The sequence below is a fragment of the Embiotoca jacksoni genome, unplaced genomic scaffold (assembly GCF_022577435.1).
Source record: "Embiotoca jacksoni isolate LCO1_2020_lvr unplaced genomic scaffold, fEmbJac1.0.p SCAF_10, whole genome shotgun sequence".
NCBI lineage: Eukaryota > Metazoa > Chordata > Actinopteri > Embiotocidae > Embiotoca > Embiotoca jacksoni.
This window is the reverse complement of record NW_027185230.1, coordinates 6171615-6301404: the sequence shown is the minus strand read 5'-3', so window position 1 is coordinate 6301404 and position 129790 is coordinate 6171615. Positions and strand designations below refer to the sequence as shown.

The following is a 129790-nucleotide window of genomic DNA, read 5'->3' as shown; positions in this document are numbered from 1 at the left end:
TCCTCAGAAGAATGGAGAGGGGAACGAGGGGGTGAGGTGTGTGTGTGTGTGTGTGTGTGTGTGTGTGTGTGTGTGTGTGTGTGTGTCTGTGGAGTGTTTTGAATTTTAGATGTGGCAACTTTTCCCCTGTGCATGACAGGCATGAAGTTTATTCACCACAGAGCCCCAAAACTCTTTCTTCTTTTCTGCAACATTGTTATTTTTGTCCCACCCACAAGTTGTTGTTTTCTTAGAATTAACTCTTTAAAGTCAAACTGAAGCTTGAACTATCTTTGAGGTTGCTCAGCATTTAATATAACATAAAAAATTGTATATTAATGATTCCATGAGTTATGACCAACTTTATTTGAGCCTCTGAGGAATGATTGGAAGTCAATATAGTGCATGTTTGGCTGTGCTTATGTGCCAGGACGTATGTACCCACATGTTTGTGCTAGTGCATCAACAGTGCAGATAGTGTAGATATTTGTATTGTATTTCTAACCCGAGGTCACTGACAGCCTGGGTTTAGCCCGGGAGAGCTCATCAATATTTAAGAAAGCACATTCAGTAGTGAAGCAGGACTGACGCAGTCAGGCAACAGTGCTACAAACCCAGAATTGTAAAAGACAGTATCAGCTACTACTCACGCAGAAAAAAAAAAAAAAAAAAAAGTGAATCGTTTTGTTTTAGCTTGTGCTGAATATAAAAATCGTATTTTCCTTCGAGTTTCTGATGAATATGACTTTACTTTTATCAAAGCTAGGCTGTATAAATGAATCTGTTAAATTTCTCTGTAGTATCAAATATCAGGTTTTCTTTGTTTGGCATCGCTGCCTCATGATATCTACATTGTTTTAGTCTTGCGTAACACTAAATGTGGTACAAAACATAACAGTGAAGTAAACAGGTATTGTCAGTATCCCTGTGATCTGCGTGTTTACAGAAGTGTTAATGCTACAAACCAAAGCTACAAGAATATTTGTCATAACATCATAAAGTTAAACACATTGTGTGCTGCCCAATAATAAATTGGTACATTTTTAGAATGAAAGTCTACTTTTTAAATGAATTTGTGAATTTTTTACAGTGTATCTCATTTTGTATACATCTTACAATTCAAGGCTGATGCTTAAATATACGTCTAAAAACTGTATTCATGCCAAAAACCTACTGTTTTTTTTAATTCTAACTTAAGTATCAAATGGATACACATCAACTTTGGGAATTTTTTGTTTTATCTTAAATATTAGTTGAGTGGGGATTAACCAACTGATCAAATGAAGGAAGTAGAAACGAGAAATCACATCCAAGGAAAGTCCACAATATACTCAATCATTCATGGGATGACTGAGTTTGTTAGCAAAACAGATCGGTCACTAATAAGAAATTTTACACAAGAAAAAACTGTATGGACAAAACCATTGCTCAGGGGTCTGCAAACTGTAGCTCGCAAACGTGATCGATTATATAATTAATCGTATTGGTTTTTTTTTTCTATAATTTGTTTTTGTCCATGATTATTATTCAAATATTGTTTTCTCATTAATGTACAGAACTTATTTTTTAAGGGCCATAATCATTTGTGTGCAAAAAAACATGCACAAGTTTGTACTTTTTCCTCTTATCTGTCTTCCTCTCTGACTTTTTTTTTTAATATCTCTCTGTCTCTTTATCTTTTCCTTCGGCAATATATTTCTCTGTTTTTTTTTACACCCTTTGCCCTGCATCCTTCTTTCTCTCTTGTTTTCCATCTGCTTCTGTTGCCGTCTTGTTTCCTTTGAAAGCAAACACAGCTCTCCTGATAGCAGCTCCATTATCAATTACTCCCCGTCTCCTGCACCAAAAAACCTCCCTGCAGTCGCAGCATATTTTCCTGGCTTAGAGAGAGAATGAAAGAGGGAGGAAGAAAGAAAAGAGGAGAGACAGACAAAGAAAGAAGGAAAGGAACCGGGGAGACAGAGAGAGGAAAGGAAAAGACAGAAGAAGCAGAGCAGCAGAGGAAAGAAAAGAATGAAAGAGGTGGACAAAAAATAAAACTAGCAGCAATAAATATGATATTGCCTTTCTTAAGGTGTGTTGTGTGATAAGGGAGCTGCTTGCACATTATGGCTTTATATATTACAGTATGACAGCTGGACTTTCCTGCTGTGTGTGTGTGTGTGTGTGTGTGTGTGTGTGTGTGTGTGTGTGTGTGTGTGTGTGTGTGTGTGTGTGTGTGTGTGTGTGTGTGTGTGTGTGTGTGCGTGCGTGCCTAGGATGTCCTCATTTGACCTGTAACCAGTCCACCCAAAAATGCACAGCAGAAACTAGGAGCAGGATTTTGTGATATGCTGGTGATGAGCATTACTGCGGCTTCAACAGCCATGTGAGCTTATGAAGAATTAATGTCCAGTGTCTATTACTGAACACAGAAATAGAGAGGATATATATGTGAGCTGTTTCAACAGGTGAAAATGGAAACCAATGACACAGCAGAACATGGATTCAAATTCAACTATTTGGTTATTGTGACATCCATACTGATGCGTGGCTACTAAATCATGTTTTATAGACAGAGAAACCAAACTGTCCCACATATAAAACTGTCAGGATGCAAGAACTGAAAGAACTCAATGACCCAACAAGGAAAAAGCAAATGCAGCAAATGGGGATCAATGCTTCTTTCAATGTACATTTATATTTTCAAAAATTCACTTTTCAATCCAACTTCTTTTACTGACCCCAAACCAACTCCAGCTTTATCTTGATTTTCCTGTCATATTTATGTTGAGCCCCTTTCTTGCCTCTATCTAATCTGTATACTTGGTTTAGTATGTAACTGCAATGATGTTTTGTAGGTTTTACATGATACAGTTGCACAGTTTTCTGCATTGTGTGGTGGAGTGTAAAAGTAGAATAGAGCTTAAGTGGAAGTCACACACTGACAAATAAAGTAAAATTCTGTATATTTGTCAGCTAAGTGTACTTAAAGTCTCTAAAATAAAGTGCTGCATGCTGGATAGCCTGGATGGCTCTCACACTAATATATTGATATTTATATTATAATTACTGGCAAATAAAATAATAAGTAAATTTGTAAACTGATGTTTTACATGGAAAATTGGAGTCTGCAGAGTAACCAGTAAATTTAGTTGGTGAAAAATTTTTTAAAAAAAGGAAAAACTAGTTCAAGAATATATTGTCAAGTTATCAAAGGAAAATGTTCACACACCGCAGGAAACTTTTTCTCCAACAAACTTCCTGCTGCTTCTTCTATTGACTTTTCATACGGATTTAATACACTTCCCCTGCACCTCTCATCTCTGCTCTGCCTTTTTCCTTTCTGCCTCCTCCTGAGTGCTGAGCCAACGCCCAGTTGCTGCAGTGCAGCTCACTACCCCTTTTCCAAAATCTCTTCCCCTCCCTCTCTTCATCTCCCTCTCTGTCTCTCTGCAGTGAGGCAGTGAGGAGGCAAGGGGACAGTGAAGTGAGTTTTCGTGCTCAAAACTGCACTGCCCTATAAACAGAAAAAGGATTGCTCAACCACGGTTTGCCAAGAAATATGTTGGAATTCAAGAAACTTGGTTTGAAGGATGTTGGACTTCTCCGGGGTCATTTTCTAGTGTAGTTTACAGTATATATTATGCAGTAAACAGTATATGTACCTTTTTTTAATTTTTTTTATAATAAAACACATCATATTTTATTCATCTGTTAAATAAACCATGCAGCAGACAAAAGTCTCACTAATATTACTTCCTCCTCCCTGTCTTCCCTCACCTCTGCTGCTGGCAACCTTAATGACCCCACACAGACTCATCTTGTATCACCACCATCAGCTGTGTGTTTACTGCTTTGTTATACGTTCACAATAGTTTGCGATTTTTTTTTTTTTTTTTTTTTTTTTTTTAAAGACTTTAATATCCTTAATGACTGAGTATTAAAGGACCTTGTATTTTGTTATCCCAGAGAGAGTGTTAATGCAATCCAATAGCCTTATGTAAATCGGTGCTGGGCCTTTGGGAGTAATTGAAAAGTGTGCAGACACAAGGCTTCGATTGCATCTTCCGAGAAGGGTGTGGCCATCAGACGTATTGAGGAATCGTTTAGGAGATGTCACTTGGATTGATGGCGGAGAGGGAAATGATATGCCTTCAAAAGACATTTATGATGTTTGCAACTAAATAACTGAAATAAACAAAACCTTAATTTGATCTAATATTATTTACTTACAGCTGCTCTAATCAATAATTTCTTACTAACATATGATCAGTTGACTTTGTGTACTGTGACAGGTGTCAATGATAGTGAGGAACCTGCAAAGAATAATCTAATGGCTGATGGTTTCCTCAGATTTTTAACATCTTTGAGCTCATTGTTTTGGTTGTATAACTTCATTGCTGTTTTTTTTTTTTTTATTTACGGCAGCTGATTTACGGGTCTGCAGTTCGTTGCCATAAAGCGGCAGCCAACAGTGACGTCGCCCGTTGGTTTGTGAATGGCCGTTATAAAGCCTCGAATTTGGATTTTGGCCGTCACCATCTTGCTAGTTCATTGCAGTTTGAAGTCAGAAGTTGGATGAGCTGGGGGGAGCGAGCGGTAGAGCTGACTCGATCTGATTGGAAACCTGATGACACTGCGTCCCGCCCACCGATAGGCGTAACCCGACTGCACCACAGACCTGTCAAGCAAACAGACATGCTCTCAAAAACACTGCCTTTTGAGGCTTATTTTCAAATTAATGACGAGATTATTTTCAGATCGACCGCCCTAAAACTAATAAGGAGCGACTTTAGCTGACAACGCCAAAAATAATTGTGGAAAAATATTATTGATCATTGAAGTTGAATGGGAGCCTACGGAGCCGGAGGATTTTTGGAGCCAACCTCTCGTGGCCCTCGGTGGTACTGCCACTTAACGTATTTCAGCATCAGCCTCATTTCTGTCACGGAAGCTACGTCCACTTTTATATGCAGTCTGTGGTTGCAATCTGCACTGCAATAGATAGACTGTTTTATCTCTTGGTTGGGGTTTGAGAAATTCTTGCTTTTCCTACGATATCACAAATAGTGCTCTTAAATATATACATTGCTCCACTATTAGCTCTGCTAGAGTCTGGAATCCCATTGTTTTTGGATCTTAGTAGGTATAGTGATGAGGTCATGTCATGTGGCTTCCTTAAATCACCACTTTCTCTGTCTTGTGCTGTCTTATCCATCATGTCGTGTTATATAAACCTTCCATCAACCCCTGTCCATTCCCATCACATCATGTCATGTCGTATCACGCTGCAGCATGACATAAACGGAAGATTACAGCTGCAATAAAAAAAATGGCCTCCGCTTCATCCTGCCACAGGCAGCCACTGGAAGACGATCAGACTGGTACATCTCAGCTGTACCTCCTAATCTATGGAACAAGCCATTTGCTATTGCAGTTAGCCAAACCAATACAAAGCAAACACATTGACCGTAATGTAACTCTTGTTAAAAAAAAAAAAAAAGCAAAGCACAATCGATGAGTATTGATTGGGAGCAATGCGGGCCTTGTCTTCAAGTAGGTAATCTAAGCCTCAGAGGTCAGCGAAATTCCCGGCAGGTTGAGCGAGGCGTGACTGCAGCTCCAGAGTAAAAGGAAGACGAAGCAGTCTGGCACCAGATTCAGTGGAGAGTTATTTTCATCAACACCTTTCAGTTTCTCTCATATTTTACTCATATACTGACAACAGAAAGCTATAGGTGCTGTTTGAAGGTGTAAGTTTATTTCAATAAAGCCGATGAATATGCAAGCTGCACCATCATCAGCTGCTTACTGAAAAGGCTTTGACAATGAAAAAGGAGACTGTATTAAAACCAAGGCAGAAGTGCCATGTGTGCAAGTCTCCTCATCAGCGTTTCAAGAGGAAAGAGAGAAAGTTTGCATTACTCTTCTCCTGGACAGGAAGCTGCTCTGCAGTATTGTGATGTCTTGGCTTCAACAGGGGTGACTCTGAGATAATTTCTGGGTGTCTGCCAAGTGCTTTTCACCCCCAAGCACTTTGATTCTCACAGAGTGGCTCGAGCATTCCCAGCTCCAATGATCAATGGTTCCTAATGGACGAGCGGCCACGTAAGGCATGAGATTAAAAAAAAAAAAAAACAACACTTGGAATCTGTTCCTTTTTCTGAAGCCATTTTCTTTATGCCGGCATAATTGGATTGAACCGACCTGGATTTTTACGATCCGTTCAGATGTGCAGTAGTCATCCCGAGAATATCTTGTTGAGGTTTTTGAATTTAAAATGTACTTTGGTCTTGAAAGGAATATTTTAAGATTTTGGAAGTTCTACGCTTTCTTGCTGAGAGTCAAATGAAAAGATCAATGTCTCTCTTAGCTTTGCTTGGCACAGAGAACGTCCAAAAAAGTCTGCCCACCAGCACCTCCGAAGCTTAACAATGAACATGTGTGGTTTTACAGAGCTCTATCAAGCAGATTCAATCTTTTGTGCAGCTGTAGCTCAGATGGCAGAGCAGGTTGCCCACTCATCGTAATATTGATAGTTCAATCCCCAGTTCCTCTGGTCCACATGCCAAAGTGTCTTTAGGCAAGACACTGAACTCCAAGGTTATCTCCAATGACAGGTGAGCCGTTAAGGTAAAAAGGCCCCATGTAAGTGCAAAATAATTTCCAATTTGGCCAGGTACAGTGACTTCCTGGAGTTTATGCTGGTTTCCTGGTAAAGACTAGAAAAGGAAGTCACTACTTTGCCCCAGAAAATAGCACCCACATAACCTTAGCTAAGCCAAACTGTGTCCTAGCTGAAGCCTCATATTTAACAAACAAAGAAAGAACAAAAGTGTATTTTCTAAAATGTATGCTCATAAATCTCATCCTCAAAATTACTTTTTATTTATGTTTAAAAATATGTCACTGTGAATGACTTTGAAGAACTGAAACAGGATCAGATGTTCAAAGAAGTCTGTTTATGTTACTTGCATCATAATGGGTTCACATCAGCCCTGTATTGCAGTAAAAAATAATCTGTTAAAAAGTTTTTTGTTAATAATGACTTACTGCCATTATAGATAATATACTTTACAATATAAAACACCCCATCCCATTGTCCTGTGGTGCAGTAGCTAAACTGCTGAGCAACGTAAACTGCTCTTTTTGTTGCACTGTGTATCTGAATCAGTGCCCTTAAATACCAACATGCTATTTCTGCCCTGCTGAGTTTTACAAATCTATTAAAGTTTATACTACGGCTAATTGCCATGCTGATGTTTAAATTATATTATATACTCGTTACAATATTTCTGCAGAGCGGCATTGCAGTTGTAATTGTGTGCCACATGACAACAACCCCACAGAGAAAGAAATAAGAAGAATAAGAAAAACAAAAGTTAAGGTATTTCTTTAGACTATCACTTTATTTTGCTTAGATTTTAGTAAAGACACGTTTTGTAGCTAATCTTTCAGTGTGAACTCTTTCACCCATTAATTACATTGTCTTCAATGTCATGAGTGGCAGATGCATATGTTAAAGCTTTGCTGACACCTAGCGTTTCAAGTGTGTAAGTGTGCTGATTTGCAGTGATAGAAGGTAACAGCAGCAGGAGGCTTATAGGAAGTAGCTTCAACAATAATAGAACCAGGACATAAAAAAAAAAGAAAGAAAGGAAGTTCCCTCATGAAATACTAACAATGAATAAAGACAAGTTGGCAAACTTTTATGTGAATCTCTTTCATTTACATTCATCTGTTATATATATACGATTTAATGTCTCAAAGGATGCTGCCTCCTTTGATGTAAGGGTTAAAGTTGGATTTGAACTACTTACATCATCCAACACACTCATTAAAACGACAGGAAAAGGTCCTTCGACATCATTCTCAGATCTTAAATCCTGACTTTTTATGTGATCCTATTATTAAACCAGTTGAAGAACACCTGACTAATGAATGATTTCACGTAGCTGATGGTATCTATTCTGAGAACAACATAGGCATAGTATCAGTACATCAAGGTGAAGTGAAAGACGTGTCCTTTGTTCCAGCACTCACACCATCTCTTCTTATTTCAGAGATGGCTGTGGACTTTATATTGGACACAGCAGCACTGGCTGAGTCCCAGAATGTTGTTTTTTTGCTGAGGGAAGTGCAAGTCATCGTCAAGGGCAAAAACCAGCGGATACACTTTCTGCTTTGGAGCGAAGCCAGATGGCATGTGACACAGCTGGAAAGACACTTCAAAAAAAGAAAAAGGACATTTCAGGGACATTAAAGAACATACCCTTAACATTGATTGTAATCTGTGCAGCAATGATAATATAACTAAATAATGATAACAAGAGAAAAACATCATGTTGAACTCATCTGTCAAGAAATCATCCGTTTATTTAGACACTAATTTTCTGTTTAGAGATAATCAAACACCACAGATTTTTTTTTTATTATTAAGAAGTTACTGTAAATATCTTAACCATAATTGTAACTATAGTGGCTCTGAAATAAACCAAAAAAAGTCGTCATGAACTGTTATCAATGCAAGAATCTTCACCTTTTTAAAAAAAAAAATATCATGCCATAACCAGTGCACCTGGATATATAATGGGCTTTGGGGAAAGAAATGACAAATGAACTTATAAGAGGATAGAGGATACGTTAAAAAGAAATAGCATCTGGTAGCAGTAACAACAAGTCGCCACCAGATGGTGCAATAACACAGTAAGCGCGAGACGGCCTGAGATGTTGGAGTGGATAGTTTGAAGCCTTGAATAGCAGTGATGTACTTGTAAGTCTCAACTCTGTAGACTCCTGAATCACCAACCCTGGGAAACTGTTAAATCTACTCAGGAATGTAGAGCGTGACACTCTGCCAATAAATATCACGCGTCCACACTGCAGCATATGTCCATTGATGAACCATGACTTTCCTGTTTGGACTAAATCTGATAATGATCCATGATTCACTGCTGTAGCCATTGGACTGCTGCCTGGTTCAGTTTACTTGCATCTATACACCTCTTTACTGACACGAAGTGTACACATTTTTTTTTTTTTTTTAGAAATGATGGCCGTGCAGCATCCTTCGGGGATCTTCTGCAGCAATCTAAATATTCCAACAACACTTAAGAGAAAATTGGAAGTGGGCCTTTATTTTGATCATGAAATATGTAACATGATGTCCACAGATATTAGAATGACTAACACAGCAGACAGTTTTACCAGCTTAAAATATATTTTGACAACTCTCCCAGTTCTTGAGCTTGTTGTGCCTGGATTTCATATGTAGCTGTCGTGAAAATAAGCTCAGGGTTGGCTTTGACTGTTAATCTTGCTATTTTTAGATCTTAGTCTAAATTCGTTCAGATGGTTCAGCTGCCGTCCCAGGTCTTCATTAGACTTTCTAAAAGACAGATTTAACTAGTTTACTGTGGCTTCCTGATGATTAAGTCATTGTGTTCATGTCACAACACAGCAGTTTTAAAAAAAAAAAAATGTGTTGCCACAGATGACGATTTTCTTCAGGTAACACTGCAAATTTGCATCTTCATTATTTTTTATATTTGGCTCAGCGCAGTTTTGCTGAGGAGCTAATGGACCCAGCACTTTGCAATGCCATTGTTTTCATCAATGATAGATGCACCATCTGCTCCAACTCATCATTTCTATTGCTTGTATTCATTTACGTCACAGCATGCATAAGTAAAACCGTGCACGGATTCATTCGGACTGTGACAGAATATTTGATTATTGTATTTCATTTTTATTATTATTATTATTATTATTATTATTATTATTATTATTATTATTATTATTATTATTTAGAGATGCAAATTATCCTCATGCCACCTCACTATGTGCAAGGTGATGTTCACCAGTCTGCGATGGAGTTGTGTGGCTGCATGACTCTTCCTCTGATGTTTGGCTTCACCGCAGACCAACACAACTCGACTTCAGTAAGATGGAAAGTCTGGAGCTAAAATATAAGTTCCCGGGAAGCTGGCTTTTAGCCTGCATTGCTTGCCGGCTGGCAGGCAGAATACTGGTAAGCTGAAAAGCTGGTTTACTAACACGACGCAGACACGAACATCGAGAGTGAAGCGTGCAAAAGATGATTTCTGCAACCGGGTTGCAGCCACGAGCTTGCCGTTCACGTCAACGTGAGTTTTAACAACGCGGTTCAAAACGTGTTTTTAGCGGCCGGCGTGCCAGCGGGTTAACGTAGACGGGTCCGATCTCTGCGGTCAAGCTGATAAAAAAAACAAAACAAAAACAAAAAAGTTAGTAACAGCTGGGCTAGTTACTCTCCCCATTAACGGTATTGTGTTGTACATAGGTGTACCCGTACAAATAAAGCCTTGTGATAAAGCGGCAATTTTAACGCACGGTGTCAGGCGAGAGCGCGTCGAGGGGTAGCCCTGACATGGACGTGTTTGTCCCCCAACAGCGAGATGGTGAACTAAAGTGTCATGAGCAAGACTCTTACAGTGTAGCTGAATTAGAAACATTAGCCCCCCCAAAAAAATAAATAAATAATGGGGCATTATATTCAACAACAACGTGTCAGAATTATTGCACCGTCAGCTGAAAAAAAATCCTGCTTCAATCCAGGTCATATATTCATAATAACAAGAAGGAAGGCTTACGTGACCTCTGTCCCTGCCAAAAGGTGCATTTTTAATGAGTGAGCATGAAGACGTACCTTCACTGGACTAATGCTTGGTTGTGGTTTATTCACTTCGCTGTCTAAATGACTGGTCATGTAAAATTATTTTTGCTTGCCAAAGGCCATTTGACTCATTAATCAATGCAATGGGAGCGACCGGCATCAATCTTATGACCAGAAAGTCTTTTCCTATTTCGTCTGGGTGATTTGCATACAGCCTTCATTGGGCACATGCATCTTCTTGAGGCTTATGTGGAATTTTGGACAATTAGTCTGGTTACATTGACAGCTTTTCCAAGGGGGGAGGGGGGCAATGGAATATATTTAATGTATTACCTCTAACCTAAAAGATCCATAATCATCAGACACATGGAAAAAAACAGAGCTGTCACTCAAACAAATGCACAATGAAAAATTGGACCCAAACACGCAGTGGTGTAGAGTTACGTTTAGCAAAAGGAAAACACCCATTTTGAATCTTGATTTATAGCCACAGAATTGATTTTCATGTCACACCTCTGCTGGCAGGTGGCCTCTAGGAATTTATGAATTCTTGTCACATGTGTTGAAGGCTATGCTGCACTTTACATTGCTTCATCATATTGCAGAAAGATGATGTGGAAGGGGTGAGAGTGAGAGAGTGAGAAAGAGAGAGTGCGATGAAGAGAGTGAGCGAGCGATAGAGAGGGTGAGATGGAGAAAGAAAGGGGGTGAGCGAGAGAGTGAGATGGAGAGAGTGAGCGAGAGAGTGAGAGTAAGATGGTGAGAGAGAGTGAGCGAGAGTGAGATGTGAGAGAGAGAGGGAGTAAGTGAGAGAGAGGGAGCGAACGAGCAAGAGAGTGAGATGGTGAGAGAGCGAGTGAACAAGCGGGTGAGATGGAGAGAGTGAGTGAGAGTAAGATGGTGAGAGAGAGAGTGAGAGTGTGAGATAGAGAGAGTGAGATGGTGAGAGAGAGAGCGAGAGGGTGAGATAGAGAGAGTGAGATGGTGAGAAAGAGAGAGTGAACAAGCGGGTGAGATGGAGAGAGTGAGTGAATTAGAGAGAGTGAGAGAAAAAGATGGTAAAAGTGAGCAAGTGAGAGAGAGTGAGATGGAGAGAGTGAACGAGAGAGAGAGTGAGAGTAAGATGGTGAGAGAGAGAGAGCGAGCGAGAGGGTGAGATGGAGAGAGTGAGTGAGCGAGCGGGAGGGTGAGATGGAGAGAGTGAGATTGTGAGAGTGAGAGAGAGAGTTTGATGTTAGTCGATCCTCAGGAGGCAAATACATGATATGACTGGAATATAAATGAGTAAAGACACAGAAGGTGGACAATAAGATGAAACTGTTAAAATGACAACAAACAGATAAATCACATAATGTGTAATAATTCTGAATGACTGATGGATGTTATTCATTTTACAATTCCGTATGGGAACTTTGCCAGTTTGGCCTCACTAAGAAATAAGAAAAAAACATGGTAAGTTATCCAATTTACTGGAAGCAGATTACATCGCTGAGTTTAAAAAAATATTCCGTGATGCATAAATAATATTTAGTTTCGAGGTGTAGTTACTTTAGGCTCTATGATCAGACAGCCAGAAAGTCCAAATCAGTTTTTGGGATTCATTGGAGTTGCTCTTAAAAGTTTTTTTTTTTTTTTTTTTTACAGTAATTTGCCTCCCGAACATCAAAAACACTCACTGTTGATGCTGGTGTTTACTCATCTTTTACTGATTTGCTGCATCAAACGTCCATACACTCATCTTCTGATGCGATGGAAACAAGGACAAGTGGTGGAATGGAAGGGGAGGGAGAGGACATGCAGTTTTTATGAGGCATTCACGTCGCTGATGTCTTTCTCCTTCTGACACTAAAACACGAACGAAGTAGGCTGGAGTGGATGTTAATGCATGACACCGTGTTCCCGTGCCGCCTCAACATCGGCTTTTGATAGCCACTGGTGGTGCAAAGAATCACCTCGGCAGGCACTCGTCTGCCGTCGAGTAGAAATCCATTTCTGTTTCTCACTCCTGTTCTTGCTCTCCCATCTGTTTCCAGGAGGGAGGCGCCGCAGAAAAGCGATGGTCAGAGGGAGGTGAAGACGGGAGAGGAAAATAATTTGACGGCGGTCCGCAGCTTTGGCACCCCTCGTGTTTTGCACCTCGCTTATGCAAGATTCAACAACAGCTGCCGTGGAAGAAAAGCCTTCGACACAGAGGAGAGCACCGGAGAAAGATGCAGAGCAACAGGAAGAGGGGGGACATTTGACAGATAATACGAGGGAGCTCTGCAGCAGGATCCCCGCTGTGCCGAGCACAGAGCTGCGTGACTGGTCTCCGCAAGCAGAGGGAGGAGAGAGGAGAGAAGGGTGGAAGGTAGGAAGGGAAAAAAAAAAAAAAAAAAAAAGAGGGGGGAGGGGAGGGAGGGGAGGCAATTCAGTTGCAGTGCTAGCTGACTGGATGAGTAGCAGCCGCGGCGCAGGCAGCAGCATCAGCACCACTAGCCGTAGCATCTTCCTTTGTGGCTGCCGGAGGCTGCCTTGTGGCCGCCGTGGCATCAACAGTCGCCCGCAGAGGCACGCAAAGACCCGCACGCAGGCATCCCCAGCGCTCGGCTTCGCGCGCACACATGTCGTGGTGGCCACCGGAGAGGATGTAGTAAGTGACGGGGCTGACGGGGGAACAGAGGGACACAGGAAGAGGAAACAGGGACGACCGGTGGTTGTGCAAACGGGAGGAGGAGGAGGAGGAGGAGGAGGAGGAGGAGGGCTGGAGCGACGGCGACTGGAGCCGCAGCACCAACAGCACCAACAGCACCAGCAGCAGCAGCAGCAGCAGCAGTAGCAGCAGCGGCACCATGGCGCAAGCCGCCAAGCAGCTCCGCAAGACCAAGGACCTCGCGGAGGCCGCCGCCGCGGAGCAGAGGGAGAAGGAGGAGGAAAAGTTAAAAAAGAGGAATCGGTCCAGGGACCGCAGACGCAAGGTATGGCTCGCTGTCTGGGGAGACAGGGGAGGAGACGCTTGTTCTTCCATCCATCTTTCCCTCTCTACCTCTCTCTCTCTCTCTCTCTCTCTCTCTCGCTCTCTCGCTCTCTCTCTCTCTCTCTCTCACACACTGCATCTATTGTGCATGATTGGTTAAGATGCAATTACACATGTGTAATTACACAGGTGGTCTTGACAGCCTCAGCTGGTGTGTGCCTGTTGGCTGAGCAGTCAAGCACATAAGCTCTGGTACAGGTTGTGTCTGCTCCGTCAGGTATTTAGCTGTGGGGGGGGAGGAAAAGGAGGCTCATGACTGTTATGCCATCGGAGGTGTGACCAATACACACTGTTGGTTAAATAACAGGAGATGTCTTTTGTTTTCTTTACCATGACAACCATTTGGGGGGGGGGGGGATTTCAGCCTTACACAGGTGCAGCTTATTCATATTAATGAAATCCAACTTCAGCGTACCGCACATACCAGTGCATACAATTACATCACCATTAACAGGCTTTGCATGCCCCACTCTCCCCCACAAAGCTGTGATGTCCTTAGATTTGGTGTCTTCCCCCATATTACAGTTTTTTTTTTTTATTGGGGGGGAGACGTAAAATGGAGGGGGAAGATGGAGGTACACTCTAATAATAGATGCAATTTTAATGCATCTGTATCTGTTTTGGGGCACGTTTGTGCTACGTGTATTGTTCAAAGGAGAAATCTAAGTTCATTATTTTACAGGTGTATGGCTTTATCTGCTGCAAGTAATATTCATTAAGTAGGACATTAATATTTAAACGTGTTGTCTCAAACTAGGCACACAGAAGATCCTCCTGGAGGCATGAGCTCTCATTCACCCCCCGTCTCACCTCTCTCCTGCACTCTCCTGCTCTTGCTGTGCCATTCGGTGCAGATTTTATTGGGGTTGTGCCGTCTTGCACTCGTGCTCGGCAGCACTGACACGATTTATGAAAATACATGTTCTGTTGTGAAAGGTGCTTGTTGGATGAATATATATATATATCTAAATATAAAAAAAGGTTTTTTTTTATTCCCTATAAGAATTCCCAGTGTTATTCCAAGTTCAACGGAATGTCAGCTGTCAGTTGTTCTCTGCTTCCTTTGCATGATTTCTGTGATGTGGAGCTGGTGGCAACAGAGAATGTACAGAATGTATTCACTCTGTGTGTGTGTGTGTGTGTGTGTGTGTGTGTGTGTGTGTGTGTGTGTGTGTGTGTGTGTGCGTGTGTGTGTGTGTGGGGAAGGGAATATGCATTCGTCAGAAAGACAAAACTCAAAGGAGAGCGTTGGTACAAATGGAGTCCGCTGAGAAAGCTGGGGTGCTCATGGAGTGTCATCTCTTCTCTCTTTGACTTATTCAGTGTTGTTTTAAGCAGGAAACAGATGATTTGTCCTGAATGTGGGGTCTCTGAAGCCCTGCAGAAGCTTTTAATAGTATGTTTTGCTGGTCTAAGTTTTGTTGAAGGAATTGGATACAGTACAAAAGTGTGGTGGTGTAGTGAGCTGGTGTTGTATATATAGATATTGTACACAGTTTAGTCAATAAAAACACTTTTAGAGCAACAGTGCCATACAAACAATGGAGTAGAACACACTGATATTACATTATATTACATTTAGCTGACGCTTTTATCCAAAATGACTTACAATAAGTGCATTTCAACCATGAGGGTACAAATTCAGAACAACAACAATCAAGAAAGTACAATTTTCTTGAAGATAGCCAAACTTCAAAGTGCTATAAGTAAGTGCCATTTTAAGTGCTACTATTCAAGGTAAAGTCTGAAGAGGTGTGTTTTTAGGTTGCTGATATGACAAGTACAGAGCGAGAACAATTATGTGAAGATTACATGTTTCATTTGGATTACATTAGATACAACGTATATTGATTCTTGTCATTTCCCCGCTTGTTATGAAACAGTGTCAACTAAGAGTTTGGTTTTGTCAACTTCAACAAGGTTGACTTTTTATGAATTGTGCCTATAATGAGGCAGTGAAACCAACTTTTTCAAGGTTATGTAAGACTGTGGGAAGTTGTTGCTTCAGATGTGAACACTGAATACACTTTGCTAAGAACTGGCAGAGAGAAAATGGGCCACATTTATACATATCTCAGCCAGACAGTGAACCAACCGGTTGAGATGGTGTTTGTGGCGGGAGGGCACACCAGCATCCTGTTAACAATACAACATTGAAATTAAAGGGGATAGGAAAACCTGCACTTGTACCTAATAATAAGATGAATTAATACAATTTGTACGCAGGTGATTATTGGGCAAAACCCCTCGTACAATCTCAGCTTGTATTTGGCCATTGTGAGCAGCAACCAACGTTGCTTGATGACCATATTGGATTTACAAGATTTTTCTATTGATGTGATAAAGTACTTTTACTTAATATTGTGTTTGCTTGTTAAATGAGTTAGTTGAGCAGCTACAGCCTGAATACTGTGATTATGCACAAGGACTGTGGGGCAGGTAGCGCAGGGGCAAAGTCTACATTATGTTCATCAGGTTGGTGTGTTACTGTATATCTGGCCAACATGCTAATCTCTGCTTCTGCTTGGTTTGGCTTTGCTGTGTTTTCTGACATTAGATCGTCTTGTTTTGTGATTTGTGATAAGTCTGCTCTAGGTAGGCTGTCATATCTGTAACTTATTACTAATCAAAAAGTGAAAAATAAGGTCACTGAGCCCAGGCTTAAAATCAATAACATTATTGGTATTTTTTAGATATAGTTTGAGATGTAAAAAGTAGCTTGAGTGCTTATTTTACACTGATCGTAGCTAACTGTGGGTGTTGTGTCACCGTGCGTCGCAACAACGCTGAAGAAATAAAATGTTAGGTTTCTTGATCTGGTTGAAATTCATTTACATTTTTTAAGTGCTTGAAAATCCAATCATTTCTAAAGCATATCTCATGCAATAAAGCCATTAAAAGCAAATTAAATGGTCAAAGTTGTCAACAATTGACATTTAAGGTGCAACGTTTGATTCACAACGTCAACTTGAGGCCTCGTTTTGATCCTCTACCATTTGCCCTGTTAACCCTGTTTCCTGCCCGGTTGTGAGGCCATGAAAAATAATGTGGTTTCACTGTATTATCAAAAATATCAGCATGAATTTATCATCCAAGGCAATATGCCAAATTAATTGGATAAACTCTTTTTCTTTCTTTTTTTAATTGGAAAGATGCGAAAAATGCTGAGATACTTGTGCTAGCAGTGAGGAATAGATCTCAGGAGCCACGACCAAAACACAAGCTGCTGTTTTTCTCTTGGAGATGCCGACACGTGTGACCTTTGCCAGTCAAACACACTTCAATAATGTCAGCAGCAGCTGATGCCAGCAAGAGAAGTAGACATTATATTTCAATGATGCAAAAATTGCTGACATCAAGCTGATGTTGGAGAGCTGCATGCAGTTATGGCCCGAACATAAAATGAACCTCATTATAAGACTTGTGGTAGTAAAGCACATTACACAAGCCTTCAGTAACTCCTGTAGGTTAAACTGGGCTAATGAAACACACTATGAATGGAAAACACTCACTGTAGTAGACTGTCACAATCATGACATTTTAGCTGATGATATATAATAATATACTGCTAGAGTAGAATCCTAATAAGTTTAATGATGCACTTTATAAAGAAGAAGAGACACTGAAATGTAGATATATATATCTATATATATATATATAAAATACATTTCCGTTTGCCTTTCAGGCATTGTTAACACAAATGTGACAGGGAAAATATGATGCAATTAACTTTAAAAACACAAAGCCTGAAATTACTGACAATAACAGGTGCCAATCATCAAATCATGTGCCATCAAACCACAGCAGAAAAAGGAGGTGCAATGAAATGACAATATAGGAAGAGAGCCAGTCAAAACTCTGAAAATACTGATGGAAATATGACATGTCTGTTAGTTTCATTCAGCTGCTTCTATACAGTTGAATGGCAGTAATTATGATGATTATGCAAATAATTGCACTCAAATAGAATAATTGCGATTGGGTGATTATGTAATGATTGTGACAGGCCTACATAGTTGACATCAGATATTCATAATAGATTAGTCCTTTAATTGTAATACAATTGTAAACAAGAAAACATAATGCAACCTGTTCCTTTTTTTTAATACTATAAACAATAATGCACAGTGACATGCTGACAAATGCTGCTATTTTCTTATTGTTGCACAGCTGCTCCAATGATTTTCTTTACGTTTACTACACAGTAAATACAATAGCTTTTCTGGTTGTGGTTTTCTTTTGTTGGTCTTGCACCTATAGCCCTATAATTACTGAGGAAAGGCTGAGTTTCAATACAAGAAAATAGAATAATGATTTGTCTTCACTTTATGTTAGAAGAATAGAAATCAATGGAATTGATCTTTTTTTTTGATTTTTTTTTTTTTTTCTTTAAATGTTTGGCACAGACCTGCTTTCATCTACACGCATTTTTCATTTTAAATTAGAAAGGGACAGAAAAACAAAGTAGAACATCCTATTTATTATAGCCGGCAGTATTTCACAAGCTTAGGACACATTTCATGCTGCAATACGTTTATAGCAAAACGCCATCTCTGCTTCACTGCTTCAAACTGATTGGCCTTTCTCCCTCACCTTCACCTCAGTCATGAACCACGTCACTTCACCGTATATGTCTGTCTAAATTTGTCTGTCCTCCAGTATTTTGTTGCTATGTGCCGAGAAGGAGTGAAGAAGAGAGTCAAAGAGACAGAGAAGGAAAAAAGAGGCACAGGCATATCTTAATGTTCTGGGGATGTTAATTGGCTCCATTCGATGTAAATCAAACTCGGCAGCATGGGCTCGCTCTTCCTTACTCCTGCTCCAGCACAAAGGTTATCCATTACAGTGCCAACAGAGATCCGATCACAACTTTGGACAGACTGGACAGTAATGTAGTTAGAGAATCTACAAAGAAAGGAGCTTTAAAGGTGCATGCCATACAGCTGCAGACTAGGTTTGGGACAGACGTCTGTCATCTTCCTCACCTCTGTTTTCACTTCTTAATGCTGCTCTTTCCTGTATCTCCTCACACATGTCTGAAAGAAAAACAACAGCAGCAATGTCATGGAGGCAAAGTGGAAAAAATACGCATGAACATGCTTCCTTGTGTTTTTCTGTGTACGGATGAGTTTTGCCATGTTGTGTAAGGGGAGCGCTATGATCAGACATGATTGGAAATAGACAGAAAACAGCAAATATGCAGTAAGTTTATGAGTCACAACACTCCTATGACTGTCATTGATTTATATAGCTGTGAATAAGGGCTGTTTCAATCAAGTTTTTTGGCCTTAAGTCCTTCAAAATTCTGTATCTGCTGAGTTCAATCCAATACATATATTCACGGAATTATTTAATAAAATATGGTTCTGACAGACAGAAATAAAAGCTGTGGACTACAAATGTCAATATTTTTTCAGAAGCTCCTTTAGCAAAATAATGAAGGTCAGAGTTCAAAATGATTTCGTCGGACATCGTAAATTGTTGATATGACACTGTGACACCATCGGAGAGAAGATGTATCACTCTGCTGGAGTTTTTGGAGCTACAGAAACACTCGTGCAGTGGTGTCACAGGGTGGAGCTGCCTTTGTACAGACACTGGGTTATGAAGAATCCTTGAACCTAATAGTACAGTGCATTTATACTCTGTTATCAATTTACCCATGGAATTAACCAACTCTGCACTGCAGAGTTTTTTTTTTACTACCAAAACTTGTTTTACATTGGTTGCATTATGCATGTTGAAAGCATTTCCCTCATCATTAAAACACTTGCACAGTTGTGTAAGTACTTGAAATCCAGCATTGTTTTACGTGAACGTTTACTACCTTGACGTCTTCTTTGTCAGCACATTGGTGCATATCTTGGCTTGTTACGGCCACCTGTCGACTAGTGGCACAGTGTGACACCATTGGTAGAACTGCGCATGTCAAAACAGCTCCATAGATAGAGGCACAAATGGTGGTTGATACCGATTGGTCAAAGGCTGGTGCAGTAGTTTAAAGATTAACCTTAGGTCGACAATTAGTAGGATGCAATGACAGGGAATGGTTCCCTATGGAGTGTGCCAGACCCATATATTCACACAGGGAACCTCCATACCACTATGTAAGTTGGAAACAAACATTTATCTGGACCATAGTCAGTAAATACCAATTACCCATTCTTTAAATTAGGTTCATAATTACATGGTGATGATAGAATAAGAATAAATACTAATAAAGGAATAATATCACTTCATGTGATAGGTTGTTTCAATTTCTGTTCTCTGTAACTAACAACATAAACTAATCTGGGACGTGGAACCTTTTATTGTAGTAGCTCATCATGAGGCTCCTTGGGACGGAGCATTTCCCCGCTTCCTCCAGGCTTGCTTTTAATACAATGGATCCAAAGATCTTCTAATGGATAGTGTGTTCCCATTGTGTTTATGTGTGTTTGTGCATGCTCATGCTTTCAAAGGAGCTGCATGAGTGCATGTGTGTGCACATAGAGTTTGTGTATGTGTTTGTGTGTTTGTGAAATACCAGGCCTGCAGGGTATCTCATTCCACTTTTATGTAACCTTATGGATACCCGACACTAATTAGCCAAAACTCTCTTTTGTCTCTCTCTTCCCTTGCTTTGCCTCTCTGCCCACTTTTGTCCTCATACCAAACAGCACATGGGATAATGACATCAAAATACTTTTCACTGATGCCTAACTTTGGTAATTAAAAGTTGTTATAATCCGCATAAATAAATAAATCCAGATTTATTTTTTTTTAGACAAGGGGAAAATTCGTTATTTTTGGCCTATTTTTATATCACAGAGCTTTGGATGCAAATTAATTGGTCATTTAGTTAATTTGTGCCATTGCGGTGCACAGCGGAAACACTCTCAACCAAACTTTAGGAAGACAGCCTCATCATACACTTCATCAGAGGACAATTGGTTTAGGCACTTTGATTTAAATTGATTCACTTACGGTCAGACAATCTATATATACAAGTCCCAGGAAATAACACATGAAATGTGCACAAACCTGTTTAGGATTTGTGATTCCAATGTGATTTTATATGTTTCCTTTATTGATACACTTTTGTTTGAAGCTGCGTTCATTCTTTGCCGCAAGGGAGCAAAAAAAAAAAAAAATAGGATGTTTTCAGTCTTTAGCCTGCTTCACAAGATATTTGCTAACTTTGGAAGCTTGTAAATTCATATTTTTTTGTACCCCATATATGTGTTTGCATATTTAGCTGAATACAACTATGCTAAATACTATTTCAAGTGATGTACGGGTATGGTGAAAGGTTTCTATACTGGATCGATTCTTTCATGCTTTTAGAGATACGCGTGTTTTCTGTAAAGGAACAGTAATACAAAACATCATGGTGCGTGCTGGTGCCTTTTCATCCCCTTAGAGGAAAGGGGGAGGAAAGGATGAGCCAAGGTCGATCGGAGCAAAGCAGCACTACGCCCAGCCCAAAGCAGCCACAGGCTATATTTACCTGGTAGCCGAAGATTACACTGCATCTGAGACCGGAGCTGTACCCATCCACCTACACACCACTACCGCGCGCTAGCCGAGCACCTGCTCCGATACGGCATCCGATGTTGCCCTGGATCCGTACCTGCTCAAACAACGCGGATGATTCCAGAATAGAAGCACGATGGCCGATATTTATCAGACCCCTCTGAGGGCTTATCTAGGACTCGATTGTCACATATTTTGATCTGAGGATCAAAGTGATTTTCGATAAACAGGCCTTGTAAGACACCTTTGATGAATATCAGGGAAAGTCATTTTGCTTCGTTAATGCGTATCTTCGGTGCTCATTCTTTGTGTTCGACCTGCAGTTCTGGTACATTTATGGCTTTAGTTTATTGAAAAAAACTATCATATTATTCTTTAGACATAAAGAAGAGAATAATAACATTGGGATTGCCATCTTTTGAACCCAAACTATGGCTCAGATGTCATGTTAAAATTAATAATTTCTGGTTTGTGTCTCCAGTTTTCCACTAAATGTACGGTGTAGTTTCGGCCTTCTTTTGCAACATTAGCAATTGCACCGGTGGCCTATTAGATCAAGCTGCAGTTTGTTTTTGTGTGAGTTCCTCAAGAGTCGCAGCTCATCTGACAGCCAGTACTTGTTAATCAGAGCATCCATCAACATTGTTAGCAAGGCCAAACAATGTGAAGTACTGGCATGCAGAGGGAGGGGGGTAACAGCTGTAAATCTTTAGCCAAAAATGTATTGTGACCCCAAGGTCCCCCGGCGTGCGACACCGCGCGTGGTGGGCGATGAAGAGATGAGACGGATGACGGCATGCCTTGGCTGCTGATGAGACACAAAATGCTTATCTTCTCTCTGGATTTATGTGGATGCTGAGTTTGAGTTCAACTCTCAGCACGTCTGATGAGACTCAACTAAATCAATAAGAAAACATGAGTCAGAGTTGTATTCCAGACTTGTCTGGAATTTGCATTCTAGGAAGTTGATTTAACATCATGAGGGACCTCTAAAACATACAACAGTTACAGTTTCACGTATAATTTTCATAACTGACCTACATCCAGATATATCTAACTCTTAATGATACATTAAACTCATCACAGCTCATTAGCCAAATCATGCGAGCGCTGCTAATTCCAAAGAATCATTAGAGGAAAAGTGAAAGTGATGCAGACTGGCACGGTGCCACACACACTGATATGCAGACAAAGAGCACACACACACACACACACACACACACACACACACACACACACACACACACACACACACACACACACACACACACACACACACTTAGTGCTGAAACTGGGCATTATGTAATGGAATTAGTGCTCCTCAAGGTCTACATGGATCATGTGGCCTGCAGGAGCCCACTAATGAACTCTAAAGCAGCCGCTCTCAGGCACACCCGGACTCCATCACTCTCCTTTGCTGGCCTAAACACATTTTGCTGTGCATGTGCAGGCTAATTGACACGATGCTTAATCAGCTATCAAAGATTTTATGCAGTAATGGTGGCGTGAGATGTTTTCATTATTTTTTCCACATCCTGTCATTGTGATTGCAGATATTTAGAAAATGTGATGCAACTGAACAGTATATTTGCCGGGACCTCAATCTTAGGCTGTAATTAAACCTGAATTGGCACATATTCAGTTTATCAACAAAGAATGGATGGACACAACTATTCAACACAACGCAATTTCACTTGATTACCCTGCATTAGTTAATACCTTTTTGAAGATGATTTTGTTCAGTTGTTTGGCTGTAGACCGTTTCATAAAGGCATGTATTTACAACATTTTCAGTGCCCTTTTCAAAAAATATTCCTGTGTAAACTACTGTATTCTCACTGTCCATTTTATTAGTACACCGACTTAACATCAGTGTTAATTGCTGACTGTGGCTTTACAAACTTTTTGATGTCAACATTTTGGACATGTGAGTTGCTTTCATTAATTTTTTTGAGGCAGGAAAGTCATACTGGTTTGGGACAAACAAAAAAAGCTTAATTCTTAAAAAAGAATTTCTCTCCCAAGTCCCCCCCCCAAAAATTAGCATTTTATTTCATTTTATTACAAAATCAGTTGTTACATATACATATCACATTACAATGATGTAAAAATCGGATGTTAATCATTTGAACATTTTAGAAATAAAATTCGGCAGAGATTAGCCATGTCACATGGGACACAGCATAACACTAACATTTGTCTGACAGTCGGATTTGGACTTCAAACTATTCTTTGACTTTGAAAAAGTTCCCTTATGTTGTTACTATTTAAGTTTTCTGAGGCCTTCGCATGTGGAATCAGTGAATTATATTTTATGAAAATAAATGTTGCGAGCTGCAGCAGAGCGGTGGTACTTTGGTTTGGTACATGGTCTGAAAACTTTGCGGAACATCTGGGTGAGATGAACTTTATCCCATTCACTGAATCCCACATTTGTGTCGGTGGTTAAATTGCATGTCTGTGTGTATGGTGAGAGTTGGTGTCATGTGTCAGTGGGATTGCGGTCTGATGTCAGATGGAATGGCTCCTCTCTCTTCAGGCACATCACTCAATAACCAATCCTCAGTGGTGGACAGCACTGGTGTAAACACTCACACACCCAGGTCAAATCAAAGTGATCACATTCAGAAGGAACACTCATTGTAAACAGTATGGTTCTCAAGTTGTAAACTACCGAAATAGATAAAACATAACACCAGCAGCTTCCAGACATCCCGGCCAAGGCTAGCTGCCATTCATTCACCGATATCACTTCACACTCTCGGATCCGAGAGCACTTGCATCAGCACTCATTGATGGCGGCTGGACTGGGAGCGCGACAGCAACACGACACAGCTAGAAGAAAACTCAAACCGAGTATTTCTCCTCTGTCGAAACTTAAATCCCTGTCATCCCTCAGCTACTTTTTCTCTCTCTCACTATAATTATTTTTTTCTGCTGTAAATACGTCACAGTGCCCGCTATATGCATGTAAAAAAACAAAACAAAAAATCAACAGTGCTCAGTGTTTCTTTGCACTGTCCTCCTCTGCTGTCTACTACACAGAGGCATTGAGTTGGAAAATCCACACTGCACTCGTATAAATACTTCATTGCTTCATGTTAGACTGTAGATGGAGGAAGGGAAAGTGTAGCAACTGTTTGTTCATCCACTGCCCCCTCTGCTTTTCTCCATCAGCTATCTCTGCTTATTCATGCTCCTTGTGGACTCTATTTCTCTGCATCCCTCCATCTTACTGTTCTTTGTCCTTCTTCTCTCGTCTCTCCCTCCTTCTACCGCTTTGTCTCCCCTCCTTCCCACGTCATTAACTGTTTTCTTGATCTTCTGCTTTACTCCTAATTTTAAGTGGTCAAAGCAAATGCTTATCATGCAGTCTGCACTGACTCGAAGTTGATCAAATTTAACCTGTCACATTTTTATATGTAGTGATAGAGAGGTGAGCAATTAGGTTTTATTGCACGTATCTCAAATTCCATGAGTGCGTGTTGTCACAATTAGGGCTGAGTGCCAAACTTCAATACTTTTCCGGCATTGACCGCATTGCTTCAATACTATTTAGTATCAACAAATCGGTACCAAATATAAATACTCAGGCTACACACTAACGCAATTTACTTTTAAAATACAACATTTTTGCTCCTTTTGTGCAGGACTAAAACTCATCAATGTCAGTGAGCCACTGCATTTACTATACATAGACTCTACTTGGACAGCCCACCCACATATATAAAAATCACTCAATTTATGGAACATTGGTAAATTGTAGCATCAAGCAATAGCATGCGAGGCGTTTAGGGTACATCTGTTGATTGTAATGACAGAAAACAATCTGGCTTACACTCTCCCACTGCATGAAAACTAAAGATTTGAAGGGTAATGTGAAAGATAACATGGATTTAAAAGATCGTTCAGGATTCAGCATAAAATTTAAGGCAGCGGTACCAGTATAAAACTTTTTTTTTTTTTTTTTTTTTTTTTAACAAAACCCATCCCTATTCATTTTAAAATCCTGTTTAGAGTCATTTGTTTTTTTGGTTACACTGAAAGACTGACTCAGTCCTATTAGCCACTAATTTGCTTCTCTCAGTTCTCATAGTATTGAGTAAACTGCATCCACTCATTAAAGCAACAAGATGTAGCTGCAAGTTCTGAAAACAATTCTCAATTTTAATCAAACTGGTATATCTCAAATCTCAAAATATGGATTACTTCTTTCTCCAAATATAAAGTTGAAAAAGATAAGTAAGTAAACAATGTTCAGTGTGCTGTATATCCAAGCTAACTAGTTCAATGATTCAAGAACCCTTTCTGATATACAGTCTATACACATTCCGTAGCCCTCCTTCCAAAAGTCTGTCAAACGTCTGTATACTCAGGATTCAGAAACGATTAGAGGGCTTTCTCTCCGGAATCCCCTACTTGCTGCTGTCAGCCAAACACACTCCCTTCACGTCACTTCTAATGCCGACATCACTCAGGCACCGTAGTTGCACTGCAGTCGGCTGCTGGCAAATGTGTTCACCCAGTCAGTTCTCCCAGAGAGGAGTCCTGCAAAATCGAAAGCCCAAAAGTTACTGTGCACGGGCATCTACTTGAATTCACACGGCAAAATGTCAGAGAAATAGTCTAGATTTTATGCCACGCATCATCAGGCATTCAGGCTATTTACTATACTTCAAAAGTTTGTAAATGTGTACATGACGGTCTGAAATGTCAGGATTTATTTTCAAATATGGGCAGCATCAGAGCATGACCAGCCTAAAATAAGCAGTCTCCTTTTACTGCTTTTACTGGGATGTGTGTGTGTGCAAGTGTGAGTGCTTTTGATTCGTAAAGATGTGTTGCTCAAGCATCACACCATACCAAATGTTAATTTACTGCTTGGTGTGCACATTCAGGCTCAATAACTGACATGGAGATTTTTCGCACTGGAAAACTCGATGCACCTCGATTTACCTCTTTTCTATCCTTCCACCTCCGTCCATGCATCCCTTTCTCCCTCCCGGATACCATGAAGATATTGGCTGCCAGTCATTGATACCTGTTTGAAAAATTAAGACCATAGGACAAAACCAGGCAGGGAACGAATTATACACATTCAAAAATTGAACAGCTATTAAGGGACGGGTCCTAATTTTCTAATATTCAAATCGTCATTAAACAACACACGAGTCTATCGTTCTTCCTTATTCCCCGTTTTTACCAGCGCCTGGTTGTAATGCCTTGCTCCCATCAGAAGGTGATGCGCCTAAAAGCTGTTTGTCATTAAACTACACGACAGACAAAATGAGCACGTTGCTATCAGGCTCCGGAGCTCAGCAGGTAAAACTGTGTAACGCTGTGAGACTACATGCTCCAGTGTGAAGAACAGGTGAAACGTGCAAAGACGACTACAGCCGTCAAAAAGTTCTGTGCGGAACTCCTTCAAAACATAAATCAAGATATGGTGCAGTGCAAACTTTGCAGGTGAGCAGATCATCAGTCTCCCACAGTTCTGCACAGTCATTAGAGAGAAGCACAGAGCAACAGTCCATCCACAGATCATTAGTCAATGAACAAACAAAGTGAGTTGGACGTTGGACGTGCAGCGCAAAAAAAAACGTAATGGAAGGGGGTTAATAGTCGATTAGTTCCAGGGTATTATTAAACTGTATTTTTTGCTTGAAATGCCTGTAATAACATTTATTTCTGATAGGCTCAATTTTGCTTTTTCCTTGTTCTTCTGAGATGTGACCTATCAGCAGTTAACCGTGCAAAAATTACAATGTTTGTTGTAGCAACAACCGGGTAGCACAAATTATCCTTAATACAGCTAACCATCCATCAGCAGTCTAATCACACAGTTTGAATCTGAGCACACTAAATAAATGTTAACACAGTCTGTGTGCCAGAACAGCCTGCGTCATAAAATATGATTCCCTAGCCTTTAGATGATGATGGACTCACAGGAACAGATGGAAATGTAATATTGGTCTGAGTCGAGAATGTTTTCACCATTTCAACCCTTCAGCCCTTCACTTGTTCTGTTTCCAAAATAAATGCAAAGCCAAATATGGGCATAATTATGGTACAGTAAAAGGCATGATGCAAAGTTTTGTGTGTGTGTGTGTGTGTGTGTGTTTGTTTGTCTTCCCTCAAGTGTCATCTTTATCTTTCCATCCTCTCTTCTAATTTGTTAACTTAGTGTTAGCTTCTGTTACCAAAGTCACATGCAGCATGCAGCAGAGCCAGTGAGTAAGGAATTCTTTCATCAGATTCAGCACAGTCAATCTCTGCTGTTACTGTACAATCCGCTGTGTAATTCTTTGAACCTCCTATGGGACCGTAGCGTGGTGATGCAGATACAGGCAGGTTTAGTAGCTGATGACTGAGTATCACACTTTGTTCTGCTGCAGAGCTGGATTGAATTATTGATTGAATGAATGTGTGCCTTGAATTCTTACACCCTTTCTTTACCTCAAACACACTCTTACAGTATGTGTTTTTACAATGCTGCCCTCTGTCTCACATCTACGACTCACCCAAACGCACACAAGCAAAAAAAATATTTGTGGATCATGGCCTGATTGTAATGAAGCGGCGAGTCTGACTCGGCTTGTTTTATGAGTGACCGACAGGGTGACAGGGTATGTGCTGCTGCCTCTGCACCAACGGTACCACGGGAGAGGCCAAGGTTAGAGGAAAAACACACAGCCGCTCAAATATGCACATAGCGTAAATTAGAAATCACCCCTTAATCCCACGGTTTAAGACTCCGAGGCTTCTTCATTGCTATTCAGAGACCAAGCTCACTGAAACATGCAGAACGTCTATAGTGATTGATTACTCTACAATTGGCATCACCCACTGGAAATAGAGAGCGAGCAACATAGTCTTTATCTCAGTTTACAAATCTGTCTGTGGTTGCTCTATATATTATTGGATTGGATATTGTTCTCATGCAATTACAAAGGCTGAAACTTACAGTTTTTAAGTAATAAAAAGATCAACTACAAGCATTAGGGCTAGTAATCACCCAGAGCTTTAGGAGTCTTTTCTTCCTGCTTTCACTGCCGAAAAGTCAGAATCTGTGCCTATTAGCTTTTATTTTTTGTGTTGTAGAGATATTTTTGACTGAATGTGTCCATAAAACTATCTTCCAGCTTACAAGAAATGTCTGACACAGATGATGCATACCACCACTGTGGTATTTTCCCTTGTGTCTTTGGTTCTAACGTGGTTTCAGGGAGTTATTCACTCTCACATGAAATATTAATTATAACTAGAATTCTTAATACTGTCCTTGAAGCCAGGTACTTGTGTGATATGAAAAGTGTTCCAACATGAAAGGTTGGTCTTTTAAACGTTTGGTAGTGTTCAGTCTTGGAGCAGAGAAGGGAATCAATCAATCTTATCACCAGATCGACTTCTGTTTACTTGTGGATATTTTTTGCCATGCCACGGTACTCGTATGTGGGTGTCTAATACACAGCACAGACAACAAGCAACTGATGAAGGATGATTGATGGTGCTCTGAATGAAGTGCAGCTTTGTGCGAATGCAGTGTGTCAACTTGTCTAGCCTATATTTTTAGCCATCCCTGGTGCATAAGGTTTATTATAGCATGAGCTTCGGAAAGAGCTCAGTGACTTCTCATCGTGACATCATGTGACATAGTCACGCTGCTACCCACTTTGCATCATTGTTCATCAACTTGTGAGATTGAATAGAGCTTGATAATGCATTTTTATGAGCTTTTTTAGAATTTATCCTCAGTAAAGCCCTTTGAATAGCCTTGTGTCTGAATGGTGCTGAATGAATACAGTTGCCTTGCCTTAAGCGGAGGGCACAGTGTGTTGCCATTTAGGATTCTTATGCCTTAAAATGAAAGGTTATGTTTTGGAGATGCAAAGTTTTTACTTGACCGTGCTAAGTGGTGGACTAAAAGTAGATATCGGCTGAAATTAAACCTAAACGCCAATGCAGGCCGCTACAGGAAACACAATTCTAAGAGGAGGGAAACACATTTTAATGGGGGAACGAACTTCGACTCAACAGATGTTCATTTGGTAGTTCGAGTTAGATTCAGCTGGCATCTGATTTTTATTTCCTGGACTGGCTGTTTTCCCAGCAGAAAAATAATCCCACCACCAAACAGCATTTTAGTTCAACCATATATTTACATGTATAGGCTGAGCCTATAATTGGTAAAAGTATGTCTTTTAATCAAGGGGGTTATGATAGCCTGGCTCTGCTTGCCTATTGCTTACAGCTTCAGACTTTGGAAACCTATTCATTTTAAGGTTTTCTCAGCCACTCTGAAGGGCAGACCAATCAGTTACCAGTGGGGGTGGCTCAGTGTCATGACGTTAAAATGTAGTTCTAACAATGGAAGTGATGGAAAGGCTAGATATAGAAACAGTTTGAAGAACAGCTTTAGCAAAGCGAAATATTGAGGAATTGAAGCCGGGTCAAGAATAATGGCAAAAATTTTGAGAACAAATAAGTGGTGATTCTTCGACATGGTGTGGCACTCTAGTACACAACATATGTCTAATAGTGATCAATGCTGATTGGTGGAAGGCTGTTCTAATAGTTTCAAAATTGATCTGAAGTCCACTCCTACTAGGATGCAACGACTGGAAACAATTTCTAGGGGAGCCTGAAGGAAGGTCCATATATTCACGAAGTGAGTTTAGTTCAGGTAGTAGCAGGTTGGGGTGACGAGCTGTTGTGTCTTTTCAGAAAAGCATGTTTTATTCTTTGGAACTATACATGAATTCACTGGTAGCCGAGATGCCCCAGTTTTCCACCAGCACTTAAACGCAGCATGTATTTGTGGAATTGTGAGTAGGTGGAGATGTGAAAGGAGTCTTTAAGGTTCACACACACGTAATGTGACTTGATTTGTCAGTATCGGGCGATCCGTGCACATGCATTAACTAATCTGTAAATAAATACCAAAGAATGTCAGATAGTAGACTTCTGTATATACGGGAAGCTTTTGGAAAGCAAGAATTATTAGATCTACAAAGTCTGTATGTAAAATTATATCTACATTTGTAAAATTGTTCTACGAGGTTCAGATTGCTTGGTATTTGTGTGTAGATCCAAATGCATATTTGTGAGTCCCAAATCGTTGTACACATTTGCAAAACAAATGTCACATTTGTGACCATTTTGAAAATATTTCTCTCTATATGCCTTGGCCTATGCCACATTTTCTTAATATGTGAATGATTTCAGATCCAGATGCACTTAATACTTCAGTTTCTCTAATTTTCTGTCTCTCTCTATGCCACCCTGCGACTCTCTTAACTGATGTAGACTTTATGAAAATCGTATTTGGCTGGCTTCTTAGCACGACACTTTCTTCGCTGTTCTACTAACAGGCTGTGCTTTAACCCCTACCGGACCTTGTGCTTCAGGCCTGACCCTTCTATCAGGAGCATGGTCCGTTGATGAATAGCTCCTTGTTGGCTGAAATGCCCCTCGTGGACCTGCACAGAATGCTGAATCATGAGGCGATGGCTCTGTCGACTTGCCTCAGGGAACATTCACAATCTCTTGAAGTTCATCACACCAGCAGTAGCAGTTTGCGGCTGAGAATAAGGCCATTATTCTTATTTGGTGGCATATTAAACAGATTTTTCACTTTTGTGATCCTGGTTTTATAAGTGGGGATTATAAGTCTTTATATCATATTTATTCCATGTCACCTTGACTATAATTCATTCTGAGTATAATCATTAAAATACCAATATACCAGATTTCATCATTTGTTTTAATCAGACTTTTCCCTCATGAAAGAGGCACATGGTGAAGGCTCATGCTCAATGCATTAAGACAGAGCCTCACACTGTAATCATGAATGTTATTGCTGTATCACTACTATTCTTAGAAGCAGATGGGGTACTATATATCTATTTCTATTTTTGCACGCCGTGGGACTGTGAGAAACAATATTTCGGTCTCTCTGTATGCCTTGCACATATGGTGAATTGACAATAAAATTGACTTTGACTTGAATAGTCACGGAGGAAGCTCGATGTGTAGCCCTGCCCTCCCGTGATGTTGGCTTTGGACTGTATCTTGTGTTCGTCCTCGATGACTTTTCCCTCCTCCGTCCTCCATCAGCCCATCTTGGCCCCCATCACTCTTTCAGCATGTTGCTTACTGGTATGACTCTCCACCCACTGGGTGATTAGTGATGACCTGCTGTCACTAACACAGGCATGCACAGTGGGGACACCTCACTGTGCTGAGGCGAGAGCTTACAGCTGTGCAGATGCACATAAAGCATGTACTTCATATTCCTAGGTATAGTGATGTTATCTATTATTATGTCATCTAAATAGAGCAGCATAGAAATTACACTTGTTTTGTCTCTGTTTCTCGTCATGTAGTATGTACAAGACGTTGGTCTCTGACTTTATTCTCTGTAAAAGATTTTAATGAAATGAAATCCCAGAAAAATATTGCCAAACCAATTAGGTTCACACCTTTCCAATTTAATTAGCGAGTGCTTAATACGCAGGTTCATATTTGTGTATATTTTTGTGTTGAATTACCTGCAATATGAAGAACGGCACGAATAGCCAAATAATTAAACAACTCATTTACTTCAGATGGTGCGTCGTATACAGCATGACGATACATATTCACACATTATGTGCACTATATTTAATCTCTCTTCCTGTCTTTTCTTTAAATTCTACTCTCGTTTGAAGCCCGTCACCCTCTCCTCATTGTTTGTGCGTATTCCAAACTGAGAAGGAAGTTAATGGTAATGAAAGTATTTCTATCCCCAGCGGTGACGCTAAAGTCTCCAGGAGATTAGCTTTTAGGGCTGGGTGCTGTTTAAACATGACGCACTGTTGGTTTGCACTTGTGGTGGAAGAAAGATACTTATGTCGCGAGTTTGGAGCCTTTTGAATAAACTCTGTGGGCAGGAGGTGGTATGAGACCTGGATACCTTTTGACCACTTTTAATGTGAAGACCCATTGACATGATTTGCGATTGTATGGATGGCATATTGCGAGCACTGAGCTGACACGTGCAGGCTCGTGTGTGTTGGAGTCTGAACGTCCTGCAGTGAGGAGCATATGTCAGCTTCTGCGACCGCCTGTTGACAGCAGGACTGAAGATAATGTAGCATGTTACAGTGCGTGTATTTTCTGACATGCCTGCATATGAACAGAGGTACACACTTGTGTGTGTGTGTGTGTGTGTGTGTGTGTGTGTGTGTGTGTGTGTGTGTGTGTGTGTGTGTGTGTGTGTTGTGTGTGTGTGTGTGTAAGTAAACCGATGCATTTTTTTGGATCCACATGCTTCCACACACAGATTAAGTGTGTGTTCGTCTCGTGCTTGTGTGAGTTAGTATGTGTCAGCTCCATATCCCTCTACAGTCTTGATTCATGACACGGGTGATTTGGTAGTCAGTCAGTCAACATCACCATAGGGCATCACCGCCCACCCCCTCACACCCCCCAACCCCCCCAACCTCCTCACATCCCCAACCCCTCTCGTCTCCGCCGATCAGCCCATCTATCTCTGCCTTCTGGGCCACAGTCACAGATACTCTGACATCTAACATCCAACTGTGCCTTCAACAACTGAGTCATATTGCAGTGACCGTATAGTGACTTCCCTGTTCAGTGTTGTGGTTAATTTACTCGCGAGCCTTTCTAATTGGGTTGTGGTTTTTGTTTTGGCACATTGATGCTTTGTTTGTTTACATACTTTATTTCAGTTGAGCTGAATAACTCATATTATTGTGCAGATTCTTTGTTCTAACGTGCCTTAATGTCAGGCTGTTCAGACCTTTCAGTATGACTCAGGATTATTTGCATACAAGCTCAGAAGGGAGAAAACTAATTTGCATCTTTTTACCAACCATTCAGATATTATGAAAATGTTAAAAGCTTCCAATTTCTCGCTTGTTTATTGTCGTGGTTTTGCTCATTCTCTTTTGTTTTGCAGACTTGATATATTTTATAAGTCATTCGTTTTCACATAATACTCAGTAATCGATGTGTAATTAACCTTATTTATGGAGCATTTATGAAGAAAGAAGGTGTTATGCTTCACACATGCTTTTCTCATTCAGGTAAACAGCTCTATGGGAACCAATCAAAATGAGTGTTTTATAGCAATGTGATGAAAACACAGAGCATAACAATCTTTTAGGGCTCAAGATTTTCACATTTTACATACGTGCGTTTGCACAACCCCACTCCACAAGAGTACGTATAGATTTAAATATCGTTGCACACAATCTATGCACGAAGATAAATAATGAACACAGTGTCAAAAATTTTACACAGAAGTCTGTGTTCACTGAGCTGTATGGATTTGATGCTAGAAGGCCATATCTGCCCTTGGGCTATACACATTATTAGTCTTGAATCTGTGTCAACAAACATAATTAATTACATTAAGAATGTCACTAAAATTAGCTTATTCTTAAATCCTTTACAGCCTTACTAAAACTATTAAATTCTTATGACAGAAATAAGATTAAAAAAAAAAAAATAAGGCATTTTATATGCAGTGAAATGTGTCTGTTGAAATGTGTCCGTAAAATGTCCCCCGACTTGGTGTAGCGAAGCCCGAAGGCGATAGCAGCGACCTCCGTCTTGGCCTGAGATCACCTCGAAATGAACAGATGACAGAGCGATAAACTGACACCGCTGAAACTAGAAGTGTTACAACAGTGTGTCATCTACCGGGACGGCAGCGCAGAAAAGCTGTGTGTGTGTGTGTGTGTGTGTGTGTGTGTGTGTGAGTGTGAGAGAGAGTGTGAATTTCAGCAGATGTGTGTGTGATTTGTTCTACGAGGGTCTGTCCATTCAGGAATGCTTTGAGAAGATGGGAGAATCAGGTTGACTCGTGGAGTTTAAACTGGTGTAACAGCAGCAGTGATGGTGTAATGATTTTGCAAATCCCATTTCAGCTAGTCTTATCGAGGAATCACTGACCTTGCTTCAGCGTGTCGGAGCATGACACTGCATCCCCACGAGCCCCGGAGGTGCTGCTCTGTATACCACCATGACCTCTGACTTCTGCCCGTCGAGAGGCTATGAGTAAAAAGGAACTCTCCCAGTGGGGGATTCTTTGCTCTAAGACAATCTATTTCTCCCATTACACACATAGATCGCTTCAACACGTGACTTCCCTCCTCTTTTCCATTTTTTTCTCTCTCTTACGCCTGACCTCCATTTCTCTGTCCGCGAGACTTTTACAGCACATTTGTTTTTTGCTTTGGCCTTTCAGCCTGGCATTTTCAGCCACTAAAAACAGACTGTTCTGAACTCTGCTCTTGAAGCTGCGAATTTGTACCGCTGTTAATCTGTTATCTAAATGTCTCATAAAAAGCGGAGGAGAAAAAAGGCTGATTTTGTGTACATTGTAAACAGCAACTTGTGGACCTTTTTCTCCAGACCTTCCTTTTGCCCTCCTGGTCATCTTTCCTTGTTCTCCTTTTCCTCCTCCTCTGTCCTGGTTTTGTCCTTCCCTTCTCCTCTCACTCATTCATTCTCTCATTACATTTTTTTATGTCCTTTATGCCTTCCTTTATTTGGTTTTACACAATCACACCCCCCCATCCTCTCTTCTGTATGGTATATCATTCCAATCTTCCTCCTCCTTCCTATCCATCATTCCTGCTCTTCCCAGCGCTGACTGCTCCCTCCTGTCACAGTGATTGTATATTGGCCTGATGGGAGGTAGTGCAGTCATTGGCCATGTGCAGCTGAGTGCTTTGCATTACTTATGCACACATGACTTTCAGACACAGTGGCTCCCAGCATCTCTCTGTCCCCCTTCGCCCTCCCTCCCATCATCTTCCTATTTTACTTCTTCCCTTTTCTGTTTTTGCAGCTTTTGAGTGTCTTGATGCACCATGTATGAGTCACAGTCTCCTCCCCTCACTCTTCATGAAGGACTTTAGTTCTTTAAAAATGAAAATGAAAACTTTAGTAAATGTTGTCGAGAAAACTGTTGGTTTTTAATATTTCCGAATCTTTGTTGTTTTTTTTTTAAACAAAAACTGTTTTAGTCGTGATTTATATATTTCTAGCTGCAATTTTAAACACTTTAGATCAGGGGTCTTCAACCTTTTTCCTCTGAGAGCTCCATTGATCTACCAGGTAGATCTACTGGCTGGAGACCCCTGCTTTAGAGGAATTGTTTGAGATGTTTGCATATATGCTTGTTTCCTTTTTAGTTGAGACCTAGATGAGAATATTGATACCAATCTCATGTCTATTTGTTGTGTGGCTCTAGCTGGTAGCTAATTAGCTTACTTTATGATAAAGGCTGAAAAAGGTGAATGATAAAGGTTAGCTGCTCCGCTTCTTACAAGTCCTCTGACCAAAATCTGTGCCAGAGGGAGAATAGGTGTATTTCCTCATAGTGTCAAACTCTTGCTTTAAATAGAGAGTACGGTGTACAAAGTGGATATATGCAGGTAATTTCAGTTTGGTCACATCAGGTTGTTTGGGATCGGATGCAGCTGAAATCTACATCCTCTCAAACCTGACTGGGAAATCACTGACAGCTTTGCACTGAGCAAAGTTAATGTTGCTTCAATTAGCCCCAAATCTGTTAGCACATTAGTTCAGAGGACATTTTGAGGAATGTCTGAACAAACATCTGGAAAAAAAAGTTTCTAAAAAAGTTCCAGATTTCGTCCACTGGTCCATGTAAAACACCAAAAATGTGTTGTTTTTAAAAGTTATCTCCAACTTTAAAAGTGGATTTTTCTTATGATCAATGGTCTGTTTTTAAATAATATAATTATAGTTCTTGTATCAGGGATATGATATTATATTAGACCCTTGTCAAAGACATTATGCCACAGTAGGTACAACCTAGGTGTACTTAATACCATTTTCTAGGCCTGTATCTAACTTACAGTCTGTGTTCCTGTTCCAACTTCCTGTATTTTCTTTGCAGAGCTGCTGTTTTGTAATTTCCACAAAAGAAGATTTGGTTCATGTTTCTGATTGTTCGATGAACACTAACAGACTGGTACCTGATTTTTCTTTAATACTCACTTCATCTTTAGATATAGTGACAAGCACCAGAAACTCGTCCACCAAACTTTTGACAATTCAGATAACAGATTTTAATTGAGCCATTGCACTCAATTTCCTTTTATTTAGTCAATTAACTCTTTTATGGCTCACTACTTCCTGTGTGCTTTAAAAAAAAAAAAAATGCATTTTCAGATATCAGTCGTGCTGTGCTGGCAGGGAACTTGACTTTGGTTCAGACACCGGGACGGGGCAGAAAGCCCAGAATGTCAACACATAGTGATGACGTAGGGAACAGACTCTGAGGGACAGCTCTACCCAGCATCCTTTGCTCGTAGCATTTCTGCAGTGCTCATAAATATTGAAAGGTGATGAAAAAAGAGAGAGGATGCAGATTGAGGGGGAAGGAGATAGAGAGAGGGAGGGAGGTTAAAGGCGTAATGACAATAAATGAGTGGATAGCATGAGAAGCTGAGCAAATGCAGAAGTGCTCGTGACTTTAGGAGTTCAGGTTGCCTCACCCTGTCACTTTATTGTCCCTTTCTGTCTCTCTTCTTTTTTGTGCTGTAGGCAGAAATGCTGTAATGGAGTAGTAGAGGGGAAAAAAATGGGGAAGTAGAAATCATGGAGAGGAAGAACCAGGTAGAAGTGCAATTTAAAAGGGAAAATGTCCATGTCTGTTGCCTGAAAAATATTTGAGTACAAATACAATGCTGAGTAAAAATACAGAAATTGTGTGCATGTATGACACATCTGCCATCTGGGGGATTGTTCTCAAGAGGTAGTAGATTATGAAGATGGAGTGTCGACTAAGGTAAATTATTTAGCTCAAAAAGAGGTGGTGACATTGTTTCTATTTTTAACATTAGTTCCTGCCATTTTTGTTTTTTGGGTAACACAAGTAGAGATGCAAATGGTCGAGGGTGGGGACTACGAAATGCAACAAGAGCCCCTTTGGACACAACAGTTTTTCAACAATCAAACCGAAAGATGTCGAATGTTTAAACACCACCTTCATTTTTCTACTGATGGTTCTCATACGGTCTGTAAATTAATGTTTAAAAAGCCAGTATTTTAAGCTTCCTGACACATGAGATGATAACAATCAAGTGTCCCTGAATAACATCATGACGGCAGTAGGGGAGTTGTGTGAAGTTAATTATGTACACATGCATAAAATGTGTGTATATACAGCACGTGTGCAGTAAGTGTCTATTTTCTCCGATTGTCTTTTCTTTCATGAATTTGTATGCATGCTGAATTGTCCATAGCCCCCATATCAGCATGCATTATGTGTTTATGTGTGTATGAGATGTGTGTGCAGTTAAACACCAATATAACGATTAAGGAAAAGCATTCTTTGATTGTAATAGGTTGCAGAAGCAGTGGCCTGACAGAGGCTATAAATATTTCACAAGTTCTGTTTTAGCACAGAGATCAGGAAGATTCACGTTTTGATGCATCTCGTCGTTTCAGAGGGAAAGAGGAATTTGGTGCACTGCAAAATATATTCATCTTAACGAATCATTTCATCCTTTATTCCATCTTAAACTGCTGTTTTTATTTTTAAGATAAAGCGCAGCTAAGCTTCAGATGAACTTGCTTTTGTGGATGTGGATCTCTGTGTGGTCTGCTGTGTTTGGCCAGTGTTAGTTTTACTCTCAGCTTATTCCATCTATGTCTATCGGTGATGTCTGTCGTCAATATTTGTATACACTGCATTGATTTTGAGCGAACTCTTCCAGTTGATATCAAACGTCTTTATGACCCTCTCTCATTAGTAAGCTCCGTGCAGATGATTAACTTGCATGTAAACTAATCTGACGTATCACTGTTTGTCAGCCCTGAATCAGACGCAATCAGTCTTTCTTTGTGCAATCTGGAGACCTTCAGAAGGCTGCACTGCAAAGTGTGTCTTTTTTTTAACAAGTGTTTGATTTGATTCATTATTATATTTTAATTTAATTTATGACAATTGCTTAAAAATACGGTTATTACTATCTGGGCTAGATCCTTTACATTTCTGTGGTATTTTAATTTGAGTGTTCAGGCTTACATTATGTGTTTGGAGCGCCACTCCTGCCATCCATCCATCAATACCAGATCAACTTCCACTCTGTACAGCCTGCCGGACTCTGTTTGATTTTTCATTCTTGGGGCTGTGACTTCATCTTGCCAGGCGAAAGCTTGGCTTTGAATTGACCTCCACTTTCCTAAGATTGTGGCGCCATAATAATGAATTGATACAACTAATGTAATTTGCGTGTTCGATCTTTCACACTTGAAGTATTTTACTTGCAAAGTAAAGCGGTAATGTTATAAAATCCTCAAGACTGCTTATACAACCGTGGTAACGTGCAGTTCCCATGGAACATAAAAGGACCTAACGAAGCTTTCATCATTTATTGACAACATTGTATTTCATAGATACTCAAAAAATAAGATAATTTATAAGCTAAATTCAGCTGTCAGAGATTTATTTGATCTTTTTTTTTGTACATTCATCAGCATGTCCCTTGCTTAAATTATTCTGAATATCAATTTGAATTTTAAGTAAAGTATGGTAAATAATTTGATTATGTTTTTTTTTATTCAGTATTCACAGTAGATCTGTACTTTACAATATTCACCAATTCAATTTCAATTCAATTTTATTTATATAGCGCCAAATCACAACACAAGTTATTTCAGGGCACTTAACATAATAAATTCCTTGCAAACAAAAGTTTACAACATTATGGAACCCAGCAATTTAACAATTCCCATATGAGCAACAGCTGGGAGGAAAAATCTCCCCTTTAACAGGAAGAAAAAACGAAAGTGGGAAGGTAAAATATCCTTTTAACAGGAGGAAACCTCCGACAGTGCCAGGCTCAGAGGGGAGCCCATCTGCCTTGATCGGCTGAAGTGAAGGGAAAGCAGAGAGAAACATAAGGGACAGCATAGCAATACAAGACAATGAACCACTACATAGTGCTTATTCACTCATGTCCATGATCAGGTTTTATTTCTCAGACAAGTCTGATCTGGATCTGATGAAAGTGGCAATGTTACAGCTGCACTTCAGTTTTTCCAACAAGACACTGATTGGCCCAGCTGCAAGTCAGAATGACGGAATCATTTCTTGCCAAGTTGTAGTCAGACAAAACAGGACAGAGGGTGTTGTTGCTGTAACTATAAAGCAACTGGGAATTAAACTACAGAGAGTCTCGATGATGGTTTTTTAACATGATTATGCTAATCAGCGTTTTTCATGAGCTCGCTGGTCTGTCTGCCAAGACAACATTTTTCACTTACAGGCTTGTGTTGAGGGAATTGGGGAACAACTGTGGTATCATGTGGAAAAAGCAGATACGGTGCCAGTAAAATCAGAAGCGATAAATAAGGTAACTTGTTGTAATGCGTCCCTGTGCTGCAGTGCAACAATCACCTGTGCTGCTGCCAGGTGTGGATGCTTCTTTCTCTTCGTATCTGCGGTGAAAGATGTCAGGAACACTTCCACTGTTTGGGCTCAATGTCTCAGGAGATCAACTCCTGGTACTGAAACAGACTTTGGACAAAACCCCTAAGATGCAGCGTGTGGCGTTATGCGTGTTTGACACGTCTAGATTAGCTCGTAGATCTATATTCATGCACATACTTCTGCTTTTTGTTGTTGTTGTTTTTATTGTACTCATGACTTTGAAATACACTTGACAGCAGAGGCCTGCGAGGCTTGAACTGCGTTTTGTCCTGCTGACAGAGCCAGAAGATCACGTGGTACACGGAAATATAACAATGTAGAGTCCCACAGTAGGGATTTACACACAAAGCTACGCACCGTAGCTTTGTGTGTAAATCCCTACTGTGGGACTCTACATTGTTGTATTTTCTTTCTAACACTTTTTTATGTGTGTAAATGTGCTTGTGGGAATCTGTCTTCTGTGGTAGAAGTGGGTCCTTTTTTAAACCCATGAGAGTTCATTACTGTGATCCATCTCCCTCCCTGTTGGTGCCAACACTAACATACTGTGGCATATATGCTGCTATTTTTAGTTTCGGTTTGTGTTTGAAGGTAATTTGTCTTCATATGTATTCTTTTTTATCGTTATGTGAACGAGTTTCTTGTTTAATCTCACAATGACAAAGTGCCACTATTTTTCCATCGCCATAGTGATTGCGGTGACTGTCCACCATCATTTATTTCAATAGACCCATAATATACTGCTTCAACTCATACAGTGCATCACTGGTTTGAACCTGTTTAACCTCTAACCCAGCCTACAGCTCCATCTCTGTGTCTCCACTTTGAACACCATTGTTACATTGTATAAATTTGAATAGTTTTGGTTTCACATTGCAAAGAACTTTGCATAACATACCTACGTCCTGTTGTCATCACTACGTGGGCTACATCTCCTTATACTCCACATTGATTGGTTTGTTAACGGCCTTGCGTACGATTCAGTGGGATCAATGGGATCAATTCAACTGGTTTCCATTTCCAGTTGAAAGGAGATAAATTAACAAACTGATTCATTCAGTTGCCACTCTACTGTTATTATTATCGCATTACAACCAGCACCTTTTTGTGAAAATATGAAAATATGTCTTTTAGGTTTTTTTTACGTTTTTATTTCTTCAGACCAAATTACAGTAAAATACTTTTTCTCCTCTCCCCATGTGCTACTGCGGCTCATTTCTGCTCCACTTCTGGTTGTTTTCTTCTTCTATTGCAGTGGTTCCACTAATCTACACTTAGGACACACGTTTCTTTTTCTTCTTCAAATTTTGAGACACGAGTGTTTGCAAAATTTAATATATGTTGTTTCTTAGCATACAAATCATGTTAAATGGGTTTTTCTATCTTCAGGTATTCCAATAAAGTTGCTCTTAAAATAATGTAAACATACTAAGCCAATATTATTTGAGCATGAAAATAAGGCTATCATTTTATGAGTCAAATGTTTTTTGCATAATGCTCCTTAACTTCTGACGATTTCATAATAAATAAGAAAAATTATTTCAATTCTGGTTTAATAAACACGGCTTGAAACAATCCCTTGCAACAGTTGTAGTATTTAGTGTATTTCTATAAGCTCCTACCAAGTTCAGTGCGAACGAGACGAGATGCATGTTGAACTGTGCGAAGAAGTCTCAACTTGAACTGACGCAAGGACTCATTTCAAAATCAGAAGTGAAAGGAGCTGTCACTACAATAAGTACACATATCCGACATTCTGCCAATGACTTCTGTCAGAGAAGACCCACAGTACAGAAAAATCAGCAGTTGCTTCCAGCAAAGAGGTCTTGTGATATTCAGAGATTTAATGCCTGTATTCCCTCTCCCAAAATCAGGACTGCCTGCCATACAGAAAGCCTCGGTCTATCTGGAGGGAAATCTAAAAAGCTTGTATCCCATTAAAGAGTTTCTGAACACTTTCTCAGATCATTAAATCAGTCACATCGACCCGTAGAAGATTTAGACCAACAACAGCTTGTGTAGGAGTTTATATGTTGCTTTACTCAGACCCTCGTCTGTGTGATTCAATGCCCATTTTAAAAATATTTTCTCACTTTGAGTCACGAGGTGTTACTCATCTTCTTTATGTCACTTGTAACAGACCATTTGTGTGTTTTCCAGTGGATGTGCATTTACTTATGTGTGTCTTTTGAGTGTAGCCTTTCGCTTCAGTGTTCTCCGTCTCTGTATTGATATCTAAAAAAACAAAACATTTTTTTTAAACAAGCTGTATGAGGCTGCGTGACATTGTGAAAATATGTAGTCAGATTTCAGTTTGTATGAGTTGGACATACTAACATGCAGAATAAACAGTGAAGAGGAAAAGACATATCCTCCTGTGAATCGCACTCTACCAATTCAGTTAATCAACAGAAATGACGTGCAGCGCAGGCAGATTTAAGATTTAAGGCAGATGATCATAAGCTATAAGAAACACAAAGAAAATTGTTGTGTGTAAGCATTTCATTGAGAGCTGCCTCAGATCAGCACCTCGACTGACACTCAAACACACACACGCACGCACACGTACACACACACACACACACACACACACACACACACACACACACACTTCTACTTTTAACAATATCCTCTGTATATGGCAGCATGTTTGGGCTTACAGATATGAACACATCTCCCACATTTAGGCTGGACATATACTTTCTTTATATGTCGCGTGTGCCTGATGGCTGCCTCCCGTATCCTGCGTCTGTTTGGAGCGTTGGTTGTTCTCAGAAATGAACGTAGCATGCATGCATGATGCAATATATACATGACTGGTGAGGGTGGTGTGGGAGCAGTAGGGAGATGTGACCGGGTCAGGGACCTGCAAAACGAATCGGAAACAAGTCCAAGGCCATTACGTTGGTGCATGGCGGAAAATGCTGGAAAAAAACAGAATGTGGACAGTGCCGATGGCGGCGTGGTCTTTCCCCTTTCATTGTCTGAATCAGCAAAGTAGTGACCCCCTCGATTTTTGCCATGTTTATTGTTTACATTAGGCGAATCAGGATGGTCTCATGGTAACATTGTTTCTCTGGTGTGCCCTCCAGCAACACGTACAGTACAGAGGCAAGTCTGTAACCAGTAACGTGCACGACACAAACTGCTGTAAACACAAACACATGGTTCAAAAGCAAGTGCATCTCCAGCCTTAGACTGAAGTGTGAAGTTAAGTTGGAATTTTTCATTACATGTATCACATTCAAAAGTTTTTATGCATTTTCCTGTGGGAAAGTAGCAGGCGACAGTAATTTGCTTACGTGTTTGGAATTTATTCATATAATAACACAATGAATCCCTTAAAAGGTCAGTGGACGGTGTCAGTATGTATGGATACTGTATTTGTTATGTGTTTTAAGCTATGCGTTTATATAACATCGTAGCCCTGAGTGTTTCATGCTTATGAGTCTTTAAAATATGGCTACACATCGTTAACTCTGCTGCAGAATGAATGGAATCAAAGTTCAGACTTTGAAATCAAAGTCCAAATCTGGGTACTTCTGAATCCCTTGTTACATGTGTGTGACCATAATTTCAAGTATTGCGGTACACACCATGCTGCCTCGTTTGAACTGGTGTACATGCTGCTTTCTTTGTCTGTATGTCTCTGCCATTAACTGTCTGGTCTTGTCTTGGCTGGTGTGTGTTGTGTTTTAGGCTCATGTGGTTCAGCGCTGACTTCTCCATCAGGTCAGTATTGTGGCCTCTGAGAGGTTTTAGGCCAAAGCCTGACGATTTAATAACAGAGTAAACATGTTGTGTACGCTTTGCTTTTTTTCCTCTACGTTTTGTTTGTGTTTGCCCATCAGCTGCCGTGGGGTTTTTCTTCAGGCATTGCACAAATGTCACCTTTCTCACACTCCCAATGAATATTTCTACTGATTGTCACCGATGCAAACATTTCCCGCTACACAACCTTTGTTGTATCAGTAGATTTTAAAAATATTTTAGTTGAAAAGAAGTCGCTGACTTCACGATTAGATTTTATTTTTTGCATACAATTCATTTTTTTATAACATTGCACAACATTGAAGTAACTTGTTGGATTGACTTTTTTGCACTGTGGTGGTGTTAGTGTGTTGCTTTATGTACCTGTGGTGACTGTGCTCAGGAGAACTGTCGTGTTTCCTTTGTCTGTATTGTAGTCTGTGCTGTGGTCTTTAATACTTACTGTACATGTACATCTTGATTATCTTCTGTGAGTACTCTCATGGTAGGTGGTAGGTATGGTTTAAAGGCTTGTCTTATTTTTGACAAAGAGTTGAAACTGTGTCTGACATTTGTCTCAGATTGCAGACTGACCTTGGATCACTAAATAAAAAAGAAAAAGGAAACCTCCCACAAATCACTTTTTCTGGCTGACAAACACAAATTAACCACAATTAGCTTGACAGGTTTATGTTAAATTAAAAAGCCTAGCATTACAACTTTAACACCTACCTACGTACTCAAGCTTCTTTCCTTCCATCCTTCATCTTTAATAAATAAATGAAGCGTGAAGCCCACCCTCAAATGGCACAGCCCCATTTTTTAAGTAAACATTCATCCATCTACACCACAGCTGCCCAATCGCGAGCCAATTTTGGCCTGCACCTTGTTTGTTTTGGCCCACCACGGTATTTGACAAGCTCGTGCTTATTCTCCTTTTTATTAAGTGCTTTAAAGACCAAACTGTAAAACTGCAAGTTTTTGAGCTTTTGTACTGCTAAAAAATTCATAACATCAGTTTTACAGCAAGGTATAGCATAGTGCTGTTAACCTTCTCTAACCTTACATTCATTCAACTCCATTGGCCTACGTCTTATCTACGAAACATCATGGTATTGTCTCTACTGCTGTTGCTGATGTACTGTTAGTGTATCCTACGTCACAAACACGGCCTGCCAGTCGAGATGAAAGACTGAGACAGTGACACGGTGACAAAAGATGGCAAGACACCTGTTTTTGACGATAATTTCAAAAAAATTATAAAATGACTATTGCGCAGAATAAAGAGTAGTGTATTAAGTTATTCTCAAATCTTATTTAATGTAGAATGTTACTTTTCTGTAAAATGTATTACATTTTAATGAAAGCTAATTTCCCGTTATATAAACATTTATTTTTGGCCCGCAGTCCTCCATCTAGGTTCATTTTGGGCCATTTCCTAGGAAACAATTAGAGCACCTCTGATCTCGACAGTGTACAACTAGAAATGTGACAAACCCTGCACTGTTGCAGATCATATTGATTTCCCGGCTGTAAATTAGCTTAATAATCAATCAGACTGTTCCCTGTCTTACACGCATAATGCAATCCTTGGTGGCCACAGCAACCCGAGGCAATATTTTACAACATGTGGGGATAGAGTGTTCAATTAACAAATTAGGAATACATTAACAAACGTCATTAACACTCAGAAGAAACACCACAAACAGCAAAAAAGCACTGTAAAGCAGAGTGTGTGAGTCAGAGAAAGCAACAGAGAAGGAATCAGATTTAGGTAAAGGAATGTTAGAGCCTAGAGAGGGGTTTCAGTAATTTCATTATTTGGTGTAACTTACAGAATGATTGTAAATAAAGCTGAGTAGCAAAGGGAAGAATGAAAGGAAGGATGGAGGGAGGAGTTAAAAAAAAAAAAAAAAAAAAAAAAAGGAGATGAGCTGTAGAGATGGTAGTGGAGCGAGGAGGAAAATGGATTCCAGCCCGACAGCAACATAAACTGGTTTCTAGAAGGTGGTGCAAGGTTTTTCATTTTCTGCCAAATATGGTCAGCTCATGGCTCATGCTGATGTTGCTTCCGTACGCTTTTTCTGTCTCACACACACACACACACACACACACACACACACACACACACACACACACACACACACACACACACACACACCCATTCAGATTCACACAAACTGACCAGCACTCATTAAGAATTTTCTCAGATGATAAATACACATCGAAAACTGGTTCATGAGGTAGAGTGGTGTACAGTATGTAGTCGGGGGGGAAAGAGGAGGAGCTGGAGAAGGAGGAGGGATGCAGGTGGAGACTAGGATCAGTAATACGCAGCATGTTATGAACACACCATAGAAGAAGAGAAAACATCAAAGGAGGTGAATGTGAAATTTAAAATGGCTCAGCATACAGTTAATATAGACTTAGAGCATGAAACGTCATGCCAGCTTCAAAAGCTGCAGTACAGTTTGTCAAATATTGTCAAGTACCACGTCATGTGAAGGTATAAGTATACTCTATAGAAGAACCTTTATTTTTACTTGCCAGTTTTCTAAATATAGAATATTTATAAAAGGCTCTTCTTAATGTGACAGACACCAGCACAGTGGATTGTGAAGTGGGAAGGCTCCTGTCACTGACACTGACTGTTTGAAGTCCTGTCTCTCAGTTCTCTTATGCAGAGTAAAGTCTAGCTCCTCATGTTCAAAGCAAACGGACCAGATACTGACTAGATAGGACTCAGACACAGTGTCAGGATGCAAGAAGGGAAAACAATTTCGGCTAGAGAAGAAAAAAACACATCAAAGGTTACTATTGGATACAATCTTTACTTCTAGATTATATATTTATTTATCAAAATGTACCATCAGTGTTCAGGATGCCAGTTAAACATCAGATTGACGCCTACAGATTAACTGTATATCTGCATTGACTTCTGTCAAGGATACCTGTAGTAAATATAAAGTGGTTTAGTGCAAGGATGGGCATTACAAACAGAAATACAATTCGATATACGCTGGGAACTAATGTCGGTGCTTTGCTGTGGTGGATTTATATCCTAGCTCTACCTGCAGGGTTTGCACTGCACCTCATCTTCATTTATGTTTTGAAGGACTTCCACACGGAACTTTTTTTTTTTACATTCGTTGTAGTATTTGCGTGTTTCGCTTGTTCGCACCGTGGCGTCTCCTCTCACAGGGCCACACAGTTTTACCTGCAAAGCTCCGGGCGTGGCAGCAATGTGTTCTTCTTTTCCTTATGTTGTTTAATGCTGGCTGGCAGACAGCTCTTAGGTGCATCACCACCTCCCTATGAGGGACGTGATGAATCACAACCAGGCGCTGGTAAAAACAGGGAAAATCAGGAAGAACGATACTCATGTATAATTCACGTATAGTTTTTTTTTTTTTTTTATATATTTTAATGCCTATTTGAATATGAAAAAATCATGAACCATTGCTAGTTTAGTGGAAACTATTTCTGGTGTATAAAAGTCCTGTTTTTTTACCTGTCTTTTAATAAAAAAAAAAAAAAATAGATACAGTTACAGGTTTGCCATATGGCCCATTTAATGCAAGACAATTCACTGTATGCCACATGGAGAAATACATATAACGGTGATAAATGAGAGTGTAAAACACGATCGGGAGAAGGTTGTTCAACGACCAAACTATCTAATTTCTTTGTTAGATAAAAGCTGATGCAGTTCTTGGTTCACAGAAACAGAGAACATTGCGAGAGAGATGTGAGAAGAGAAAGGGGGAAAAAAATGACTCGGTGCTTTGAAAAGGGCAGGCGTATCCTTCAGCATTTCAGTATAATTAAACCACTTGGGGATAACAGTTCAAACGGATACATAAGTGACAGGGGTGGAGAGGGGGGTCAAGAGTCCACTACACCACGTGGCGTTTCTCTCTTCAGGGCATTGGAAGCATCTCATTGTGCAGGTCAGCTGGATTACGCGATGGGCTGATGAATGAATTCGGAAGTGGGCGTACAAACACCGAGACACAAACCGCAGGAGCTTTCCTGCCGCAGATCAGAGGGGCAGACAGCGGGGCTCGTGGCGGAGTGCGCTATGAACGCCTGCCAAAGTCACGGTGTGGGCGTTACTCCACTGTGAGGAGTCTGACATTTTAAGCCTCCTGCAGAGGGGCAGGAGAGCCAATGAATGTACAACTGGATCATATTTCCAGCAGAATGCCTTGCGTCTTACCTTGAAGTGATGTTATGACGTTATAATGGATTAAGATAACCTAACTGGGGCTTTCAGTATAACCTCACCCTGATATCAAGAACGTCTGGATGATGTTGGAGGGACAGTAAATATTGAGCATGTAGCTGTGTATATTTATAGCATTTGTGCACAGCTCAGATCTGTTTATGTTGGTACAAATGCGCAGTTTTTGGTCTTTATCTTAACTTTGGTGATGAACAAGGAATGAATATGTTTTTGTCTTGAACAGTATGTCTATAATTACACAAGAGATTTGCTGATCCTCCTCTCCTCTTTGTTCATTGCAGGCCGATGCAGCCACCAGCTTTCTGCGTGCAGCTCGTTCAGGGAACCTGGACAAGGCTCTGGATCACATGAAGAATGGAATTGACATCAACATAGCTAATCAAGTAAGGAGGTTTTCTGTCAACTCACGAGAGCAGTTGTCAGAAATGTTTGTGTGTTTATGTGTCAGTGGGAGTAAAACAAAAAGAAAAAAAAGATGCCACCCACAGATTTCAATTAAGAAAACACCAAATTAAATTGTGGCTTCCAACAGCATCAATTACAATGTTTAGTCAGGATTCACAGTACTTAACGAATATAGCAGCCGGCAGAGCAGTAACTTATCTGAGCACACTAAATTGAAATGTATTTTTGTTGTTTTTGTTGAAAAACCTAACTAAAGGTGTTTTTTTTCAATGGCATTTCTTCCTCCTGTGTTTTTACCATGACTGGTTGCACACTGATAACTGTGTTGATCTTTTGATTTACATGAAAAACTAGTGGCAGGATGCAACAAGTCTACATGCTCTTGGGAGGAAAACAACCACACCAGTAAATTAACTTAGACTCGTACATACTGCAGTTTAATAACAATACCTTTCACTAAACCAAGGACGAGTTGGCATTGAAGCAATTACATTTTTAGTAAGTTACGAAAAGTGAAAGAGTACTGCTATGCACATAAAGGCAGCAAAACAAAGGAAGGAGAACCTGCTCTAGCTGGGAATGTTTCTCTGGAGAAATTTCTACCAGTAAAGGTCAAGATTATATTTTTTATATTGGAGGGCAGAAATTCATGATAGTTTATTTGATTTTTTTTTTTTCCTTGAAACCAACCTCCAACTCATTCACTTCTTGCCCAGGGGCAACATATTGGGAAAGGTTTTGTGTGGTTACACTGGTCCTTTTGTTTAGTACCTTTCTGGATACCTTTTGTTTTGAGCATAAAGTATCACACTATGAGAGTCACTGCTGTCTTTGGGATAATACATGTGAGTATTACCTGCTGTTAATATTTTTGCTGAGACCATGACAGGCAAAAAGTAATATATTTTTTAGTTTAGTTTTCAGTACTTAATACACAGTAATTAGACTGAACCAAGTAATAATGGGTATTTCTGGATAAGAGTATGACATAGGTCTAAATTCTGCCAGCAAAATATTTAAATCGTTACGATAGTGAATTATGTTTCATACACTGGATGAGTGGTTAGTTTTATCTACCCAGGGAACTCACAACTGAAGCGTTTAATTGTAAATAGAAATAAATGAAAACACTGCTGAAGTCATAAAGGTTTTTGCCTCTTCCAGAATTGTCTGTGTGGATCTCTGTCTCACCACACTGCGGGAAAGATAAAGGCTTCCCTCTCATAAGAGGGTCATGATTATGAAACAGGCTGAATGATGTATGGTACTTAGAAACTTCCTTTTTATTCCACTGAGAGAACAAACTGTACAGAGTTTGGTCTTTAGAGGAAGACTTGAACGCACCAAATACAGTAATTTGGCAGTAATTCTCAATGGAGCGCTGTTTTGCAGAATCAGCAAAGGATGTAAAATAAAAGACCAAAAAGAAAATTAAAAATTCATGACTCCTCAGACCCCCCCGATTCTCTGTCTTTGTGTAAAGTAGTGTGCATAAATAATTAAGCATATTGGATTTTAGTTCTCCTCAATCTCCAGCCCTACTGTCTGCTCTCTTACCTCTTGTTGCATCATGATCATACACAACAAACCAGACAATTGAATATCTTAAGGTATAAATGTGTGTAGTTTGGAGACATGTAAGCGAGTTTGTTGTTATATCCAGGGAGGTTGTGGGTGGGATGATGATTGGTGAATGAATGGACCAGTGCTTTTATACACAGACAAAACACTGCCACTCAGAATGAACGCCAACTCCCCCAATATGTATCGTACTACAGATGCATGATACACACATGCACCAGAGAGGGAGATACAGAAGAGAGATGAAATAACAGGATATTTTGCACTGTTAATATCTTTATATAAAGATTGTAATCAGCCAAATACTTACTATTGATAACATCTACAGTAATTTAAGTTCATACCCACAACTGTAATCAATTGTCTAAAGGCCTTAAATGTGATTTTTTTTTTTTTTTCTAGGATTCACCTCATGTCCTCATGCTTTTTCTTTTTCTTTTTAGTTTTTTTTTGTTTACTATTAAATTGATGGCTTTTTGCTCAGGACTGAGGCAAGAGCAATGATGGTATTTTTCTTAGATTGTGCACCAATAACCTGTCCTTGCTATAGCTACAAGCCTACACGCTGTTCTCTCTGTCTGTCACCCTCTATCTGGCTTCACCCGTATGTATTTAGATATCTATACCTCCCATTACTGTGCTTAGCTGTATGATTGTGTATGCAGAAGAAATATATAAGTCTAGGTGTTTGGGGGAAAAGTGTATCGACTTCAGTCACTTGTGGACCCAGCTGAAATTCACGCAACGCATTTAACAGTGTGTGTAACTGCCCTTGATGCACCCTGTGCTTCCCATCGCTGTGCGCATGCTCGCTGGGAGATGGTGCTACCCATTTGAATTGAGTGACACTGCAGTATGATGAGAGGCCTGAGAGCGGTGCGGATCTCTGAGACTCCTGGTGGCCAGATTGGCTACAACAGGCGGGCCGCAGCTGAGACTCCACTGATCCGATATGTAGCCAGGCACACAACCAGACAGAAAGACGGACATGCTGAGATAAACACACACACACACACACACACACACACACACACACACACACACACACACACACACACACACACACACACACACACACACACCGTCCCCCCATCCCCGCTCTTCTGCTTACTCATCAGTCTCATCAGGTCGCTCATTTTGTCAGAACTGAGTCCTCATGCTGTCGCTGTGGGTTTATCAGTTATTTATAGAGCTACAGTAACTAGACGAGTGATGTTCTGCACAGCTGGAGAAAATGGGTTTGTGTTGCAAGAAGGGGCATAAGACTGAAGGATACAGTTTGTCTCCTTTGTTCACGCTCCCTGAATTTCCATCAGTGAAGTGTACGATGGAGGGTGAGCTTGGGAAACACACATTGTACTGCATGAATAGCAAATGTACGGCAAGTTTAAAAGGTCAGGAGAGACTTTAGTGTCAAAGGCTGTGGCCAAGACCACTTATCATGAAGGCCAACAAGAGGACAAGAACTAGGGTGGTCACTGATGGCCTTGTACGTGTGATAAGAATAATCCTGATTATTAATGTGTTTCTTATACTATTACTAAAACAAAAAAAAAAATACATAAACATAAATTTAAAGCCTGCATAAAGTAGAAATCTTTTTTTTTTTTCAAGTTCTTTTTTATAAGTGCTGAAGGCGCTGAAACCGATTCCGGTGTTTGGAGATGACTCTACCATTTTAGCCCCGCCGAAAAAAATCCTAAACTAAAAAATTATGAAAAACAATTTAACGCTTTAACTTCACAATTCAATGGGTTTCACTCTTTTCACGTTTTCAAAAGGACTTAATTTCTAACATTTATAATTTGCCTAGAAGCAAATCTGTTAATTTACTTTCCACAGTCTTCAAGGAAAAATAGATTCGATTATTAGAAATAGATTATTACGATAAATTATTAGTCATTTGATGTGATTTGGTAACAACATTTCAGGGAATATTTAATCCCACATGTTTGTTCTGTTCTACTTCTAATGTAACGGAATCTCTCTGTTTCCTCCCTAAGAACGGTCTGAACGGGTTACACCTGGCCTCTAAAGAAGGTCACGTCAAAATGATGTTGGAGCTACTCCATTCTGGCATTGAGCTGGAAACGACCACCAAGGTAGGCTCTGCTCTGTTGTTCTCTCTGACTTGAACTGCTTTGCATTCCCAATACAAGTGTTAACTTTAGCTACTGTAGCCCAGGGCTAGTTCAGTTGAATTTCAGCTCCATAGCTCACTGCAGCTCTGAGCTAAAGTAGCACTTGTAACCACAAAAACTGATGCAACTTTATATGTGATGACACAAGCCTCTTTGCTGGCAATCAGAAATATTTCCGGGGGTTCGACCTAGCACACTAGCCGTTTTGGGCACCACCTAAACCCAATGAATGTAGATCTAGTGGTTGTAGTTGTTCCCCAGCAGACTTTGTCTCTAAGCTTTTTGGGTGTTTCACTATTATCTGCTCTAGCTTATCCAGATTTTTTTTTTAAATATATTTTCTCGATCAATTAAGTAATTAATAGTAAAATAAAATTAAAATAAAATCTCCCCCAAAAATATCTAAGGCTTCCACAAGCTTAAGAAAAACACTGGAAATGTATATATAAATGCAATATTGGAAAAGCTTGTAGGTTTAGCATAATTTAATCTGCACTGACTCACCAGAACTGGATGATTTACATTTTTGACAAAGCTGTGTAGCGTAAATATTCTTTATAGGGCTTTTGGTGTCATAAGAGACATAGAAAGCTTGTGTTTATAGTCAGTCCTCTGATCTCTCACTCACATATGTGGGTTTCTGATTATTAAAAAAAAAAAACTGTTTGAGGAACAAGTTAAAGAAATTGTCCAGTTTTCATACACATAATGTCATGACCTCAAATACTTTGTGCAGGCTCTTTCTCTTTACTGAGAACGTTTTCACTAATTCATAGTAAAACATGTACAGTATGTGCAACGTTTCTGCAAATTTGTACCTGCCTTGTGCTCCTTTAAAGCTCTTTCCTACTTTCAAACATATGCAGGTTGCTTATGTATTTGTAATTGTTTTATGTTTCTGCTGCAGATATTCTTTGCCTTCGCTGACAACTAAATGAGCTAAATGCCTTCAATGTAAATATGAGTGAAACCGTGCTGCTTTCTTCATCAGTTTCTACCTTACATACAGTATGCTGGATGCATTTCAGCGTTGAGTTCTCAGTGCAGAGAATTAGGCCATTGGGCTGCAATAATTGTCCTCTCATTCCCTTTAATTTTCTTCTCTCACCTTCTGTGTGCTTTTGTGTGCGACCTCTAGAAAGGGAACACTGCTCTCCATATCGCAGCGCTGGCAGGGCAGGAGAAAGTGGTGGCTGAGCTCGTCAACTACGGTGCCAACGTTAATGCCCAGTCACATGTGAGTCACAGCAAGCTGTGACTAAGAAAAGAATGGATGAGGAAGTGTGACAAGTCTGTGTGTGTGTGTGTGTGTGTGTGTGTGTGTGTGTGTGTGTGTGTGTGTGTGTGTGTGTGTGTGTGTGTGTATCTATGCATTTGGGCCTTTTTGTCTGTCTCATGTATGTGAAGAGTTTTAACATCTCCATATGCTTGTATATAGTATCGGTACAGACGTGTGCATGTGTGTGTCCTTGTAAAGATAAACCCCACGTTAATTATTTATTTCTCGTATCTCGTATCCGTGTACAGAACAGTGCAAATATAAATGGCACTAAAAGTCAAATGAGGATTTTTTTCAAAAATACCAACCACGAACAGTTTTATTCATCATTTAACCTGCTACAAAGTGCAGTAAACAGAAAGACATGATCTTAACATCATGGAGCACTGACTCTATGTTGTCAGGATCAGGGCTCTGTGGGGGGGGCCATGAAAATAATTATTTACGATTTTGGCGGTATATTTTTAATCATTGTACATAACGGCTCACTGATAGTACTGCCCCACTGAGCACAGGCGCACCCAAAAGACGGCAGTTTTTAACATCTTTCTTGACGTTCAGATGACGTCCACTGAGGAGCCTGAATAATATTGAACCCATCTCGGACATTTGGTGGACGTCCAAACAGGTCCTACTCAGACATTCAGATATTGAATCCGTTTTGGACGTCCACCAGATGTAAAGAAGTGGGTCACATCTGGCCGACGTCATACATGAACATGAACGTCTTGTGTTTTCTGGGGCATGATGGATAAGAATCTACACATTCAGGGTAACTAAAACCTTTGCTCAGTGCTGTATGCCTGCAGATGTGTGTGTGTGTCTGTCTTCTTGTAATCCGGGTTGAGGGCCATGTTAGTGTCTTGTGTGTTTCGGTATTTGTAATAATGTATTTCTTCCCCAACAGAAAGGGTTCAGTCCGCTCTACATGGCAGCACAGGAGAACCACTTAGAGGTGGTCAAGTTCCTGCTCGAGAACGGAGCCAATCAAAGTCTCCCAACTGAGGTACGAGTGCCTCTTCATTGTTTTTTCAGCCGCACTGATGACGAGTAATTACCTATAACATCAGAGGTTTTGCATGAAAGATACTGTCAGAAACTCAACTGTCTGCAGGTCCTGTTTCCACTAAAGTCAGCTATTGTCCCAATGAGAACGAGTTCAGTAAAGTAAAACGCTGCAAACAAAAGTGTTTGTTGCAGAGGGCACAAATAGCGATTTACATCAGAGGGGTGGGAGTTAAAAAAGAGGTTGGTCTATTACTGAGTGCAAGTGGTATCAAGCAAATTTACTGCAAATGCCAAAGCTGTCATTTGTGACAGTTATAATTATGAACAAACATGACGGGATCATTATCTGGTGGACACAAATTTCCCTTTGTTTGTTATGTAACAGTGACATTTTTGACATCATCTCCATTCAGTTTTTTGTTCCCGGACTCTTTTTCTTTTTGTACCGTAGTCGTGCTCGCTCACCTCTTAATACCTCAGCAATTATCGGCCCAAGATAAAATTCTGCCACTGTTTTCGAACGACATCAACCCGTTCTGAATTAAGTTTGAAAGCACAATAGCCCCACAATTCAAAGGTTGTAAACCATTTTATAATAATGCCAGAGAAACAATGCTTCCTTACTATGTAAGAGTAATAAAAAAAAGACTGTGTACACAGCAAAACAGTAGTTCCTTGTCATTTTAAGGGCACACAGTTGAATCACTATATGCTGCACACTATTTTCACCTGATAACAAACAAAATGCTTTTAAAATATCCTTCAATTGACGGTCCTGATCTGCCCACCTTCTCCTCTTCTTCCTCTCATCTCTTCGTCGTCCTCTTCTTCAGGATGGCTTCACTCCCCTCGCAGTGGCCCTCCAGCAGGGCCATGAAAACGTTGTGGCGCTGCTCATCAACTACGGCACCAAGGGCAAAGTCCGTCTGCCCGCACTGCACATCTCAGCACGAAACGACGACACACGCACCGCCGCAGTGCTCCTGCAGAACGACCCCAACCCCGACGTACTCAGCAAGGTGTGCATTCACTGAGACTGTGTGTGTTGCTGGGATGGTTCACTTGACAGTGCAGTCTGAAAGAAAAATACAAAAATAGGTTGCAGCAGCATAAAAATATACAGGAATGACAGCAATATGTGTTTATATGAATTAAACAAACACTTGTTTCAGTCTCTAAACAAATAAAGGAAAATAGGTAGATGCTGCAGCTTTCTTAACTTTCACGATTACTAAATTACAAATATAGTTTGTTATGAAAATAACAGTAAATGTAAATTCTTCTGTCTTTTTATATTTTCTTTCTGCTCTGAATTGTTGTGTGTTATCTGCATCGTGCACTTTATATCCTCGTTGTTAGTAGGGATATAGACAGATATTAAAAGTCCTTATCTCGCATGTTGTGTCTCTTCCTCTGTAGACGGGTTTCACACCTCTCCATATTGCAGCTCACTATGAAAATATGAGTGTAGCCCAGCTTCTGCTGAACAGAGGAGCCAATGTAAACTTCACCCCCAAGGTCAGTTTATCTCAGAAACGGACATACATTTTTTTCTATATAATTATATTCATACACCAGCCTCTATTATACCTTTGCCTTGACTTTAGAGATGCCCTGATTACAGATGGTGACGCATCTGACTTATTTATTGCCCCTGCTTCTCTAGAATGGCATCACGCCCCTTCATATAGCCTCCAGGAGGGGCAACGTGATGATGGTCAGACTACTGCTGGACAGAGGAGCACAGATTGATGCCAAAACTAAGGTAGTGTACTGTTCAGCTCCACTGTAATCTGCACTAATCAGCTGTGTTATCTGACGCTCTGAGTCTGGCCTTTTGTTGCATACAGTAAGCATGGTTAATACCCTCTCAGATGATTTTGCTCATTTCTGTATCTGGTGTTGTTTAATGGCTTTCCATTTCCCCTCTCGTTCTGGACTCGTCTCTTTGCAGGACGAGCTGACGCCTCTCCACTGCGCCGCCAGGAATGGTCACGTTCGCATTATTGAGATCCTGCTGGAACACGGTGCTCCCATCCAGGCTAAAACCAAGGTAGATTTTAATGACATGCTGTGATCACTGTGCCTGTGTTAATGCCTCTACAGCTTGTAATCAACGCTGATCATTAAGGTTTCCTGTTGGGAATCTTTCCCATGAAATTAATTACAGCTATCAGACAGTCACTGAAAGTTAAGAAATAACCAATTTGTGAGAAACTTAGACACACTTTCATCCAACTTCGGCAAATTAGCTAACATCCAATATGCATGTTCTGTTTACTGAGCATCCTGCATACATCTGAGCCTCATTGGCTTTCGATGTCCATATTTAGCAGATATTATTGCCGCAAGATTATCTGCACGTAATTGTAGCACACTGACTTGATTCTATCCACTCTGGACTCATCAGTAACTCAGTCCAGATACTCAGTCAAGGACTGTTTTTTTGGGCAATAGTGAGAAGTCTGTCTCATGTCTCCTCCACCTTCTCTTTGCTGTTATTTCTCCCGCCCCACAGAACGGTCTGTCCCCGATCCACATGTCAGCTCAGGGGGATCACATGGACTGCGTCAGGCAGCTCCTGCAATACAACGCCGAAATCGATGACATCACACTGGACCATTTAACCCCTCTTCATGTAGCAGCCCACTGTGGTCACCATCGCATGGCCAAAGTTCTCCTGGACAAAGGGGCCAAAGCCAACGCACGTGCTCTGGTGAGTACCTTATGTTTTGGGGATGTTTTTTGGTAAAAAAAAAATTCTTTCCAGATTATTTTAAAACAAAAAAGATTTAAGGTCATCAAGTTGGATCAAATGACAAATGACAGCACATTCTTTGTGATCTTCATGGTGTAAGGAACGACATTTTTGTGTAAGGCACTTTGAATGTTCTTGATGTTTAAAAGGTGAAATAAATTCAGGTCACTTAGCTTTGCCTTTCCTTTTTTTAATTATTTTTAAAGTTGAGGTCTTAACAAATTCATAGATTTCTATTCTATATTATCCACTTTGGAATTTTGCTTTCATGTAGCTTTTTTTTTTTTTTTTTTTTTTTTTTTTTTTTTTTTTTTTACATATGGAGATATTTGTAAATTATATCACTGTAGAAAGAATAAAAAGCAATTTAAAAAACAAAAATCATAATCACCATTGCCTCATTGTTCACATGTTTAGTTCTGAACTATTCTCTCTTGTGTCTCCAGAATGGCTTCACACCTCTCCATATTGCTTGCAAGAAGAACCACATGCGGTCCATGGACCTGCTGCTTAAGCACTCTGCTTCCTTAGAAGCTGTCACTGAGGTGAGACGACGTGACCATGAGGGAAAATCCTGAAAATGAACAAATGTCCACTCTGACGTAAACGTTTTCCCCCAAGAGGAACTCATAAAGAACTTTGTTTTTGTCTCTAGTTTCTGTCTCGTATTGGAGGTGCAGCGGTGGTCGAACTTGTGTGTTGTTTGTATGACTTTAAAATGACGAATCGATGGCTTCATATTTACTTATATTGATAGATTCCCTCTAAAAAATGTGCGACTGTTTTATGATCTTTAACAGGGAGTCTTAATAATTTGGTCAACTACTGTACAAACTGCTGTAACCATCATTGATAGCAACTCACTGACTGTAGGCCATTCAGATGTCGCTATCAAACTCGAATCTCATTGATTTTAAGTCTTGATGATATTTCCTGTCTGTTTGTGTGCACAGTCGGGTCTCACTCCTCTTCATGTAGCATCATTTATGGGCCATCTGAACATAGTGAAGAACCTGCTCCAAAGAGGGGCCTCACCCAATGCTTCCAATGTGGTGAGAAGAAACTTTTCTATCCCAAAAAGTTCACTCTAACTTATTCCTCTTTTAAATTACTTTCCAACATGAACAACTAAAAGGTAAGAAAGCTTTAAAAAAAAACATTATTACAGGTGGATCTAAACAATATATGTTTCAAATAAAAATAAAAAAAAAAAACAATGTTTGTACCGTAAATAAAGCTTAAAATAACAAATTATGCTTTTGTGTAGTTGGATCCAAATTGAACTTGTCAGTTGTCAACAATATTTAGTTATTTATTAATACATTGAAAACCTCAGTTGCATACACACAGTTAGGGTGCTCTTATGTGTTTTGACAAACTAGTTGTGTGTATTTCTCTTCATCAGAAAGTGGAGACTCCTCTTCATATGGCCTCCAGAGCAGGACACTGTGAAGTTGCCCAGTTCCTGTTGCAGAACGCAGCACAAGTAGATGCTAAGGCGAAGGTACGAGCTGTTTGTGTGGTTGCATCTCAGTTCCCATCCACTAGGTCTTGGGGAGGTCACTGTTGCTGTTGTTATTTCATGTCCCGCTGCTCAGTGGTAACTTATTTCCTATTTAAAACACAAATTAAAACCTGTGTGTCCCCACTTCTCGGTGCCCAGGATGACCAGACACCCCTACACTGTGCGGCCCGTATGGGCCACAAGGAGCTTGTCAAGCTGCTCCTTGAGCACAAGGCCAACCCCGACTCGGCTACAACTGCAGGTCACACACCCCTACACATCGCCGCACGCGAGGGACACGTCCATACCATTCGAATATTACTGGATGCTGGAGCACAGCAAATAAAGATGACAAAGGTAGAGTAGGCAGCAAGACATATAGAAAATGACTGCATCTGGATTAATGCTCAGTTTTTGCAACAACATTTTAGTGTGAACTGGTCCTCATCTGACAAAACACTTGTAATATTATGTTTACTGACTTTATTTATGTTTTGAACTAACCGGTGCATCAAATCTATCTGTCTGACTTTAAGGTTACTTTAAAAACAATATGTGCTTAATTTAAATTTATTTTTTTCCTCCATGGTGCTTCTGTATGTTGAGTTATATTTCGGTTAGGTATTAGTGTTAGTTCACACAGTGCAGAAGAGAAACCTAAAATATTATGGACTATATTTTCACTTGGATGTACAGTAAATATTCCCCTGTGTTATCCAAAGGCAACGGGACTTGCTTGAAGACAAGAAGACGGGAGAAATTCTTGAAGCCTTTTCACCTCTCTTCCGAAAGGCTTCTTCACTTCTAACTGACTGAAGGGAGATTTCCAGGCTTTCCCCTCTTGTGGGGATTCCCCCTCCAGTCCGTCAGAACTGAAGAAGCCTTTTGGTGAAAAGTCTTCAGGAATTTAAAGCAAACTCAGTTGCCCGTGGATAACATTCAGATTTAATTGTGACCCGGATGAATGAGAATCTTGAGATTTATCTGTGTGTGTGTGTGTGTGTGTGTGTGTGTGTGTGTGTGTGTGTGTGTGTGTGTGTGTGTGTGTGTGTGTGTGTGTGTGTGTGTGTGTTTTTGTGAGCAGAAAGGTTTCACTGCTCTCCATGTGGCCTCTAAATATGGAAAGGTGGATGTGGCAGAGCTCCTCCTGGAGAGAGGAGCCAACCCAAATGCAGCTGGCAAGGTGAGACCGTCTGTGCCTGTGTAACAGGGAAGCAGACTCAGATAATGTTTGCTTTGTCAGCTTTGATAACCATGGTATGTGTTTCATATATACATGTTTCTTTGTGTGTGTGTGTGTGTGTGTGTGTGTTTATATATGTGTGTGGTTAACAGAACGGTCTGACACCCCTTCATGTGGCCGTCCATCACAACAACCTGGATGTTGTTAGACTCCTGGTCAGCAAGGGAGGATCTGCACACAGCACTGCCCGAGTAAGATGCTCACACATATATGTGTGTGTGTGTGTGTGTGTGTGTGTGTGTGTGTGTGTGTGTGTGTGCGCGCACATATACTCACACAAGCAGGCCAACCTATTAGAGCAATCTTTGAACTCACAAGTGCTCTCACAACAGCATTCAAGTTTGAATAATTAATTAAATTAGACATGAACAAGGTAAGAGGATCGATATCCACTCTTGTTTGTGTCTCCTTGTTTGTCTCTGCAGAACGGCTACACTCCCCTGCACATAGCGGCCAAGCAGAACCAGATGGAGGTGGCCAGTTGTCTGCTTCAGAACGGGGCATCGCCCAACTCTGAGTCCCTCCAAGGCATCACGCCCCTGCACCTGGCTTCACAGGAGGGGAGGTCCGACATCGTGGCGCTGCTCATCACCAAACAGGCCAACGTTAATCTAGGAAATAAGGTATCATATTAGAATGGATCAAAATGTTTGAATCCAAGGGAGTGCAATTTGATACGAGTGCCAATCAGAAAGTTTTTGTTCCTGTTGCACGTGAGTGGAGCACAGTAAGGTGCAGTGAGCAGGTGGAAGTAATAAGTAAGTGCTCTAAATTACGTCACCTGATCCACATTAGCACCTGAGTTACACACATTTTTTTTGTGACTACTGATACGTGAGCATGTGTGATTTCACCATTGAACTGAAACTGAAAACTGAGAGCACACAACAATGTTTATTATAAAATAAGAAAAAAAAAACTTAAATGCTCCAAAAATAAGCCCAATAAGGTGTTTTGAGTTGCATTTGCATTTCAAGACAGGCAGAGCATCACTATCCAAGACTAAAGAAAGTACAGCAGGTCAGGATCACAATCAGTTCTTCTATGATGTTCTTCTAAAACATTCAACATGAAAACTCACCCACTACAACACAGTTGTTGATTTCCCAGCTATTTATCTCCTCTATTGACCGTGTTTGTCTCTCCCCGACTTTTTTCTGTTCCCCAAAATGAAGTTCAGGCTGAAAGGTCCTCGTTTTGACACCATGGAGTTGATCCAATGGGAATGACAAATGGGGCATGATATGCTTACAGACCACGGAGCGGTCCAAGCGTGGCAGGAGCGCTGGGAACACTGTTTTTCTGCACAAGTGGGCTACTTTAAAGGAGCTGACGGCCACATGACTATCAGAAACAGTTTTTAGTTGTTATGGGTGCAGTCTATGACCTTTTTGATTACATCTCGTACAGCTTTCCATCTTCCAAAGTACAGATTTGGGGGGGAAAATAAGTTTGGTTATTAGATTATTAAACTGTAGACTATTGAAACAGTATCTAAAATACAGTGTAAAAAGACACCTCGTTAATTTCTCGGTCATTCTTTGTGTGTTTCAGAACGGACTGACCCCTCTGCATCTTGTGGCTCAGGAGGGTCATGTGGGCATCGCTGACACGCTGGTCAAACAGGGGGCCTCCGTTTACGCTGCTTCACGGGTGAGTTACACCACCATCCACTGCTACACAGAATGATAAAGCAGGTATTAAATGCGACGAGTCAAAACATGACACCGATTTAGCTTATTCCACTTTGCTGCTGGAAACTGTTAATTTTTCATGATAGCTGCGGGACAGTCAAATACTTACTGCATATTAAGGATTATGAATATTTAGTACACTGTGTTTTGTAGAAGGTGTTTCATCTTTTAGATCAATGCGTAATTATTTCTTAGCTTGTTATTGCATGCTACCTTTTTTTGGTTGTGTATTCTGTTGTTTGTAAGAGTTTACACATGTTCACGATTAGATGGCATGCATAAAGCTACTGAATAACAGCCAGATGTTTCCTTGTTTCAGATGGGTTATACACCCCTTCATGTGGCCTGTCACTATGGCAACATCAAGATGGTGAAGTTCCTTCTGCAGCAGCAGGCTCACGTGAACAGCAAAACGAGGGTAAAACTCTTTTAACAGTTTTTTATTATGATTATTAATATTATCATCATTGATGGAAACGCTGCTCTTTTGTTTCTTCTTTTGTCTGACTTTTCTTCCTCTTATTTTTTCCCTAGATGGGCTACACCCCTCTGCACCAGGCAGCCCAGCAGGGCCATACCGATATTGTCACCCTGTTGTTGAAACACGGAGCTCAGCCCAACGACATCACTTCGGTGAGCCACTTTTAAGGATACCTTGTTATAAACTTCCGCAAACACTGTAATTTCTGATCATTCAGATAATGTCAGAATGAACGAGGAAAGACCCTTTACAGTCATGATGCATACATCACATGTCATACATTGTTATATGGCACAATTAGAGGGCTCGGTTGGCAGACATACTTTTGTAAAACCAATACCTTTCAATACACTTTTTTTTTTAATCTCTGACCATGTCAACCAGCTCTCCTACACATTCTGAAAGGAAGTTGAGAATATACTTTCCACTGTCATACCCCCTCTATTGCATCACCTGGAGTGAGTCATCAAGAATTTTAACGATACACACACACACACACACACACACAGTATATAATAATAAAAGTAGAATATGATATAGATCCAACCTTTCTGTTTTTGTTCCCATTTGTAATGAGTTTGAAATAAAACATCGTAGAGTTCTTCTGTGCACCCAAATTTTTTTTTAAATTCATGTTAGTGAGCGCTTCACCTTTGTCAGAATAATTCAGGTGTGGCACATCAAGATGCAGGACTGGTCACAACACAAGGCCACTCTAAAATGTGCTGTTTTATCACACAACACAAGTTTGAAGAGAAAATGCAATTGGCACGCTGACTGCAGGTGTTTTGTTTATATTTTAGTGGTGTGTCGATTCTCTGTTGGTGCTCAGGGAAGTGCAATCTAATAAAATGTCCTTTGTTGCAGTCTGTGCATTGCAGTTTTCATGTAAATATCAGTTAAATGTTTTCCTCTATTGAAGTTGCCTCATTAAACTGTTTATGCGCACCATCAAGCATTCATTCATTCTGTGTTTTTGTCTGTTTTAACAAACAAAAACTCTATCACATTATGATATTATCCAGCTAAATAAAATAAAGCGTTCTTTATATTTATTTAAAAATGGCAAAAATCTATGGAAATAGTTTTATTGACATTTATCATCTCTCTGCGTGTAGAACGGGACGTCTCCTCTGGGCATTGCCAAACGGCTGGGTTACATCTCTGTCATTGACGTGCTGAAGCTGGTTACCGAGGAGTCCGTCTCCGCGGTGAGCATCCCAACACATCACACACGGTTCGCACGGTTACACCAGCATGCGAGGACATCGCCTTCACGCGCCATGACTCGGATGTTCAATCAGATACCTGTCTTGTCTTAATCACAGTCAGTTCTCTGTCACCTTCTTGCAAATCAGCATTTTCCATCTTTTCCATCTCCCTCCTTTCTCTGTCGCTTCTGGTTCTTCGCAGATCACCACAGAGAAACATCGGATGAGTTTTCCCGAGACAGTAGATGAGATTCTGGATGTTTCAGAGGATGAAGGTAGGCTGTCTAATTTGATTGTGATAAACCCATCAACTCTGTAGCTTTGATAATTTACTTTCAGCTCACATTTAGTAGAAGAAGACTGTATGGGAAGTACACTGACACATTGAAGTACCACCATGAATTTAAATCCAAATATGTATGACTGTTTTAACACCCTTTTTCCATTTGTTTTGTAGGGGTTGCCCAGCTAACATTAGGTAGGATTGTGTGTGTATCTCTGCCTTGTCCGGTCCGGTGGCTCGTGAACTTGTGCCTTCATTGCAGTTCTCATTTTCTCTGTGTCACTAATTGTCTTTCTAATCAGTTCTCCGCTCGACTTCCGCCCTGTCTGTTCTTCTCTATCTTATCTTTGTTCTCTTGTTTAGAGATTTGTTTAAAAAAAATAATAATTTGGTCTTTTTCTCATCAGCATGACATTCATAACATTTTCCTTTTACCAGCGTTCAATCTGTTCGCGGGCTCATAATTGACAGAACTCCAATATTTATGCGTCTAAAAGACAAACGGCTCCCTTTCAATTCAGCCTCGCTGTTACTCCCCGCCTTTTACAGCCTAATTGATCTATAAGCTGATTAAAACATGCTGCGGCGCAGCTGTGACACTCTGCTGCAAGCAACACCAGCGCGGTGGCTGTTTATGTAGTCTTCTTTCTGTTTTAAAGATCACTGTAATTTTCTTCAACAAATAATTTTGGAACCCTTTTCATATGCAGGCTTCATTTTGCGACATATTTTGTCCATGTTTATACTTAATTCATTTTATTGCTTTTTTTTCTTCTTTAACATTTTTTGGGTTTTCCTAAACAGCTTGTTCGACTGGATGTTAAACTGTCTGTAAACATGTCTGCCCTGTCAAGTGCTTTATATACGTTTGCTGTTGTTGTTATGTATTATTTCATCATTCCTTTTTAATAATTGAGGTATTTTCTCCTACACAGAAACAACCATCACCACATGTGATTTCATCATTAATGGGCATGCTCACAAAAAAAAAAAAAAAAAAAAAAAAAAAAGCTGTCACCAGGTGCCTTGCAGTTTGCTGTCAATGTAGTGTCTTAAACTGTGTTAATATTCACTGTCTTACCGATCCTCTTCTTTGGTTTCCATCGGCTCTGGTTGTTGTCGGTTTGACTCCATCGCTTGGACTAAAATGTTTGAAATTGCTTTGTTGCCATTTTTTCTGTGTCTTCGTGAAGGTGAAGGGATGGGAGGGATGTTGGTGTAACGGTCACTGCTTTACCTTGTGGATTAAATCCAGTGACATAATATAGATTTGAAGTGGAGAGCTCAGTCTCTGTTAATGATACTGTCTTAAATATCTAAACAAGTCAAAATGTATTGAGGAAAAATGAATTCCACTGGCAGATTTATCCTCGATTAAGAGATTTGAGAGTTGAGATCAGCATCATGTTGCGCTGTATTTCCCTGGTCTCATCCTTTACTCTCTTAGTTCCTTATATGTGCTTTTCGCAACATGTTCTTTGTCAGTTGTTTTTTTTTTCAATCTTTGCTCTTTTTCCTCCTCTCTCACCTTTTTTATTTTGCCCACAGGAGACGAGTTGCTCGGCATGGATGGAGCGCGCTATTTGAAGCTTGATGACTTCAAGGACCAGGATGATGACTTCCTCTCCCCAAAGAAGAGCCTCAGAGACTTTGAGGGTGGTATGGGGACCACGTAAGTCATTGTGTTGTGGGTCGTGACTACAGACCAGGTGCTAAATTGAGACTTTTGCACTGGTTTGGATGAAATTTCATGTATAATTAACATACTAATGCAATTGAGCTTGTAAATAGATTACTGACATAGATCTGTTATCTTTGTCCTTTAGTATGATAAGCAGCAGAATGAGATAAAATGATTTTATTAGATTTTAGAGAGTAATATTCAGCCACTGTCTCTTGTCCTCAGTGGTGTATATACACTTGAAAGCCACACTTAAGTAAAAGTATAGATATCTTCCCAGAAAATGACTTTGGTAGAGGTTATAGTCCCCTTTTAGTAAATTAGTTTAAGTCTCTTTACTGTATATTCACTGTAGTTAAGTACCAAAAGTTATTTGTTGATATAAAAACTCAAGCGGTCAGAATTTTTTGAATTATGGAGTTTATTCTTCTAAAACAACTCTAACACTTCGTTAACTGGGGCCACTGTGGCTACAAGTGAAAAACAGGACTAATGTTATTCAGTTTCCATGATATTGTGGCAACTTGCCAGCATCTGTCATACCTGGGCTGGAGTAGAAATAGAAACTAAACTGGGGCTTTGTACATCAAGGTGATTTACCAATGATGTAGCTTGTAAGCTAAGAGCCCTGATACACCAGACCTGCTGGTGTGCAGTCTGTATCTTCAGGCTATCACATTTCTCCTGATTTGATTTTTAGTAATAAAGTAACTAAAGTAAAAGTCCATATTTTATTCAGGAAATGTAGTCCTTATTAAAGTAAAAGTTGACCGGAATATAAAACCTCAAGTAATGTGCCAATGCTCCCAAAAGTATTTATGTACTGCTGCATAGTATTATTAATTTGTTCCATTACACCACTGCTTGTCTTGTGTTGTTCCTCTACCACAGGCCGTATTCTCCTGCTATTCCCAGGATCCCCTGCGTGTCCCCGGAGACCGTTATGCTGGATCAGGTAATGCTTAACTCATGACATTTAAAATGTGGATTACATTTTGTGAGCATGTGATACTTTATCCTCTGGAAGACAGATATTCATCTGAGGATGTGACATCCTTACAAAAGAATTCAGATGTCTTCATTTCTACTGATTTTCTGTGCCCGTTTCTTTCTTTTCTCTTTTGTCTTATCACCCTGCTCCCTCTCTCCTTTTCTCGTGTCTATCTGTCCTCCGTCCTCCCCTCCCACTTTCCTCTACCTTTATCTCTTCGGTCATGCTTATTTTATTGCCTCTCAATTTTTCACCGCCTTTCATTTTTCTCCCTCACTGCCCTCAGCACACCCCCATCCCTCTGCCAAAGGAGTATGATGAAGACTCTCTTATCCCAAGCAGTCCGGCTACGGAGACTTCAGACAATGTCAGCCCCGTAGCCAGCCCCATCCACACTGGGTGAGCTAATCAAATATTTTGCTGCATGTTAATCCTTTTTTTTTTTTTTTTCTTTTGATTTATGTTAAATTATGTTACTCACTGATGCCTCTTGCCAGGCTTAATATGAACAAGGGATTTTAGCAGAATCAGGGAAATTAGCAGCATTATAAATGTATTTTAAAAGTACAGCATACATATAGAGAGAGTTAAGATACAAATAAGAAATACTCTGAATGTCTGCTCACAACTATATTGTGTGTGAAACAGGGATCTCCTCTTAACCTAGAGAGGTAGTTCTGTTTAAATGATAAAGGCCCTGTTCGTATGACTGATGACACACACAGGGCTGCAGAGTTAATGCTGCACTCTGCTCAAGCATCCTTTCTATTTTATGACCGCTGATCATCCTTAATGGTGGCAGCTGTGGCTCAGGTAGTGGAGTGGGCTGTCCGCTAGCTGCAGGGATCGGTGGTTTGAGTCCCTTGGGACGTGTGTGCATGCAAGTGTTTTGTAAACCATTTTGTAAAAACAGCACTTAGTGAAGTGCATTCACCTTTGATGGTTTGACTTATTTGACAGATGACTCCACTCACAACATTATTACAGACATGGGGATGTTTTTTTTAAAATTTAATATAACCCAGGATTTATTCTGTAAACTTTGATCATACATACATGATCCATGTGTTTACAGGGAGAGTCAAAACTTTACACAAGGCTCCCATATTTTTCACTTTTCTGGTGTTTCATTTGAAGTCTTGATACCCATTTTTTTTTACAGTTTTAAATACCAAAAACTATCTTAAAATAATATAACATTTCCCGTCTTAAGCTTCTCTCTGGAGCTCTCTGGCTATTTTGTGTCTGTGGCTTTAAGGTGCATTGATGTCAATGACCATCTCTTCTGATTGGCTGACTCTTTTCTGAGTGACACACACCCAGGTAAATCACAGGTTTTCTTGGGTCACTAGCTCCTCGACAGAATGACTACTTGGTATTTTCTTCCTCATAAATGGTTGGACAGTGGGCCGTGCTGAAAGCACACATATGACGTGAGTTTAAGTTTGTGACATCGCAAACTTACTGAGGTCCAAACAGCACAGCTGAATATGAGCATTTCTCTGTGGACTGAGCATTTGGATACTTTCACAGTATAATGGCACTTCGACTTGCTTTATAAACAAAATAAGACATGGAAGTCTGAATTTATAAATCATGGTACCTTTAAGGTTTATCAAACAAGCTCCATATTGTTGACAAAATGTAATGCTAATTTGTTAAGTCTACCGCATCATGTTTTATGCACAGCACGATGAGTCAGCATTAGAAAAGCATAATATCAAGTGAAGGAGAAAAGATGAACTCATGAGATGAGAGTTGTCACCCTGCCAGACACACACACACACACACACACACACACACACACACACACACACACACACACACACACCTACCTGTATAAAACTGCCTGTCTAATGCAGGATCAAACAGCATGGGACTCCTTTTTTTAATTCTTTTCATGTCTTTCTCGCTGAACTTTGTGGCCACTCCAGATGGCCTGTCCTGGCTTGCCGTATTGAGACAACCAAATGAAAAGGGCGCCCACACAATTAATTATTGTCTTCGTCATGACAACATAAAGCACGAACAGATAGAGACCAGATCAGTTCAAACTGCTGAATAAACCACAAATGGAAAACTCTTTCCTGTTTCATTCAGTGGGAAGACTTCCCCTCACGAAAGCCCATTATCTGTTGTTAAATGTGTTTCTGTCCTCTTTTATTTATTGATAATAGCCCTCTAATAACATGTAGTTCAAAGGTAATTAAGTGACCATATGAACATTAATTCACCATATCCCTGTGTGACTCTCAGCTTCCTGGTGAGTTTCATGGTGGACGCTCGAGGAGGCTCCATGCGAGGCAGCAGACACCACGGCCTGCGAGTGATCATCCCTCCTCGGACCTGTGCTGCACCAACACGCATCACCTGCCGTCTCGTCAAACCCCAGAAACTGACCACACCTCCTCCGCTGGTGGAGGGGGAGGGCCTCGCGAGCCGGATCATCTCCCTGGGGCCGTCCAGTATGCAGTTCCTCGGGTGAGTCAAACTTCAAACTTTGTGTATTTACTGTTTTTGGCCTCGTGTATGAAACAAATCCAGCAAAAGTTATTTGGTGTGCGACATTTGTGCATTTGTGCGTTGTGAATTTAATGTCTCCTGCAACACATATTTATGATTGAAAAGCCAGAACTTTTCGAACATAACTTTTTTTTAACAAAGGTTTGTGGATTTGTGCCAGATAATGTTCATAATGAGAAGTATCGGGAATCAAATTATGGCAAAAGCCAACAATAACAATATTGCAGAAGAGAATTGTTGCAAACCCCAGTTATTTATTTTCCTATTTCAAACAAAGCAATGATGTTGTATGAAGTACAAACCCATAAACCAATTAGAGATGAGATTTTTGATGCAGGTTGTTGCTCCTTTACAGACCAGTGATAGTGGAAATCCCTCACTTCGCCTCATTGGGTCGAGGGGACAGAGAGCTCGTCGTCCTCCGCAGTGAAAATGGCTCCGTCTGGAAGGAGCATCGCAATCGCTACGGCGACGAAGTGCTGGAAACTATTCTCAATGGCATGGATGAAGGTCAGTGTGATAGTAATGGATGTCTCTGTCTGTGAAACCTTGCATGGCTGCAGATAAGTCTAAATCTTGATATATGACCCTGGAGTTACAGGACAGGACATGTTTTGTTTTTTTTAAATGGTAGAGCATCACACAAACTCACTTTCTCTCATATCCACTAAAGGCTGAAAGTCTTAACCAGATATTTATTCTAACCACTACCCTCCTTCTCCTTTTGATCCCTCTGTGTCTCTTTTCCTTTCTTTCACTTCGTCATAGACTTGGAGAGTCATGATGAGCTGGAAAAGAAGAGAATCCGTCGAATCATCTCCACCGACTTCCCCCTCTACTTCGCTGTCGTCTCCCGCATTCAGCAGGAGAGCGACCTCATCGGGCCGGAGGGAGGCCGGCTGACCAGCAAACTGGTGCCCTACGTCGATGCCATCTTCCCCGAGACTGCTGTCACCAAGAGAGTGAGGCTGGGCCTGCAGGTAAGAAGATGGGATGAAATGACGGTAGAGGGAAGGATAAGACGGAAGAAGAAAACAGAACAGTGTTAGATCCCGTGCAGATCCACATCCTTCATGGTTGCCTCCATGTTTATTTTCGTGGTACAACAAACAGAAATTACTGAGAACAGATGTTTGAATGACAAAACATCTGTAACGCAGCAGTCATTGCCAACATGTTAACCTTTGGCCTCAATTTTATGTTTGTGCTGCTTTCAGTCTCTTCGAGATGAGATCTGACAGATTTCTTCCTGAAGTCGATGTTCTGTCTGTTTGACCGACGAACCTGAATATGTCAGAGTTCTGTCATCAGTCATGTAGACTTGATGTGTACATCGATTTATTCTCCTATCATTGTAAATCTTAATGTTTGAAGGAAGTTCATTGTTTGAGTTATAGCATCCAGCACAAGCAGTAAATCTGTTTTTAGATTCAGTATTTTCTGATCCAGCATCAGTATATAGTTTAGAGAAACGTAGCAGGGATTTAATGCTTTTTTTTTTTTATCATGTACATTTTCTGAATGTATTTTTTCCTGCTTTGCATTTTTGTCCTGACGTGATAAATTTGTTTTTGTTTATTCATCGCAGTGAACATTAAATCTGCTTTACTGAAACTGAATTGAAACCAAAAATAACCTTGAATACTGTATATTAATACAATATTTTGTATCTGTCATCATTAATACTAAGAAGCTCATTGACAAAATAGGTTTAGTTTTTAGGCCTTTTAAAGTAATATAGGATGCACATTTTTGGATTTAATACACCGAGAGCTGGGAGACTTACAGCGCCAACAGCTACACCACACCGTATCTAAATCTGCATTTGCATCACTTGTTGTCTGTCCTGGTAAACAGGAGCGTATGGCAAACGTATGGCAAACTGTTACTCATCCAGCTCTCCACAGACACACACATGGGAACTTGGCAAACACTCACGCTGACTCTGATTTCACACGACACCTCCGCTTGACTTTTGTTTTCCATGACAGAAACATTATGATGATGAATTACACTGTGTTTTTTTTAAATTTCGGTTGTTTTGGTTACTCCAGTGCACATTGTTTACATTGTCTGGCACGGCACAGATGTTACGTAAGGAAACTGCATGGTTCTGAGTTTTTTGCTTTGCCTTACGTTGGTCTGTTTTATGTTTTCCTTTTTTTTATCCAGCCATTCATCACTCCTCAGTTCCCTGATTTAAGTTGTGAGCCACACTGATCGAGCTGAGGCACTGATCTGAGTTGGGTCAGGTGTGAAATATGAATTTGTTGCATGTGTGAGTATGTCTGTGAGTTTGATGTTTCAGTCTATCGCACACGTTCTGTTTCCTCTTTGGAACGATTCCCTGCCACTTCTTTTGTTATGCTGTATTTGTGCTTGCGTTTATCTTCCACTTCATTTATGTACTCAGCCTATTTGTCCTTTAAAGTGTGTTTTCAGCATCTTCTTACTAAGCTTTTCCCTCACCACTTCAACCTCAGGCTCAACCAATACCTGATGAAATGCTGACTCGGCAGCTTGGTAACCAGGCGACCTTCAGCCCAGTGGTTACCATTGAACCGCGGCGACGCAAATTTCACCGTCCAATCGGATTGCGCATTCCTTTACCGCCATCTTGGAGAGAGAGTCCCCGTGATGCCGGCGAGGGCGATACTACCAGCCTGCGCCTTCTCTGCAGTGTCATTGGTAGGATTCATTTTTAGACACTAATATCGGTATAAAGTAATAACCTTGTGTATTGTCTTGAGTTTTTGGATGTGTGTATGAAACAGAAATGTGCTGCTGAAGAGTGTGTGGCGGAATCTGTTGCCTGGCTTATCAGGGCATGAATGACAGAGGTTGTCATGTCTCAGGTGGAACTGCACCAGCTCAGTGGGAGGACATCACTGGAACTACCAAGCTGATGTACGCCAACAACTGTGCAAATTTCACCACCAATGTTTCTGCAAGGTGAGCTCCTCAGCTGTAGTCAAGACCAGTCAGCTTCTCCTCCTTGCTGTCTTTCACACATCTGAATATTAATCAAACGTCTCTTTTCTCCACCTAACTTTGTCCAGATTCTGGCTGGCAGATTGTCCTCGCACGGCAGAGGCGGTGACCTTTGCCAACTTGCTGTACCGGGAGCTTATGGCCGTCCCTTACATGGCCAAGTTTGTTATTTTTGCCAAGATGAATGAAGCGCGTGAGGGACGCTTGCGCTGTTACTGCATGACAGATGACAAGATGGACAAAACTCTGGAGCTGCATGAGAACTTCAGCGAAGTGGCTCGCAGTCGAGATATTGAGGTTAGCACTGGGGCAGAAAAAGATGGTTACCAAGGTTACAAAAAAACAAAGGAACGGAGTTAAAATCACGTATTTTTACTTACGTGATTTCTTTTAATCATTTCTTGAGAATTATTTAAGTAGTTTAAATTTGATTGTTGCTACACTGAAATCTTTCCAAAAATTTGTGTTTTAGCAAACTCCCTGTAAACAACTGAAAAAATGACTCTCAAAAACAGGAATATAATTGGTTATATACAGAATAATCAAAAATAAATGAAGTCAGCATGATGTGGAAAAACTGCAAAATTCTTGATACCTAAAGAAAAACACAAACACCTGCTGTCGTCACAAAAGAAATGTATTTATTTTGCAGTGTAAGAGTCAGTATTTCTGCTTTACAGTCTCAAAGAATATGCATACATGTACAGCTTTTTATAATCAACACGGACTTCAGAACATAATTACCATTGGTCAGATATAAGCAGCTCATTGTTTTCCAAACCGTGAATCAATGATTATGAAATAGAAATCTTACAGTAAGCGTCTTAATTCTGCAACCGTAGCATTGTTTCAAATGTACAACCTTCTCCTCTGACCTTTAACCTTCTGCTCAAGTTCAATGCTGAGCCGGGTCAGACTTTAAAATACACACCAAAGGAGACAGTTTGACTCCAAACACAGCAACCCATTACTTAAGTGATTATGAATGAGTTTTTAACAGAAGAATAATGACAACCATAAGTTTATTACTAAGCTTATTACCCCTCACAAGTACCAATGCAGAAAAAAAAGCCACGTCATTTTTTTTTTTCCTTTTTAATAAGTCAATGTATCTTAGCATGTTGTGGCATTTTCCTCAGCTAATGGAGGGCATGCCGCTGCACCTGGAGTGTTCAGGCAACCTGGTGCCCATCCGGAAGGCCACTCAGCAGCCTCGTAGCTTCAGCTTCCAGGCCTTCAGAGATAACAGGCTGCCTGTCTCTGTCAAGGTCGGTCTCCATGGGACTGTTCCTACGCCTGCTTCTCTATCACTTGCTGCGTATTCATACAGTATCATATGTTTATGTTGTTGTTGGGTTCAGTGTGTCAAGGGTCCGCTCACCAGTTAGTCAGTAATCCCCACCCCCCCTGCTGATCACCCAAACAACCTGTTCACATGGTGGTTTTGTGCGTCTGTTTGCTATTCATGATAATAAACCAGAAGTCCGGTAGTTATTCTCACTGTTAGCATGTAAATATTTGACACATTTAAACACGCTCTGCTCTCTCTGCAATCATTCAGCAACACTATACCAAATAAGTACACCTGAAAAAACAACAACCTGAGTGACATAACAGCATAATTTCACACTAACAATAAATCTATTCCTATATATTCATACAGTATGAAGAAAATGTGAATGTCTAACAGTAAATCCTTTCACCTTTGTGGTTTTCAGATCATTATTGTTTCTAAAGAACTTAAAAATTGTATGAATTTAATCTTTTTCTTTTTCTTTATTTATGTTATATTTCACCGTAATTTCAATTTATTTGTTGTGGTTCATTGTCCCTTTGATTATATTATGGATCACTATAAAAACCGGTCCTTCTTTTGGGTCATAGTTGTCGTAATTTCATTTGTTTGTTTTTCTTTGACATCTTTTTTTAGCCCCTCTCTTGCACAGATGACACGTGTATCTGTTTTCATACTGTGCGTATATATGTATGAGCCATTTCCTGTCTGTCCTGTGACCATATTTATGTATTTCCATGTGCTTGTTTATTCTTTTTCTTGAGTACTGTCAGTATCTCTCTGTCCTCGTGTGTCTGTCAGTATGACACACAGTATACTGCTCAGTGGCAGCTAGATGTGTTCTTGTAGCCACGCAACAAACAACTTACCTCTAGCAGTCGACTCTCTTTGGGTAATTGTTTGCATGTCCTGTGACTCCCTCACTTTCTTTGCCTGCCTTCCTATCTTGCGGCCTTGCCTGTCTGTACGTGTCTGTCTCACTGTCTCTCTTTCTCTCTCTCACGGTCACTCTGTAACTGTCTGGTCTGACAGACGTCCAGGTAAAATGTGCAGGTAAATCTCTCCCTCTCGCCTGCCTGTGGACTGCTTCCATCCCTGTTTCCCCCCTGCTTCTCGTCCCATGTTACTGCGCCACATGCTCAAGACATTGTGGAGGGCTCTAATACCCGTCTCGATCTGTTTGTCTTCCTCCTCCTCTACTTTGCTCTGCTCCATCTTCTTCTTTCCTCATGTGCCCGTCTCTTCCACCCTCTCTCTCTTTCTCTTCCTTCCTCTCTTCTTTGCTCCATTTCTCTCTGCTTATCCTTCTCTTTCTTCTTCCTTCTACCTGGTTTCGATCTCCTTTCCTCTACACTGTCTCTCTCCACATTCTTCCTCTCCTCTTTTTCTGTCTGTCTTTCTCCATCTGCTCTCTATGCTAGGTCAGAGATAGCAACAAGGATGCCACAGGCTTTTTGTCTTTTCTGCGGAAGTGCACCAAGTACGAGGACACGCAGCACGTACTGTGTAACCTCAACATCACCATGCCACCTTGTGTCAAGGTAAGGACTTGTTTACAATCCCACTCCCACATGCACATATATACACAAACGTTTTGAAGTTCCCCATGTCTGATGTAACAAATGATCTGGTTATGTGACATTCTCAGAAATAGTAGTCAGTTTTTCAAAAGTTGTTTAACAGGACTTGTTAAAAAAAAAATTTAATTCAAATATTTGTCCCGGCTTAAAAATTTGAATACTATCAATCCATATCTAGTTTAAAATTAATCTAAAGGGATTCTGTTATAAAATAAAAGCCACAATGATACATTTTGACTTTCAAATAAAGCAGTCAGGTGATCATTAAAATGAGTTTCAGTCACATACACAATCAAAATAAAATGTTGCATTGACAGATAGATAGCAAAGCAGTATACGGAACTGCTTTACTCTTTTTATACCCTTCCCTGTAATGGGGTGTCCCTCCAGGAAATCGCAATCTTGCGATTGCAATAATTGACAAAATTCAAGTTTTCCACAAAAAATTGCTTCAACGGGAGCACTGCTGAAAGTATCACGGCATTAAAGTAACCTTTCCAAAGAATACTCTCTTTATTAACAAAGATATTTAGTTTTTGTACATACAGTATGTGTTGAATTAATTGTAAACAGCATGTAAAGCTCATATGTAGCCTTTGTTTGTTATTACAGTCACAGATTATCTGTTTTATAAAGCTGCATCACTTTCATGAAGTTGTTCTAACTCTGAGCCTCATCGTTCTCTAAGATAAAAAAAAACAAAACAACATTAGAACTAAAATATATCAATGCTGTGCACCATGGTCTTTGGCAAATTAAGTGATTACATTTGATTGTTGAACAGGTAGTGCTTTAAAAACATCACATTTGAATTTCCAAAAAACTAGTTTAAAACTTAGCCAATTACATCACCATTTTTGAGGAAAATCTGTTGCAATATCAAGCATTTATGATTGCAACAATCACAAAAAAACCTCAGCGAAATCTTGGAGGGACCGATTGGCGTTGGTCGCCTAAATGTCAACAATTGGACAATTTGTGACTGTTAGACTCTTCTGAGGAATTTGGATGTTTAATTCCCAAGGATTTATGGTACTGTTGGACTGACAGACTGCTTTAAAGGTATGGAGACTCCATATTTCTCAGGTTTCACTTCTATTCTTGCTCTGCATTTTACCTGGATTATTGTTACAACATGTCATTCATTTTGATAACGACCAAAAAAGAGGAGTTCAGCATATTGATACATATTTGATGGGCTCATTTTAGTGTGAATTCAAGTGATCAGTCCTTACAAAGCTCCACATCATGCTAATGTTACATGGACCAAACAACACTTTTTCAGAGTACTGCATCAGATAATCATTTTAAAGTAACTATAATGTAATTTTTCAATTATTTTTTTAGGTTGTTGGGAGTGAGGAGCGCAGACGAACTTTAACCCCTCTTGCCCTGAGAGAGCGCTACAGTGCGCTGAACGAGCCCGGTTTGGGTAAGTCTTTGTAAATGCCTGACCTCCAGCCCTCTCCTGATAGACACGCAGTGGAGACGGGCACTGAATGTTGCACTGCCCCTTTACCTACAACCCTGCTTCTTACTCTGCCCTCTCTACTCTCCCTTATCTGTCTCGTGTGCACGCATGGCACAAAGACTGAGCCTTGGATGCAATGCACTGCTCTACAGTATGCCCCAGAGTTATTTGCAGTGCAGTTAGACGAAATCAGACTGAATGTGCGACCAAAAGACAAGCAGCCGTTCCCAACATGACCCAAAATGGCTCCATGGCACACGGCAAATCAGCCTTTTTGGTCCTGAGTGTCCTGGTAGCTATAAGAACCGATGAATGACTTCTGTGATTGGTTTTGCATGGCGCTGGTGGCTCCACTGCGATTTCCAATGGCATGGCAGCGGATACTGTTAGCATTAGCACTGTAGCTTAGCACTGAGAATGGGCAGGACCTCGCAGTGGAGTTAGACAGAAGAGCCCTTATACTGGCCTGTGGTAAATGAACAGAGTCAAGATGCTGATGGCGGGTGGAGGGGGGGGTGAAGGGCAAGGCCTTTTCTGTCTATCAAGTACACAGCGCTGCTACATTGCACCTCATGGTTACTGAATGCTACTCTGGTTAGTGGGACTATAGCACCTGAATGAACCCCAAATTCTAACCTCCCTGTCCATATGATGTCCTAACTCTGAAGGTTATATAGATAGAAACAATGTTGTGGGTATTGCTTATTTCCTCCAACAGAGCAATGCTTTTTGTCAAGGTAAGTATTGCTATTAACAACTTTAATAGCAACTCAAGCCAGTGTCAAGTCCGAAAAGAAGGAAAATGGAAAAATCTAATAGCAACTGTCTACAGTAGCATGTAACATGCCTGTCAGATAGATTTGAATTGTCCGAAGTTTATATTTTCTACTCACTAAGTTTGAAAATTAACCCACGGTGACACTGGCTTTTAATGCTGTGTTGTGTGTTTCTAAACTGGCTGTTTTGTTTCTCTCTAGCCACAGTGAATGCCATGGAGAGGACTGAGATCAAAATCAACATCATATCTGAGCATCTGGGTTTAAGCTGGGCAGGTTAGTCGCTTCAGATACGTCCGTAACATGACGAGCACTCCTGCCTCTTATGCTGTTGGTCCTTAGTCCCTCCCCAGGTCCAGCAGTCCTTCGAACCACCGCTGATCAGACTTGTTTCCCCAACAACCTGTCACCAGTTAGAGGGATAGTTGGGTATTTTTGAAGTAGTTATCCACAGTAAGTGTATTTCCCAGGGCGTCAAATACTGCCATTTTATCAAAGCTGTTTAAATCTCCTATAGATGCACAAGGTACCTTACGTTTTGACACCAAAACCACGTGGTTAAGGTTCGGAAAAGATTGTGGTTTGGGTTAAAATTAGTATTTAACACTTACATTACTTAAAAGAATGCACGTTGACATCTGCATGTCATGGACTCGAACACCTGTCTTCTGAGTGAATGTCCTGGGTTTGAGCCATCGAACCACCCCCACCCTCCTCCCTACACAGACTTTACCCCTCTTTGCAACTCATTACATTACTGTAGTTCCTCTGACCCAGCTCGTGACATTACATCAGACATAAGGTACCTTGTGCATGTGTTTTAGACACTAAAGGGCACCTTCTCCATATCTCTCCGACACCAACAGCTTTGAGAGAACTGCAATATCTGACAACCTGGGAATAAGTACAGTATATGCACACAGTAGATTGGATCAGCATGTCCACAATTTGGAGAAATGTGTGACAACACAGGCCTGTAAGCTACCGCTGTGGACCAAGTTTGCAACCAAACATAATGCCCCAGTGTACATGATATTTAGAATATTTTGACCCCTCCACCATGTCAACTTCACCTTCTTGGTCCACCTGCCTCGATCGGTTAGTTTGTGTTATTGTGTGACTTTGGTGTTAGTTTGGATCTGAAGTAATGTGGTAAAACACCATCATCTGTGAGTTACCTTCATATTTTGGTTCTTTACATTAGCATCCACTGTATTGGTCTTTTTTTTTCTCTCTCTCTTTTTATGTACTTACCCGGTTTCTTTTCAGAGTTGGCACGGGAGCTTCAGTTTGGTGTGGACGACATCAACAGGATCCGTGTGGAGAATCCAAACTCCCTGCTGGACCAGAGCTCTGCCCTGCTCAACCTGTGGGCCAGCAGAGAGGGCAAAAGGGCCAAGAGTAAGTACAGGACTGTACCCCTTCGAAACGCAGAGTAACAAAAAAAAATGTTGGGAACATCTGTGTCTACAAGGTGTTTCAGCTGCATGTTTTTTGTGCGTCTGACAGAAAAGATGCTACTTTGGTCAGTTAGGCTGTTAGCACAAGCAACTTCCATTAATCTACCATTTCGTTGAGAAACAACATCGTGTAACTGAAGAATTTGCCGAAGAATCATCAAGTTTAAAAAAAAAAAAATTCGGGATCAGATAGTCACCTGAGCATACATGCATACACTCTAATTCAGTGTACTCTAAGTGATGCCAGTTTGCCAAAATGTAGACAGTATATACCACTACGTACTAAAATAGGATTATGAGCTTTCTACACTTGGTCTGAATGGATCCCACAGTGTCCGACTTTGATAAACTCCTAATCCTCTTGGCCATTACAAATGGATACACATAGTCTCAAAGTCCCTACGCTTTATGACAGCCCTCTGCAACAGTCTCTAACTTCCCGTCTTCCCTGACTTTTCCCCTGTACTGCCTCTCTTGTTTGTGTCCTTGTGCCGGTCTCCCTTTCTGTCTCTCTGTCGCCCTCGGTGTGTCTGCTTTTCAGTGGAGAGCCTGTACACCGCTCTGAAGAACATTGATCGTGCAGACATCGTCACCTCTCTGGAGGGTCAGGCTCCACAGCCAGCGCCCGGTTCGTCAGAGGAGGGAGCCTGTCGACTCAGCGACCGTGACTCATCCTTGCTGTCCCCCAGTGTCATTAATGGTAAGACACACAGCAACAACATTAAGCTTTACACACAAAAATGAAAGGTTCAAATCAATATATAGCAATCAACAATAAATCAGGTCTCTACAACTAGACTGCAACACTTTATTACCTTAAAGTCCAGATTGCTTTTCCCCTTCTTATAAGTTACAAATCTATTAGTTTCGAAAGGTTGAAGATATAATACAAAACATTTAAATTGTTGACATTTTTAGGGTAAACACAAGGAAAGGACTAATTAATGAGAACTATCCGAACCTTTTTCAAAACACAGTTGTGGTCGACTTTTGATATGCCAACTTTACATTTTTGTTTATCTTTAAAGAAGTTTCACACAGAACATTTTGACTGTTGTAGAGGTCTTTGCATGTTTTTCCTGGTTTTACCAGAACATCTAATTGCAGAGTGCCGCACACGTTTTACCGGAGCCTGGTAGTAACCATAGATTGTACATAAAAATGGATATAGATTCCGGTTATGAAAAATCAGACCACTGCGGAAGTGCCTTGAATTGCAATACTACTGAGGGCCACTAGGGGTTCACTCCATAGACTCCCATTAGGATTCTCTCATTAAATATATAGTTGATCAACTTTGTCAACAAGTCATCATGCTGTCGTTTGCTAAAGTCATTCCTTCTTATTAGTTTGCTGGCAGGCCATCTGAAAATAATCCCGTCATTAATCAGATATTAGGCTTCTGTAAACCGGTACGTTGGTTCTAAAAATTCCTAGTATGTGTCAATGAGAGCATGAATGGTCTTTGTTTCTGTCTGTTTCTCTGTATTGGCCCTGTGATAGACTGTCCAGGGTGCACCCTGTTTTCACCCAAAGTTAACTGGGATAGGCTCTAGTCTCCCCCTCACCCCCCCCACCCCCCTCCCAGTGACCCTGTTCAGGATAAAGCGGGTATAGATAATGGATGGATGGGTGGATGGATGGATGGAAGCCGGTATGTTTGGGGGGGGTGTCTGTTTGACTGACAGGCCTGTGGCGCAGTCAGGTTTTCCCTGTAGGAGGGCGGGGCGTAGTGAAAATCCAAACTCGAGGCTTTAGAATGGCAGTTCACAAACCAACGTGTGGTGGTCGCAGTTGGTTGCAACTTGGTAGTTACGGGTTCTTCATCTTCTTCTTTTGTAGCTTAATGACAATTGGAAAACAGCTTTTAGGTGCATTACCGCCAACCGTGTGGTTGTAATGCATCACTACCAGGCATCGGTAAAAACAAAGGAAATATTCGCGCAATTGTTTTGTGAATTAATGACTATTCAAAAAAAAAAAAAAAATCATGAACACAACACAAGTTGAAGTAAACATTGAATGAATACTCTGTATAATTATGACAAGACTGATGTTAAACTTGTTTGATTTTTGTCCAATGATGATATGTAACAGTCATAAACAGTAAATTTACAGGAATTTCCTGCACAAGAATTTGAAAGCAAAGTTAATCATAGGCTCTATCACTTTAATATCCAAGTACAGTTTTTGTTGTATTCTTTCAGAAAGATAGTTTCAGAACAAAATAAGGAAAGCTTAATTACACATTACAAAGAGAATTCAAAGTAGTTTCTATGTGATTGTGCGCTTTAGATACTTATTCAACCACGTGCATCGGTCACCACAGCTAATGTAGTCATTACTACTAACAATCTGAGATGAAGTTCTTCAGCACAGCAAGCTGAGCTGTTGTTCTCATTTATTTTCCAACCTCCCTGCTTCCTCTGAGTCTGGGTAACAGCCATTTCACCTTGTCGTCTCTGTTGCCCCACAAGAGATCACGGAAACACGGCTATCGCGCCTAGTGCACAAGCCACGAGTTATTAGACCCCCGTTTTTCAGAAGGGGTAAGTTGAAGGCAACTCGGGCTGCATGGTGGTTTGCTGCTCATGACATGATGATGATGATGATGATGATGATGAATCTCAAATGATGTTTTTGAGGTCTGAGGAATGGTGTCATTCTTCCACCATGAACCAAGTCTTTTGCAGCATGCACTAACACCGCCTCTGTGCATTTCCTCACTGGGGCACAAGTCATTTCTCTTTCAGTTACACTTTTTTCACACCTCATACTTGAGCCCTGAACATGATGGTTCCTTATTCTTCTTACTGAATATGAGAAACGAGGACAACTCTATATACTGACAGGATTATAAATATTGTAAGGCCAAACAAGCCGACACTTATCACATGGGTAATTTCTCATTTGTTTGTTACGGATGTTTGAGATCATTTAGATTACACATGGGTGGATGCGTGTGTGTGTGTGTGTGTGTGTGTGTGTGTGTGTGTGTGTGTTTGTGTGTGTGTGTGTGTGTGTGTTTGTGTGTGTGTGTGTGTGTGTGTGTGTGTGTGTGTGTGTGTGTGTGTGTGTGTGCGTGTGTCTAGGATGGATACACTAGTCCAAAGTGGCACTGGTACACAGATAATAGTGTGCTCTGGGCCTTCATACCTTGTTTCTATTTCTCCCTCTTTCTTTCTTCCTGAGAAAAGGACAAAATTTCTCCCGTCCGATTACCACTTGATTGACAGCAGACGTTGTTGCATAGCGACAATGTCCCAGCAGTCCTGAAATTTTGTCTTCTCCTCGGGACTCTGTCCTGCCTTCTGCCTTTTTCTCTGAACCTGTGACATGTCATATCTGCTGCCCAGCCGCCCTGCTCCTCCTCCTCCTCTTCCTCCTCCTCCTCCTCCTCCTCCCCCTCCTCCCCCCTTCGCCCTGCTCTTCTTCCTCACAGCTCTTGCTGTCCGACCTTTGACCTCATATGACCTCATGTTGACCTCTGGGCCTCCTCTTCTCTTGTCATCTTATTTTCCCGCGCTCCTCCCTCGTTCAGTCGAGTGGGGACCCTCTCCTCCTCTTTAAATCCAGCTCTGTGTGTGTACTACAGTTTGTGCATGGGCATGCTGCATGCTTTGCTGTTACAGTATTGTCGTGTTTGTGTGCGTGTGTGCGTGTTTGTGTGATTCAGACCTGGGTCTCAGTAAATATCAGCTGAATTCGTTCATAGACAGTCAAGGAAATGACTTTATGTAGCTCAGCTTAAAAGGAGTTTGTAAATGCTTGAAACACCTAAGAAGATAAATTCGGCTCAATGTAATAGTTTATACTTTTTAGTCATATACAAATCCTTTTAAAACACCTTTTCTACCCAGGTCTACGATTTTTGTCTGTACAGTGACAGGTGTGTACGAGTGAGGCGTTTCTTGACAGAAATAAAGTTTGCTGTTTGCTGTTTTTTGATTATGACTTCTTTATGTGCATGGCATGCTTTCAATGTATGAACTTTTCTTCACAGTGTAAAATGTTTTCTCTGTTCAATGGGTGTATTTCAGTCTTTGTTTTCAATGCTATATTAACAAACAACTGTTCTTTTTTTTTGTTTTAATTCCTTTCCTGTTACATAAATGGTGTGTGTTTTTTAATGCTACGCTGTAACACATGGTCAGCTGCGTAGCACATAATGTTCAACAGACAATGTTGCAGTGACACAAGCTCTTTCAGTCATGGGCAAAATAATTGATGGTAAAACATACTTTGAAAGTTTGATAAATGCCGGAGGAAAAAGGTAACTGTAATTCTACTCGACAACTACCTTATGTAAAAGTAAACAAAAACTAAAAACAAAAAGATCCGTCTGTGATGTCCATGTCTGATGACAGACTCACTGCTAACATTGTCCGAACGTTATCTGCCAGCAGGGATATTGCTGTGAGATGTGTGTGTGTGTGTGTGTGTGTGTGTGTGTGTGTGTGTGTGTGTGTGTGTGTGTTGTGTTTGTGTATCGATCTGGGTCTGTACATTTGAGCGTCACCTGTGAGCGAAAAAGGTTGTGTCCTCATCTGTTTTTGTATGTGTGTGTGTGTGTGTGTGTGTGTGTGTGTGTGTGTGTGTGTGTGTGTGTGTGTGTGTGTGTGTGTAGTGGTAAAGTGAGTAGCGTGCTGTGCAGTTTGTTGTCCTTTTGTTTTGTGCCATGACAATCTGTCTGGAGATTCTTTGTGCTTCACTACATGTCGTGCCCCTGACACCTGCGTGTGCGTGTTTGTGTTTAAACAGCAGGAGTGAAGGGAAGGACTAACCCACATTCATCCAACTCATCCTCATCCTCACCCTCACCCTCACCCTCACCCTCATTCTGACTCATTCCTCCCTGTTCACCTCATTCTGAAGCCACCTCTCACCATCCTGGAAATGTACCATCCCAGAAACACACACACACACACACACGCACACACGCACGCACGCACGCACGCACGCACGCACGCACACGCACACACACACACACACACACACGCCGACCCACACCATGGCCAAATAGTGCGTAAACCCAGAGAGACAGTTACCTCCACAGTAAGGAGGTATTCCACCCATTAATATATTGACTGACTAGAGTTGAAGTGGATTACACAGTTAGAGATGCTGTGAGACGTAGCTCAGCGTGCTTCGGAAGAAAAATTATTTAAATAATCTTTACCTGTTATTCATTGAAGCATTTCAAATATAAGAATAGAAAATACCCTGATTAACAGTACAGGTAAGGTAGACTCTGATGTTTTGTTTCACACAATAATTGTTTGCACATTGGTACATTTGAGTGACCAATTAGATATTTATACAATAGGTTGTTTCTGCAAAAAACATTTGTTTGCTTTGATTAAAAAAAAATAATTTAAATGCTGTTAATGCTTAACTTAACTCTTACTTTGTACCATGTTTTGTTTCCACAGTTCAACATCAGAGCATTTTCAATTCATTAAGTAAAATGAGGGATATCACATTACAATTATAGTGTTCAGCTAAATCGTATTGCTTCAAATAGATAATTGTAGTTGTGAAGTCTAGTTATGGACTGCCACCAAAGTGATAGTAGTCACTGGAAGCATTGATTTCTATAAACAAATTTGTGCCTTTCTATTCTTTGCCTCGTCCACCAGCTGTATCAGTACTGAGGCTGGAGGGATTGAGCTGAGATAAAGAAACCAAATGATATTTTAGTTTTCATTTATGTGTTCTATACAAATTATTTTGACTGTATCAGTTCATAAAACCTGCTTTAGACAGGGCTTCTTCTTCCAGAGCCTCGTCTCAGCTACGTGTCTATAAAGCCTCTCTAATCTGTCAGTGTGATATTGAGAATTTTTGTCATGACTCCACTGCAGATGTAAACAAATCCTACAATTGATTATGGGTGAAATACTTCTTTACTGTTTGATTTCATTCATCTGAACTCACCAACACATCAATTTATTAAAAACATCAACCTCTCACGTGCCAAAATCTGAGAGGGTTATTGTCTCCAAGTGTCATCAAAGATCAACATGTGGATTCACATTCACGTGACATCTAAAGTATAATAATTTCCCAAAAACAAAAAATATCAGAACTCCGAGATAAACAAACTTTTCCTCACAACTTTTTTTTTTAATCTAAATTCCAATGACCTTAAAACTATACATGGAAGATTTTATTAAAAAAAATGTAAATTAGAATAGTAATGTAAAATATATTGTTTTTGTAAGATATTAGAAAAAATAAACCTCAATATAATGTGTGATTGTGTATTTGATTGTGTATGTATGTGTCCTTGTGTATTTTGCTAGTCTGACAACACTGAAAGTTGTACAACAAAAATGTGTTGTGAATAACCGCAACAACGTGCAGAGAGTATTTTCTATATACATTACTTATTTTAGTTAAGGTTGATTCTGGATTTATTGATTTAAAAAAAAAATTAATGCCGAACCATTGTAATCTATTTGTTTCTAATGTAATCATCATCTGCATTCTAGTGAAGATTCTTGAGAGACAAAATAACACAAAATTAAACCTACTGCCGCTAAGTGATCGATTTTGTTTTCAAAAAGCAGTTTAGAATAAAAATGGAGGCCAGCTGTTCCTGACAAAAGGACGTTTATAAATGTAGTATTTTTGTTTGACATGTATGTGTCCGTGTTTAAATGTGTGTGTGTGTTTGTGTGTGTGTATGCAGTGACTTTTATTTGGATGCTTGAAGTACATACATACAAATGCATGTCTCTGATGTGCAGCTAAAGTACAGGAGAATGCAAGAACGACAAAAACTTGCATTGTCCTCTGCAGAATCTGCAAGATGCTGATGCCTTCCAACAGGGGACACATGACAAGGGTTGGAACGATAACAGACGTTGTATGTATCGCAGCTGCTGCAATATCACTGAAAAACTTCGTCCAAACATCAATCTAGAAAAGTTTGCCAGCCTTTACCTCGATTGGACAACATAAACAAGGATCTAAAAAAAAAAGAAAAAAAATTACTGTAATGTATATGTGAATGTGTGATGGTCAGTTAGCTAATTGGAATATATTTGCCAGAAACAACAAAGATGTCAAAGGAGAAGAGAAAAACTCTCCCAAACACTGCTTTGAAAAGTGAATATCGTGCCAACCCCACAATCAATATATAACTCTACACTCACCCGTCTTTTGGAACAGTTTCTGTTCTGAAGATTCACTTTCTTAACGTGGTAGCAAACTAAGAGCCCTGCATCATTCACCTCACAAATAACGGACGATACACCAAACTCCCCTTTCTCCCTCACCTCACGCATATTGCTGTGTCCCAATGACAACGACCTAAACCAAAAAGAAAATCAGGTCAAATATTTATTCATCAATTTAGAGAAAAGAAAAATAAAGCTGATTTTGAAAAGAAAGACATTGTTTTACTTCTTCCAGTTATGTTTCTGCATTCTTTTAACTCAATGTAGAAAAGTAATAAATTGGCTGGGATTTCTTTGAAGGTCTTTGAGACGTTGAGATTTCTGGCTCGTCATCAATGTCTCTTTCTTATCAAACTTATCAGGACGTCTCAATCATAACCTAAGTTTGTTAGCTTGATAAAGACTGACGTTAGTGTCTCTCCTGGTGTATTGGGACACGGCTGAGCCCCCCCTGTTTCCCTTGTAGGACGGAGAAACAGTCGAACCACCACCTCCCCATCCTCCCCGTGGCTGTGCCTGCTTGGTGTTAGTCTTTCTCTTGTCTCGCCCCTGTCTTCCCTCCAGGTTATGGGCTGGTGCAGGAGGAGCTTCTGTCCCCGGCCTCCATGCTGTACAGCTTGCCCTCTCCGCTGGGTGTGGAGCCCTTCTGGCAGGAGGTGTCCAGCCTGGAGTGTGCGCCCATTGCCACCACAGAGGAGGACACGTTAATGGAAATGTCGGACGTTCAGGTGTGGCCGGCAGGCGTCAGCCCGTCGCTGGTCACAGTGGAGGACTCGTCACTGGACGGCAGCAGTCGGGCTGACGACTCGGAGGGCGCCACGCTCTCCTTACCGTACAGCTTGGGCCGCCCGAGCAGCGGAGCCAGCGTGGCCAGCGGGTCCATCATGGAGCTGGAGGAAGAGGAGGAGGAGGAGGAGGAGGAGGAAGGGGAGGTTGAGGAGGAGGAGGTGCCACAGGAGCCAGTGAGTGCGCTGGCAGAAAGGGACAGGGTGAGGGCCAGTGGCGCCGTTCCCAAGGTCAATCTAAACGGCCAACTGGGAGGTCAGAGGTCGGACGCGAGGAGAGGGGAAGCCGTGGCGGTAGGAGGAGGAGCAAAAGGAGGAGGTGGAGGTGTAGGGCTGGGCTCAGTGGAAGGGATTTCTGTTGTTGCAGGCCAGCAGGTGTATGCCCAGCGGTGTGACATGATGGGACTGAGTCGGGGTCCAGAGCACAACGGAGACAACCGGTACGCCAGCTATAAGCGCTGTCACACTCACTTTTCCTCTGCCTCTGCTCAGGAAGACTAGTAACATATCTGCTGCATCATTTGTTGTTTTTTCCTCCTCTCTCCCTCTGCTTTATTCATTCTGCTCCCCAGGGTAGTTGGAGGCGGAGCATTTCAACCCTACTTACCTGACAAGGACTCCCTGCAGGGCTGGGTGGGCTCGGTGTCATCGGGACATGACGGCAGCATGCCGGGCTTTCATGTGGCCCAGGAGGCTCTGCTCACTCCGGTGTGTGACACGGGTTACTCTCATGTGCTGCGTGGGCACCTCCTGCAGGGCACGCAGCCCTTTGACAAGGGGATGGGCTTCTCCCATCAGGAGGCAAGCCAGCGAGCTCGGGAACAAGAGAACAGGCTGGGCCAGGTCAGGTTGCCACGCCGACCACCCGCCGCTTCCTGCGCCTGGATGGTGGAAAACATCGTTGTCCATCCCTTTATCTTTTTATTTTTTTTTAACAATCAAACCGGGAGACGGTCATTCAATTTGATTTGTTTGGTCGCAATCATTACCAGTTTTGATCTCACTTAACTTGGCAATCATCAAAACTGATGATTGATCATTTTGATCAAGTCACAGAACCAGAGCAGAATTATCTGCCATGTCAGATAAAATAATATTTTAGCTAGCATTTCTGATTGCAGACAGCTTTTTGAAGATTATGAATTGCTATTTATATCTAAACTGTGTCATTCTTTACAGAGAGAGGAGAAGCAGGACTATGCTGCTGAGGCCCAGTATGTTGAGGAGCATGGAAATGTGCTCGCTAGAAAGGTGAGTCACTTGTGTTTTCATCATATCCAGTGAGTCATAAGTCACACACAAACACTGTCACACCCAAGCAGACAGCTTTTTTTTTTTTTTTTTTCACTGAATCAGTCACGTAGCCTGGCACACAGGGTGGGAAATTAACAGTAGCCACCAGCCATATGTTGGTTAAAAGTGTTTTGTCCCCATCAGCAGATACGACAACAAACCAACTGTGACGCAAGAGTAATGTACAATGCTTGAAAGTTCTGAGTTTTCTATATTTGTATCTTAAAACATCATCAGATGTAGATAAAGATAATCCATTTAAACAAATGATCCAAAAATATTATATTTGGTCATTTATTTATTATGGAAAATGATCCAATATTACAGATCTGTCAGTAGCAAAAGTCTGTGTACCTTTGCTTTCAGTATCTGGTGTGACCCTCTTGTGCAGCAATAACGGCAACGAAACATTTACAGTAAATTTAGAGGAGGAATTTTAGCCCATTTATTTGTACAGAACAGTCTTAATCATGGCATGCTGATGGTTTCCACACATGAACAGCCCAAAAACAGTCCCTCCACAACATTTGAGGTCATGGCTGTGACTGGGCCATCAACAAATATTTACAATATTTAAATAGTTTATTCTTCTTTTCCTATTCTTTGGTTGAATTACTTACGTGCTTTGGGTCATTGTCTTGCTACATGTTCTATTTTCTCTTAAGATTCAGTTTGGGCATTTCTTTTACAATTTACAATTCAAAAATGTGTGTTTTTATCAATGATGGTAAGCTGTCCTCACCCAGATGCAGCAAAACTGGCCCAAACCATAACACCACCACCACCATGCCTCACAGGTTATCATGCTGGACTACAGTGTTTCCTTTTCTCTAAACATAACACTTCTCATTTAAACCAAAAACTGCTGTTTTTGTCTCATCTGTCAGCAAAACATTTTTCCAATAACCATCTGGTTTGTTCACATGATTTTTGGAAAACTGCCAATGGGCAGCAATGTTCTTTTGGAGAGCAGTGGCTTTCTACTAGTAACCATGCGTAACCTAGACATTCACAAACTTTTGCCACTCAAAGATATGTCAAATTGGATCGTTTTCCTCAGTAGATAAATAATAAAGTGTAATATTTTGTTCTTATTTCTTGAGTTTGGTTGTTTTTATTTAATTATAGGACTTCTGATGAGGTTTTGAGTCATATTTATGCAGAAATATAGAAATTCTAACTTTCAAGCACCACTGTAATGAAAATTCTGACTCTGAAAATGCACAATTTCAAATATATTTCTCTGTGTACAAAAACCGTGTGTTAATCCGATCTGATTGGCTGGATGTAGAACAGTGACAGATGGTGAATGTGCGAGTCACAGTCGCTGGCCGGTGGACAGACGAGTTAGTTTCCTGCTCTGGTTTCATGTAGAGGCTTCAGCAGTTAACTGGTCCGAGTGTTGTTTCCTTCCCTCCTCCCTCCCTCCTTGCTCCAGGTGGGGGTGGATGTGAGAAAGGGCGCTCAGTCAGTGCAGCGCACCAGTCTGCGGAGAGTTAAACACTGAAATACACATACTACCCCAGTCCTCCAGGTACGGGACACACAACAAGCACTTGTGCAACCCCAGTGCTTGGATAGATGCCTGAATGGTCACCTATTGGACTCTGTTAGAGCCTAATAGTCTCTCACATGCTGCTCTGTTTTATTGATGTTCAAAATTAGATTAGATGTTACTGGAAGGCCAAAGTAATTCAGCCCGTGTATCGTGTATTGAAGGTGTCTCTCTCTGTTTTGCAGGACCGGAGAGCCACTGCCAAACCATCCTCCACAAAACCACGACCAGACCGCAGAGGAAAATGAGCAGTGAGGAGAAGACGACAAGGGCAAAGGAGTTGCAAACCATAAAATGACAAACAGAATCATCCTCAAACCTGTGACCGTGGAGCTCCAGAAAAACAAAAAGAAGAGGAGAAAAAAAAAAAAGACAAGTTCAGCTTGTAGTTTTATAATATTTGTAAAGAAAAATATATACTAGACTAAGGCATGATTCTTTTTTCTATAAAAAAACAAAAACAAAACATAAATGTTCGTAAAACAACTAAGAAAAAAAAAAAAGCAACAAAGTGCTTCCTGTGAACTGTAATGCATGATAACTGCTGGTGCATGCCCTTTGACCTTTTGAACTGTCATTATCTACAAACTGAAGGGGTACAAGGTACAGGGCTGGCCCACACTCGGGTCCAGGCCTTTGTATGGACCTTATTCCCCCCAACTGGAGCGGTTTATGTCAGCAAGTTGAGTCCAATAACACTACAGCCCAAAAAAAAAAAAAAAAAAAAAAAAAAAAAAAAAGTCCCTCAACGGATGGTTCTGTAAACAGCTGAGCTCTGCTGAGCCTACCGATGCTTCTTTCACTGGACCTTTTCCCCTATTATTCTCAATGTGATATATGCACTCTATGCTATGTGGACATGTGTCGGTGTATGTATGTGTGCGTACGTGTGCGTGTATTCTTCTCTACCGCATGTGTTTTCTTGCTTCTGGCTTGGCGCTGAGCCCTGCCTCATGATTGGCTTGTTGTCCCTGTGATGTCACGGCGTGCTCAGCGCTGGAATGAGTAAGCCGCTGCGCTCCCCTGCTCGTGAGCTCTTGTCTGCGTGTGCCGACGTCTTTTTCCTTTTTTTTCCATTTCTTTTCTGTGGGATGAAGTTCGCTTCTTGTTATTCGTTACTTTGGGAACTTGTCCACTTTTGTTTGACTTCGGTGGAGGATCGGACCTCTAACCCCTCGTGTTTTTAGGGGGAAATGTGTTTTCAGACAACAGGAATGTTTTCTTTGGACATAGGTTGGTTGCTTGATTGCCTTGTGCAGCAGCTCTACGACACTAAGCTTGACGTTTTCCTCCCTCGTGACCTTTTCTGCGTTCTTCCATCATTTTTCCCCAGTAGCGCGTGTCATCTTGATCCACAGTCTGTATCAGTAGCCTCAGTCTATATGCAGTAAAATCACAAGCCTCTCCCATCTGCATATTAAGGTCCTCCCATCCAGTGTTTAAAACTCTTGTGCTCCCTCTTTTGTCTGCTTGCAATGGCTGTAGCGCCTCACCGTCGAGTTTCGGGTCATTCATTTGAAGCAAAGTGAATGAAGGTGGAGAAGACATGGAGGATCTGATTCATGTGAGGATGGGTGTCGTGACTGACAGGTGTAAAGCTGCTACTGCAGCAGGTGATGGTGAAAGGAACTGTGCAGCGAGGACAGACAGGTAGCACTGTGATTGTCTTATTAACACTGACCCCAAACTCGTGAACTGTCAAGACACACATTTCTAAAAGTGCAGTATTGTACTAGCAAAAGCACACATACACAAAAAAAAAAATATATATATATATATATCCAGAAACACATGCATCACACAGGTGAATAATTATCAGTCACAGTGTCAGTTTTTGGAGTTTGCCACAGCAATAATATCTAAACTAGAAGAAGAGATGGAAGCCAGGGTTTGTAGATTTGACAGTGGACGGTGTAAAAGACTGAACTCCTCGTTGAAGGCCGAAACTCCATCTGGACAAGCGGCGTTCCCGCAGCTGTGCTGTAATCTGAGTGGTTCCATCGACCTTGAAGTGAATGAGTCAGAAAGGACATACTGATGCGAGATCAGATGACTCAGCTGTAGCAGTGTGGGACTGTGGAAGCCTGACAGGGGTTGTTTATTTTTCAGCACTTAACGTAGCAAAATATAAACAAGGATATGTTTATTTAATACACTGAAACCTGTTGAGGAGTTTGCCGCTGCCATGAGGTGGAATCCACCAAACTAAATTTTTTTTTTCTGAGAAATTTAAGTTGTTGAACACATTTCAGAAATTCACTGGCATCTCTGTAAATCGTTTTGCTGTTCATGTCTTGATCCACACTTTATGCAGAAACCTGACGGCAGCACTATGGAGGGGTTTTGTCATCGTAGCACACATTTCCTGAAAATCCAAACACACTATTTATCCCATAAGTACTGTAAATGCTACTGTAGCCCGTGTGACTGAGAAACTGAATGAATGAATGAACACATTAGTTATACATCCCACAAATGCACATAATTCCCATGCCCTGTCCATGCACGAGAACCTCATCCGATATAGCACATGTTTTTTACATATCACGTTTTTTCCACTTTTTTCTCCACTCAGGTTTTCAGTTCTGCTCCGTCAGAAACAAATTGTTTTTGTTTTTAAATTCTGAGTCCTCCTCTCAAAGACGAGTGTGATACACGAAGTGAGTGCTTCGGAGTAAGAGTTCAGTGTCTGGTTGGTTTGGGGCGGAAGGGGGAATGAAAAGCAAGGTGGTTTGTGTGCAAGGTGTGTGTGTGTGTGTGTGTGTGTGTGTGTGTGTGTGTGTGTGTTTGTGTTTGTGTGTGTGTGTGTTAGTTCTTTGATTCAGATAAGACCAACAATGACCGAGAGTATTGAGTGTGTGGTCAGGTGTGCAGCTCCTCAGACAGCTGACCCCTCTGTTGGTTGTGTTTATTGTAAATCATTTCCACCACTGAAGAACAAAAGTGAACCAAACAGGTTTTGGTGAAGCATGAGACCATTTCATTTCATTTCATTATGGTCAAACACTTTTTCTTGTTTTTTTTTGTTGACAAAACACAGTTCCTGCAGTGATTTATGAGGTTTTTTTTTTTATTATTATCCATTGTCTAATCTTACACAATCAGCTGATGTCAAACTTTGACTTTGAGGCTTGAAAGACCCACCAGAGGGCAAACAAGACACTAAATTCACTAAACTTTTACAGCTTTTGACTAATTGAGGGCAATGACTCCCACAGTCGCTAAAGTAAGTCACTCTCATCCTGTTAGTATTTAAGTCTTGTCCTGTATCAGCACAAGAGGTTGGATCCAGGCATTTCTAAGAAAATACATAACTTAACGCTCTGTTAAAGTTATAATCCTTAAGGTTTAATGTATATAAAGCCTCATTTTGATGCTGTTTATGTTCAGCCATGCAGCGGCTCCACAGATTTACATTCTGTATTGTAGTTTTATTGTTAATGGTACAGATTTAAACTGCATAGGATAAAAATGCTTCACAGCGAACTATGTGAATGTATTGGATGTGACGCCAAATACATAAACCGGTGAAGTCATGCGTTTCACATAATACTTATGAGTTTAGTATTACTGATTCAGCTTGTTGGAGTGAGCTTGAAATAGTTGCTTTTCTTTTGTATGTGAAGAAAGCTTTGAAAGTCATTTAAGCCACGTTGCCACTGAGAGAAACTTTTTCCAGGGACCAGGAACCTTTTGCAGAACTTCTTCTAACAGGGTTTCAACCACCAAGACCCGGTCTGAAAAGTTCAAGGGTGATTCATTTCCAAAAGTCCTTGCTTTAGGAGTTATTTCTTTCCAAAGTTTAAGAACTTTATGGGGTGGTGTCCTGAACATTTCTTACTGGTTCAATACTCACTAAAAACTGCTATTTAAAAAAATCTGCATTTGCGAAAGCGTTGTTTTTTTGTTTCCACATCAACATTACGGAAGAAATCATACCATAGATGGACCATTGGCAAATTCCAGGTTGTATTTAGTCTGGCACACGCTGCAAATGTCAGTGGAATCAACTTTCCACACTTCAGTCCAATAGGTGACGGTAATGCACCTATAAGCTAGTTTGTCAACCGCCATTAAAACTCAAAAACGAAGATGCCAGCAGGATGATTTTAAGAATCCTCGTGGATCTTTAAGCTGCTGTGGAACCACGGACAACAACAGCTTTGGGAACATTTTAGTTCCTTCAAAAGTAGAGCCTGGGAATAGAAGTTGGAGGGAATCTTTGGTGGAAACGAGGCTTTTGACTATCATGTAGGAGGTGCAGTTTACAGGTAACACAATTGGAAATGACAAAAATAAGTATTGATGAGAAAAAAACATTTGTAGCTGCCAACCAGATCAAATCAGATTAATGTAGATTCCTGCATACTGTTTGGGGAGTTTTGGTGCCCCCAGAGGTCAAAACAAATCATTATGATTAGTAAAACACACTTGTTCTTTCCATCAGTAACTGCAGGTGTCGCCAAATCATCCAGAACTAAAATCTTAAGGAAAATAACTTTGACTTTAAGTCATTCTCTCCTTGTCATGGTGACATTTGAAATCCTGGAAAAAAAAAATATATATATATGCTCCACTAATTGAAATGATCATTTGTAAATCTGTTTCCACTCTGAGGTGGAATTTTTACAGACATAATGTGGGATTTACTGTTTGAATTCAACTCGTGTGCACCGTGATAAATTTACCACTGTGTGTGTGTGTGTGTGTGTGTGTGTGTGTGTGTGTGTGTGTGTGTGTGTGTGTGTGTGTGTGTGTGTGTGTGTGTGTGAGGTGAGTGAGTGAGTGAGTGAGTGAGTGAGTGATGACGCTTGTTTCCAAACCTAGTTAGATCAGAGGGAAAAAGAGAGAGAATTTTTACCAGGCATGCGACTTGAGAGGACGTGTAACCTATGACGATGTATTTTAAAAAGAGTATTGTAACATTTTAACTGTTGCGAAGAATAGAGATCACCTATACTCCTTTAGAATGGATACATGACAATGTAAACGCAATATCATATTACTCTATCCTAAGGAATGCAACTGCGCACATGCACAAAAAAAAGATGTTTTTATGAAAATATATGTATAAATATATGACAAAATATATTTAATTAGAATGCTATGCACCCTCATAGAGTTGTTATGGATGTTCTTTAAGCATTATCTAGACTAGGCCAACGCCCACATCATGGGGAATGTAGAGGCTTTGTAGCTATGACCACTTGTTTTCTTTTCTTTTGTATTGTCCTGGAGAGAGGATAAACAAACGTGAATATGTATACAAGCCTTTCAATCAGAATCATTCTGACATGAAGATATGTATAGATCATCTTACCCTGTACACCAGCTCAAACCATTTACAAGAGTTAATAAACAAAGATGTGACATACATGTTGTGTGTTGTTTCGTAAAAAGCAAAAAGTGGTGTAGCTTTTGTTTTATTTGTGTGATGTTATTTTCTCATGAATTGTTGTGAATTTAGATGTTAACTTGTACATGTACCTCTTTTGATTTAATTGGGTTTTTCTTATTTTGTTTAGAGATTTTATGACCTTATTTGTATTATAATCTGCAATTTTAAGTTTGTTTTTTTGTTTTTGTTTTTCCAGAGAAGTAAATAATTCATAATTTGTAATCATTTTCATTTTCCTAATCTTTTAATTTGTACTTGTGGACAGAGAGGCCTGCTGCGGATCAGACCGGGGAAAACTACAACTTTCAACGTCTGTGACGCCCCGTGGTTTCAGCCAATCACAGCTCCCTGCTCCACGTGATGTTTTGTAGGAAGTGTCCCGCGTTGTTTTGGGTTTGCCGTCCAGACCACGTGGAGGTATTAACGTAACCTCTGTGGTCCTCACCGCAGCTTCACGCCGTCCTCTCAACTGCTGCAGGTGATACTACAAGCAGCAGCGGTGTTCAACTGAAGCAGACCCGAGTTGTGAGACATGTCAACGGGAGGCAAGACCACCACGAGCCGGGACATCCCAGCCGTCAGGCGGATCGCCATCCACGATGCTGCCCACATGCCCCAGGACTACTCCACGACTCCCGGAGGAACTCTGTTCAGCACCACGCCAGGAGGTAACAATGGGTCATGTCAGGAGGGGAGGGGGGCGGGGGGGGATTAATTTAATTTTAATCTTATTAAATTAGAAAGGCGTGGATTGAAGGAAAAGGGTCAGAAAGATGAGCAGATTTAAAGGGGCACTTATGACCGTCGTTTGCGTTGGTAAATACGCGTTTCCCTCAGGACACATGAAAGGAAATGAAGATAGAAGGTAATACCTACAGGTGTTATTCTTTATGCAAATAGTGACCTTTAGAAGTAAAACACACTTGTTCTGATCACCAGTGACTACATTTGCCATCAGAGCAACCAGGACTGAAATCGTAAGGATTATAACTTTGACTTGAAGTAGTTGACCAGATTTTGGGGACATTAGAAAGTTCATTGTAAAGGAAGGACTTTGTTGATGTCAAGCTCCTTTTCCGCAGACCTGGCACAATGTCCGGTTAATGTTTGACAGTTATTGGTGCTTCCTAAAGGCTAAAGACCACCAGAAGTAAAAAAAAAAAAAAAAAAAAAAAAACGTATTACAGCCACACTTAAAATGGTTTATTGTTGTCGATCAATCCTCAAACATGCATTTATTTAGGATCTTCCTCACAGTGGCTTTATGCGCATACCTTTTTTGTTCTCCCATTTACGCGGACGGGGGAGGTTGGTGTACAGACATGATGATAATTTACACCAGACCAAACTCATGAGTTCTTTTTTATCTCATGATCATTTCATGTGAAGACTGTATGGTCCAATGTAAGAATGTACTCGGTCATAACCTATTTATAGTCCTGCTATTACAGCAGGCTGCTGTTGCGCAGCAGCAACATGTTTACTAGATGTGAGCTCCGGTTATCTTACTGGTTATGTTAAAGATGAAGAATAGGGCTAAATAGGAGTCGTGCTTTACAGCATTATAGCATATTTCTTTGAGGGCTACAGCTAATCATTGTTTTTGTTTTTTTATTATCAATTATTCCGTAGATTATTTTCATGATTAATCAGATTAGCTGTTTGGTCTTTTAAAATGGTCAAGCAGTGTATCCCAAAGTCCCCGGGTACAGCCTGAAATGTCTCTTATTGTACCGACCTACGGTCCAAACCAAAAGACATTTAGTTTATTATCAAGGAGGACTAAAACATTCACACTTAGGATGCTGGATTAAAATAAAAATACATTTAAAGTTTCATTTATGTAAGACTCAAAACAACTATTATCAAAATAGTTGGCAAATAGTTTTTTTTGTTGATCAATTAAATGATTAATCGACTAATTGTTGCAGCACTAATTTCTTCTATGGAGAGACAGAAGTTGAAAGGCTGAATCCAAATGTAAATATATTTGTATAACTGATTTGATCCAGTTAACATGAAAACAAGAGCGGTAACGTGTCTGCACTCACGTAGAATCAGTCATCAGCACACTTTGGCATTTGGCCCATTTATTCAGCTCCGTACTCAAACATTGGGGCCTTGGGAAAGTTTCACCATAGTGATAAAAGTACAGATGAAAATGTTGTCCCTCAGTGGTTGTGAGAAACCTGTTGCAGGTGCACATGTTCTAACTGATACTGCGTCCTGTTTAAACCGTCCCACTTTACCAGGTGGGACAATTTAAACAGATAAAACAGAATTGGGTCACTGAAGGTGTCTCAATGTCTCTGATAGGAATGACAAGAAGAAAAAAAAAAAAAAAAAAACTGGGTTATTGGTCACGGGCATATATGGACATGTGGATAGTGAAGACAGGAGTCCCAATCAGGGCCGTCAGTGTCACAGTCCTGTCGCCAGAGTCATAAATATGTAATGTTATTGCATCAACTAGTGACACATCTTTACTGTTACAATTACCTGCTACATTTGGTTTTGTTCTTATAGCTACAAATGCTTCATGTTGAGATCAAGTGCTGATTCAGTTTGTTTTTTTATTCTATAAAAACTTGTTCTAATGTACATACAAGTGTTTAACTTCAAAGATAGCAGATGTATTCTAATTAGAAAACAGCCAAAAGGTCGATAAGCATTATGTGCTGTGGTTATTTTTATTTATCTAGACACTCGTGTTTAATGTCAAGGTTAGTAATTTTCATTTTGTATTATTTAGTTGTAAAATTGTCAGTGTTGTGGAAGAGACAAAACCAAAAGGTGGATATTGGTAAAAAAAAAAAATTCCACCACAGTAAATAAAACAACACGACCACCGCTGGTTTTGAATGTTGATCACTCGACATGACAAAAAGTAACTCCGTTTTTCTTTCTTATCTGCCACCTGCAGGAACCAGAATCATCTACGACAGGAAGTTCCTCCTGCAGTGTAGGACATCTCCTCTGACCCGGACGCCTCCCAACCTGCCCGACATCCCGGGAGTCACCCGGCCACTGAAACCCGACTCCCCCAGCAGAACAAACCAGCTCGAACAGACACTCGGCAGTAACGGCGAGGACAGCCTGCATCCAGAGGAGAGTGCAGGTAAAAACATGTCTTGTGTATTTAAGTCTGTTGTGTGCTTTTGTAATTGTATATTTCTCTCTACTTAACTGCAATGTTTTCTTGTTTGTAGGAGAGGATGCCCAGTTTGAAATGGACATCTAGAGAATCTGCTTTAAATGACAATCATCTTCTGAACAGTTTCATACTTTTTGTTTACTGGGATAAAGAAAATAAATGTGTTGAAGTGAGATGGCTAGTCTCACTCAGCTGTGCGATCTAGAATCAGATTTCTTGTGAAAACATAGATGGTATTTTTGTAATGCCTAATGTGTGTTAAAATGCTAACAGATCCATAAATCTCTTTGACTTTGTATCGTCTGTAACATATTTGACAAGTAGGTCAAAGTTTTGTTAAAATTAAATAATATTTTAATGGGATTTTGACTCTTATTGTAACTTTAAAAACATGTTTTAAATGATTTAAACAAATTAAAAAAAGAAACAGGTCTACACTTAACATTGACATTTGAAAAACTGCAGTAACTGATTTTGGCCACTTGGGGACAGAAAACACAAGCTGTAAACATTGACATCATTTAAGTTGACAAAGTGAATCTGTTGACCTATTTACACATCCAGCAAATACAGTGCAACATTATCAATCATTTGCCACCTTGAAATAGAGGGCTCGTATCGATGAAAACGATGAAATAAATGGTGTTGCAACACCTCCCCCTCCCAGAATGACTCGTTTGAATACAGAATTTGATCCAATGTCCTCAGTTACATTAGGAAACTTGAAAAGAGTCACATGATTGAATCCGTATCCGTATTCAAATTAGCATAGGCCTACTTACCTTATTTTATGACCTGTTTACCAGCTGCCTCTGTCCCAGTGTCAGACTGGACATCTCTGTAAAGGGCCTATGGACATAGTGGACATCCAACTTGTGCCTGTGAGTAGCTCAGTGTCTGTAGACGCCGGTGATCCAAAGACCAGAGTCTCTCTGATTTCCAACTTTTTTTTTTTTTTTAAATACTTGCACCCGTGTTCCTCAGTGGCAGCCACACCCTTTCACCACCATGTCCTCGTGATGCTTCATCACCAACTTCCCATCCTCGTAGTACAACATGGAGAGCGGTGCCATGTGTGTGGGCACACAGGACAGGTGGGGCACCTTGTCTGGGTGATGAAACTTCAACAGGGACTGGAGAGCGAAAGAGAAGAACGTGATTGATTAGAACACGTCTCATCAATAGACTTGTTGAACAAAACTAGAAAAGGTTTGTCTGTTGAAACATCTCGGCCTTACCTGCATGTACGCGTGGTTCGTAGAGATCGGGGTCTCATCCACCAGCGCAGAACAACTTCCTTCACAGCGATGAGCGTTGAATCGTTTGGGATAGATAATCCACTCACTCCAGCCGATCTCCTTGAAGTCCACCCTCATGTTCACCCTGCTGCAGAGAGGACTCTTCGTCTCCTCTGTGGCATTGCCGGCAGAAGCGGTTCCGGCCTGGTAGTTCCTCTTCGCTCTGCGGCTCCTCTTCCTGGAGGCCGGCCTCACTCGCTCCCTGTCCACGCTGATGTGCTTGGCATGCTGTACCGTGCGGCTGAGCGTTGGGTTCTGCCTTGAGAAGACCACCATCATGATCCTGCCAGCAGTAGGATGCTCGATTCCTTCCTGCTGCTCCTCCTCCTCCTCATCATCCTTCTCCTCCTCCCCCTCCTCCTCCACCTGCTCATCCTCTTCCTCCATCTTCTTTGCGGGGTGTTCCTGCTGCAGCCAGCGACGGAGCATCCTGGTCATTTTGAACACTTTCCAGGATGAAGGCGACACTGTTGAACTGGGATGAGCTCTCAGGTGGCCGAGGAGCAGCCGGTTCTCCGGGCAGTGACTGCTGGAACACCGGTCCCTGTGGGAGTGGTAGATGTCCACTGAGGCGCTGGAGGACTTGGTGAAGGCAGGCAGGAGGATGTGAAGTTCAGCCCGTTGGACGCTGTCACTTGCAGACATGGAAGACAGGTCAAAGGTGATGGACCATCTCTTGACAATCTGCTGGCTGCCTGAAAGAAAAAAGAGAAAAGAACATGTGTTGGCAAAGAATTCAGAAAAAAAAAAAAAAAAAAGCCATGTAATTTAACTAGTAAATCAACTAATATCCACATTTCTTATAGTACTAAACCAAAGGAATAAAATGGCATTCAGGACAATTACCTGAAGTTCTTCTCCACTTTTGTGAAATCATTTATTTCCATAAGTATTCTTTCTAAATGTTGAATACTCACTCTTTGCGACGAGGCTGATGACAGAGTCGGAGTCGTGCAGAGGTCTGTTGTCCTCGTACCCGGTCTGGCCCACCCTGGTCTGGTCCTCGGCCAGCATGGTCCGGTAGAGCTGCAACATGTAGGGCGGCAGCCCGCTGGCCTGCTGCCGCTGCACGGCGCGCCTGGAGCCGCCACGGGACAGTGCGTCAGCGTGCATCCCGAGGAAGGACTGCGCGCCGAAAGCCAGAAGCAAATCCAACAGAAGAGCCCCAAAGGTGAAATCCACTGCTAGCCCCTTCATAATGAACCAAGAGTTATGTTGTTGTTGTTGCTGCTGCTTCTGCGGGCAAATCCAAATGCTCCAAAAAGAGATGTCGAGACTTGGCTTTATAAATATGCGTCCCTCCCCTGACGTCCTTTTAAAGAGATATGTCAAGCAATTAATGGCTGAGCTTGGCTAAAGACGTTATGTATCGAACGGGCCATTGAATTGGCAGAGGTGTGAAAGAGTCCCCCCCCCCCCCCCACTCTAATGGTTTTTGTGTATATTAGAGACCACTTTGATAAGAAGCGCCGACAATGATTTAAATTAAAGAGATTACGGGATGTACAACGGCACTGTGATTAATGGTGACGCAACAGGAGAGTTAATCACAAAGTCTGTATGGACTGACAGAAGGAAAAAAAAAAAAAACGGCGTCAAAGGTCAATACGGTGAAAACATATTAAACCTCTTTTTAATTATTGACTATATTTGATTGAAAAGAAAATACAAAAACCTGCAACTAAGCTGGCGTGTTGTAGAAAGCATACACGTGCACAGACATTCAGTTTAACCCCGGTGCTAATTAAAACTGGATAAATCAAATAATGAATAATATGTCAGCCAGTGGCAGTAAAACTATCTTTAAAATGGACTGTTATTAAAAAAATATATATGTTAACAATATAATCCTGATCAGAAAATTAACTGAACAGAAGAACATTTGAACAGTTTCAAGAAATAATAATGAGTAGAAATCACATTGGTACAAAAATAAACAAATGTGCCAAACTGAATGGTCATTTACTTCTAACCTATAATAATAACAATAATAATAATAAGTATAGTGTTATGGTTATCATTAGGCTAGTGCATTTTTCAAGGAAAATGTACTAGCATATGAATATATTTTTTTTACTTCCTGGTATTAACAAATCAATCATTAGGTGAGTTATATTGGACATGAAAAGACACCATACACATGAAAAGCCTTTAAGAGCAGCATTAACCATTCATGAGAGCAACTGCACATTTGACTTCATAGGGTTAGAGTTCGAAGAAGAAAGATCCAAATAAAAACTACAAAGCTTTGAGTCTTCTGATGACAACAGGCTGAAAAAAAAGACGTGTAATTGGTATTTAATCAGCCTCACAATACTTTTCAAAACTTTGTTTTTTACCTTTTGAGAAAATAAATATCAGTCACTCTGTGGAGGACTAAAAACAGAATACAAACACAGTGTTATCAGATGATTGTGTTGTGCGGGTATTGTATTGTTCACATCAATATATTTATGATGATATTTAAGCAAGAGCGCACAGATGTTGGCACATTTGAGCCCACCAAGGTCAAAACATTAAATTAAAGTGCACCGCAACATTACAATGTCACCTCAGCAGCATGCTTCCTTGTGTCCTCTAATGAGACTGACTATTATAGCAGTCAATTCATACTGAGTCAATTCAAATTATTATCACTATAGACGTATAGGCTACACAATTGTTAAAAGTTAAAAGTTGCAGGTTGTATTCAGGTTTTTTGTTTTTTTTTAATAGATAAACAACATCAGTTATCCGTTCCGTGCTTAAAAGCGCACGACCTATCCACGCGCGTACCGAGAAAACGGTTATGAGCACGAGCTACACTTCTCTGAAAAAGCCAAAGGGGCTATAAGAATAAAAAAAAAATTTTTTTAAAAAGTATTATATTTTCTGTTGTAGTATTCACACCGAAACATGGGGTTACGGTGTACGGATGTAACAGTTGAATAATATCTCTTAAACGTCATTAAATAAAAACAAACAAACAAACAAACAAAAACACGAATAAATCACGTCTCGTGAGCTGTGACGTACTACAGGTTTGATTTGATTTGATTTGATTTGATTTGGTGTCGACGTAATTAAGCGCGCAGCTTGCAGCAGGTGAGGCTGTTTTAAAGCGTTTCCGCTCAGCTGTAGCTGCTTGTCAGATGAGCTGCGTGGGCCGACATGGACCTGCGCCTGTTTGTTTGTTTGACTTTTCTGGCGAGTCTGAGAAACTCCAGAGGTAACATCCGCTTTACGCAATGCGTTCTTAAAACGATATTTATTTCAACCCAAGTAACAAAACGCAGCACTTGTGGTGGTTTCTTCGGTGTACGGCGTGCGTGTGGAAGTCCCATTAGTTCACGGCTTGACGGAGGCTACGTCAGAGGAGTGCTCAGGGTCACAAACTTTTACTTGGTGCTTCCACGGCACGTGGAGCCTTCCCACGTCAAAATGAGCAGCGACGCAGGGCAGTTTGAGGGTGTTTTAAATTGGCAACTTCGGTACCTGTTTTGCACTTAAGCACTTTATTTAGGTGAAATGAGTTCCAACGTGGATGAGAGGCTGGAGTTGTCTTTTTTGTTGTTGTTGTTGTATAGACTTCCTTTTAATATTTAATTAGACCTTTTGGGGGTTTTGGTGAATCTGTGCTTCTTATGGTCGACTTTACTGTAGTTTCTGAGGTCTTTTTTGTGTGTTTTTTTCCTCCTTTTTGGGAGTTATTCCATCTCTAAGGGGCCTGAGGATCGCAGCTATATTGTGTTGTCAGATAAGGTCTTCAGGTTACTTGTGCTTTTTTTTTTTTGGACTCAAAAAGCTGCGCTATAGATAATAAAGTACTTTATTCAATTGTATATTTGTCTCGGTGTATAATATTTCTTAGTGGGTGCCAAGCATGCGGTGGAAACCAATTACAAGCAAAATAGTGAATGAACATGGAATATAATGTGTGCAAGACAATTTTTTTTGTTCGTAATACCGATTGGCATGTCTGAAAAATGAACTTCGTTAATCTCGAAAGAGAATTTCAAATATAAACATCCAACAAGGCTGCGCTTGGACTACATTATTCTGAAAGGCTCTCTTCTTTCTTTTCTTTTTTTTTTTTCTTCTTTGTACTTTGCCTCACGATCTGTATGTTGGCAGGACATCTCTCAGGCTGCCATCAGGGCCAGTGGCAGTGTGATGATGGAAACTGCATCGCTCTTGAGTGGAGATGTGATGGACTTGGAGACTGTCTGGATGGATCTGATGAAGTGGACTGTACTGGTAGGTATATATCCTGTCCTCTATAAAATACAACCCCCAGAATCACAACTATGAATAATTCATAAATCAACACATTAGTTTAGATTTGATTTATCTTCCTTTTCACAATGCCATAGTTTTTTTTTTATTCACTGTGATTCAAGCAGTTAACATCATATTTAACATGCCTTTTTAAAGAAATCCTGAGTTATTATTGCAAATAATGAAAATATGATGGGACACATCAGCCTTTCTTGTTTTTGGTTTAAGTGAAAATGATTCCAGACCTCTCCCGTTTCTGCTCAATAAAATTAAACTTATTTTATGCATTTATTTTCACAATCTTTTCTCTTCTTCCCTTCGGCACCTTCAGGTTCAACTGCTTGTCCACCAGGTCAGTTTCCTTGTGTGGACTCTGTCGGCTGTGTTGATGCATCGGCCCGCTGTGATGGAAAAAAACAGTGTCCCACCGGTTCCGATGAGGAGAACTGTCGGCCCAGTGTTGGCTGTCTGAAGTCTGACTGGACGTGTCAAAACCGCATCTGTATCCCCAAAGAGCTGCGCTGTAACGGACAAAACGACTGCATGGACAACTCTGACGAAGAGGACTGTGGTGAGGAAGATCGCTGGTTGACTTCTGACTGACAGGAAACGGAACGACACATTGTTTGAGATTAACGGATAGGTTCATCAAAAATAATGAAAATATATATTTTTTTTTTTACCTCTATTAGCACAGAAAAGTGAGGTTTTATTTACTCGGTTATGGAGATGCACATCTTTTTGCAGTGCGTGCATGAGCTCAGTCCGTGTGGTCCAGCCAGGCCTTCAGTCTCCACAGGGTGTGTTTTAAGCACCACCTTGCTTTGCTGAATATATTTTGGAAACCGCATCAAAGTAATATAGGACTCCACTTATAAAGCATCCCCAAACTATTTGCACAAAGACATTCCACAAGGGATTTGGGTGAACCAACCCTTCAAATCGGTAAGTGCTTTATTTCAAACATAGAAGAAGAATGAAAGTTGAGTACTTTTAATTACTTTTATTTGAACAATAACCAAACTTTTATTGCGTTTACGAGAGCATCAATGCCTCGGTTGTTGGTTTTTTTTTTTTTTTTTTTTGAGAAAGGGTTTTGTTTCTAACCCCAGTCATGAAGAAATTAAAGACAAGATCGGTTAGATTATTTAGTTTAAATGATAAATAAAATTAGGCTTGAAAGTGATATTTGTTTTGGCGAGATCACACATTATAATTTATGCTAATGCATACAACATTCCTTAAATTGGTTCATGCCTCTTGACTTAAATTATGCAGATACTAAATATATCCATGTGATGACTCCATGATTTCATAAACTGACCAACAAGATGGAGGCGAGAGTGACTAGTTAGGATGGATATGTGAGAAGGAACAGGTGGACCATGCCACAGTGGATGAGATCACAAGGTATAAGGTTGTCTCTTCTTTGAAACAGGTCTGTGTGATGGGAATGGTGTACGGTGTCCCGAGAGGACGTGTCTATCTCCTGAAAAGAGGTGCGATGGGCAGTTCCACTGTTCTGATGGCAGTGACGAGCCCATAACCTGCGGTAAGCTTGAAATGCACAGACAAATTGTGGCGCTGATGTTTGTCACATTCAAAACAATGTGCCCCACGCCCACGACTGTCCTGCATGAGTTTCTGCGAGGCTTGGCCAGTAATTGTTGATATTTCGCCTCCCGCAGGCCGCATCTGCTCTATAACCAACGGTGGATGTAGCCACATGTGCACCGATGAACCCTGGGGAGCTCTGTGTACCTGCCCCGTTGGATATAAGCTCGCTCCTGAAGGAGCAGTCTGTCAAGGTGTGTGGGGAGTGACAATGACACCCTGTTCACATTTCAAATATTGATTTCAAAGCAATGGTTGTATCACTAAAACATACTGGGTAATGCAAAAAGTCATCTTATAACAAACCAAAGCAGTGCGAAATGTTTATATAAAAGGTTTTGCATGACTGGTCCACAACCTCTTTTTTTTTTGTTTGTTGAGACCTTAGTGGAGTTGGCTTTTTAGTTTTATTAGTCTTTTTTCCTAAATCTTGGTCAGTCTGTATTTGATGAACAGCTCATGCCTATACAGTTAAAACCTGTTTTCTTCTCAGATTTGGATGAATGTGCTCCACCTTCTGCTCCCTGTGCACATCTCTGCACCAACACCGTTGGGTCCTACTACTGCACCTGCAGAGAGGGTTTCAGACTGACTGAAAGCGCCACGTGTTTGGCCACAGGTAATCAGGCACGAGTCCGTTTACCTAAAAAGTACTAAAACGCAGGATATTGTAACACACTAACCAACATGCTGATGCAAAGCAAATGCAGGTAAGTGTTCTGTTCTACGTCAAGTCATAATCTTAATTGTAAAGTGCGAGCCCACCCTGGATTTGGTTTCAGCCTCTAAAAAGATCAATCCCAACAACAACATCCCAACAATCCCAATTTAAGGTAATTGACATGTGAAGAGGTGATTTTGATGTGGATGAGCTCATGACAAGAGCAAGAAAGCCGAGTTGAAGATCAAAGAGGGCAGCTCGTATGTAAATGACACTTTGTTCTCATCAGTGTTTTAACTTGTATCTCAACACTTCCTGGTTTATGTGCTCAACACCAAACAGGAAGTCACACTAATTACATCCTTTCTGAATCGTTGTATCCAGGTGATGCTGCTCAGCTGCTAATAGTGCAGAGGAGTGCTCTGGGACTGGTGAACGTGAAGTCTCCACGGTTTGAAGTTATCCAGACTCCGGTGTTCGACCCAGTGGCCCTGGCGTTTGATGTTGGGCGGGGGTGGTACTACTGGGCTGACAGCCATGGCAGCATTTACAAAAGTGATGGACAGCACAGCTGGACACTGTATACCGGTGAGTTAACTCAGAGTTACCATTGATACCAACTGACTAAAACCCCCAGTTTGTGTTAAGTAAACAAAAATATGTACCTTTTTAAAAAAAAATAAACAAATAGGAAACCATGGAATTAAAGGTCTAGCTTGTGATTGGCTGAATGGATACCTGTTCTGGACCAATCAGAAGACAGAATCAATCTACATGCAGGCAACTGATGGGAAAAGTTATACTACTGTGCTGAGCAAAAACATCAGCCCATCAGAGCTGGTGCTGGTTCCTGTGGAGAGGTACGTTTCACTTTCACTCTGCTACGTGTGACTGCATTTAAAAGCGTATTTTGTAGAGGGGTGATGATTTGATAAAGGACAGCGATTCCTACATTTTGAATGATTGCGCCCAAAAAAAAAACGCTGATGATGCATTGATTCGTTGCCCTCTGCCTCCCAGCTTGATGTTCTGGCTCAACGCGGGTCCAGGTGACCGGGTGACACTGGAGAAGTCGTGGATGGACGGGTCAGAAAGAAGCTCTCTGGTGGTCCTCACTGCTCAGTCTGCACACAGCCTCACTGCTGATGTCGCTGCCAGGAGGCTGTACTGGATCAGTGACTTCAAGAGGGTGATTTCTGGAAAGACACATTAGGCACATTAAAGTTTGGATCTAAACATGATCACCTGCACACAGATTGGAAAGACTCATGTTTTGTTTCTGGTGATTTGGAAATTAACAAACAGCAATTGATCTCGTGTTGCAAATCCCAGATTCCATGTTGCGGACTTGGAGAAACATGTCCCTTGCTAGTCAAATTGAATTTAATGTTGCTTGATGTCCATTATACATGTCAGTTGTAAGAAAAAGTTCAGTCACCCCTTTATTGTTTGAAGTGAACAAATGCAAATGCAACACCTGCATTAAAAACGTTTTATGTTCATGGTATAAAAAGTAAAAGAGCCTTAACATTTAAACCCTGGCACCTTAAGTAGTCTTTAGTAACCCCTCTTTGGCAGATAGCACAGCTTAGCTTGCAAGCACTTTTTGTAGCCTGGAGAGAGTCTTTCTTTTCTTTATTTAGGAGGGAAGTACATTTCCTTATCTTGCAAATCATTTAAATTTCTGAGATGGTTTTTGGCCGTTTTATTTAAGATGGACTGCGAGGCCAATTTCAAAAGTTTCAGTTTGGAGTTCTTACTGTAAAAAGATTCATGGTGGATTTGGATTAGTCTCCTGTTGTAGAAAGCAACACATTGCATCTGAATTTATTTGGTGCCGTGTTTGCTGTGCCACTGCTCCCTTTTTCCTCTGAAAATACCTTTTTAGTAGTTGTGGCTCAAGTCAAACTTCCACAGTGCAGTATTGCTTTGTGTATGTCAAACGCTGAGTTTTGTGATCAGGTGGCCTCTCTGGCTCTTTCATATTGACCCAGTTTGTGTTTAAACGCTGCACAAACACTCCTTCTGTCAGCTGAACCTCCTTTGCCCTGAAGCGGGTTTTGCTTTGCTGAATTTCTATCAATTATGTCATGCGTATTCCCGTCTGTCAATGCTAAGGTTGAGAATGAACAGGGTCAAAGAAACGCTATGCCCTTTGACTTCATTCCCATTCCTGAAATCATCACTCCTATAATCTTTGTACACATCAACATGCACATTCACCTTGAATTTTAGGCACACTTTCTGTTTGTTATGCCTCGTGCAGTGAACATGAATGTGTTTTATTCAGTCCATAGAGACGGTGAAGTTGGATGGGACTGGCCATTCCTCCTTCACGGGACTGTTCAGCAGGAGACCAGCTTTGGGCCTCGCTGTGTTTGAAAGTTCGTTCTACTGGGTCGACGACAAAGGACTGTGGCAGGTTGCACAGAACCAACCGAGCCAGAGAACGTTCCTCTGGAAAGCTGAACTGCCACTGTTAGCTGTTCACCATGAGCTCCAGCAGCCTCAAGGTACGACTTGGATTTAATGTTAGTCTGCAACCAGCTTGATAATTACAGTATTTCTTTCTCTGAAGTTACACTGATGTTTAAGGTTATGGTGCTCTATATGTGCAATTTACTGAGTTATATTTATTTTAAATACAAACCCAATTTGCAATTCCAAGCTGTATTTACCTTGACTTTGGAAGAGTATTGTGTTGCTCAATATAAAAAAACAACAACAAGCATTTAATCATTTTTAAAACAAATGCAAGGCAACTTTAATTGTTTAGCGCATATCATACACTAGTGTAATTCAAAGTGATTTACAGAGTAATGGAAATAAAATATTTAAAAACTGCAAAGTGTGAAGTCTCTAACATAATGACAGAAAATGTTTGAATACTTTCACACAACCAGTTTAAATATGTCCTCCTTCATCATCTGTGTTTTTTTTCCACACCTAACTGTGCTCACATTTAAAACATATCTTGTCATCAATCAGGTTCATCTGCTTGTGCAAATACTCTTTGTCAACTCTGCCAGTTAACTAAAGGCAGCCCTTCTGGATTCACCTGCTCTTGTCCAAACTTCAAAGTCATGTTGCCTGATGGGACATGTGAATGTAAGTTTCCTAAAACTTTAATTTGCCTGTAACAAATGCATTTTTTAAAAACTTTTTCTTTCCTTTTTTTTTTTTTCTTCTACTTTTTAGTAGAAGAAACGTAACAAATATTATGCCATTCTGTTGAGCTTTTCGGTTTCCTAATCAATAGTGTTAACTAATCTATTAATATTATCAATAATGAGGCCGCTTTCCCTTTTATTCTAAAATCTTAGTTTTGTAAATGCATATAAACCTTGTTTGTAAAAGAAATAATTTTCCCTGTCACAGATTGGCTCCTGCCATTTTGGGTTTAAGGTTTCAGTATCCCTTTTTATAACTCATTAAAATGTGTTCCTTTTGTTTTGTTTTTTCACAGATCCACGCTTCATATATGCTAATAATACAAACATGAACCTGTTGGAGTTCAGAGGCAGAGATTCCTCTCAAACCCAGCTGTTCAGCACTGACGACGGCATCCTGTCTTTTGATGTGGACTGGTACAGAGACTGGCTGTACTGGGCCAACCAAACCGGCCAAGTCAAACGCACCAGTTTGACCCAGGTCAAGACTGAGGAGGTCCCAACACCTTTGCCAGGTAGACACTTTGATTAATGGAGGCAATCTTACTTCGAGTGTTGCCTCTGGCTTTTTTTTCCTTTATGGACACGGTATTCACTTGATTAAAAATACTGAAATAATAGATTTCTCAACTGCTACTTCACTGATAAATTAACAAAAACAAACTGTGTGGTATTGAATTGAAATTTCACAGTGGACCAGCTGGCTAATGTCATGCCACTGTTTCTTTTGATGTCTTTTCTTTATTTCTTTTGTAGTTTGTCTGATGGCTGTAGATCAGAGGAGTGGGAACCTTTATTGGGTGTCACGTGACCAAAACAGCATTGGAACCACCTCGGCTGACAGTCATGACCCAAAGAAGCTGTACCACACAACAAAGGAGATTGGAGACTTTTATCTGGACTGGCTGAGGGGCTGGATTGTGTGGCTGGAGGATGAGCAGATCCTCAGCATGAGCATGTTGGGAGGCAAACCTAAAGAGCTACTGCACATTGCAGGAGAGGTGCGGGGGAACGTGGCCTTTGATCTACGGGCCAATACTCTGCTGTGGAACTCCAAACGGGCAGGTGAGTTGGTTAATTTCCCAACATGCATAGAATCTGGGTTAAAAAAAAAAAATGTCCACAGTTCAGACCTGTTTTGACTTTTGCACATTTGTCAGGTCTGACAACACTGAGTCTGCTCCAAGAGAGAAGCCACCAAGCTGGAAGACGGTGGAACATTTCAGGCTCAGTCATAGCTGCCTTGGAGCCCTTCCTTTTGTCCATTTCTGATGACATCATGACTCTGTGGGATCGGCGCGACGGGAGACCCATTCAAGACGTAACTGTGAGAGGACGCGTGCTCGGTGTAATCACTTCACTCGGGGACATTCAAAAAGGTCAGAACGTTCAGCTGCTACAGAGGAAAAATAACTCTCGTTCCTTGTAAATTTTGTTGAAGTGGTGCTACAGTCTCTCGGTTCCTCTATGGTTCATAAGATTTACAGTTTTTCCTTTTACCTTAAAACATGTAAAACGACACTTGTGAAGTTGAGAATTTTTTATAAAAAAAAAAAAAAGAAGCAAATTTTGAAACGAAATCAAAAACATCTGACGAGGTTAACGGAAAATCAGTACCAGTTTATAGCAATTGGGGAAGGGAAACATTTACATGAACGTTTTCATCTGTACTCAAATAAATGATGTTTTTTGGTCTTTCCATCGTGTCCGATACTCCAGCCTGTAATAATTCAGTGGTGATGTGCCGACACTCACCAGTCTGCCTCCCACGAGCCAAGCTGTGTGATGGGAGGGGGGACTGCCCTGATGGAGACGAAGAGTTTTGTGTTGGCTCGTGTCCATCTGAAGGTAAGGCATCAATCGTCACATTAGATTGTTGTTATAAAAGACAACACTAATCCAGAATCTCCATGTAAGTGGAGAACACATTTAAAAGTGATGTATTTCTGATGGTCTTTTCTGTCAATCTCAGAAGATTTCAAGTGCAAGGACCGTAGAAGCTGCATATCCAGAGATCTTGTATGTGACGGCCGCGCTCATTGTCACGACGGCTCTGATGAGGTCGTCTGTCCGACCGTGGTGGCTTCTCCGATTCAGGCAAATGTCCTGAAATGTCGCACGGGCTCAAAGCCATGCAACGATGGCACGGAGTGTGTTTTATACAGTCACATGTGTGATGGAGAGAAAGACTGTAAGGACGGATCAGATGAACTGGGATGTGGTGAGTCTCCTACGACCACAATCCCACTCACCGGGGGGGAAAAAAAAAAAAGTCAGTTACTGATGAAATCTGTTTTTGTTTGAAAGATCATTTTGAAGTGGGCATTTCCAGTGAAGTTTCTGGCTTGCTAATCTAATATTTGAAAAATACTAATTTAACTATCCTACATTCATTTAACCTCACTGAATGATTCTTACTGTGTCTTTTTAAGATGCCCAACAACAGACCACAACTACTACTGAACCAAACATTGATCCGTCAAATGAACCCCCTCCTGCTGCCACACCTCCTGCTCAGACTCTGCCGCCCTGCAGCAGCCCCTCCGTCCTCTGTCCTGCCTCTGGTCGCCTCTGCATTTCTCCGAGCCAGTTTTGCAACGGTCGTCAAGACTGTCCCGACGGCTTTGATGAAAAGAACTGCGTGAGCAGATGTCCCTCGAGAAGTACGTTTTCTTAATTTAAAATGTTTTGATCTGGTATCCTCAACAGACAACTTTGACAATTAAGTATACTCAATGGATTTGACTCACTCTTTGAATTAATTATGGACTTTATTTTCAACCATTTTCTCCCAGACGATTTTCTCTGCAAAGACCGTCGGCGCTGTGTACCCAGGAGCCTCGTTTGTGACGGCCGCTCTCATTGTCACGATGGCTCCGATGAGCTTGACTGCCAGAGGAAAGCTCTTCCTGCTCCCCCAAAAAACACCTTGAAATGTCGCGTGGGCTCCAGACTCTGCCGAGACGGGACACAATGTGTTCTGCTGAGTCATGTCTGTGATGGAGAGAAAGACTGTCCAGATGGATCAGATGAAGAAGGATGTGGTGAGTATTTGTCCAAAGGTTGTTCTACAAAAGGGATAAATACACAACCCCATTTCCAAAGAAGTTGGGACGCTGTGCAAAATCTATATAAAAACAGAATACGATTTGAGTTTTTGTCTAAACGTTTGTTTTTACAGCAGTAGTAGATATACGGAGTTTAAACCTTTCCAATTCTTGCTGTCGTATTTGTAGGTGTTGCAGAGAGCACCGCCACCATTACTGCTGAGAATCAGCCCTCAAGTGAATCTCCTGCACGTGTTAAAGAGTTCACTCAGCCTCCCACCAAGCCACCTTGCACCAGTCCCTCAGTTCTGTGTCCAGGTTCCTCTTTGTGCATCACACCAACACAGCTGTGTGACGGAAAGAAGGACTGCCCTGATGGATCTGATGAACAGTGTGTGGAAAGATGTCCCTATGACAGTAAGTAGTGTGAAGATTCAATCACTGCTGCGGCCTGTTTTGTTAAATCCCAACCCGAGTGGAAAAGATGACTGCTTAACTTTTTATTCTTCTGGTTTTTGAAATTAAGCTTTCAACAAATGTCACTTTGGATCAGCAGAGATGTGAACTGACATGAAAGTTGAATTACTGATTGTGTAAATTTGAAGTACACACAGCAAACTAGAAACGGTTACTCGTATATTTTAATATAATTTTACTCTCCACAGCTGACTTTCGCTGCAAAGACCGTCGGAGCTGCATCTCAAAGAGTCTCGTCTGTGACGGCCGCTCTCATTGCCACGACGGCTCAGATGAGCTCGACTGTCAGAGAGCAGCTCTTCCTGCAGCTCGGACGGACGTCCGGAAATGTCGCGTGGGCTCCAGACTCTGCCAAGACGGGACAGAATGTGTTCTGCTGAGTCATGTCTGTGATGGAGAGAAAGACTGTCCAGATGGATCAGATGAAGAAGGATGTGGTGAGTTGAAAGGCGAAATAACTGTGAAAGTGCTTTGAAAGTGAGCGCAACCTGATGGTTGCTAGTGAAGTTGGCAAAAAAAAAAAAAAAAATTGTCTGCCATTTAAGTAGCTATGTGAAATATAGTGATGGTGGATCTGGTACCCTTTTTAAAGTATGTGTAGCTTGGTGCAATTTTAATGGACACGAAGCTAAAATCAGGGCTCTTTACTCATATTCTGAGAGCAGTCAGGACACTTTGTTAAACTGGTTTAGAGTATTCAAATGTATGTAGGTTTTTGACAAACGGTATACTCCTACCTGAAGTCAAAGTCCTTGAACACATCTAAATCAATACCAACAAGCTGATGCATTAAGCTATTACATAAACTCGGTACATAAAAGCACACAGACAGAGCACAAGCTCATTGAATTCAGTCAGAACAGAACTCCAGTGTGTAAACAAGCACATAAACAAATCGGTGCATGAAATAGTGAATAAATAACTTTGTGAATGGGATTGGGATTTGTACGTGTATTTTTTTTCAATAGAATACGTAACAATTTTTATCTTTATCAGAACAAATTGTGTACTAAATCTCCATATATCAGTATACTCACTATATCCTGCGCTTGTTGACTCAGTAGCATGTGGCAGACAGGGATGAATCATCCACACTGAAGATTCTTGATTCCTCTTTGGCTCTTCTGTCATCTCTGTAAAACCTCTCAGCTTGAGGACACCTGAAAGGGCACAGTGCCATCTACTGGCTTTAGTGTAAACATTGTATTTTCCACTCAACTACTTGATTTTCACTTCTTTAAATCATTATTACAATAATTTTGACCGTTTGGTTTCAATAAGTGAGACTCTTGCTGAAAATCAAAATTGAAAAATGCCGATGATACCAATGGCTTGTGATGAACTCTAGAATGCAGCTTGTTCCATTAGTTTAATATTTTTGAAATATGTCTTTAAAAAAAAAAAAAAAATACATCTAATTCTTGCATTTATCAATTTTTAGATGCTGCAGAGATGAACACTGCTGCAGAACACGTCCACATCAATGAATCCCCTTCACCCGCCAAGTTGTCCTGTAGGAGTCCCTCAGTTCTGTGTTCAGGTTCCTCTTTGTGCATCAAGCCAACACAGCTGTGTGATGGAAAGAAGGACTGCCCTGATGGATCTGATGAGAACTGTGTGAAACGATGTGCTTCCAACTGTAAGTGGTGATGGGTGGACTCCTCATGGGTGATCTGTCATATTGTTTGTTTTGGTATTGCGTTTAATAAATTAAATGCCTTCCTCCACAGCTGACTTTCTCTGCAAGGACCGTAGGAGCTGCATCGCCAGGAGTCTGGTCTGTGATGGACGCCCTCACTGCCACGACGGCTCAGATGAAGGCAGCTGTCCGAGCCGAACTGCTACTGCACCTTTGGCTAATGTCTTGAAATGCCATGTGAGCGCAAAGCCATGCAAAGATGGCACCGAGTGTGTTTTGAACAGCCACGTGTGTGATGGCGAGAACGACTGTCTGGATGGATCCGATGAACAGGGATGCCCAGAATTCTGCCAAAAAGGTGGTTTCACTATGGTCGCTTGAACCTTTACTAAAGTTGTGTAGATTCAGAAATGTCTTTTTTTTTCTTCGACCATCACATAAAAGCAGTTATATGAACCCATTATATAGACATTTATCTTTTATTGCTTTACCCTACACTAGATAAAAAAAAAAGTAATCTCATTAATTTAACAAAGTTAGTCAACACTGTTCTATAAATGAGTTTCATTTAGATGATCTTTTAACTCTTCCCTGACCCAGATGAGTTCCAGTGCTCGCATGGAAAAATGTGCATCCCTGTGGCTCAGGTGTGCGATGGGGAGCCACAGTGTCAGGATCGGTCTGATGAACTGGACTGCTGGAAACCAACCAGGAGCTGCGAGCATCGTTGTCCCGACGGCAAGCGCTGCATCCCAAAGAAATTCCTGTGCGATGGAGAGAGAGACTGCGTGGATGGCACAGATGAAGAAGGCTGTGGTTAGTCCTGACAATTAATTTTTCCAGGGATTTATTTATTATTGATGGAAATAATGCAACGTGTTAGTCTACCACCACTCCAAGGTTGTTTTATAGAAATGCTTGTTTTGTGATGGTGTAATAGCCAACAGTCCTGCCTCCAAGTGCTGAAATAAGTTGAACAGTTTCTTCTTTCTCCCCGTTTCCAGACCTTGTTACTGCGGCAACAACAGAGTCTCCTGTTCTCACCTCCGCATCGACTTGCATCACCCCTTCAGTTCTCTGTCCAAGTTCATCGCTGTGTATCTCTCAGAATCAGCTGTGTGATGGACAGAGAGACTGTCCTGATGGATTTGATGAAGACAACTGTGTGGTCCAGTGTGAAAACCCAGGTAGGGTCACATATCTGGGAAACTAATGATGGCACAGACTCACCGAGGGAGTGTTTCAAAGAAAAAGTGACGTGCTTTATTTGACATTACCGATCTGTGGCCTGCTTTCAAGTTTTATCTTGATGGTACCAGGCTAATATTTCCACCATATCTCTTCTGGTACATTAACTTCTCCATGCACCGTTCAAATCTGCACCTTCCCTTCTCTCAGATGACTTCTTGTGTAGCGACCGTAGAAAGTGCGTCCCCAGGATGGCCGTGTGCGACGGTCGTGCCCACTGTTTCGACGGCTCAGATGAGAAACGGTGTCAACCAGCAGATGCTGCAGTCACCTGTAAGCACAGAAGAAAATCACAACACTGCAACAATTCATGAAATAAATTACAAGAACATTTCATTGATCCCTCTCACCTCGGTTGTGGTTTGCGCAATGGAAACACATTAACTCAAATACCTGATGTGCTCACCAACTGCATACACCTTGCCAGTAGCAACTGGCTAGTTACACCCCACTAGCTTCCATAAACACTTTAGCTGCATCTCACCAAATCAAACCTAACCTCAATTTTGTTTAGCTACCAACTTCACATAATATCTCCTAGATCTTTCTCGCTCTCAAAGTCTAAGCTTGTTGCCTTCACAACTTTTTTTTTTTTTTAATATATCATTTTCTCTCTGCCAAGTAAAAAATGCGCTTAATGCCAAAGCCCCTCTGAAGTGCCGCAGAGGTTTCAAGCCATGTAACGACGGCCTGGAGTGTGTTATGTACAGCCATGTGTGTGATGGAGAGAAGGATTGCAAGGACAGCTCAGACGAAGAGGGATGTGCTGCTCAGTGTAAAGCAGGTTTGTTTTGTCCACTGACCTGGGAAAAAAAAGTTAAAGATGAAAGTAAAGAAAAAAACCTTTTTATAATTTGGGTTATCAAAGTTAGAAAACTCTGCTTGTGAAAGGTTATCTTTTGAGTTTTCTTTCTTCCTCCCCAGGTGAGTTCCGGTGTGCTCACGGGAATAGATGCATCCCACAAGAGCAGGTGTGTGACGGGGAGAACGACTGTCGGGACCGATCCGATGAAATGGACTGCTCAAGTCCGAGTAAGGATTGCCATCGGCGCTGCGACAACAACACTCGCTGTATACCAGAGACCTTCCTGTGTGATGGAGAGAGAGACTGTGCTGATGGCTCCGATGAAGAAAAGTGTGGTGGGTGACTTTCAGCATTAGTTTGTACAGTGACTTGGATCCACACGACAAGCATCGGATGATATCCATGTTTCTGTTTCCCTCTGGGCAGGTCCGGTGCCTTGCGAGATTCACCAGTATCGCTGTGCCAGCGGGCAGTGCTTGTCTGAGGCTCTGAGATGTGACGGCTACGCTGACTGCAGAGACCGCTCTGACGAGGTGGACTGCATGCGACCTCCGCGCTGCCTGACACAGATCCGGTGCCCACACAGCCACGAGTGCCTGCAGAAGGAATGGCTCTGCGACGGCGAGCGGGACTGCAAGGATGGCTCGGATGAGAAGGTGGGGAAGGAAAACGGAGCGAGGCGAAGTAGATCTCCACTGATGAATCGAGGGAATGATTTGTCAGCGTGTTTAGAAAGCCGTGAACCCATTCAAACTGTCATGATTTCGTTTCAGAACTGCAAAACTCCTCCAACAAAATGCCGGGAATACCAGTGGCAGTGTGGAGACGGCAGTGAGTGCATTCCTCTGTCCTGGAGGTGCGATGGGAAAATGGACTGTTACAATGGCATGGACGAGGACAAATGTGAGCATGTTTATTATCAAATATTTACCAGTGCTTGTCCTCTGGTATTTTTGAAATGACAAAGTTTAGCCAGTAATTTCTGTCATCTTAATTTTTGAGTCAAAATGTCTGTTCTGTGCAGATTGACCCAAGTTTTTGGTGCCGAGTGTCATTGTCAGAATGGGGCCTTGTCTAACAAAACATTGATGCCGTTTTTGATTCTGAGTGTTAAAAATGCACAAGATATAATGGTTAAATGTAAAATGTATTTCAGTCTCTGTCGAGGGCCTTTGTAACGCAATGAATCTGTGCTTCTGTTTTCACAGGCAGCCAGAGAAAATGCCCCACTCACCTTTACCAGTGTGGCAGTGGAGAGTGTGTGGATCCCAGCCTGGTGTGTAACGGCTTCACCGACTGTGCCAAGAGCTCAGATGAGGGCGCGGGATGTGCTCACCGCAACTGCTCCAGTCCATCCGCTCCTCAGTGCGCCCACGTCTGTGCCAGCACCCCAAACGGAGCGGTCAGTGTTAGAGCCGACGTGTATCTGAACGTTTTTTTCTTCTTCTTAACACCGCTTTCTCCTGAACTTAACCTGACCTGCTTTTTCCTTTTTAAAACTGATCGGCAAGGCAACTATGTACTGTTTTTCACACCCATCTAGACATGTGCACAGAACAGTCTTTACACAAGCATTTCCATGAAGCTAAAGCTGAAATGTCTTCTTGCCTCATGTTTCCAGAGGTGCTTCTGTGCTGCAGGTTTCAGACTACAGTCCAACGCCGTCTCCTGTTTGGACATCGACGAGTGCAACTTGGTGCCAAATTCTGTATGCAAACACATCTGCCTGAACAACCATGGGTCCTACAGCTGTCTCTGCCACCCCGGCTTCTACCTGGAGCCTGACAACAAAAGCTGCAAGACAAAAGGTGCTCTGTGTGGGGAGAAAAAACATCTACGTTTCAGAATCTGTAGCTTTTTTTTTTTTTTTTTTACAGTGGCATCCATATTTGAAGTATTGTTGATGGTCAGACTTTATATCAGAATCAGCGTGTGAACACATACAGGTCTTTTAAAATCTTCACTACATGTAATGAGTCTGGACAAACAAATGTAAACTTTAATTTGACTGGTTGGCAGAGGTGCACCATGAAGCAGATCCTAGTTTTTGTCTGATTTGATGAATGGAGTGAATTACTCTTAGTTCACACGCATGCTCCAAGCAGAATTATCACGAGTGATTGACATGTTACATTGAGTTTGACAATACTTTTTGTTGCCATTGATATGAAGATGTTCATGCTTTTTCAAACAACCTTATTTATTTTAGTGTGGGGGATCACTCCTGATCAATACCTAGCTGATGTCTGTTTAATTTCTATAGTCTCGTCAAATCGATGCGCTACACTTTTGGACAGTAAATCTTTTAATGATTAGTTAATGGTTGTCAGACTAAATCCAGGTGAACATAAACTTCTGAGATGAAAAACTAGACAAAACTCTGATCGATTCAAAAACTGAAGAGAAAAGAGTTTTTAGCAGAGGATTTATCACTTACTGGTCATGTTTTCATCTCCAGATGAGCCTTTGCTTCTGGCGTCAGTGCAGTCAGAGCTGTTACTGATGGGAGTCCACAGTGGCACCTTACGTCTTCTCTACTCTGCCAGTCGGCCGGTCTTCTCACTGGATTATCACTGGGCTCAGCAGAGAGTTTACTGGCTGAGCCCTGACTACCAGAGCATCCGCTGGGCTGACATGAAAAACTCCAACAACAGAGGGACACTAATCAAAGGTACAGCTATCTCAGGAACACTACAGTACTGTAATGAGGTGTGGTGGATGAATGCTCGTCCTTTGCCTTTTTGTAGTATTTTATAATTGATCAAGCCTGAAAGAAAAGTAAGGGAAAAGGATTGAATGTACCTTATTTGGTCACCTCTCAAAGTATGGAGCTGAATTTATGGTAGTCAAATGAAATGTTTTTATAGGAGTGAAGTCGGATTTCATCGCAGTGGACTGGGTTGGCAAGAATCTGTACTGGGTGGACGGACTGGTCGGCCAGATTCTGGCAGTGAAGCTCAGCAAGGACATGATGAGATCTCAGAACTACACCGTGGTCCTGGATGAAGATCTGGAGCAGCCGAGCTCATTGGTCCTGCTGCCACACGAAGGGTTAAAAAAAAAAAAAAAAACGCTGAAAAAGTTAACACCTAACCTCAACCTGAAATCTCTCATCAATGCATGTATTGTATGATCACCGTTGTCAGGTTGATGCTGTGGTCGGAGATCGGCAGCACCCCTCAGATCGAGCGGTCTGGGATGGACGGTTCAAAGAGGAAGGTGGTGCTGAGCCGCGACTTGAGCTGGCCTGTCAGTTTGGCCTACGACCTCCTGGATAACCGGGTGTACTGGGCTGATGAGAAGCTGCGCTGCATAGGCTCCGCCTCTCTGGATGGAGACAACATCAAGGTAACAGAAGAACTGAATGAGGAACCAAGTGGCTTCCAAAGATTTTAAAGTTTAAGAGTGAGGAAAAATGCACTAAGTAGTCTGTCAGCTGCTCTCACTTCAAATAGTCACGCTCACACCTGATATTTCACAGAGTACGTTTACAGCTCGTCTCCCAGCAGTTATCCATCATTAATTAGTGCTGATTTTTCACCAGATCCTTCAGTTAGCTGAAACTCCAAGCCCTTTCTCAGTGGCGGTCTTCAACAATCAAGTTTTCTGGTCTGACACCAAGAGAAGAACCGTCCGCTCAGCTGACAAGATCACTGGGAAAAATCAAAAGGTTCTTCTGAAGAGACCGGGCCAGCCGTTTGGACTGAAAGTGAGTCTTCAACTGGTGTTCTTATGACTCATGAAGAAGTTTGGAGTCCGAAAGGCTGCTAGATTTCAGGAGAGCAACCTTCAATTAAAATGTTTCACACTCTACCACAGCTAGGATCTGCGATGTTAATGTTTCCTCTCTCCCTAGGTGATGCACTCCCTTTCCCAGCCAGCTGTATCCAGCCCCTGTGACCACCTCCGCTGCTCCCATCTCTGCCTTCTGGCTCCAGCAGTGAGGGGCAGATATGGAGTACCAGCTCCAGCAGTGCCGGCGCTAACAGCAGTTTGTCGATGCCCGAAGGGGATGCTGCTTTCCAGGGACAAAATCAGCTGCTCTCTGCCTCAAGAGTCCTCTTTCATCCTGCTCCTGTCTCGGCAGACACTCTATCAGGTGAATGTCGTCATGGTGATGTTAAGACCAGACAGTCTGAGAAATCCAGTGGCCCTTTCTGGTTGGCGATATTTTGATTAATACATCTGCTTGCTTTTCTCCTGCTCATTTCCTCTTTAAATCCCACCTTTCTGCTACATGCAGATTAACTTGCGCGCCGTGCATGGTGAAGGCGTGGCTCTGAAAAAAATGCCAACCAACCGAGAATTAGCTCTTCCAGGCGCAAACAAGGCGCTGGGGATGGACATTTCCCTCCGGGACCTTTCTCTGTATGTGGCTTATTCAGGAGTAGGATCTGTGGACGTACTGACACTGAGCTCCTCCAGTTCCAGACAGGGACTCAAACCTGCCGGACAAATCCTGAAGCTGAAGGTACGCATGATTATTCTTAAATCCTTCAGTAAAAATATCACTCCCCGGTGAAACTTTAACTGTGGAAGCCAATCTTCTCCGCCCCACAAGGATGATTCAGTCACGGCTCTGGCAGTCGACTGGGTGACCTTTAACCTCTACTGGAGCAGCAGCGAGAGGGCCGATATCCACGTGACCTCCCGTCATGACGGCTACACCACCTCACTGCTGCAGGGATCACTGATGGTGAAGGCAGAACTCACATTTACACACCCTGTTTTCTTTATTTAAATATATTTCATTGTTCTGTCAGAATGATCACATTGTAAAGTGCAGAGTAATTTAAAGGCCTTCTGCACTGGAGGTCTTAGTTTTGAAGTTTTAATGATTTCATTAAAATGTAAGTAAGCAAAGACAAAAACTTAACTTGGTTGATTTGTCAGTTTTTAATGTTTTTTTTCCCCCAGTCTTTTACTTTTTTAAAGACTTCAGACATTAAAATCTAGGCAAATTAAATGAAGATTTCATATTTACAAATACAGCAGAGTAAATGCAACTCTGATCTAGCCCTGCACTCATTTGCTGTGGAAGTCTGATTCCCCATGAATAAAAACAGATGTGCAGATATTGGAAGCCAAGGTACAAAATGTCTTCGCAGAAATTTACCAAATTTTCCAGGCACGGTTGGATTTTTTTTTTATTAGCTGATGTAGACCTAAAACTACAGATGCACTCTTCGCTACACCTTCAATATTGACATCATCTCAAAAACAAGTCAGCATTGCAGTTTATACGTTAATCCTCTTTTCTACGCCTGACCTTTCTTTTGAACTACTTTCCTAGTGTCCTTGCTTGGTAAACCCAGATGATGTTTGGCTTTTCAGGGCACCACATCCATCGCGCTGCATCCGCCCTCAGGCCGACTTTGCTACACAGCGATCGTCATGGCGGGTGGGAAGAGCCAGACGGAGGTAGACTGCGCCTGGATGGATGGCCGTAGAAAAGCAGTGATGTGGAGGAAGTCGAGCTTTCCCACCTCTCTGGTCTTTTCCAGTACAGGAACAATGATCTACTGGGCCGACACTGGTGAGGAGTTGCAACTCTCGCATCATATATTTTTGCTTGCGTACGTCCGTGTGCGTCTAATTTGTCTTCTCTCAGGTGAAGGAGTAATCGGCTCCATCGGCGTGGATGGATTGGGATATAAACAGTACAAGACGGGGCCTGGTCTGCTGATCTCTTTCTCGCATACTGCGAACATCTTCTTCTGGGTCACCCTGGGCAAAGGTGAGGACAGACTTAATGTTTTGGTGTTATCTCAATGCTACTGCAAACAAATGTATTCATCATGTTAGATACGACAAGTCGCCACTAAGCAGATATTTTCTTCAGTGGAAAAGCTAAAACAAACTCGCTACAACTTTACCAAAATAGTTTTAGTATGAAAGTAGCAGCCTGCATCAAAGCCTGTGATTTTATTGATGCGAAGAATTTCAGGAATGACCGTTTGAGGGGTAAAAAATAATTTTCCTTTGATGAAAACCAGCGCTTGATGTAGTTTTTTTTTTTTTTTTTTTTTTTTTTTTTCTGTTCCACTTAAATAATCTCTTCAGAGCCTTCACCTTTTGTTTCATCTGTCTTCATCCCCTGCAGGCAGCAGATGGCATCACAGACTAATGTAATAATGAATTATTCAGTCAGCTTATTCTCCGCAATCTGTACCGTTTTACATTTTTTGACATCCACTTCTAATCAGCAGCACTTTCTCTCTGTCTCCATCAGGCCTGTGAGCACGCATGAAATGTTTCTTCTCTAACCTTTCTGATTAGTCTCTCCCGACTTGTGCTCTGCAGAAACTTTTTTTTTTTTTTTTTAAATGAATGTTGCTTTTCAACCCGTGTAGATGTAACCAGACTGTGGGTCAGTGACGGCCTCCAACCCACACAACTGTGGTTCGAGACAAAGACCAGCGTGGTGCAAGTCAGAGCCTACAGCAAAGACAGCCAGTCTGGTAGGTTGGAAAATAAACTCACGGAAAGTCTTAAGCTTGTAAATGTTACAAATAATTCAAGATACAAGACATGATCATTTGAGTGGTTCCGACGACAGGAAGATTCAAATGTAATAACAGAGTTGTAGAGAGGAGTTCGCTTAACTTAAAATGGCACTGATAGCAACACACACACTGACAAATTTGTACTGAAAGCTCCCCCCTATACAACTGTCTATTGAAGCCTACTGTTGGAAAAGGAGCAGATGTGAGAACGAGTGAGTAGAAGGGTGGGAAACGTCTGTGGGGAAACTCACTGATGGCCACTAGAGGGAAAGTGAGACATGGCAGGATGTAGAAAAATCCAGACTAGGAATGAGAGGAGTCTGAACAGGGAGGTGGAGCAGGCATCACCATAACGCACACGCAAAAGAAATCAGAGGCCATATGAGAAGTAAATAGCATAAAATCACAAAGAAAATGCTTGAAATCACAAAATGGAAAAGAAAAAAAAAAAAAAAAAAAGCAGGAGATCGACAGCTGGATCGGTGCGGCTGCAGCAGTAAAACGGGCGCTGCACCGGACCGTGTTGGTGAAGAGGGAGCTGAGCCGGAAGGCAAAGCTTTCCATTTACCGGTCGTTCTGCGTTCCGAAACCTCACCGACGGCCACGAGCTCTGGGGCTCTTGTGGATCGTGACCGAAAGAACGAGATCGCGGCTGAAATGGGTTTCCTACGTAGGGAGGCCGGGCTCAGCCTTAGGAGCTCGGACATTAGGATTTCCCTGAAGGTTCCTCTTTTGTACCAGTTTAATTCATACAACTGGAATAACTTTCCATTTTGGTGACTTCTATTTAAAGGTGTGTGACTCACCATTGTGCTTCGTCAATCATGTTGATATTCATGGTGAAGAGGATGCATTACAGAGTGAAGGATGATACCTGTGAACGAGGGCAACCTCAAACAGACATGTAACATGCAACCATAGTGCAACCACTTAGACATGCAGCCAACGTGGGGGGTGTGAATTGTTTTTTTGTTTTTTTTACAGTTTTGTTTTTAAATTGCAAAAGTGGCTTGTCAACACAGAAATCCTCCTTTAATAACGCTACATAATGCATTCATCCCTGGCCAGCTTTGTAATGCCAACAAACAGGATCGCTGCACACTGTCAGGCTCGTTTGCTTCCGTTTTACAAATTAAGCTCTTGGTCATAAAACAGGAATTACACCGTCTGCACGCTTGTATTTTCACCTCGACTTTTCTGTCCGTTGCTGAAGGGAGAGAACTGATATAAAGTGTGTTACCGGACACTGCAGGCAGAATGAAAAGACTCACTTAGGCTCAGTTTGAGCTGAATAGATGGCAGAGTGATGCGATACCTGCAGGGAGATGGGGCTTGGCGAGCTGTGAGAGATCGCGGTTTGTGGCTGTGTGCTGCAGTGGGAAAGGGCAACGATGAATGGAGCTCTAACGCACAATATTCTCTTCACCCGTGACGGTGTGTCATGCAGTCCAAGCAGACAAATGGGGGGAGGGGGGGGTGTTTTAAAGCAAAGCTGTAATGTTGTCATGCATTACAAGATATATGAATATATTCTATTAAAACTCAGATCATCTCTGAGGGTTGTGATTCTCCCTCTAAAGGCATAATGTCAGAAAAGAAGCTGCAATTGCAATATTAATAACTTGCAGAAAAATGCGAATATTAAACTGACCTTCATAACTCATAGACTCGGACAACTGAACTTCAGTGGGAGCAAATGAAAAGGCCAATCATATTCTCTTGAATGCTCCATTGCTTGAACAATAAATTATGAAATTCTGCAAACATAATTTCACCTCAACTAGATTTGAAGCCATAGTTTGGGTATAGACACATGGAAGCTTTAGTCCTAAAAATATTTTACTGTATTGAGGCTTTGCACGAGAGAGAAAATGTGCAGTTGAAATATAAAAGGTGAAAATCCATTTCTCTATAAAAACCCAGTGATGTCAAATATATCTTCTACATAATAAACATTAGGGAATGCTTAATGGAATCTAATGTGTAAAACTATGCAAGCACACATTTTGTTAAATGTTTTGAATACTTTCCAGGAAAAACTCAACAATTGTGGAAGCTAAGACTTCTACAAAAAAAATGACAATAAATGCTGGTGACAGACTTGTGAATTTCTTTTGTTGTTGTTTTAAAGAATTTGTCAAGTGAAATCATCCTTATATGATGTACCAAAACAAATATTTAGTGGTTCTAAAACTGCTCTGCTCACCCATTTCCACCAGGAAGCAATAGCTGCTCCCAGAACAACGGCGGATGTGCCCATCTGTGCCTGGCCTATCCCGCAGGTCGTACCTGTAAATGTGGGCGGGGCTTCTACGTCCTCAATGCCACCTCCTGTGCCCCGCTCCCTGCCTGCCCCACCGGAGAAGAATCCTGCTTCGACAGCAAGAAGTGTATCAGCAGCAACAAGTTCTGTGACGGACACGTGGACTGTCCAGACCAGTCGGACGAGCTGGACTGTGAGTGTTCAGACAAATAAAGCCAAAGTTAAAAAAAAAAAAAAAGTAATCTTGGTTTGGTTGTAATCCAAATTACAACGATCAGAAATTGAAGTTGCTGGTCAAGGAACAGATTGACTGTAATGCTCAGGTAGGGTAATATAAGTGTGGTAATATGAAGATCATCAAATCGGCTTGTATTCACCACCTCAGTAAAATTGATATGAGTGCTGTTTGCTAAAGGTCAATATTTGGGTTTGTTAAACAAAACATGTTTGACTCTCTCTGACACCGACCGCTGTAATTTGACGGTCTGGGAATGAGAATGGGATCGTTATTCCAATATTTCTTGAAAGAACTGAAACACTTTTGGCCAAAAAGCTTGTCCTTTTCAGACGAGAGATTTTTAATGGGAAGGATTGATGCCACTCTAACATCTGCTGGCTGTAGCTTCATGTTTACAGTATAGACTGCTGGCTCAGGATAGCATGAAGGTAGAGTTGGCCAGTTGTTGGCCTCAAACTTGCATAACAAAATCCACCTACCACCCCCTCTTAAATTTACTAATGGCCTGTTTTATCTGGTTTGTTTTAATCCGTACAAAACAGTTGGTTTCAGATTTCAGCTTTAGCTGTGTACAGTAACTTCCCAGACCTTCTACCAGCTGCCTGGCAATTTCAAGGTTGTGACAAGACTCCATTAGGTTGCACTAATGTTGTCACAAGTAATAAAAGAAGTGCACTGTGGGACCATATTTTGGCATGCAACGGCTGCATGTAACATGGAAGGGAATCGCTAACGTTGACTTTCTCTTCAGGTCCGAGCTCAAACTCGGCCTCTTCTGGGACCAGTGATGGCCGCCCGCCACAGTTGTCATCCTCCTCCCGTGACTCCAACAAGAACGTAGCTGGAAGACTTCCTGAATCCTGTGATCTCCAGCGCTGCCACGGTCACGGCAATTGCGTAACAGAGGGCAAAGTCACCCGCTGTCAGTGTCACGCTGGTTACAAGGGAGAGTTCTGTCATGACGGAGAAAGTGGACAAAACCACGTAGCTGTGATCCTCAGTGTCCTCTGCCTCACTGCTGCGCTGATGGGTGCTGCTTTTATTTTCGCCAAGAGGTACCGACTGATCAGAACGTGTTGTCTTTTGCACTTTGGGGGGGGAGACTCACCTTTTTAAAAAATGAGGCGGCCAGAATTGCGTGTAGCTAGATTGTCTTTGTGGCAGCAGATTATTTTACAGATCGACACTTTGTGAGCTGAAGAAAAAAAAGTAAACATTAAAGTCAGCTGCTGTAGTGTCCGGTTGAAATGAAAAGTCTTAAGTCTTTGTCCTATTGACCACTTCAAGACTATTTTCTGCTCCTTTTTGACACCGGCAACAATGTTTCAACAGGAGAGAATTGGCGTCCATCGGAGGCAAATCCATAGAGAAAGAAACTCTGATGGCCAGCATGGGCCTGCCCGGTGAAGACTCTGAATCTGACTGTGAGGTAAAACTAATTTATTTAAAATGATACACGTGTATTTCCTACCAACTATGGAACTCATGATTCCCTAACCAGTTCACTCATAAAATATTGGTCACCAATATGATATCCAATCATAAATATTGAATATAGTTTCTCCAGACTCTGAAGATGTTTGAGGACCTAATATTATATACGTGCTATTTAGAAATGTCCAGTATTTTCTTTTAAAATAGTTTCACAAAAATTTAGTTTGACGCAAGTTTATTGAATTAATTTTTTTTTCTTTAACTTAAAAAAAAAACAACAACAAAAAAACACACTGACACCCTGGATTATTTCCCAATATATAGTAAAGGATTATCAGCATACAATTTAATACGCTATGTCTTCATTAGTTGGTCAAGATTTCTCCTTGATATCTTCACTGTATTTACTTTATTTTAAGGAAAAAAACTGATCTTTTCTTCTCCTGCAGGAGATGGACTCTCCAGTAGATGTGAAGAACCTGCCGCCCCTATTGAAGTCGCAATAGCTTAAATAGAATATTCTGCCTGCACGGATAAGTTTTGCATCCAGTAAACACCTGGTAGCTGATGCTCTACATGAAGTTGTTAAACTAGCTTTTATAGTGTTTGTTTTATGACAACACGGAAGGCCTCAGATGTCACAATGGCCATGAATTTCAACATGCTGATGGAGACTTTGTTGTAATAAACATGATATATGAAAAACCAGACTCTTATTGTGGATTTTTAATTGGAGGCAAAGTAATTAACATCTGGAGGTTCCCACTAAATCACAATTAGCAGCTGCTCCTAAAAATTAAGGACAGTTTTTCTCAAACTGATTGGCCAGTGTCAGACCACTTTAAAATGAACAGTTTGCATAGCAGGGATCTTTTCAGAAAATAGCCTCAAGAAAAAAGGTTTGCCTGAAATGAACCATCTTATCGAAATCCAGCATACAAGAACTGACTAAATAACTAAAATAAAGACTCTTCACACTCCAGACTGGGAGCAGACGGACATTTCATCATGTCTAACCCTCACACACGTTCCGTGTCTGTCATTGTCTGGACCTTCTGACGGGAGTTCATGCTTATCTAATGCTACTTGTGTGTACAGCCTGATGTATGTCTTTACTAATGCCACTGTGTTGACAGTGTTATCACAACAGTGTTTATCTGCTTATGATTACACGTCTGTTTTCTACCCCATTAACTGACTGTTTTGTCTGGGTGAATGTCTGCCACACTTTTTTCAAAATAATTTTTGGACCTACATTTTTTTTTTTGATCGCATACATCTGAGGTTTCATCAAAACTTCCTCCTAAAAACGTTCCTTTCGGCTCAGGCACGCTGTCGTCATCCTTTTTTAAACTGATACCCGTTTCAACCAAGTGCTTCCTTTTTGTAATTTTGGTTCCGTTTTCCTCCCAAAGTTCTTTTGACCGAGAGATACAAAGGAAACATGCGTGTTTTTACTCGTAGTCTTGCTCTCAATCCCCTTCATCTTTGTGGGTCAGGATGTGATAAAAGAAATATTACTATTATTTGGAGCTCGTGTTTGTTTAAATGAAACCCAAACTGTAATTATCAGCTTTGGAAGAAACAGAGGGGCTTCCTGTCCTTCACTGAGGTACAGTTCCTTAGGCTAGTAGTCAATGTTTACTTTCTTCAAACAAAGTGTGTGTAGGCCGGGGCGTGTGTGTGCATGCCTGTAGTCATGCGAGATCCTCTGGACTCCACCTCATACCGGAGCCTGAGAAAGCAAAAATGTGCTGTTGAATTGCATATGTTCAGATGAGAGCAGTTTCTGCCGGAAGAGTTTTAAATGTTGTTCAAGACTTCAGACAAATATTAAGCTGCTCTTTATTGGGCTGTAACCCGATACACCTCCGTACCACACTGGCACGCAGTCGTGCTGTCGGTATAAATAGAAATGTTGCTATAAAGATTTGACATACGGGCAAGATAATACTCCTGAGGTTAAAAAAAACAACAACTTTGTATGTGTTGTGTATACTATACATTTACTTGACAGCTTCAGTTACCTTTCAGATGGAGATTTGACAATGGAAGCTTTAAAAATGCAAGACATTAAGCATTAAACTAGGGGTTTCCAACCTTTTTGACAAAAATCTGTGTGTAGTCAGGGGCATGTTTCAGATGTGTTTGAGTTCACAGCTCCACCAAATAGGGATTTCTTTTTTTTTGTTTTTTTTGTTCCCCTCCAAAGTGATTTCTCACAAAATGTAAAGATGAGAATAAGGGCAAAAACTGGAAACAGATTTGTGGATCAGAACTTTGTTTTTTCTTCTTTTCTCTCCCAGTAATCATACGAGGACCCCTCAAATGTATCCATTTTACTATCTACAACTTTGCTGCTTGTATTTATGAACTTAAGTAGAATTTTCAGTCATTGACAACCTTGTTTGTTTAGTTTGTACCAAGTTGGAGGTGTAAAACGACACTCTACAGGGGCTTTACTTGGATGTCAGACTGGGAGCAGAAGTTATTTTTTGGAGTCTTCGCTCGCTGCAAGGCAACCAGCTCCAGGTAAGAAATAGACCCGCACAAAACTTAACCCCACCTGAGACGGTCATTTCTTGTTTTTCTCTTTGGCTTTTGTAGACCTGAAGACACGAGAGTCATTGTACAAGTTGGCAAGCTTCAGAGATGCAGGTGGGTGGATTTGTATTTCACCTTTGGACCGATACAGGCAGGTAGGAGTTTTACATGTTGGTTATTTACCATAAATTACAATGTGTTTAATTCATAGACTGTATCGAAAGAAGTGTGTATAGTCTATGGTCTAACTGGACATAAAATGTTCCAATACTGTCTTGCTTGTTGCTGCTTGGATATCATGTCTCTTTGTTGCCATGCTTAGTCTGACCTGCATGTCATTTTCTTCTCTTCTCTTGCATTATCTTATGTTTACCATCGCTATGTTCTTGCTACAAAAGCTGCAACTTCCTCCAGTGATATCCTGTAAATGTCACAAGTTTTTAATTTTTAGCAAAGTAACAGTAGTGACTGGTGACATGTAATAGTCACGTTGGGTGCAAGCTGCATCCATTTCATGAGACCAACACAAACTTTGCTGAAGTTCACTCGCCTTCTTATAGGTTCTCCTGGGAGATTCTAGATTGGAAATGTAAACCCTCTGGTCTCACTTGTTGTCTCCTCCCATCTGAATACTGCACGTATGCAAGGAAACATGTAGAGAGGCATCACGATCAGATTCCTGGACCGCCTCAATACCAGGAAGTGGTTTTCTGCCCAAAAGCCTAAGAACCATTTTTTATCTTTTACTGTATGCACATTGTGAATTAACACATTTAATCTAGATTATGCCCTAATACTTTGATTTTATTTAGCCATGCCCTCGAGCTCCCTTGTCTGTCCCAACCTGTTTGTTTTGAACAATCCTCAGGTGTGGAAAAAGTGCTGTAAATCTTTGTCTAATAATCCTCAAAACATTTATGGCTACAATACTACAAATTAACAGGATGAATACGTTTCTTAATTGTGTAGTTTAATATCCGAAATGGTGCATGAATCTGAGTTTGACAGCAAAACAGTGGGTGACTGAGCAGCCAGGTTGCAACAACTACAAGATAATGACTGTGATTTGCGCTGACTAATTTCTCCGATGAGCACTTACAGTACCACAGCACAACGTGCATGCAAACATAACAGGATACTCTGAAAGATATCAAAAAGTTCTGACAGTAAGACGACTGTAAATGTAAGTTGTTGCTCGGTCTGACTTTGCTTTTGACGCGTGTGAACGGCTTCATGTTACAC

General features: G+C 41.0%; 5 protein-coding genes and 1 long non-coding RNA gene across 16 annotated transcripts; 5 read left to right on the top strand and 1 right to left on the bottom strand.

Annotated features, from left to right (window-relative positions):
• The first annotated feature begins 12997 nt into the window (after positions 1–12997).
• ank1b (ankyrin 1, erythrocytic b) lies at positions 12998–94169 on the top strand. 11 transcript variants are annotated; one of them, XM_069162853.1, is made up of 44 exons: positions 12998–13572; positions 47905–48006; positions 51613–51711; positions 52889–52987; positions 53937–54035; positions 54871–55056; positions 55457–55555; positions 55704–55802; positions 55992–56090; positions 56556–56753; positions 57242–57340; positions 57749–57847; positions 58201–58299; positions 58459–58656; positions 59384–59482; positions 59635–59733; positions 59968–60165; positions 61097–61195; positions 61556–61654; positions 61771–61869; positions 62836–62928; positions 63131–63203; positions 63386–63406; positions 64760–64883; positions 65784–65847; positions 66170–66282; positions 68140–68364; positions 68762–68916; positions 69175–69386; positions 70890–71094; positions 71262–71358; positions 71466–71694; positions 72537–72665; positions 74113–74232; positions 75619–75703; positions 76720–76794; positions 77788–77919; positions 78520–78678; positions 80456–80527; positions 85727–86387; positions 86520–86655; positions 87127–87198; positions 88679–88774; positions 88981–94169. In XM_069162853.1, the coding sequence occupies exons 1-43, from the start codon at positions 13447–13449 to the stop codon at positions 88745–88747; spliced, it is 5715 nt and encodes a 1904-aa protein (XP_069018954.1). In that variant the 5' UTR covers positions 12998–13446; the 3' UTR covers positions 88748–88774; positions 88981–94169. The 11 variants fall into 11 exon arrangements, 5 of the variants coding, with proteins under 5 accessions (XP_069018954.1, XP_069018934.1, XP_069018970.1 ...); XM_069162833.1 differs by having other exon boundaries at positions 86520–86790; XM_069162869.1 differs by lacking the exon at positions 80456–80527.
• Positions 94170–94272: 103 nt separating this feature from the next.
• On the top strand, positions 94273–97710 carry LOC138206297 (eukaryotic translation initiation factor 4E-binding protein 1-like). The gene is made up of 3 exons (XM_069162901.1): positions 94273–94861; positions 97117–97311; positions 97403–97710. Exons 1-3 carry the CDS (start codon positions 94726–94728, stop codon positions 97432–97434), a joined length of 363 nt encoding a protein of 120 aa, XP_069019002.1. The 5' UTR covers positions 94273–94725; the 3' UTR covers positions 97435–97710.
• A 93-nt stretch (positions 97711–97803) lies between these two features.
• On the bottom strand, positions 97804–99823 carry LOC138206287 (nodal homolog 2-A-like). The gene is made up of 3 exons (XM_069162889.1): positions 99563–99823; positions 98586–99340; positions 97804–98480 (listed from the first exon to the last, which is right to left on the bottom strand). Exons 1-3 carry the CDS (start codon positions 99756–99758, stop codon positions 98328–98330), a joined length of 1104 nt encoding a protein of 367 aa, XP_069018990.1. The 5' UTR covers positions 99759–99823; the 3' UTR covers positions 97804–98327.
• Positions 99824–109650: 9827 nt separating this feature from the next.
• On the top strand, positions 109651–110394 carry LOC138204325 (uncharacterized). The gene is made up of 3 exons (XR_011178792.1): positions 109651–109726; positions 110067–110195; positions 110320–110394. It is a non-coding gene; the product is annotated as an uncharacterized lncRNA (long non-coding RNA).
• A 122-nt stretch (positions 110395–110516) lies between these two features.
• Positions 110517–113891, top strand: LOC138204794 (sortilin-related receptor-like). Its single transcript, XM_069160301.1, has 7 exons — positions 110517–110568; positions 110780–111010; positions 111143–111391; positions 111584–111811; positions 112060–112308; positions 113313–113510; positions 113602–113891. Exons 1-7 carry the CDS (start codon positions 110517–110519, stop codon positions 113889–113891), a joined length of 1497 nt encoding a protein of 498 aa, XP_069016402.1.
• LOC138204320 (low-density lipoprotein receptor-like) lies at positions 113477–126698 on the top strand. The gene is made up of 25 exons (XM_069159478.1): positions 113477–113510; positions 113602–113868; positions 114111–114326; positions 114515–114697; positions 114909–115031; positions 115381–115542; positions 115683–115898; positions 115990–116219; positions 116337–116466; positions 116772–116965; positions 117185–117371; positions 118022–118234; positions 118431–118614; positions 118710–118911; positions 119108–119272; positions 119420–119662; positions 119807–120034; positions 120125–120259; positions 120898–121099; positions 121175–121300; positions 121917–122024; positions 124289–124525; positions 125322–125625; positions 125903–125999; positions 126454–126698. Exons 3-25 carry the CDS (start codon positions 114137–114139, stop codon positions 126508–126510), a joined length of 4116 nt encoding a protein of 1371 aa, XP_069015579.1. The 5' UTR covers positions 113477–113510; positions 113602–113868; positions 114111–114136; the 3' UTR covers positions 126511–126698.
• The last annotated feature ends 3092 nt before the right edge of the window (positions 126699–129790 follow it).

Bases quoted from the DNA above. Each gene is read 5' to 3' on its own strand.
- LOC138206287 (XM_069162889.1), bottom strand. From the start codon at position 99,758: ATGCACGCTGACGCACTGTCCCGTGGCGGCTCCAGGCGCGCCGTGCAG. The intron at 99,341-99,562 runs GTGAGTATTCAA...TTTTTCTTTCAG, and splicing joins CATCAGCCTCGTCGCAAAGA to GCAGCCAGCAGATTGTCAAG. The intron at 98,481-98,585 runs GTAAGGCCGAGA...TTCGCTCTCCAG, and splicing joins CGAACCACGCGTACATGCAG to TCCCTGTTGAAGTTTCATCA.
- ank1b (XM_069162833.1), top strand. From the start codon at position 13,447: ATGGCGCAAGCCGCCAAGCAGCTCCGCAAGACCAAGGACCTCGCGGAG. The intron at 13,573-47,904 runs GTATGGCTCGCT...TGTTCATTGCAG, and splicing joins CCAGGGACCGCAGACGCAAG to GCCGATGCAGCCACCAGCTT. The intron at 63,407-64,759 runs GTAGGATTGTGT...TTTTGCCCACAG, and splicing joins GGTTGCCCAGCTAACATTAG to GAGACGAGTTGCTCGGCATG.
- LOC138206297 (XM_069162901.1), top strand. From the start codon at position 94,726: ATGTCAACGGGAGGCAAGACCACCACGAGCCGGGACATCCCAGCCGTC. The intron at 94,862-97,116 runs GTAACAATGGGT...TGCCACCTGCAG, and splicing joins GTTCAGCACCACGCCAGGAG to GAACCAGAATCATCTACGAC. The intron at 97,312-97,402 runs GTAAAAACATGT...TCTTGTTTGTAG, and splicing joins GCATCCAGAGGAGAGTGCAG to GAGAGGATGCCCAGTTTGAA.
- LOC138204320 (XM_069159478.1), top strand. From the start codon at position 114,137: ATGTGCATCCCTGTGGCTCAGGTGTGCGATGGGGAGCCACAGTGTCAG. The intron at 115,032-115,380 runs GTAAGCACAGAA...CTCTCTGCCAAG, and splicing joins AGCAGATGCTGCAGTCACCT to TAAAAAATGCGCTTAATGCC. The intron at 120,035-120,124 runs GTACGCATGATT...CCGCCCCACAAG, and splicing joins GACAAATCCTGAAGCTGAAG to GATGATTCAGTCACGGCTCT.
- LOC138204794 (XM_069160301.1), top strand. From the start codon at position 110,517: ATGTGTGATGGAGAGAAAGACTGTAAGGACGGATCAGATGAACTGGGA. The intron at 110,569-110,779 runs GTGAGTCTCCTA...TGTCTTTTTAAG, and splicing joins ATCAGATGAACTGGGATGTG to ATGCCCAACAACAGACCACA. The intron at 111,011-111,142 runs GTACGTTTTCTT...ATTTTCTCCCAG, and splicing joins GAGCAGATGTCCCTCGAGAA to ACGATTTTCTCTGCAAAGAC.